The sequence below is a fragment of the Thermobia domestica genome, chromosome 1 (assembly GCF_964235325.1).
Source record: "Thermobia domestica chromosome 1, izTheDome1.hap1.1, whole genome shotgun sequence".
Taxonomy (NCBI): domain Eukaryota; kingdom Metazoa; phylum Arthropoda; class Insecta; order Zygentoma; family Lepismatidae; genus Thermobia; species Thermobia domestica.
The window spans coordinates 227,524,948-227,669,126 of record NC_137454.1 but is presented as its reverse complement, the minus strand read 5'-3'; the positions used below and the strand labels follow the sequence as shown (position 1 = coordinate 227,669,126).

The window sequence follows — 144,179 nt, the reverse complement described above, 5'->3', positions numbered from 1 at the left end:
TCGGTTAAATACCAAATCCGGACGTTTAGTGATTTTTTGATTCTTTTCAAAGAAGAATATTGTAATGAGCACATCGAACGGCTCCAAAAGAGAAACTTACAATCACTCCGGTATGATCGCTCCAAGTATGGGTCCCTCTTGGACTATGCTTGGAAAATTATCGAACTATATTATCAGATAGCTGAACATCCCTCTCAGGCTGAACTTGTAGATATTATAGTTAACGCTCTTCCACCCGATGAGTCCCGGGCCATAGCGTCCCACTTGTGCCAAACGGTGCGAGAAGTCACCTCACGTTTAGCTGCCTTGTGCGGCAAGGAAGTTGGTGGTCCACCAAAACGATACTTCGCCCGACAGGCAAAAATTCTAAAACCGACGAAGACGAAGGTAACGGCAAGTTGCCAGACAGATTTCCTGAGTTATACCCAAGCTGGATCTCGTTATCCTAGTGGGTATGGCTCAGAAAACAACAATAATGGCCGGCGACTATTTAGGAATCGGCCCATGTTCAACAATCGCCGGAGTTATCGTCCCTATGACCGTACCAACATGGAATCGAACCCGGGTAGGGGCGATAACACCAGGAGGAATTTTAACAGGGCGTACGGAAGAAGGGAGAACGGTAATAGACAGGGCAATAATAATAACAATAATAGTAACAATAATGTAAATCGACCCCAGAATTCAATCCATTCGCAAGTGCGTGGTAACGGTGAGCCTAGAACAATATTAAATAAAAGTGATAGTCGGGAAACTAGATCCTAATGTCATCTGATATGCTAGTCGGCGAGTGAAGCCTTACGAGTTGTATCTGTCGATTTCTCAGTTATAACTTCTGTCCGTTCTATTGCTATATGAACACTACTGAAAAAAAAAAGTATCGGAACTCACAATTTTCGAAATTTAAAGATTTTCAATTGTACAGAAGATAAACGTAGTGAATTACTCGCGCAATACCCCAAGTAGATATAATACACTGTCCTAGAGTGACTGGTAACGTTTGAATGGGATGAATGAGTGTGTTAACTTAACAAGCATCATTAGTTAGTATTCCCAATTAGCAAAATTTTGTTATTCTAACAAAATTTTGTTAATGGGCCGGGGAAAACTGTAATGTACCATTACAGTTGAAAGTAATGGCAATTTTTTTTTACGCATCCTGTACCTAGTAATTTTTTTTATTCAATTTCGGTTTAGTTACACAATTTATTTACTCTCTTTACTTCGAATTAAATATAATGAACCCAAAGGTTTCATTAGTAACCATATTCCCACTGTATAATATATTTATTTATATTTTGATTAAGTGTAAATCCCATTTACGGATATATAACTTGAATAGTTACAAGGTTTACCATTCTGACGTCATACCGAAACATAGTTCCGTTATTGGATATAAATTTCCTTAATTTCAGACCAATGTAGAATTTAGCCAGGTACCTAATCTTTCCCTCACCCCCCCTCACTAGTCCATAGTCACTTTCAGATCCGGTTATATCTGGATTTGCCAAATTTCTATTTGCTTTGTAATTTCCGCGGCTAAAGTTTTCGTTCTGATTGGAGGAATTCTCCTACCTCTGGCTTTTTTGGCGCAATGTTATCAGAACAATCGAAGACACCTTGCAAGGAGCAGCTTGTAAATTTTGTGCTACATATTTTTCGGGAAGAATTCCAATTTCCAAGGACAACTAAGGTAACATATAATGTAATTCAATAGTTAAAGATTTACAACGGAATAGGAGCCCGAAAAATCCGCAAATTTTGGTAAAGAAGCTGCAATTCAGTGAAATAACAAATTCCAGTTCTGTTTACTAGGAAGCCATGTTTGCTGCCTATCGAGAATAGACAACAGTGAAAGAGTGACTTTATTTTTTTTTTATTTCAAACTCAAGTAGGGATTAGGGAAATTACGACCTGTTTGGTGCATGTTGTTCGTGTATTAAGTAAATGTGACTTTCTATTATTTATTCAGTAATCGCATGTACGTAGGTTTGATGGTTGTAAAGTGAATAATAATAATGGCAGCTTAAGTTAGCTTAAAAGGGCTCCTATCCCCTTTTCCAAATTGAACCAGTTCTAGCGGGGGAATGGGTTAGTTATTGTTCGTTTTAGGGCCTTTTCCCCTTTCAGGGGAAGGGTCCCTCCATAAACCTCGTTAAGGTTCCCCCAGGGCATCAATTTTTGGCAATCATTATGTAAACAATTGGTCAGGTCAATTAGACCTAGTGTTTACCTTTCTCATTTTACCCCCTTTAAATTAAATAGAGCCGACTATGTATATATCGACGAGGGAGTAATGTATTTTAAATTTAATGTGTTAGGTTATTTTCGTCAACATGCATGTAACTAAATGGTGCATGTTTAGTTTAGTTAGTTGTCTTTATGTATAGTACTAACAGTGGTGTATGTAGTTAGTAGTTTTGTGTGAGTGTGTGAATTTTCGATTTGGACAGTGTATAAATATGCTTTAATTTAGTACCATTTTTCTAACATAAATAAACCAGAGTAAATATTAAATTTCTGATTAATGAGTACAAGTATACATTTCAGTACACGGTAAATTATGCCTCCACTACAGCGCCATAGCGTCAGTTTTCGGTAGTCAATTGTTTGTTGACAGTACGACATCGCATGACTTAGTGATTTAGATTGTTTGATTTTGGACAGTTATTCTCAAATTACTTCCCGTGGACATGGTTTACGGTTCGGATGAGTATACCTTCGTATAAAATAGCATGAGATCTTACTGTACTGAAAATTTCAGCTTGCTAGGTCCAGTAGTTAATGAATAATCCGCTGAAATAAAGAACACCTATTTTCTTAATAGAAGTAAAGCCCATATGCTGTTACTGTTTGTTTAAAAATGTAGTATTAAATTCTTTTTTTTCCCGTGGCTGTAGAAAATTCCATTGTTGCTTCAGTTTTATCAACAAATCAGAAATAGATTAATCATTGACAATTTAACTTTCCGTAAATACATGTATGATTTTTTTTTAAACCTGCAAGGTAAATACAATTTGGGTGCTTCGAAATAAAGAGTACGTGGTTCGATGAATGTGATCGTGTGGTGGTTTGAGCGTGATAGATTGTGATAGTTATATATATATATATATATATATTTATTACTGCGTAATGTAGATATGTGTATGGCCTGCGTGTAAAATGTACGAAATAGGGTGTTTATAAAATATTACTTCGTGCGAAAATTAGTAGATAATGAATGAATGTAATGTTATGTTAATAATATGATATATAATATGAACGAGATGACGACCCCTATATTTAAATGGATAGGCCTAGTGAATTTTATATAGTGAAAATATGAATATGTTTACGAAAAAAAAAAATCTCTCGCGTTTTGACTTCCACACCAGTGCATTCATCCAACCGAGTTTGCTACTTGAATGTAAATTATAGTTGGGAATTGTGTGTTACTTTGCATTTATGTACCTCATAATAACAGCCCCAGATCTTAAGCCTTTCAATAGATAGAGTAGTATCATGTGGGAATTACTTCTAAAGGATGACAGAAATGATAATTAAGAAAACCAACTGCTATATCCTGTGATCATCGAAAAGTACAGGTTTCGGTCATTTGTACCTTTAGCATTCATAGCCTCTCCGAGATTTTTTTTTTTTTGTTGCTTACCTTATTTATTTATTGTGCAGTGTTCATATAACTCAGTTCGGACTATCCGATTAAATTAACTGCTACTAAATATAGCGTACCCGGATGTCGACCCCTAGTCCCCTTAAGTATTTTCGTTTCTTTTCTTAGTTTAATTAGATGAGGGAAATTAACGACATCCCAGACTGTGGCGTGTCTGCGCAGGGTAGCTATCGGTGATGTTTTGGTTATTGAAATCACCGATCCAAAATTCAGTTTATTTAATTTTTTTTTAATTTTGGCAACTCACTAATTAGGGATATCTTAGCTATTACTCTAATTTCATTACTATTCTGGAATCTTCTAGTTTCCAAGTGGTCGGATGATTTTTTTTTCCTTTGAAATCCTAAATTAACGCCTACTCCAACCTTCCGGACGATTTTCGGGACCCTGTTGGTTTGGGCCGGATACGGTTACTAGATAATAATTTTACAAGCAATAACTTGTGAAGTTATTATTTACAAGACACAGACTTGCTCCTTGGCAGCAGGGCGCTCATCGAGTCTACGTATTTGAGTAGACCACCCTTTTGGCATTTTAATAATATTTTGGCTAAGGATTTGTTGAGAGTGAAATTCGACTTCTGTCTTTGTAGCGTTAGTTATTTCTCACTTAAGTCTTTGGCGCCCCTATTCTTCGTCTTCTTTCTTTTCTATCTCTCTCTCTGTCTTCATTACTTAGAGATTTTTTTTTCAAATTTTTCAACCTTGCCCCCCCCCCCGGTTTCTGAAACTCATAAAACATACAATATTCATTTCACTTATTTCGATCGTATGTACTAACTGAGACATCGAAGGATGCAATTCGTGGAGGTATTGCAGCACAACTCAGGACCATTTTCGCGATATTCAATCCACCACGGGAGAAATTGACGGGAAGGTACACTATGCTTTCAGATTCCTAGAAACCTTCGGTATTCATTGATCATACAACTTATATCAATTGATTACTGATTTCTGGTTTTTATTTCTATTGATTGGTCATATAGTGTGTATGTATTAATAGTTTGGGCCCACTAGTTTCGAATAACATTGATTTTTTTTTATATACATATATATATGTACTTACATAGTTTTAAGAGTTACGTGCCTGCTCTATTTGTTGCATTTTCCACCTCTTATATCAACTCATTAAATAACACCAGCTATTTTTTTTTTGTATATATACGCGGATCTTTAGTAAATTGAAAATGATTATTGATTATCGGGTTTATTCATATGAAATACAATGTTGCAACCTTATGAAGGAAAAAAGGTGAATTTTGATAGTCAGGGTTTTTGTTTTGTCTTTGAGCCAAATAAATATAAATATTTATAAAATATGAATACTTGTCGAATATGAATGGTTATGTAGAATTTAAACGTCGACGAAATATTAAGATAGATATTAAAGTGAAATTTATTGTATTGATTAATATGAATACATATATATATATGCGAGTATGTATGTAATGGGCTCGATATTTACCCTGGTCTTGTTAGGTTGCCATAGATTTTTGACACTCGGTATTAATTAACTATTTGTGATATATAGTATTCCCGCGTAAATTGTCATAAATTACTTTTTGTTGAGTTGTTATTAATTTTTGTAACTATTAAAGTGGAATATAATGTTAACTACTGCATGTGAATAAAACAAGTAGCGGGTCGTAAGATAAATAAGAATAACCCTAATCCTTACCCAAATTTACTTTGCGAGTGAAATTAGCAACCTACGAAACAGTGCGCCCCTCCAACGACTTTTTCCATCAGTAAACATGAAACAAATCCTTCCCCTGCGATCGGAAACCAAACTATTCAATATTTAGAATCTTTTGACTACAAGATCTATACTAGGAAAAAATTAGTGATCTTAAATTCAACGAACTGAAAGCTGTTTAATAAGTTAATGTGAATACCGGAACATGGAAATATGTTCCCAATATCTGTGACTGGATTTGATAATTTTTCTTTAATATTAACAAACTTTGAAATTTTAGATCAAGTGCGTCGAGTGACAAAGTGAAAAATATAAACATATATGTGATATGAAGCAGTTAGTTGTCTATAGTTAAAACAAAACCAATTGAATACTCTCATGGACACAAACCACAGTGCGTAAAGAGAGTTAAGAAAAAAAAAGGAGCTATTATCGACGTAAAAACAAAGACTCATAAAACTGTCGATATGTCTCCTATTGAGACAAAGACTCAATAAAATATTACTAAAGTGTTTTTTTTCTTTGAATGATTAACCAATTATTTTTTTTCTCTTCTGCCTGCAACGATATGTATTCATTGCATTGAATTTTAAATATATCTTGACCCTTGAAGTTTTTTTTTCTTCTTTTTTCTTGTTTCGTCTTTGGTTTAATTCTTTTTCATGTAATTCAACTTTTAATATATATATATAAAAGGGAAATGTGTTATTTGATCTTGTTGCAAGTAACGAATTTCTGTGCATGTTTATGAAACATTCTTTTCATGTATTAAATTTTTTTTGTTATGTCAAACTAAATCTTCTTCTATTGAAATGTAATAAATGTCTATAGCAATGTACTTAGGTTAGTTTAATTTAACTAAATACAACCCGAAGTATACATTGTCCTGTATGAATGTGTGTGTGAGTGAAATGTAGGTTTAGTATTAAGTGCATCCATTATCTTGTCATACATGTGTAATTTATTATAATTATTGGTAGTTATCAATTGAACTCATTGAATGTTAATACTAACTTAAGTTGGCTCTATGAAGGAAGTAAAAAGGACTGAAGTAGCCTGAACGAATGATCATCATGAGAGAACTGTGAAAGTCAAAATCTTCGACACATATGTGATACTCTGATTTTTTTTTTCCTGTGGTCGTTTCTAACATGCCATCAACTTCGTCGTTCATTTTTCAAATATTGAATATTAGTCTAAACCTTCTGGAAATATTGAATAAACGGTAAAATTAAACTTTCTCATCTATCTCCGAGCTAGATTGGGATAATTCGGTAGTTGGGGTCAAATGGATCTAGATCGGGGATGTATGGGTTAACATGTGTCTATCTTTGATCACCCTAATACCAGACATTTACCCAATAGCTATTGGAAATGATCACAATTAGATAATTATTCACTTTCCTTTACCATATTCCTCAAAATATTTAGTAACAGCTTCCCCTTTATCACCTTCTTACTTTACATCTTTCCTCTTCTATCTTCTTTTCTTTTCTTCATCTTCTTCTCCTCCTTCTAATTTCTTTTTAATAAAACTGAAAGGGGGGTCGTGACTGGGAATTCTATATGTAATAAACACGGTCATGTATTTATTTGATTTTATTTTCTTTAGAAGTCCGATAAAAAGTTTTCTCGTTTCGATCGAACCTAGTATGTTTCGAAATTAAGAAATGGAAATTATATTCCAATATAATTAGGCATAAGCTGATAGCTTCATGAACATCCCTACCAGGGGTGAAGGGTTCCCACTCACGACTTATTCTGTGCATCACTTTTGTTGCAGATTTTTTTTTTCAATCAGTTTAGATTGACGAGCGGTGACAGGATTCGTTGTTATGGCAACAGTGGTTTCTATGACAACGGCCCTCTCCCTTTTCCAGTTTTAGAATGGCGACACGTGACAAGATTGTTGCCATGGTAACCATGTTTACTGTGGTAACGGATCTGAAAATGCTTATTGAATAATACCAGTTATCATGCCAATCAGTTTGAATTGGTGAACCGCGACAAGAATGTTTGTCATGGCAACGCTTGTTCCCATGGCAACGGATCTCCGTTTAAATGGCGACCGATAGATTTGAAATTTTTTAAGAATGTTAAAGAGTGAGGTTGAAGGCATGTTGAATTGATTACAACATTGAAATTAATACGAGAAATTTTATAGTCAAGTGAAACAAGTAGAGTCGTTGGCTACTTTGTCATTTTTGTTTCCTTTTCTAAGGGGGAAAAAGAGAAGGAGTGTCAAAATTTTTCTAAAATAGAACTAAACGCTAGAAGGGTTTCAAGGAAGGAAAGAGAATGGGAGTCCTTTAATTTATGAATAATACTTGTCTGGATAGCGAATAAGTATTTTATAGTATATGTGTATTTCTGATATATATCTTGTCTTTTGTAAAGTGTAAAGTGTCTCAAAACTATGGCAACAAAAAAGGTTGTTGTGTCACAGGACGAGTGTGATGTCACGTGCACTCAATGCACATTAAACGAAAAAGAGAAAAGATCTCGCGCCCCGCGGAGACTTATAAGATGTACCGGTTGTGGACTAAAATGGATCCACTTTGTTTGCTCCAATTTGGACGATACTGCTGAAAATGCAGAAAAAGTTCAAACCGGCGAAATAATGAAATATTGTGAGGAGTGTGAAAAGGACCGAGGCCAAATATCTCCAGCGGAGATATCTGACCTCGACGATGAGGAAAAGAGTGAAAATCAAAGTGATTCTCGGGATCAGACGGCAAACCCGAAGGAAGGAATGTCATCTGGAGGGTCTGACACGTCTGCATTAATTCGCCAGATGATGGAAATGATGCATGAAAAATTTTCTAATATGAACGAAAGATTCACTAACATGGAACAAAATAATACAGAAATGAGACGTGAAATAAATGAGAAGTTTGATACCTCGAAACGAGAGACCGACGCTCGATTCGAGGTATTAAACAATAAAATTGACCAGATCTGTTTAGACTTTGCTTCTTCGATGAGCAAATTGAAAGAGCAAACATCTACTGAACTGGAGCAGGTTAGATACCGGGCCCAACAGTCCACCGAGCAGCTCAGAGACGAAACAAATGAGAAATTCAACGAAATAGATATAAGGTTTGAGAGTACAAACAAAAGATTTGGTGACATCGAACAAAAAGTTGAACAGCAGCAGGCTGAAATAAGTAGATTGAATGTTGTAATATCCGACCTATCAATAGAAACTAAACTAGAGTCGGTTGACCAAAGAATTAGTCGAATTCAAACCGAAGTAGACAGTATTAAGGGGAATATTACTAAATTGCAAATCGCCAAGTCTGATATCTCCTATCCTTTTCCTGATGGCGATTCTCCAGGGAAAATTCTCCCAGAAACAAGTAACGTCCTCCCGGGTAAGAGTCAAGTGTTGCCCGATGCACGGGACACAGCAATGTATTGCCCCCCGCATCAGCCAACCTCGAAATCATGGTTGAGTAATTTTGATGTACCGATGCAGTCGAGTGTTGTGACTACAACAGTCACTAGCGTAAATGCTCACTCTACCTTTGGAATGGTACAATCGTACAGCGTGCTGCCAGGAGGGGAAAGGAGATGTGCCGGACCGTCGGTTACTACCGTGGTGGGTCCTAAGTTTGAACCTTACATGGTCAACACAAATTACAAAACCTCTCTTGGTCATATGGGAGCGTTCAGTTCAGTGACCACTCCGTCGGTGGCAAATCCGGTGACAACCCCAACTGCTCAGGATAACGCGTTGATTCCACTGGATTCTTTTCCTGCCCCGTATAGTATGAGCTCTAAAGTTTCCCTCCGGGATATTGAACGTTTTCCCACTTTCGATGGGAACATTACTAACGGGTTACCTCGAGTTTTCCTGCGGAGACTGCAGCAATATTTAGACATGTATAAACTTACTGATGGGGAACGCCTGCAGATAGTTGAAAAATGTTTGATCGCCGCTTCGGGCGCATGGTTTGCTTCGGTTAAATACCAAATCCGGACGTTTAGTGATTTTTTGATTCTTTTCAAAGAAGAATATTGTAATGAGCACATCGAACGGCTCCAAAAGAGAAACTTACAATCACTCCGGTATGATCGCTCCAAGTATGGGTCCCTCTTGGACTATGCTTGGAAAATTATCGAACTATATTATCAGATAGCTGAACATCCCTCTCAGGCTGAACTTGTAGATATTATAGTTAACGCTCTTCCACCCGATGAGTCCCGGGCCATAGCGTCCCACTTGTGCCAAACGGTGCGAGAAGTCACCTCACGTTTAGCTGCCTTGTGCGGCAAGGAAGTTGGTGGTCCACCAAAACGATACTTCGCCCGACAGGCAAAAATTCTAAAACCGACGAAGACGAAGGTAACGGCAAGTTGCCAGACAGATTTCCTGAGTTATACCCAAGCTGGATCTCGTTATCCTAGTGGGTATGGCTCAGAAAACAACAATAATGGCCGGCGACTATTTAGGAATCGGCCCACGTTCAACAATCGCCGGAGTTATCGTCCCTATGACCGTACCAACATGGAATCGAACCCGGGTAGGGGCGATAACACCAGGAGGAATTTTAACAGGGCGTACGGAAGAAGGGAGAACGGTAATAGACAGGGCAATAATAATAACAATAATAGTAACAATAATGTAAATCGACCCCAGAATTCAATCCATTCGCAAGTGCGTGGTAACGGTGAGCCTAGAACAATATTAAATAAAAGTGATAGTCGGGAAACTAGATCCTAATGTCATCTGATATGCTAGTCGGCGAGTGAAGCCTTACGAGTTGTATCTGTCGATTTCTCAGTTATAACTTCTGTCCGTTCTATTGCTATATGAACACTACTGAAAAAAAAAAAAGTATCGGAACTCACAATTTTCGAAATTTAAAGATTTTCAATTGTACAGAAGATAAACGTAGTGAATTACTCGCGCAATACCCCAAGTAGATATAATACACTGTCCTAGAGTGACTGGTAACGTTTGAATGGGATGAATGAGTGTGTTAACTTAACAAGCATCATTAGTTAGTATTCCCAATTAGCAAAATTTTGTTATTCTAACAAAATTTTGTTAATGGGCCGGGGAAAACTGTAATGTACCATTACAGTTGAAAGTAATGGCAATTTTTTTTACGCATCCTGTACCTAGTAATTTTTTTTTATTCAATTTCGGTTTAGTTACACAATTTATTTACTCTCTTTACTTCGAATTAAATATAATGAACCCAAAGGTTTCATTAGTAACCATATTCCCACTGTATAATATATTTATTTATATTTTGATTAAGTGTAAATCCCATTTACGGATATATAACTTGAATAGTTACAAGGTTTACCATTCTGACGTCATACCGAAACATAGTTCCGTTATTGGATATAAATTTCCTTAATTTCAGACCAATGTAGAATTTAGCCAGGTACCTAATCTTTCCCTCACCCCCCCTCACTAGTCCATAGTCACTTTCAGATCCGGTTATATCTGGATTTGCCAAATTTCTATTTGCTTTGTAATTTCCGCGGCTAAAGTTTTCGTTCTGATTGGAGGAATTCTCCTACCTCTGGCTTTTTTGGCGCAATGTTATCAGAACAATCGAAGACACCTTGCAAGGAGCAGCTTGTAAATTTTGTGCTACATATTTTTCGGGAAGAATTCCAATTTCCAAGGACAACTAAGGTAACATATAATGTAATTCAATAGTTAAAGATTTACAACGGAATAGGAGCCCGAAAAATCCGCAAATTTTGGTAAAGAAGCTGCAATTCAGTGAAATAACAAATTCCAGTTCTGTTTACTAGGAAGCCATGTTTGCTGCCTATCGAGAATAGACAACAGTGAAAGAGTGACTTTATTTTTTTTTTATTTCAAACTCAAGTAGGGATTAGGGAAATTACGACCTGTTTGGTGCATGTTGTTCGTGTATTAAGTAAATGTGACTTTCTATTATTTATTCAGTAATCGCATGTACGTAGGTTTGATGGTTGTAAAGTGAATAATAATAATGGCAGCTTAAGTTAGCTTAAAAGGGCTCCTATCCCCTTTTCCAAATTGAACCAGTTCTAGCGGGGGAATGGGTTAGTTATTGTTCGTTTTAGGGCCTTTTCCCCTTTCAGGGGAAGGGTCCCTCCATAAACCTCGTTAAGGTTCCCCCAGGGCATCAATTTTTGGCAATCATTATGTAAACAATTGGTCAGGTCAATTAGACCTAGTGTTTACCTTTCTCATTTTACCCCCTTTAAATTAAATAGAGCCGACTATGTATATATCGACGAGGGAGTAATGTATTTTAAATTTAATGTGTTAGGTTATTTTCGTCAACATGCATGTAACTAAATGGTGCATGTTTAGTTTAGTTAGTTGTCTTTATGTATAGTACTAACAGTGGTGTATGTAGTTAGTAGTTTTGTGTGAGTGTGTGAATTTTCGATTTGGACAGTGTATAAATATGCTTTAATTTAGTACCATTTTTCTAACATAAATAAACCAGAGTAAATATTAAATTTCTGATTAATGAGTACAAGTATACATTTCAGTACACGGTAAATTATGCCTCCACTACAGCGCCATAGCGTCAGTTTTCGGTAGTCAATTGTTTGTTGACAGTACGACATCGCATGACTTAGTGATTTAGATTGTTTGATTTTGGACAGTTATTCTCAAATTACTTCCCGTGGACATGGTTTTCGGTTCGGATGAGTATACCTTCGTATAAAATAGCATGAGATCTTACTGTACTGAAAATTTCAGCTTGCTAGGTCCAGTAGTTAATGAATAATCCGCTGAAATAAAGAACACCTATTTTCTTAATAGAAGTAAAGCCCATATGCTGTTACTGTTTGTTTAAAAATGTAGTATTAAATTCTTTTTTTTCCCGTGGCTGTAGAAAATTCCATTGTTGCTTCAGTTTTATCAACAAATCAGAAATAGATTAATCATTGACAATTTAACTTTCCGTAAATACATGTATGATTTTTTTTTTTTAAACCTGCAAGGTAAATACAATTTGGGTGCTTCGAAATAAAGAGTACGTGGTTCGATGAATGTGATCGTGTGGTGGTTTGAGCGTGATAGATTGTGATAGTTATATATATATATATATATATTTATTACTGCGTAATGTAGATATGTGTATGGCCTGCGTGTAAAATGTACGAAATAGGGTGTTTATAAAATATTACTTCGTGCGAAAATTAGTAGATAATGAATGAATGTAATGTTATGTTAATAATATGATATATAATATGAACGAGATGACGACCCCTATATTTAAATGGATAGGCCTAGTGAATTTTATATAGTGAAAATATGAATATGTTTACGAAAAAAAAAATCTCTCGCGTTTTGACTTCCACACCAGTGCATTCATCCAACCGAGTTTGCTACTTGAATGTAAATTATAGTTGGGAATTGTGTGTTACTTTGCATTTATGTACCTCATAATAACAGCCCCAGATCTTAAGCCTTTCAATAGATAGAGTAGTATCATGTGGGAATTACTTCTAAAGGATGACAGAAATGATAATTAAGAAAACCAACTGCTATATCCTGTGATCATCGAAAAGTACAGGTTTCGGTCATTTGTACCTTTAGCATTCATAGCCTCTCCGAGATTTTTTTTTTTTGTTGCTTACCTTATTTATTTATTGTGCAGTGTTCATATAACTCAGTTCGGACTATCCGATTAAATTAACTGCTACTAAATATAGCGTACCCGGATGTCGACCCCTAGTCCCCTTAAGTATTTTCGTTTCTTTTCTTAGTTTAATTAGATGAGGGAAATTAACGACATCCCAGACTGTGGCGTGTCTGCGCAGGGTAGCTATCGGTGATGTTTTGGTTATTGAAATCACCGATCCAAAATTCAGTTTATTTAATTTTTTTTTAATTTTGGCAACTCACTAATTAGGGATATCTTAGCTATTACTCTAATTTCATTACTATTCTGGAATCTTCTAGTTTCCAAGTGGTCGGATGATTTTTTTTCCTTTGAAATCCTAAATTAACGCCTACTCCAACCTTCCGGACGATTTTCGGGACCCTGTTGGTTTGGGCCGGATACGGTTACTAGATAATAATTTTACAAGCAATAACTTGTGAAGTTATTATTTACAAGACACAGACTTGCTCCTTGGCAGCAGGGCGCTCATCGAGTCTACGTATTTGAGTAGACCACCCTTTTGGCATTTTAATAATATTTTGGCTAAGGATTTGTTGAGAGTGAAATTCGACTTCTGTCTTTGTAGCGTTAGTTATTTCTCACTTAAGTCTTTGGCGCCCCTATTCTTCGTCTTCTTTCTTTTCTATCTCTCTCTCTGTCTTCATTACTTAGAGATTTTTTTTTTCAAATTTTTCAACCTTGCCCCCCCCCCCCGGTTTCTGAAACTCATAAAACATACAATATTCATTTCACTTATTTCGATCGTATGTACTAACTGAGACATCGAAGGATGCAATTCGTGGAGGTATTGCAGCACAACTCAGGACCATTTTCGCGATATTCAATCCACCACGGGAGAAATTGACGGGAAGGTACACTATGCTTTCAGATTCCTAGAAACCTTCGGTATTCATTGATCATACAACTTATATCAATTGATTACTGATTTCTGGTTTTTATTTCTATTGATTGGTCATATAGTGTGTGTGTATTAATAGTTTGGGCCCACTAGTTTCGAATAACATTGATTTTTTTTTATATACATATATATATGTACTTACATAGTTTTAAGAGTTACGTGCCTGCTCTATTTGTTGCATTTTCCACCTCTTATATCAACTCATTAAATAACACCAGCTATTTTTTTTTGTATATATACGCGGATCTTTAGTAAATTGAAAATGATTATTGATTATCGGGTTTATTCATATGAAATACAATGTTGCAACCTTATGAAGGAAAAAAGGTGAATTTTGATAGTCAGGGTTTTTGTTTTGTCTTTGAGCCAAATAAATATAAATATTTATAAAATATGAATACTTGTCGAATATGAATGGTTATGTAGAATTTAAACGTCGACGAAATTTTAAGATAGATATTAAAGTGAAATTTATTGTATTGATTAATATGAATACATATATATATATATGCGAGTATGTATGTAATGGGCTCGATATTTACCCTGGTCTTGTTAGGTTGCCATAGATTTTTGACACTCGGTATTAATTAACTATTTGTGATATATAGTATTCCCGCGTAAATTGTCATAAATTACTTTTTGTTGAGTTGTTATTAATTTTTGTAACTATTAAAGTGGAATATAATGTTAACTACTGCATGTGAATAAAACAAGTAGCGGGTCGTAAGATAAATAAGAATAACCCTAATCCTTACCCAAATTTACTTTGCGAGTGAAATTAGCAACCTACGAAACAGTGCGCCCCTCCAACGACTTTTTCCATCAGTAAACATGAAACAAATCCTTCCCCTGCGATCGGAAACCAAACTATTCAATATTTAGAATCTTTTGACTACAAGATCTATACTAGGAAAAAATTAGTGATCTTAAATTCAACGAACTGAAAGCTGTTTAATAAGTTAATGTGAATACCGGAACATGGAAATATGTTCCCAATATCTGTGACTGGATTTGATAATTTTTCTTTAATATTAACAAACTTTGAAATTTTAGATCAAGTGCGTCGAGTGACAAAGTGAAAAATATAAACATATATGTGATATGAAGCAGTTAGTTGTCTATAGTTAAAACAAAACCAATTGAATACTCTCATGGACACAAACCACAGTGCGTAAAGAGAGTTAAGAAAAAAAAAAGGAGCTATTATCGACGTAAAAACAAAGACTCATAAAACTGTCGATATGTCTCCTATTGAGACAAAGACTCAATAAAATATTACTAAAGTGTTTTTTTTTCTTTGAATGATTAACCAATTATTTTTTTTCTCTTCTGCCTGCAACGATAGGTATTCATTGCATTGAATTTTAAATATATCTTGACCCTTGAAGTTTTTTTTTTCTTCTTTTTTCTTGTTTCGTCTTTGGTTTAATTCTTTTTCATGTAATTCAACTTTTAATATATATATATAAAAGGGAAATGTGTTATTTGATCTTGTTGCAAGTAACGAATTTCTCTGCATGTTTATGAAACATTCTTTTCATGTATTAAATTTTTTTTGTTATGTCAAACTAAATCTTCTTCTATTGAAATGTAATAAATGTCTATAGCAATGTAGTTAGGTTAGTTTAATTTAACTAAATACAACCCGAAGTATACATTGTCCTGTATGAATGTGTGTGTGAGTGAAATGTAGGTTTAGTATTAAGTGCATCCATTATCTTGTCATACATGTGTAATTTATTATAATTATTGGTAGTTATCAATTGAACTCATTGAATGTTAATACTAACTTAAGTTGGCTCTATGAAGGAAGTAAAAAGGACTGAAGTAGCCTGAACGAATGATCATCATGAGAGAACTGTGAAAGTCAAAATCTTCGACACATATGTGATACTCTGATTTTTTTTTTTCCTGTGGTCGTTTCTAACATGCCATCAACTTCGTCGTTCATTTTTCAAATATTGAATATTAGTCTAAACCTTCTGGAAATATTGAATAAACGGTAAAATTAAACTTTCTCATCTATCTCCGAGCTAGATTGGGATAATTCGGTAGTTGGGGTCAAATGGATCTAGATCGGGGATGTATGGGTTAACATGTGTCTATCTTTGATCACCCTAATACCAGACATTTACCCAATAGCTATTGGAAATGATCACAATTAGATAATTATTCACTTTCCTTTACCATATTCCTCAAAATATTTAGTAACAGCTTCCCCTTTATCACCTTCTTACTTTACATCTTTCCTCTTCTATCTTCTTTTCTTTTCTTCATCTTCTTCTCCTCCTTCTAATTTCTTTTTAATAAAACTGAAAGGGGGGTCGTGACTGGGAATTCTATATGTAATAAACACGGTCATGTATTTATTTGATTTTATTTTCTTTAGAAGTCCGATAAAAAGTTTTCTCGTTTCGATCGAACCTAGTATGTTTCGAAATTAAGAAATGGAAATTATATTCCAATATAATTAGGCATAAGCTGATAGCTTCATGAACATCCCTACCAGGGGTGAAGGGTTCCCACTCACGACTTATTCTGTGCATCACTTTTGTTGCAGATTTTTTTTTTCAATCAGTTTAGATTGACGAGCGGTGACAGGATTCGTTGTTATGGCAACAGTGGTTTCTATGACAACGGCCCTCTCCCTTTTCCAGTTTTAGAATGGCGACACGTGACAAGATTGTTGCCATGGTAACCATGTTTACTGTGGTAACGGATCTGAAAATGCTTATTGAATAATACCAGTTATCATGCCAATCAGTTTGAATTGGTGAACCGCGACAAGAATGTTTGTCATGGCAACGCTTGTTCCCATGGCAACGGATCTCCGTTTAAATGGCGACCGATAGATTTGAAATTTTTTAAGAATGTTAAAGAGTGAGGTTGAAGGCATGTTGAATTGATTACAACATTGAAATTAATACGAGAAATTTTATAGTCAAGTGAAACAAGTAGAGTCGTTGGCTACTTTGTCATTTTTGTTTCCTTTTCTAAGGGGGAAAAAGAGAAGGAGTGTCAAAATTTTTCTAAAATAGAACTAAACGCTAGAAGGGTTTCAAGGAAGGAAAGAGAATGGGAGTCCTTTAATTTATGAATAATACTTGTCTGGATAGCGAATAAGTATTTTATAGTATATGTGTATTTCTGATATATATCTTGTCTTTTGTAAAGTGTAAAGTGTCTCAAAACTATGGCAACAAAAAAGGTTGTTGTGTCACAGGACGAGTGTGATGTCACGTGCACTCAATGCACATTAAACGAAAAAGAGAAAAGATCTCGCGCCCCGCGGAGACTTATAAGATGTACCGGTTGTGGACTAAAATGGATCCACTTTGTTTGCTCCAATTTGGACGATACTGCTGAAAATGCAGAAAAAGTTCAAACCGGCGAAATAATGAAATATTGTGAGGAGTGTGAAAAGGACCGAGGCCAAATATCTCCAGCGGAGATATCTGACCTCGACGATGAGGAAAAGAGTGAAAATCAAAGTGATTCTCGGGATCAGACGGCAAACCCGAAGGAAGGAATGTCATCTGGAGGGTCTGACACGTCTGCATTAATTCGCCAGATGATGGAAATGATGCATGAAAAATTTTCTAATATGAACGAAAGATTCACTAACATGGAACAAAATAATACAGAAATGAGACGTGAAATAAATGAGAAGTTTGATACCTCGAAACGAGAGACCGACGCTCGATTCGAGGTATTAAACAATAAAATTGACCAGATCTGTTTAGACTTTGCTTCTTCGATGAGCAAATTGAAAGAGCAAACATCTACTGAACTGGAGCAGGTTAGATACCGGGCCCAACAGTCCACCGAGCAGCTCAGAGACGAAACAAATGAGAAATTCAACGAAATAGATATAAGGTTTGAGAGTACAAACAAAAGATTTGGTGACATCGAACAAAAAGTTGAACAGCAGCAGGCTGAAATAAGTAGATTGAATGTTGTAATATCCGACCTATCAATAGAAACTAAACTAGAGTCGGTTGACCAAAGAATTAGTCGAATTCAAACCGAAGTAGACAGTATTAAGGGGAATATTACTAAATTGCAAATCGCCAAGTCTGATATCTCCTATCCTTTTCCTGATGGCGATTCTCCAGGGAAAATTCTCCCAGAAACAAGTAACGTCCTCCCGGGTAAGAGTCAAGTGTTGCCCGATGCACGGGACACAGCAATGTATTGCCCCCCGCATCAGCCAACCTCGAAATCATGGTTGAGTAATTTTGATGTACCGATGCAGTCGAGTGTTGTGACTACAACAGTCACTAGCGTAAATGCTCACTCTACCTTTGGAATGGTACAATCGTACAGCGTGCTGCCAGGAGGGGAAAGGAGATGTGCCGGACCGTCGGTTACTACCGTGGTGGGTCCTAAGTTTGAACCTTACATGGTCAACACAAATTACAAAACCTCTCTTGGTCATATGGGAGCGTTCAGTTCAGTGACCACTCCGTCGGTGGCAAATCCGGTGACAACCCCAACTGCTCAGGATAACGCGTTGATTCCACTGGATTCTTTTCCTGCCCCGTATAGTATGAGCTCTAAAGTTTCCCTCCGGGATATTGAACGTTTTCCCACTTTCGATGGGAACATTACTAACGGGTTACCTCGAGTTTTCCTGCGGAGACTGCAGCAATATTTAGACATGTATAAACTTACTGATGGGGAACGCCTGCAGATAGTTGAAAAATGTTTGATCGCCGCTTCGGGCGCATGGTTTGCTTCGGTTAAATACCAAATCCGGACGTTTAGTGATTTTTTGATTCTTTTCAAAGAAGAATATTGTAATGAGCACATCGAACGGCTCCAAAAGAGAAACTTACAATCACTCCGGTATGATCGCTCCAAGTATGGGTCCCTCTTGGACTATGCTTGGAAAATTATCGAACTATATTATCAGATAGCTGAACATCCCTCTCAGGCTGAACTTGTAGATATTATAGTTAACGCTCTTCCACCCGATGAGTCCCGGGCCATAGCGTCCCACTTGTGCCAAACGGTGCGAGAAGTCACCTCACGTTTAGCTGCCTTGTGCGGCAAGGAAGTTGGTGGTCCACCAAAACGATACTTCGCCCGACAGGCAAAAATTCTAAAACCGACGAAGACGAAGGTAACGGCAAGTTGCCAGACAGATTTCCTGAGTTATACCCAAGCTGGATCTCGTTATCCTAGTGGGTATGGCTCAGAAAACAACAATAATGGCCGGCGACTATTTAGGAATCGGCCCACGTTCAACAATCGCCGGAGTTATCGTCCCTATGACCGTACCAACATGGAATCGAACCCGGGTAGGGGCGATAACACCAGGAGGAATTTTAACAGGGCGTACGGAAGAAGGGAGAACGGTAATAGACAGGGCAATAATAATAACAATAATAGTAACAATAATGTAAATCGACCCCAGAATTCAATCCATTCGCAAGTGCGTGGTAACGGTGAGCCTAGAACAATATTAAATAAAAGTGATAGTCGGGAAACTAGATCCTAATGTCATCTGATATGCTAGTCGGCGAGTGAAGCCTTACGAGTTGTATCTGTCGATTTCTCAGTTATAACTTCTGTCCGTTCTATTGCTATATGAACACTACTGAAAAAAAAAAAAGTATCGGAACTCACAATTTTCGAAATTTAAAGATTTTCAATTGTACAGAAGATAAACGTAGTGAATTACTCGCGCAATACCCCAAGTAGATATAATACACTGTCCTAGAGTGACTGGTAACGTTTGAATGGGATGAATGAGTGTGTTAACTTAACAAGCATCATTAGTTAGTATTCCCAATTAGCAAAATTTTGTTATTCTAACAAAATTTTGTTAATGGGCCGGGGAAAACTGTAATGTACCATTACAGTTGAAAGTAATGGCAATTTTTTTTTACGCATCCTGTACCTAGTAATTTTTTTTTATTCAATTTCGGTTTAGTTACACAATTTATTTACTCTCTTTACTTCGAATTAAATATAATGAACCCAAAGGTTTCATTAGTAACCATATTCCCACTGTATAATATATTTATTTATATTTTGATTAAGTGTAAATCCCATTTACGGATATATAACTTGAATAGTTACAAGGTTTACCATTCTGACGTCATACCGAAACATAGTTCCGTTATTGGATATAAATTTCCTGAATTTCAGACCAATGTAGAATTTAGCCAGGTACCTAATCTTTCCCTCACCCCCCCTCACTAGTCCATAGTCACTTTCAGATCCGGTTATATCTGGATTTGCCAAATTTCTATTTGCTTTGTAATTTCCGCGGCTAAAGTTTTCGTTCTGATTGGAGGAATTCTCCTACCTCTGGCTTTTTTGGCGCAATGTTATCAGAACAATCGAAGACACCTTGCAAGGAGCAGCTTGTAAATTTTGTGCTACATATTTTTCGGGAAGAATTCCAATTTCCAAGGACAACTAAGGTAACATATAATGTAATTCAATAGTTAAAGATTTACAACGGAATAGGAGCCCGAAAAATCCGCAAATTTTGGTAAAGAAGCTGCAATTCAGTGAAATAACAAATTCCAGTTCTGTTTACTAGGAAGCCATGTTTGCTGCCTATCGAGAATAGACAACAGTGAAAGAGTGACTTTATTTTTTTTTTTATTTCAAACTCAAGTAGGGATTAGGGAAATTACGACCTGTTTGGTGCATGTTGTTCGTGTATTAAGTAAATGTGACTTTCTATTATTTATTCAGTAATCGCATGTACGTAGGTTTGATGGTTGTAAAGTGAATAATAATAATGGCAGCTTAAGTTAGCTTAAAAGGGCTCCTATCCCCTTTTCCAAATTGAACCAGTTCTAGCGGGGGAATGGGTTAGTTATTGTTCGTTTTAGGGCCTTTTCCCCTTTCAGGGGAAGGGTCCCTCCATAAACCTCGTTAAGGTTCCCCCAGGGCATCAATTTTTGGCAATCATTATGTAAACAATTGGTCAGGTCAATTAGACCTAGTGTTTACCTTTCTCATTTTACCCCCTTTAAATTAAATAGAGCCGACTATGTATATATCGACGAGGGAGTAATGTATTTTAAATTTAATGTGTTAGGTTATTTTCGTCAACATGCATGTAACTAAATGGTGCATGTTTAGTTTAGTTAGTTGTCTTTATGTATAGTACTAACAGTGGTGTATGTAGTTAGTAGTTTTGTGTGAGTGTGTGAATTTTCGATTTGGACAGTGTATAAATATGCTTTAATTTAGTACCATTTTTCTAACATAAATAAACCAGAGTAAATATTAAATTTCTGATTAATGAGTACAAGTATACATTTCAGTACACGGTAAATTATGCCTCCACTACAGCGCCATAGCGTCAGTTTTCGGTAGTCAATTGTTTGTTGACAGTACGACATCGCATGACTTAGTGATTTAGATTGTTTGATTTTGGACAGTTATTCTCAAATTACTTCCCGTGGACATGGTTTTCGGTTCGGATGAGTATACCTTCGTATAAAATAGCATGAGATCTTACTGTACTGAAAATTTCAGCTTGCTAGGTCCAGTAGTTAATGAATAATCCGCTGAAATAAAGAACACCTATTTTCTTAATAGAAGTAAAGCCCATATGCTGTTACTGTTTGTTTAAAAATGTAGTATTAAATTCTTTTTTTTCCCGTGGCTGTAGAAAATTCCATTGTTGCTTCAGTTTTATCAACAAATCAGAAATAGATTAATCATTGACAATTTAACTTTCCGTAAATACATGTATGATTTTTTTTTTAAACCTGCAAGGTAAATACAATTTGGGTGCTTCGAAATAAAGAGTACGTGGTTCGATGAATGTGATCGTGTGGTGGTTTGAGCGTGATAGATTGTGATAGTTATATATATATATATATATTTATTACTGCGTAATGTAGATATGTGTATGGCCTGCGTGTAAAATGTACGAAATAGGGTGTTTATAAAATATTACTTCGTGCGAAAATTAGTAGATAATGAATGAATGTAATGTTATGTTAATAATATGATATATAATATGAACGAGATGACGACCCCTATATTTAAATGGATAGGCCTAGTGAATTTTATATAGTGAAAATATGAATATGTTTACGAAAAAAAAAAAATCTCTCGCGTTTTGACTTCCACACCAGTGCATTCATCCAACCGAGTTTGCTACTTGAATGTAAATTATAGTTGGGAATTGTGTGTTACTTTGCATTTATGTACCTCATAATAACAGCCCCAGATCTTAAGCCTTTCAATAGATAGAGTAGTATCATGTGGGAATTACTTCTAAAGGATGACAGAAATGATAATTAAGAAAACCAACTGCTATATCCTGTGATCATCGAAAAGTACAGGTTTCGGTCATTTGTACCTTTAGCATTCATAGCCTCTCCGAGATTTTTTTTTTGTTGCTTACCTTATTTATTTATTGTGCAGTGTTCATATAACTCAGTTCGGACTATCCGATTAAATTAACTGCTACTAAATATAGCGTACCCGGATGTCGACCCCTAGTCCCCTTAAGTATTTTCGTTTCTTTTCTTAGTTTAATTAGATGAGGGAAATTAACGACATCCCAGACTGTGGCGTGTCTGCGCAGGGTAGCTATCGGTGATGTTTTGGTTATTGAAATCACCGATCCAAAATTCAGTTTATTTAATTTTTTTTTAATTTTGGCAACTCACTAATTAGGGATATCTTAGCTATTACTCTAATTTCATTACTATTCTGGAATCTTCTAGTTTCCAAGTGGTCGGATGATTTTTTTTTCCTTTGAAATCCTAAATTAACGCCTACTCCAACCTTCCGGACGATTTTCGGGACCCTGTTGGTTTGGGCCGGATACGGTTACTAGATAATAATTTTACAAGCAATAACTTGTGAAGTTATTATTTACAAGACACAGACTTGCTCCTTGGCAGCAGGGCGCTCATCGAGTCTACGTATTTGAGTAGACCACCCTTTTGGCATTTTAATAATATTTTGGCTAAGGATTTGTTGAGAGTGAAATTCGACTTCTGTCTTTGTAGCGTTAGTTATTTCTCACTTAAGTCTTTGGCGCCCCTATTCTTCGTCTTCTTTCTTTTCTATCTCTCTCTCTGTCTTCATTACTTAGAGATTTTTTTTTTCAAATTTTTCAACCTTGCCCCCCCCCCCGGTTTCTGAAACTCATAAAACATACAATATTCATTTCACTTATTTCGATCGTATGTACTAACTGAGACATCGAAGGATGCAATTCGTGGAGGTATTGCAGCACAACTCAGGACCATTTTCGCGATATTCAATCCACCACGGGAGAAATTGACGGGAAGGTACACTATGCTTTCAGATTCCTAGAAACCTTCGGTATTCATTGATCATACAACTTATATCAATTGATTACTGATTTCTGGTTTTTATTTCTATTGATTGGTCATATAGTGTGTATGTATTAATAGTTTGGGCCCACTAGTTTCGAATAACATTGATTTTTTTTTATATACATATATATATGTACTTACATAGTTTTAAGAGTTACGTGCCTGCTCTATTTGTTGCATTTTCCACCTCTTATATCAACTCATTAAATAACACCAGCTATTTTTTTTTTGTATATATACGCGGATCTTTAGTAAATTGAAAATGATTATTGATTATCGGGTTTATTCATATGAAATACAATGTTGCAACCTTATGAAGGAAAAAAGGTGAATTTTGATAGTCAGGGTTTTTGTTTTGTCTTTGAGCCAAATAAATATAAATATTTATAAAATATGAATACTTGTCGAATATGAATGGTTATGTAGAATTTAAACGTCGACGAAATATTAAGATAGATATTAAAGTGAAATTTATTGTATTGATTAATATGAATACATATATATATATGCGAGTATGTATGTAATGGGCTCGATATTTACCCTGGTCTTGTTAGGTTGCCATAGATTTTTGACACTCGGTATTAATTAACTATTTGTGATATATAGTATTCCCGCGTAAATTGTCATAAATTACTTTTTGTTGAGTTGTTATTAATTTTTGTAACTATTAAAGTGGAATATAATGTTAACTACTGCATGTGAATAAAACAAGTAGCGGGTCGTAAGATAAATAAGAATAACCCTAATCCTTACCCAAATTTACTTTGCGAGTGAAATTAGCAACCTACGAAACAGTGCGCCCCTCCAACGACTTTTTCCATCAGTAAACATGAAACAAATCCTTCCCCTGCGATCGGAAACCAAACTATTCAATATTTAGAATCTTTTGACTACAAGATCTATACTAGGAAAAAATTAGTGATCTTAAATTCAACGAACTGAAAGCTGTTTAATAAGTTAATGTGAATACCGGAACATGGAAATATGTTCCCAATATCTGTGACTGGATTTGATAATTTTTCTTTAATATTAACAAACTTTGAAATTTTAGATCAAGTGCGTCGAGTGACAAAGTGAAAAATATAAACATATATGTGATATGAAGCAGTTAGTTGTCTATAGTTAAAACAAAACCAATTGAATACTCTCATGGACACAAACCACAGTGCGTAAAGAGAGTTAAGAAAAAAAAAAGGAGCTATTATCGACGAAAAAACAAAGACTCATAAAACTGTCGATATGTCTCCTATTGAGACAAAGACTCAATAAAATATTACTAAAGTGTTTTTTTTTTCTTTGAATGATTAACCAATTATTTTTTTTCTCTTCTGCCTGCAACGATATGTATTCATTGCATTGAATTTTAAATATATCTTGACCCTTGAAGTTTTTTTTCTTCTTTTTTCTTGTTTCGTCTTTGGTTTAATTCTTTTTCATGTAATTCAACTTTTAATATATATATATATAAAAGGGAAATGTGTTATTTGATCTTGTTGCAAGTAACGAATTTCTGTGCATGTTTATGAAACATTCTTTTCATGTATTAAATTTTTTTTGTTATGTCAAACTAAATCTTCTTCTATTGAAATGTAATAAATGTCTATAGCAATGTAGTTAGGTTAGTTTAATTTAACTAAATACAACCCGAAGTATACATTGTCCTGTATGAATGTGTGTGTGAGTGAAATGTAGGTTTAGTATTAAGTGCATCCATTATCTTGTCATACATGTGTAATTTATTATAATTATTGGTAGTTATCAATTGAACTCATTGAATGTTAATACTAACTTAAGTTGGCTCTATGAAGGAAGTAAAAAGGACTGAAGTAGCCTGAACGAATGATCATCATGAGAGAACTGTGAAAGTCAAAATCTTCGACACATATGTGATACTCTGATTTTTTTTTTCCTGTGGTCGTTTCTAACATGCCATCAACTTCGTCGTTCATTTTTCAAATATTGAATATTAGTCTAAACCTTCTGGAAATATTGAATAAACGGTAAAATTAAACTTTCTCATCTATCTCCGAGCTAGATTGGGATAATTCGGTAGTTGGGGTCAAATGGATCTAGATCGGGGATGTATGGGTTAACATGTGTCTATCTTTGATCACCCTAATACCAGACATTTACCCAATAGCTATTGGAAATGATCACAATTAGATAATTATTCACTTTCCTTTACCATATTCCTCAAAATATTTAGTAACAGCTTCCCCTTTATCACCTTCTTACTTTACATCTTTCCTCTTCTATCTTCTTTTCTTTTCTTCATCTTCTTCTCCTCCTTCTAATTTCTTTTTAATAAAACTGAAAGGGGGGTCGTGACTGGGAATTCTATATGTAATAAACACGGTCATGTATTTATTTGATTTTATTTTCTTTAGAAGTCCGATAAAAAGTTTTCTCGTTTCGATCGAACCTAGTATGTTTCGAAATTAAGAAATGGAAATTATATTCCAATATAATTAGGCATAAGCTGATAGCTTCATGAACATCCCTACCAGGGGTGAAGGGTTCCCACTCACGACTTATTCTGTGCATCACTTTTGTTGCAGATTTTTTTTTTTTTCAATCAGTTTAGATTGACGAGCGGTGACAGGATTCGTTGTTATGGCAACAGTGGTTTCTATGACAACGGCCCCTTTTTCCAGTTTTATCCGTCTGTCAACAGGTATCAGAGCAAAATGTTAAGGGTTATCGAAAAGTGATTTTCGGGAATTGATTCTACGTTCCAAGAATAGGTTCCATCTTCTCCGAAATTCTTTGATTTAAACCAGAAGAGGTACAAATCGACCATTTCCGGCTTCAACAATAATGGCCACAAATCAAAAAAGCTAGCAGCTACTGTCAAGCAGTTTTCGGGTATCGAATCAACATCTGAAGGATATACATATATACACATCTTGCTCTACTACATATCTATAAAAATAAATTCGTCTTACAAAAGCAGAGGGGTGACTCTTGAGAGCAAAACAAACAAAAAAGTGCCAATAAACATAGGGCGAAAATCGTGTCGTTTACGTATTGTAGGGCTGTTCCAATAATCGAGTAATCGATAACAATTCGATAAAATTTCAAAACCGTTTTGTCGATAAAGAATTTTAATTTTATCGAATTATCGAACTCTCAAGACTCTCGAATTGTTTGAGGTTCTCGAAATATTTGAGACTCTCGAATTGTTTGAGACTCTCGAAATGTTTGAGACTAGAAACCTTTGAGACTCGAAACGTTTGAGACTCTCGAAACGTTTGAGACACTCGAAGTGTTTGAGATACTCGAAATGTTAGAAACATGTGACGAGTTTCAAAGACTTGAATTGGTCCAGAGCAGCAAGTATTGAAAAATTTGGAAGAAACAATGCAATCGATGTTATCATAGGCGTAGGCCTACATATGTACTACATATATATCGAAGGGTGTTCATTTTGAAAGTTGCCTCCCTTGCAATGAAGTGAAAGAAGAGTTTCTACCCACATGTCTTTAAGACCAATGTTTATGTACGTACAAGGATTAAGTAGTCTGTCAGGGAAGAGAGAGAGAGAGAGACAGACAGACAGACTGACAGAGAAAGGAAGATAAAACATGTATCACCCGAACAGGATTGGAATCCAAGACACCATGGGCCTTGTGCAGAGTCGTTCTGATTCGTGATTAGTGCCATACTAAAGAGTTCGACTAACATATGTTTCCTGCAGTAGTCAGGCATTTAGTATGACGCTAATCATACGTCAAAACGACTCTGCATAAGGCACCATTAGTCTACAAACTCTCACTATACCGATTGCGTCAACAGGGTAGGCAGAAAAAGGAAAATTTTGCATGTGGTTTCAAGGATTTATAAAAAAAAAAAATCTTTAAGTTTTACGTCCCACGATTATGCCGGTTAGGCTAAAGGAGACGGCGATGATGAGAGATGAGTGAAATGGTGAAATGAAGAAAGTGGGAGGAAACGGGAGAACTCCGAGAAAACCCACGAGCACGGTGTTTATCCACCACAAAGTCCACACGGCGCAAGCTGGGATCGAACCAGGGATCCCAAGCACCTGAGGTGAACGCTCTACCACTGAGCCTTTCGAGGATTTAATTAAAGTTCTGGATGGAGACAGCTTCTGATACAGGTAGAGGTAAGGAAGTTCGACAAGGCTGAAGACTTATCGAACTTCGGTTTTGAGAATTTATTATCCGGTACTTAAAACCTTCGAGTATTTGAGATTGTCTAAATTTCGTGTAATATCCGAACTTCAAGTATCATTGAAACACATTTGGGAATTTTGGTTGCAAAGCTCCCTATAGATCACGCTATCTGTTTGTATGTGATGTCCGACGATAACTTTCGAACAGATTGTACGATTTTGATGGAACTTACTTTAAAATGTTCGTCTTTGCTTGCATCATCCACTTGTTGTTTTTTGTTGTCTTACGACGAGGGGAACTCCTTTCAATTCAAGTATTTGTTCTTACTTTGAGTGTTTTCGCGATGTTATGAGTATTATTAATATTACGGTTTCCTCAATATTAATATTACTACTACCTCTTTTACTATTACTACTATAATCTTTACTGTCTTTTTGGATCTGAGGTTTACATACGTTTCTGTAGTATATTTCAGCCTTTTACCTTTCTTCTTTGTAGACTCATGGTATTATATAGGTTATGTTGTGAAATAGGTTGAATTATTGATATGTTTTAGAATAGTTTAAATTTATACAACCCAATTAAATTTTAACTACAAGCAAAAAAGGCGAGTACTGCAATGGTAATAGAAAACTAAATTTCATTGCATTACTAAAGATCTCTTTCCATCAAATACTTGCTGCATGTGAATGAAAAACAAGCTAGACCCGCCCTTCCGCCAGTCAGGCCTATATTTAGGTAAGTGCTATTCTGTGCTCGAGCACAGGGCGGCAGAATTTAGGGGGTGGAGAAATTTTGGAAATTCTTTTTAAGATTCACATTAAAGTAATATTTAAAACTAGCAACCCGCAGAGTCCCGCACAAGTGTGAGAAAATATGTAGAAAATATGTTAACGTGTTTAATTCACTCTAATTACAGTAGTTACTAATTAGCTAGTTTATATAATTATTTTTTTTTAAAAAAATCATCCTCTTCCAACCCCACTCCAAGGGTGAGGATGAACTTGAACATCATGAAAACTGATACCGTTAAACTCAGCGACCTCGAAAACTATGAATTCAACACTAATATCTGTCGTTTTCGATTACTTTTAAAATGTGGCCCCGCCATGGGGAGTCGAGTATGATCTTGAAATTGAATTGGATTAAAACTGTCACTATTCATCTCAGTGACCCAAAAACTATGAATTCAACTTTAAAATTGGTCGGTTTCGTTTTTAAAATGCCCCCATGTTATTCTTATGTTGATTTTGTATCCCATATCTCAGCTCAGGTGGGACCTAGATGCCTCGGACAGGTCATTTGGATCATTTCTCTTAGAGCTTTAAAACATTAAAATTCCATGTTTCTATCTGTTATGGTTCTCGAGTTCTAAAGTGCTACAGACGGACAGGCAGACAGCTTATTATTAAACCATTATTGACGGTTAATAATGTAAATAATTATTTTTCTTATCAGTTATCACCAATAATTATTGATGTCTTACAGTGACATCCATCAATGGTCACCTACCTTCGGGCAGAACACCACATGATAATCATCATTGAGAGAATTAGGCCATTTAAAATTACATTGTAACTCTTCTTTGACATATAAGTTTGTGCGGAGGAAGGGGCGGCAAAATGTTTAGAGCACAGGGGCTCACAATATATAATTACGGGCCTGCAGCCAGTGTTCGCCTTTTTTGTTTTCTTTACTACCATTTTGTTGTCCTCCATTTTCTGTTTTCCTGTCCAATGAATAAACTGAGACCGAAGGAAAAATGGTATAGATGAGAGAGGAAATATTTCAACGTTAGGTGAATTAGTGGCGCACGCAATGGGGTTTTCGGGGTTTCAACCTCCCTTAATTAAGATGATAATGGAAAAATAAACATACACTTTAAATTATACGAACTTAGGAGTTTGAAGCCATCTTGACGAACTTTGGCGTACGGCACTGGGTGAACTAATATACTTTCCAAAATTCTGATCCTTCTACGACTAGGTTTCTGAGCCAAGGTTGCCAATATTTAAGAAAAAATACATCTTCAGTTAAATGCCTCGTTCGTAAGATCCTAACGAAAGTAAATGATTATGAATAGAATTAACGGAATTTGTTGGTATGAAAATGGGAGGAAGCAGGAGAACAACCAAGAAACTCGCGGTCACATAATGTTGTCTACCACGAACTCTTATGGTATGGGTTCGCATCAGAATTGACACTCTACGACTCCTCTTCTCCACCAATAATTAGTACAGCCTATAAAAGACATCACTGTCGAACTCCATCGGGCAACCGCAAGCGACAACTAGCGGTTAACAAAATAATAAGTAATTCATTTGCTTTGAGTTGCTCAGAACAAATGGGCCACCTGCTTTTCATTGTTCGTCGCTCTCAGTTGCATGGCAAAGTTACTCCTTGAGGGGGTGCTCATCAGTGTCTCTCCATTTTTCACATTTCCCAAAATATTACGGAAATAAAACAATATTATTCTTATTTTTTAAGTTTAATGTTCCACTGTCCTGCATCGATTCTAAGCTAGACAATGATGAGATAGACGATAACAGAGGAATGACGAAATTGGGAGCAAACGCGGTAACTCCGAAAATAAAGAAACACACAGAGATGAGAGATTAGATCAAACCAAGAACTCCACACGCCAGTGGTGAGAACTATTTTATCCACTACGGCCTAACATTAAAATTTCTCTCTAAATTTCTTTATTACTTAGAAACAAATACTTAGTAACGTATTCTATGTTGTCGAAAAGGGTGTGTAGGCCAGAGCCCTGCAAACCCAGGCCCGAAGACGGCCCGGCCCAACCCGAATGGATCTGAATTCTGTGCCCGGCTCGACCCGGCCCGGCCCGGCCCGGTCCGAATCTCGAGCCGGGCTCTAGCCGGGCCGGGCACATTTCGGGAAGAGCCGGGCCGAAACGGGCCGGGCACAAATCGGGCCGAGCCGGGTGGCCCGACTCGGCCCGAACACTGTGAAAGACGGATCGGAAACTAATGTTGGCAGCCTGTGTTAATCGTAATGTGTTTGGTATGGGCGGCGATTAGGGGGCAAAGGGGGGCAGTTGCCCCCGTACTTTTTTGAAGTAACCAATTAATGTATATAGTTTCATTTGGAAATGTAACGATTTTGTATGTGTTACTGATTAATAGGAAAAAAATGCTGCCATATAATATTTGCTGTTGCGTGAATACGTATTGGTTGTCTTCTCGTGGAGTAAAGAAAGCTACAGTAATTGCGTTTTAACCGCCACAGAAAATAACCCCCAAAAATAATCTATTGGAGCACAATTTCAGCATACTTTCATTCCTTCTTACAAGGGCTCGATATGTTAGTGAGCCGCTTTGAAGGTATTCGAAAGAACATTATGCAAAAAAGTAGGGCCTATTTCACAAGTTATTCTTTAATTGCACAAAAATTGACAGTTCCTAAAATGTCTTTTCTTCTTTCTAAAGTAAGGAATATCGATTAAAAAGAGCGTGATAAGAAACAACTTCTACCTTTTCCATTGTTTTGTAGTGTAATATACGAGTGAAGTGTTGTGTTTAAGGATGTACGAGTGTATATACAATAAAATTTAGTAAATTGAACATAATTCTAGGTTTTAAGTTTATTTTGTATAACTGAAGTGTGGATTGATTCTAAGTATTGTTGTGTTTTGATGTGTTCCAAGAAAGTGAAAACTGCACCTAATGGCAACGAACATATTTCAAGAAGTTGCAAAAGCAAATATTTCTTTAAATGTCGTAGCATATGCTTGTAGTATTTACTGCCTTTCATTTTCTAAGAGTAATTACATACATTTAATAGCATGTGTGGAATTAAATATTAAGTTTTTCATTAATCCTCAGTTTCAATATAACTTTAGCAAAACAAGCATCATTATTCATTACTATGATTAATATTATCCTTTCTATTTATTTGTTTTGCAAATTTATTAAATAATCTGATCACACAATTTTCCAGACAGAATTTTAAGATGTTCATGAGCAAGGAATCAAATCTCTTCTTACACTTTCGTTGTTTAAGAGTACAAAGGGCTAGTATCTACTTACTTCGTTCTTCTCAATTTACTTAATAAACTATTATATACGATATACGGTATTTTAACTGAAAATATAGTATCCTATTAGTTATACAACCTTTCGTCAAACAAAATGTTAGAAACAACCAGGAAAACTAACATTTATATACAAATATTCAGATCATGTCTTGCCCCCTCACTTTTAACATCCAACCGCCGCCACTGGTGTTTGGGAAATTAACTCTTTATTCAAGACTGTAAAGTACTGTACTTCTACTACTCCTATTACTACTACTACTGCTACTGCTATTATTATTATTATTATTATTATTATTATTATTATTATTATTATTATTATTATTATTATTATTACTTCTACTACTACAAGTGCTACGAGCGTTAGAGTTGACATGTCTGGTGGTACATACCGGTACTTTACAACCTAAGTACAGAAAAAATCGAAGAAATACTAGTTATTATGGCCAGTCTGCGTAGTCTGGCCAGTAGAATGAATTCACATCTGGTGCTAGAGATCGTCGGATCGATCCCTCCTCGTGTTATGTGAGCTTTGTGGTGGACAAACATCGTGAGCGTGGGAGTTTTTGGATTAGCCCGTTTTCGTCCACTGTCTTCATTACACCAATTCATCCATCATCATCCATACGTCTTGAGCCGTAATTGCCTAAAGAACATATGAGAAAGTCAAGTCCTTGACCTACTAATTAGAATTTGTTCCGCTACCATTAGACCACGGAGACCGAAACCATGAACTGGAGTGTTCATAAGATTAGCGCAATTTGTAGTAATGTTCAATTAGCACGGCAGATTCCAAATCATATTACAAGTTCCTGTATTCTTTATAATTCGATGCTACAATAATAATAACAAAAAACAATAATCAAATAAATCACCCAGACCCCAGGATCGATGAAGTGTTCCTAGAACGGTGCGTAACAAGTAATGGCGGAAGGCTAGGCAGTAAATCAAAACAAAATCTACACATATCATTGTTGATCAAAAAATACCTCAAAAGTCCCCTGAATGAAAAATGTATAGATATCAGCTATCAAAAATGCCTCTTAACATCACATATAATAGAAGGGATAGTTGATATTAAGGAAATGAAAATATAAGGTTTCCTAAGAAACCAATAGTGCAAAATGAACATCGCTTTACTGCATGTCCTTGTACGCATCGAATAGCACTGAAACAGAGTCAACAGTTTCAGGCTTTAGAGCATTTCTCCGTTCCTGAGTACTAAAACATCTTTCAGTAGACGCACTAGAAGCAGGGATAACGAGATACTGACGCGTTAATTTACACAATTTTGGTAATGTTTGTTCTTCTTGCTTCCACCATTGCAGTATATCTAGTTCTCTTACACATGATGACATGTTGAGGTAGATGTCTACTTTATCATCAAATTCACCAGAGACTGAATGTCTATCTTCCCAATCCATTAGTTTATTCTTCTTGGTAGGTGGTTCCAAGTTATGTCAACTAGCCTAAAGGAGACGATGGTGAGAAATAAATGAAATAGTGGAGTAAATAAAGTGGAAGGAAACAGGAGAACGCCGCGAGCCCCCCACACGGTGTTTGTCCACCACAAAGTTCACTTGGCGAGAGCTCGGATCAAACCAGGGACCCCATACACCAGAGGTGAACGCCCAACCACTGAGCCACCGTTCCAGGAACACCTAATCGACCCTGGCGATTTGGTGATTTATTTGATCATTATATTTTGTTATATTTGTAGCATCATACTATAAACAATACACGAACATGTAACACCATTCGATATTTGCCTTGCTAATTGAACATTACTACAAATTGCACTGATCTTATGAGCACGCCAGTTTATGGTTTTGCCCTCCGTGGTCCAATGGTTGCGTACCAAATTCTACTTACTAGGTCAAGTACTTGACTTTATCATACGTTCTTTAGGTAACTACGGCTCAGGCTGAATGGATGATGATGGGATGAATTGGTGGAAAGAAAACAGTGCGAGGAAGCGGGACCACCCCAGAAACTCCCATGCACACGATGTTTGTTCATAACAAAGCTCACATAGCATGAGCAGGGATTGATCCGACGACCTCTAGCACCAGATGTGAGTGTTTTTTCTATTGAGCCACTATTCTCCCTCGTAGATCAAGCATCGGTTCACATTCTACGCAGACCGGCCATAATAACTAGCATTTCTAAATTTTATTCTGTACTTAGAAGGTAAATTCGGTACCACCAGACATGCCAACTCTGACGCGAAGTCGTAGCACTTGTAGTAGTATTAGCAGTGGTCGTAGTAGTAATAGTAGAAGTAGTAATAGTAGTAGTAGAAGTAGTAATAGTAATAGTATTACCAGTACATCGCAGTCTTGAATAAAGAGTCAGTTTCCCAAATACATTACGATTAACATAGGCTGACAGTAAGACCGTACAAACACGGCAAAAATAGAGGTAGTGGAGGACATTAAAAAAACAAATAGGCTGACAACATTAGTTTCTGAACCGTCTTTCAGAGTATCCGGGCCGAGTCGGGCCGGCCCGGTTCGGCCCGATATGTGCTCGGCCCGAATCGGCCCGATTCGGCCCGAAATGTGCCCGGCCCGGTTAGGGCCCGGTCCAGTTTGATATTACTTGAAACGGGTCTGGCCGGGCCGGGCCGAACCGGGCGCGACCGGCCCGTGCAGGGCTCTGGTGTAGGCCCTAAAAGTTGTTTTACAACCAGCATTAGCGTTACAACGTAGCTAGACTTAAGAAAGGCATAAACAGTAATCAAGATAAGAATGGATTGATTTATTGTCCGTATTACCGATCAATAAAACTTCTTACGTAAGTAATGTACTTTGTATATACACATAATAATTTATTGCTTGTATCCAGATATCTCTAGTATGTGGGGTCCATGGTTCATTTCAGCTTGCGCCAAGTAAAATTTTCTGATGCATAAACACCATGTACGTATTTTATTTTCTCGAGGTTCTCCTGTTTCTTTCCGCTTTCTTCATTCCAACATTTCTTTCATTACCAACACCACCATTTTCCTTAGCATCGGAGCATAAATGTGGGAAGCTAAATAAATAAATAAATAAATAAATAAATAAATAAATAAAAATAAATAAAAAAATAAACTGTATCCTGAAATGTTTGTTTTACTTTAAAATTGTACACAATAAAATAAAAGTAAAAGAGTACTATTACAATAATTATATAGTTAGTTTTAATACCTTAAATCGAACCAATGGCGTACTCAAGAACTTTGAGGTTTAAACTCTCTTGAGCAAGATATTATGGAATAATAAACTTTTACTGTGTTAACTTATACAAAAATCACGCTTGTCGTGAGAGAATAAAATTGACTGGATGAACACCCCTTGATGAAATTCTGTATACGCCACTGGCTCGAACTATATAGGAGACAACTTATAGAGTTTAACTTACTTTGGAATGGTATGAAACTATCGCATACGGATCCCCTGACGCATCCAAGGGGAGGACTGGAGGACCAGTCGACCCTGCATTTCCCCAAAGAGTACCTTTTAATAGGTCTATATATAAAATAATGCACTACATTATTCTGAATTGATGTAAACCTTAGTATTTTAAACTCACATTATTCGTCCAGGAAGCAATCTGCACCCACCAAACAACGCTTCTGGATCCGCTAGTGTGTGGATTCATCATAATGTACAGACCGACTGTTTAGATCATAGCTATACTGTATATGTTCACTGCCGAGGTAATAGATTTATTTCCGTTCGTCATGTTCATTAAACTCAGTGATGATTTCAAAGTTTCCCCGGGTAGGTTTAAATTTCGTCCGGGATTCAAGTCTATGTCCGGAAAATTGTCTGGCATTAGCTAATGTCCGAAATTTTAGGGAAAATTGAAGATCTGGAAATTTCACAATGTTTGGTCAAGTGGTTGGCTTGCAAATCTGTCTTTGCTGATACTTATGAAAAATCAATAGTGATAAGATGTTCTTCGGAAGAATACTTTACCTTGAAAAATTATAAAGGCAATAATATAAAAATATGTTTTAAGTAAAGAAAATGAGTATAAGCAGTTTTGAAACTTAAGGTTAGACTTTTTTAAATTCTCAATAAACACACATCATTTTAAGAAATGTCTGGGATTGGTGTCCAGAAATTATGGTAATCTTACCCCGGGAGATTTTGAATACACAGAGGGCGAAAGTAGCAAAAATACTGGTAGCCCATGGTGCACACTATTACAGGTATGTTCGTGAGGAAATATCCTCCTGAGCAACCCCCTGAAATCACCACTGACTTGATTAACATTTATTTTAGTGAAAGGCGAAAGAGGGAGTTTGTTACCAAAGCATCATCATATCTGACTGCGGCCATGTGTAAACTAGAGGCCACTGTGTGAGAGAGAAAACATGACAGAAGATAATCTATTTGGCTTAAAAATAAAATTTGGCTACAAAATTTTAGCAACACCGCACATGATTAATATGGATGAGTTGTTGGACCGTACTATATCGTACGAAGACCAAATTACCGTATTTGTACGTTTAAGACCGCATGCCTGGCAACACTGATACAATAGGTGGTCAGCAAATAACAAACAAGTTGGAATTCAGGAAGAAATTGAACTCCCTGTGTGTGTGTGTCTGTCTGTCGAAAAAGCAGTCCCTTTCCGCACACTTTCCTTTCTCCTCCCAAATACAACATTGCAATAACTTATCAGATGATAAAAGTTGTCTGACTAGTTTGGCTGCAAGAAGGAATTATTGGCTGCAAGAAACTTTCATAATATTCGTACTTTCGATAATATCCGAAACTTCGATAATATTCGTACTTTCGATAATACCCGATACTTTGGTAATACTCGAACTTTCGATAATACTGACACTTCAATAGTACTCGAAATTTCGATAATACCAGGAACTTCGATAATACTCGAATAGATAATATCTGAAACTTCGATAATAGGCGAATTAATGCACTTAGAGGGGGGATACCTTTGCTGGTGGCTGTACAGTACAAACCAGAAAAAAGATTCAGTGATAATTATTTGACTAATAATTAGTGTAGTAATGAGTGCCCGAAATTATTTTGAGAGTCAACTTACATCATTTACTTCAATTACTTTAATACTAGCTACATACGCTAACCAAAAGCAAAGAATCATTAAGAACGAAAATAAATTATTGAACAACGAGGAAGAGTTATACTTAAACATATGAAATTACTTTTAGAGAATTTCGAAAGTAATTGACTCTACCAGTGAATATCAGCACAATCTCCCTATCTTTCCATAACAACGAAAACTTAAAATTGCCCTTACCAATTTCAACCTAGAAACTAAACATTTTCAGAGAACAAAGCTTATATCTCATTTAAGGGCTTGATTGTGCCGACTTTTTAAAATTATTTGCCTTTTTTAATGCTTGCCATATACCATTAATGAGCTCGACAATCCGTTTTGTAGGAAGCCCGTTCGAAATTTTTACATGTCAACAGAGTTAAAAAAAAAATCGTAGTTAAAGATTTCGGCGCTCGGGGAGAAGTATAATTCGGCACCCCGTGCAGTCAATTACCAAGTTTATTTCGTTTTTTACATATAAGAAAAGCAGCTTACATTGTTATGCTACTCTGAATTTTTATTAAGCTGATTTGAAATACCAGTGCAACAGCCAAAAGCGATCATTATGCATTCTTTTACAAATAAGAGTTGATTTCAAAAGGCTTGTTTTGTAATTTGTGTTCAACTTGACAAAACTTCCTTTGGTTCTATACAAATCCACTTGCAGAACAGTTATGGAAATTGACAGTACAACTATTTACAACGTTTCATGCTATCGATAAGAAATTAAATTTCAATACGTTAGAAATTATGTGCATTTAAAATGTTCGCAATGAGTGATAGCATTAATTTCCAGTAATAATTGTAAAATTTTGCAATTTTATTCTGTAATTTTGTAAAATTGTAAAATTTTGTAATTTTAAACACACAAATTGCATTTTCATTTCGACTCTTTTATGGTAAAAAATATTTTGTGAAATGTAACAAAAATTCGGAATGAGTCTTCTTTGCGAATTTCTTAAGATTGATCGATGGAGCTGAAGAAATTGTTTAATGTTTGTATTTAAAATCCAAAATGTAGTTGGTTACAATATATGTTTGAAATGATAGTAATTACTTAATCACTTAATTAATGAAAGTTCTGAATTTAAGGTTACATATTATTAATTAACATATTAAAAATACACTAGCACACAGATATTATCTATTTGTATATGTTTTGTATGTAGGTAGGTAGTAAAATCACAAAACTAGATACGTATGCACAAAAGGAAATATCTTGGCGATACAAGTAGTGATGGAGAAATGGTCGCAATAAATTCCTTCAAATTGGAAACATTTTATATATCAAAGAAATAAAAAAGTGAATTTGTAGTGGTCACTCTTTGAAACAGACGAAATTCGTTGGGTTAAGTTCTGATCCTTTTAAGCCCCTATGCAACAACTGCTCGAAGTTCGAAAATGTTATTGTTCCTATCGTTTACCTCTATTTTTAATATTCCCGCGCTAACAGCAGGGTGCTTGTGTGTCTGCACTCCTCTCATTTTCATATCTTCATTCTCACCGTCATGATTAATTTGATTAAGGTGGATCACCACCCGGAAGTCAGTACATATTTTAGCGTATTCCCTTAAATACTGCGCAATGAAACGTTACGTATTATAAATATTCTGCTATAAGATAAAGTTATGTTTCAGCTACAACACAAGACACTGATTCATTTGGTTGTGTCTTCTGATATCGAAAAAGGTAACAAATACAAGAAGATAATATTTGATTCGTTTTACAATGAGCACACAAGATGGCACTTGCTGTTAGATCTTACTGGAAGTGCTCAATTTTATGAAAAGTTTATTTGAAAGTGTAAAGTACTTTAAAGTAACAACCCTATTACAAAATAGATATATTGTTTGACAGTTTTTCGTGTTATGATTCACATTTTATTTAAATATTAATTACATTTAAGGAAATAGATTTTTAGAAGAAACTTGCGCAGAGCGCCATAATGCGTTGTTGCCAAATTTGTACGTTTAATTTATGGATTCTAGCGTTGCAGTTCGAGAAGCGGAGCTTAGCTGTGAATTGCGGTATGGATCGAAAACTAATTTCTCTGGTAAGTATCCGAGCAGAATTCCATGATTACTTCCGTTATTATCTGGCATAAGTACACACTCAGCACTACTTGATAACGCCACACTACTTAAGTGGCGTTCAGCATAGTACCAAGAACATCTAGTGATCCACCTTAAGCAAAAAAGCGGATTAACAAAGCAAACTTATCACCATCAAAACGCCGAACACGTATTTCAGACTTCGACCGTTTCTGATTTTGAAAACGATCTTGAGTACATTTATAAATAATTACTTGTCACCTTATATAACATACTGTCATTAACAAACCATATACAGTATAATAACTTTTCGAACTTTTGATATTCTGTACCATATACAGTATAACTTTTCGAACTTTTGATATTCTGTACCATATACAGTATAATAGCATCAACTTTCAAAATTTTGATTGAGGTATTTTGTCCTCTAAAACAAATATGTGTTCGTTTATTTTTTTTACATGTTGTCCCTATAGAGTTTTGTTGCAATTCTTCATGTCCTTTAGGCACTTCCGATCTATAATTATTCGCTCTTTTGATATTTCGTATTCAAAGGTTTGGCAGAATGCGTGCCCCACTTTACTATTTTTCAGGAAAATACGAAACACGTATTTCCTCGTTTTATTCTTACAATATCTGCGCACAATTTCATTCGTTTCGGCCCACTTCTTCTTGCCTTTCGGGAGTGAAATTTCAAACTTATGGGTGGAGGCTTCTGTTCCCTAAAATCGTTTCTCAGCAGAAAATAAAAAATACGTATTCGTTTATTTTTTGCGTAGGGTGGGTGCACCATATGGAATACGTTCCTAATATGAAATACCAGACTATTTTGTCCGCTATGTGCTGCTACCGAATGAACTTTACGTAAACTTGTACACAGTGGTACCTTCAGTCTGCGCATAAGTGGTTTGCTGCCGAACGATAACATAACATTTTCTTTTGTTGCAGAATATTTTTCTAAAGAGCTTCAAGTTTTTCGGGCGTACATTTCCAGGGTGCTAAATGCACGCAAAGGCAAGTATTATTTTCGAGTTTGTGATATTTAAATTACATGTAAAGTGTACCATAAGGCTATAAAGATTCAGTACACAGAGAATCACGTAAGCGTGTGTAGGAAGAGAACTACCCAAAATGTCAATTTTCTTAATATGGAATACTAGCAGGATCCTAATATGGAAAATTTCTAAATAGATTCATACGTATTTGAACTAACAGCGAAGAAAAATAACTGAATTGTAAGATGTATTAGACCTGACATATTATTTTATACCGAGTGTCACCGAACGTATTCTATTTGAGACGTTTGGCATTTGTGTTGTCCGTCTGTGTGTCTCTCGATAACTCCTGAACTGATTGTAATGAAACTTTCACAGATTACTTATTGGTTCAAATGTCGAACTGCCGTTTCGTGTACAGTGCAAAGCGAAGAGAACAGCACGACAGTACCGATTGAAGTAGTGACTCCGCTATCAACTACAGCCACAGCATCGCTACACACGTGGTCGAAAGCCAGGGAGGCGAAAGTAGTTACGAACACTCCACATAGAAACGACTTAGAAGCTGCCTCTATTCCATCAAAACGGGCCTATATCTCATCATTGTAAGTAGCTAAAGATTGTTGAGCTTTCTAACCCTGCCCAAGAAATTCTAATCGAAACCGCCAAAGAAAAGGACAACGCGCAACTACAAATTAGAAAGTTAATCCGAAGAGTCAGTGAGTGACTTGAACGAAGATACTGACAGTTTACATAGTGAGACAAAGATAGTGACAGTTTTAGTGATCCTACTGATGATGAAGAATGTGGACATTGTGGTAAATATGGTCGTTCAGTACAAGGGAGGGAGATTGGTTAAAATGCTCAGTTTGTAAAAAAAAAAAAATGGTCCCACGAAAGGTGTCCCATGAAAGGTAGAGAAAATAGGTGTCCATTGTTTTGCAAAATAAAACTGGAATCAAAATTTGGACTTGAACTTTTTCTTTTATACAGGACATTTTTTACTTTATTTGTCAAACGTCTTCCCCGAATATTTTGTTTTATTATTTTTATTCTTGGTTTTACCTAGTAAACATACTTATTTGAAGATAAAAGATATTATAGCTATTCCAAAAGTTAAAATAAATAGCTATTACAGTCTATTACTGCAGGCCTAATAATAACTAAGTAAAGTCAAGTTCTATAATGATCTATGCACTACGTAAAATTTTGGTTTTTCCGGTACTTTATGCTTTAATTATCTTAAGAATGTTATGTATTTTTATTTAGACCTACTAAATATGATATATAGGCCACAATGCATAGAACGCGATATTTGGATAATTTGAGTGAGCATGGGCACGATCTCTGCTCAGACCGCCCATTCTGAGTGAGGTTTCACTTGGTTTTCCTCAATCCCATATGGTGTACGCTGGCATGGTACTTTTCCTGAGGCCAGGGCCGAGTCCTTTCCAATTCGTATACTTATCTTAAGGGATGATTTGATATCGGAGTTTCAGACTTGAAGATTTCCTTTGCTCCTTTCCTTGAACTAATAAATAAATTTATTTCTTAAATAAACAAATAAATTGCTCGAATGCATTGCCCATGCTTGAATTATTAAAGCATGGGCAATTATCATTGTAGGCTGACGAGCATATTTTGTTCTAGTATTCCATTTTAAGAACAGGTAATGTTCCATATTAGGAGCAAGGTGTGCCTAATATGGGAAATTGAGTTTCTTTCAGTTTTGTAATATTGTAAAAGATCAGTAATATTGTATTAAACTTTCACACTTGTGTTTTGTTTTGTAAAGATATCACACGTATTATGATGTATAATATTTTTATTCTGGAATAAGCATTTCAGAGAAATAAAGAAGAAACAAAAAGTATTCCATTTTTGGTCCCTTTACCCTATTGTCTTTACACAAAGTTTCGTTGCAATTCTCCATGTCCTTTAGGTACTTCTGATATATAATTATTCGCACTTTTGATATTTTGTGTTCAAAGGTTTCGAGGGATCCGTGATCCATTCAACTATTTTTCAGGAAAATACGAAACTTATATTCCCTCATTTTACGTTTATTGTACAATTTGATTAACTTCGGTCCACTTCGTCTTGCCTCTCGTCACTTCGTCTTGCGTCAACTTGCAAAATTTTAGTTGGAGACTTTTGCCCCCTAAAACCATTTTACCGCAGAAAATAAGAACAGCGTGTTCGTTTATTTCATGTCTAGTATCTACCTGCCAAATTTTATTGGAATCGGAGAGTTACACTTGGGAAGGTTACACATAAGTAAAACTTGTGATTGTTTTTGAAACGTTTGTGTTGCGTGCCGAGCGAGTAAGAAGATTTTTAACAAATCTATTTCTTTGCAAATCGATCAACAATATTGATTTAATAGGGCGTCAATATTTTTTAAGGACGATGCGTCTTTTATTTATTTCCAGCAATATTTCTTTTGTCTTGCTCGTTCGTCGCCCTCTTGCTATCAGCGCTCGGGGCAATCGCCCACTTGTCCTCCAGTTTGCGGGCAACGTATTCGAGATTTAAACAAAATAGTTTAAAACAATTGACATTTTTTTATATATATATAAATGACGGTAAAACATTTTAAAACTTCTGCTGGTAACTTTCCGCTTTTATCATATGAGAGTAGCCTAAAGATGACCAACCCTGCTTGGAAAAGTATTTGACATCCCACACGATTAATATGTATGATAATATTTGAAACAACGTATTATAATAATATCCTGTAGAAAGTCACAAGTATTCTATTTACAAGCTAAAATAACATTTCTAATCCTTTTTCTTTTCGTCTTGTATATTACTATGTTGTGTCGTAGAATATTCTGACAGTTTTTTTAGTTATTTTTATCATTGCTTAATTCCTTGATTCATGTTGTTTCTTCTAGCTTCCGAAACGGTGACAAATTTCTCTATCTGCTAAACAGTACAAAGCGCATGCACGCAGCCAATGGTGATTACTGCTATCAACTGCGAAGTGAGAACTTCCGGCGGTCCAATGCTCCTTGATGTATATTAAACTATACGCTCGAGAAGTTATACTCCCGCGACTGTCGCGCACCTACCGATGAAACCCTGAACTGCAGTTATACAAAAAAGTTATTCTAGCACTATTGTGAGCACCAACGTTAATTTTCAAAGTTGATTTCTACATATTAATTTTGATGAGAGGAGACCATCTAACACGGTTTCCAACTGGACGACCATATAGTGTCGCCAATTCGACCAGATCGCCTGGTTGAATGCAAATCGCCATATAAGAATGTATATATATCTTAAAGTTTTTTCTGAAGTCAGAAATGAATTTCTGAAACAACGGAACTGTTCCATAAGATTGACTACTGTATTTCCGAGTCTTCTTTTGAAATCAAAAAGTTATAACTCAGTACGCGTATCTACGATCCGTTCAAGGATTTTAATTTCGGATTTTCTGATTTGTCTCACTTTGCATGCTCTATGGACACTTTTAAGATCATAAACTTCTTCTCATTTGTGTCGCAAGAGAAAAAAATGGTGTTTATTAACTAATAAAAATGTTACACTTATAATAATTATGTACAATGTTAGAGTAAAATATTTTATTAAACAGTAATATCATTTACAATGATTATGGGAATTAACATTGTTATCTACAATGATTACTTGAGATGGTGAAAAATATTAATATGGAGTTGGTATGTATTATGCACAATCAGTATGTTTTTATTAATTCATTTAAAGTATTAAAAAAAGACTAGAACTACTGTGATTTTTCTCATCATTATGATTACTTCCAAGTAAACTTTTCTTTCGTATAAATTATCTACAATTTTATTAATCTTGTTTTTGTTAATCCTCTTTCTCTATTTCATTATATTCTACAAAATTTGCATCTTCAGTTTCAACTTTTGTCTTGGTAGCAGCTCCTCCAGAATTTTTGTTTGTGTAAAAATATGGATTTTCTTTAGTTGGACACAAAAATCTACTGAATTCAGGTTGAACCCAGTGCTCTGTCTTCTTCCCAACAGGCTCCAGAAGGTTATTCCATAGTGAATTTGCAGCTAAAAATGTATAAAAAAGATGTTAATATATTATAATAAGAAATTTATGAAATATCGCTTTTGATGGTTTTGAAGTTAACGTATTTTCTAACTAATAAAAATTAAGTTTTCGAGGATAACTCCATGTAACCCTATAACTCTCGATTTTTAAAAGGTATTCTTGGATTTCATTATGAAAATTCAGAGGTTCATTGACATGGACAAAATGTCTGTGCGACATAGCGAGATCAAATATGGTTGAAGGTAGTTAATAGGTTACTTAAAAAAAAAAAACTTAAAAATAAGCAAACGGCAATTCATACTTAGGACTTGCTTTTGAATATTGTGACCGAGTGGAGTAAATTTATGACCATGATATGATATTCAATATTCCACGACATGTTCTTGCTGTTTGCTCATCCATCTTACAGATATCGGTATATAGAACTTACAACTTTCATCACTATAAATTTTTCACAGGGTTCCTTTGTATCTTTTGTAATGTTAAGATGTGCAAATAATCAAATTTAACTAACAAGTTCATAAAATATATCATTATGCTATGCAATAATACAACAAGTAAACTGTAAATTACATACACAAGAATAAGTCCGTAAATTAATTACAACCATACTAAAACACTTCTACACTGAGAAAAAAAATTGTAGGTGGCGTACTTAAAAAGATAGGTTACATGCGTAATTCCTGTAGTTTTTGGACTTAACGTACAGCAGACGTATAACTGAAAACGCATGTTTTATAATACTTTCTGTATAAGTGTTCCATCTATACGTATTTTCTGTATGAAACAATGTAGGCGGTCAGGATCTCACATACAAATAGATGTATATAACATATAGCTGACGAAGATAACATAAGTATATGCATGTGATATATTGAAAACTGTTAGATGTCAGACATCCTGCAACGGCATGATGTAACATCTAAGGGCAGTGCCTATGTAGCATACGGATAACGTATGCTCCGTACTGATTTCTATAGTGAGCAAGAGGATACCGTATATTTGTACAATATACCGCTGTCCGGAGAACGGATTTTTCTCTGTGTATGACGTATGAGCAACTAATGCTTTGTGAGGCCAGGCTACATGCACAAAACACATTCAGTAGCCTAAACAACTAGCTCACATACGTCATAGCCAGTGTAACCCATATAGAAGAATCACGGCCACAAACAGTTGTTTGATTATTTCCAAAATTGAGTACTGCGCCTTCTCGAAAAGTATTTTGAGGCTCATTCTATGTCTCTTGGAGGTGGCGTACTTAAAAAGATAGGGTACATGCGTAATTCCTGTAGTTTTTGGACTTAACGTACAGCAGACGTATAACTGAAAAGGCATGTTTTATAATACTTTCTGTATAAGTGTTCCATCTATATGTACTTTCCGTATGTAGGCAGTCAGGATCTCACATACAATGTAGGCGGTCAGGATCTCACATACAAATGGACGTGTATAACATATAGCTGACGAAGGTAACATAAGTATATGCATGTAATATACGGAAAACTGTTAGATGTCAGACATCCTGTAACGGCATGATGTAACGTATGTAGCATACAGATAACGTATGTTCGGTACTGATTTCTATAATAAGCAAGAGGATACCGTTGTCCGGGGAACAGATTTTTCTTTGTGTATATGTGATTTTTTCATACCTAATTTGCAAATGAAGAACTAGGCATGTTATTGAGATTTAGGCGGATGTTTATAAATTAGAACGAGACGGAGTCTTAATGTATTGATACTTGCTTCGGAAAGAGACTGACATCGAGATAAACACTTGTGAATCAAGTCAAGACCGAAACGAGACCAAACCAAGTCTCGGTCTTGCCTCGAACATTGACAATAAAAATACTGACATATCCGCTACTCAAAATTAGATGCGTTGTTACATTATATGTAAAATAGTGTAGCGATTGTTTTTGCATGACTGTAGTTATAGGCATATGAAGGGAGAAAAGTATTGGAGAGGAAAGCAAATACCAGTTTTTATCACTTGGTGTGTCGCAAGAATTTTAAAGGGCACAATATTTTGCATTGGAGTTCCAAGTATTTTAAAAGTTATCAAAGAACATGATGTCAACATATTCCGAAACTTAATTTTGTGAAGCAAATACCAAAGGTTTTCATTCCCAACATGATTCTCTAGCGAAAGACATATTTAGAGATTTCTTGTTCTTTTACTGCAACTATCCGTATAAGAAAAGGCGCAGACTTTTAATATGGAACTGGGGTAAAATATTTAAATCAGAATAGAGTAGGAGCAGATATATATATATAGATAGGCCAAAATCATAGAAAGAGAAAGAACATATGGTTAAACCAGGTAATTACTTAGAACTATCGAAATGCCAGAACTTTAATATATATATTCTTACAACTATAATATCACTTTAAATTAGAAACATATGGTGATGATAAAAACGAATTTTTATATGATTAAAAATAAATGAAAGTGCTAAAAAAAAGAATCTAAAAATTTAAACATTATTAACATTAAATATTAAACATAATTTAATTATTTATTTAATGTTCATCTTTAGTTCAGTTGTTATAGTTCAGAACAGATAAACGATAAAGAACTTACTTTATGAATTCAGTAGTTGTAGTTCAGAACAGATACATGATGAAGAACGTTATTTTCATTAAATTACAGATACGCTTTCCAGTCGAGACATTGCAAATGACCACGGGAAGTGCGAAGATACAACTTTACACTTCCATGACCTTGTAAGCCGTTGACTATGTACTAAGAGAAGATATGATTATTGGCCAACAGGTACCCAGTTGATAGAGGTTAAGGAATCCCAGAGCAATATTTGAGACAGGGTAAAATGTAAAAATACTATAAATTCTGTTCCATCAACTATCAGATATCGGGTTCTTCTATTTTTAGGTAGACGCCTTACCGGTTAAACCATTGTGAGTCTAATTGAGGAGTTTGGTTTAGCAACACACCTTTAAATATTTACCCTGTCTGTTCGTAAGTCGTTTCGTCTGTCCATCCGTTATCATCATCATAGTTATTCTGGCATCATTAGCAGATCACTTGCCACAAATGAGAAGCTTCCATGCTTCACGGTCTTACCTTATGATACAGTTCATTTCCAGCCAATATTCCAACCGGTTTATCTTCCTCTTTTCAATTACTTCTAAAATTGTTCCTTTCTCACCACCATTTCTGACACCCTCGCATTCGTTTTCTGCTGACCAACTAATTCTCTCCATTTTTCTCCACATTTACATTTCGAAAATTTCCAGTCGATCTTCGTCACTTTTGTGTAATGTCTATGTGGCTACTTCACGCAGTATAATATTTCACACGAAGCATTTTATTAATCTTTTTTCTCAATTCTTTATTCATGGTATCACAAAATAGACTTTTCTTCCTCTTAAAGACTTTTTTTTCGCCATTCCTATTCTCGTTTTCATTCCACGTTCGCACTTTATATATTCACTAATAATACTACTACTCAGATATTGAAAATTAGTCACCTGTTCTATTTTCTCCCCCCCTACTTCTACATATATTGAACACCTACCACTCCGTTCCAATCACCGAGGCTTTTGTCTTCCTAACATTTATTTTCATCTCATATTATTAACAGCCCTTCCTCAACTTTTCCAACATCTTATTAATTTTCTTTTAGATTCTGCAACAAGTGTCACGTCATCTGCAAACCGAATACACCTAATAACTGTATCTCCTACCGAAATGCCGTCTTGATTAGTAGGCTCTTATTCACTGTCTCCTGTAGATGAATATTGAATAATCTTGGTGAGATACAACATCGCTGTCGAAGTTCCCTTCCAATTAAAATCTATTTTGTCATTTCCTCCTCTATTCTAACATTTTCTTGTTCGTTCTATATAAGTTTTTTTTTTAAATGAATCTTTGATCATTCCATTCCAATCCAACCTTCTTTCGAACTGGGTCATTCCATATCAAGTTAACACACTGTTTTGTACTGACCCCTTCAGATTTTGATGATTTTTACGTCACGTGAAGATATCATAGCAAGATTGAAAAATACCAAATTTCAACCTTCTAGGTTAATTAGGTTTCGAAATATTATGGTTCGAAATTTCCAATTTTGGTCCAAAAATGGCATATATATTAGCTTTTTTAATTTCATATATATATATATATATATATCGGCTCCTAATTAACGTACCGAACTAAGACTTACATCATTGCAAAGCCGTTGTTTCAAACCTTTCTACATAAATAAATTAAAGGTATGTATTAAAAAGAAGTTCAAAAATGGACAATTTCGAATGGTGTTTCTTGAAAGAGGGCAATTAAAAAAATCGTATATGTAGTTTAGGATTTTATAAAGATACAGTCAAAATATAATGTTGGTATCATTATGGGATAGAGAGATACGGACTTCGAAGAAAATGGTGTGAATAAAGAAAATTATGTCTTACATAATTTGAATAGTGTTCACTGAACTTTCCTTGAACTGTAACATTTGGCAGTCATTCAAACTACTCAACTATAGCGCATCTATAAGCAGAGCCTAACTTCTAGATAAAGTCTTTTGAAGAGATGTATTTCTGAAAAGCTCAGGTAGTTGTTTTGACGTCATCTCCAGGAATCGGTAAACACGACCAGTAGGTGTCACTGGGCTTACTTTGCATAGAATGTCTCGTGAATGAATCCACAACACATCCACCTTTTTTGGATGAAGAAATGAAGGTGATGGTCCAGAAAGGTGCAAAATGCTGCCTTCACCTGGCCATCTTCTTGATTAGTAGTGATAACATGTCCGGACCACTAATTTCCTTCGTAAACTGTAGTCACATATCCATGATTTTCACTTAATGGAAGCGTTCTGGATGTCAGTAGCTAGTGTATGCTGGATGTTGAAGAAAAGGAGAGGGGATTAATCACTACATACGTTCTATCACGGGGTCACGGGGTACGGGGTACGGGGTACATACGTTCTATCACGGGGGTCTTCGTGTCCGTGAAATTCCTTGAATATCTTCGAAACGTTTTTTAAGAAATTCATCAGTCGCAGCATATTCTGAGTGAGTAACAAATATAAACTCAATTCCTGAGATACTCTTCTTTGCCCAATCATAAAGTTGTAATTGTTCCAAGATTTGATCTCAGAATGGGCGCTGGAGGCTTGCTTTTCTTGCCAGTCTTTTCACAGTGCCTCCTATTCTATCGCATAGATCTTTATCATAGGCTGTGGCAAAAAAAGTGCCACTCAGCCTGTAATCCGAAGTCTTGTTGGTGTAAGCATAAGTCTAAAAAGTTCTTAGGGTTTTTAGACTGTGCAGCTGAACCATCCAAAAAGTAGAAAATTTTCTCAGGAGCAGTATTGTTTGCTCCGAAAGAATTCCACAAGCTTTTTCTGAAAAGAGTAGAATGCCACAGTATTATGCTCAAGACAGTCAGATATTATAATCAAGTTATAGTGATCCTTTTTGTTACCTTTTTGGTGATAAATTACGAAGGGATGGACTGTAGCTTGGCTGGTATTCCAGTGAAATGATTGTGCCTCATCTTGTACAACAGCCATTATTTTCCGCGAAGTCACAAACAACAAATTTCACTTTCAGACTTTGTTTCATTTAACATGGCTGAAAAATAAAAGTTGTTGCTTTGCTATGAAGTCATGGTAAAGATCATTTAATTTTTGACAAAATAGCTCGATAAATTTTGATGATAACTTCTGAAGAGTTTCTAATGTACATCTATCAACAAACAACCATTGACGGAAAGTTACAGTTTCGATTAAGTTTTCCTCTAGGACGTCTTCCAGCAGAGTTTTGATAACTTCAGTTCCTGGGCAAGAAGAGCAAGATCCTACAGAACAGTCCTCAGACATAGGTTCACACGTGATGAGGTGTACGCAGTCCTTGTACGTTATGGAACTATTGAGTTGATTTTGATTTTAACGTCGCGTTCAGCAGTGAGGCTATATGAGTTATGGACCTCAAGTGAAATCTGAACTGCTTGAGCTCCCGCCGGGAATCGAACCCATTGTGGAACGATTGATGAGAATTCGTAACTTGGCATTTTCTATCTTTAACTTCACGTTTTGATGTGTCGTACAAAAGCAAATAGTGTCCATTGCATTAGCTCTAGCTAACACAACATTTTTGGGGCGAAGCTCTGCAAATTTGAAAAAGCCTATGTTCATTTAAGGAAACTGGTCTTTAAATAACTGATATACGTCCCGCAAATTACACAAAAGAAGTTTAGAAATCTTAACTTTTCCCCCACTGCTGTCTCTTGCTGAAAGACAGTCTTTTATGCATGGCATAATCCTAGAAATGTCACCAATTTGGTAGAATTCCTTGAAGGCATGGATCTTTTCCAGTGGAAGAACTTGACCCGGTTCCCTTCTATTATTTATATCTCGTGATCCCATCACGATCTCAAAATTATATTTTGACTGTATATAGAGGCCTAATTTACTCGTGAGATTTTATTCACAAATTTACAATTGCTCTTTTTCGAGAATAGTTGCCTACTGAATTTATACACATTTGGTACATGTGGCCGATCTGGTAGTGAACTACCTCCGACATAGCTCTATTACAAAACTTTTCTTCCACCACATTTTAAAATGAACTGAAATACAGTGTAATGTTTGATATATGTTTTCTGCAGACTAAAGAAAAATAAATTTCTATTTTACGTAGATTACAAATGGTAAGCAAATTCATGACAAACGAAAAGCTTAATAAACGTAAGTGCCTAAATATAATAAACGTAAGTGCCTTAACATAATCAACAATGTACTATGAGCTCTTAATTTTTATTTTTATTTTTATTTTTATTTTTATTTATTTCTTTTAGATGTTCTGCGAAGCCTGGTTTCTCCATTATTGTCTAAAAGTAGTTTTGCTTCACTGCAGACACTAAAACATACAACCATTTGGAATCATTCATTTCGTTAACTGCAAGAAAAAATATGATATATACATAGAGAATCTTATAAACTGTTACAAGAAACGGAACATCATATACGACTATTTAAAGTGGAGTTTGGATTACGTGAGATATCGAAGTTTGAATATAACCGTTTGTGGATATAACCCTGTACCATAGATGGCAAATTTGAGAAGTCAACTATAAGACTATGAAAAGTTAAGCTGATCATAAAGTTGTAGGAAGCCTGTGAAATAAAGTGTCAATTAAACTTGGAAAGATAAAACTGTAAGATACCATTTACTTATTTTGACATAAAACATATTTTTCCACTAATATTTATTAAAATAATGAACGTGATTTTCTGTGGTGGACAGAGAAATCAACGAAGATAGCTAATAAAAGAAAATTCGAAAAAAATAAGTACAATTTTGGTGCTACCTACTGTGCTATCTGGCGTGTAATATTTAATAACATTCAATCAACAAGCAGAGACTTCATATAATATTGAAATTGGTTTGTTACAATTTGCAATCCATTTTCAGTAACGAGACTATGTAACTTAAGATCTATTGCTTAAAGTGGGGTTCTCTTGTCTTCGGTGTGAGCTATCCCGGACTCAATTCCCGATGGAGACACTTGGTTAGAAAAGTTTAAAAGAATTTCTGAGGGCCATTTCCCTGAGTTTTCCTCATTAACATGAGGCAAATTCCGGGAAGGTACCTAATATAAAGGACCCGGACGCTTCCTTTTTCCCTATACAATTTTAATTTTAAATATTTTTTCGAGACTATTAACGAAATTGAGACTTGGCTCTGAAGACTGAGAGCAGATCAACACAAACACCTGTTGATCGAGACGAGACCAAAACGATGATTTTTGACACGAGACGAGGCCGAGACTGTATGCAGTCCCATGTCTTCTCCATATCATTTCTATGAAGAATCGTATAGTACAGAAAAATTACTGGATAGCAAGTAGGCCTCATTTCAGATCTATATAAATACCATATCTAAATATCATATACTTGTATATTGATAGTTCAATATTTTCTTAGAAGCTAATATAAACTTTTTCACAGCCCGGGGACAGTGACAGTATTTCTTATAATAATCAATCTTCAACAACGATTGATTCTGCCAGATTTAGCTGGCTTGACCGAGTGTTAAAAAGTCATTTAGGCGGGAATTCTATAAACTGATTTCACGGAACCCTATATCAGCTTAAGATTTAAGCGAAATGCCGTTAACCTTCCATTTTAGGCGATGAACCCAATATTAACATTTTCGGGTACAAGAAATCAAATCGAAATAGATTTAAAAAATGATTAAACTTATGTGGATGCGACATGTATAAGATCCATTCAGGAAAAAGGACATCAAAAACTTCAGTACCATCTCATGTGATGTATGGATTTGAGGAGAGAGAAAATTACAGCTATATTTCGACTTTGGGAAGGTATTTTAGAGCAAATTCGGCGAAGAATTTTTTTTTTTTGAATTGGTATGCTAAATATTGCCAAGAACTGACCTACTAGCTTGGAAATAAGAAGGCAATTCATCTAGCTTTCGACTTCATTCAAAGTCACATATGTGTACCTTCGGGTAAATCAGTTTCTAGGAAACCAAGGATTTTGCCTGATAATTTCCTTGAAATACAATTGAATCGCCTTCGTTTGGGTGAAAGAAAATGATTCAAAGAGGTCCCGACTGCAGGAAATGTTGCATTCATAAGAACGAGTTCTGGACATTTTATTCATGAAGGCTATCCTTTTCGGTTTTTGTTTAACGCTATCCAATGGAAAGAATATATACAAAATTTTCGGATGGGACAAATCAATTTGACTCGGTCTTGATATCGGTATAATAAAAGGGGGAAAAGAGCCTAGAGAACTCAGTAAACACGAGTCTGTGTCAATGTATATTCTGATACCAATAATTGCTATAGTTTTCAAATGCGAATGTTCTCCATGTATCTTCTTTCTTTCCTTAGAAAGAAAGAATATTTTTGAGAGTAAATAAATAATGTAAAAAATAATTGGTGAAAAATAAAGTGAATGATATAAAAATACCTAATTGTGAAGTTTTCATTAAACAACAAGAAGAGTTTTCTTAGATATTGATTCCAGAGATAGTTTATTTTTTTCATTTTTTAATGGATGTATGAAAGGTATATGTATTTTAAAGAAATGTACATGAGGAATTAATTTAAACAACAAAAATGACCAAAAAATGACAGAAATGTTGTCACTTACCTCGAGCATGTCCTTTCTGACTGTAATGGAAACAGTCAATCGCAAACACATTGTTTTCTGGTATTTCTGAGTTTGGAAACATCTGTTTCGGAAAAGGCTGAAGAACAACTGTGAAATCGTCTTTCACATCGTATCTCCCACTTTCAACCTAAAAAGAAAAGAGCCAAGCTTAATGGTTTATGAAAGAACCAAACTTTAGAAATACCAAAAAAGTGAAATATTTTACTAAGTTATGAACAAGTAGCAAATGTCACGTGTACATCACGCGGAGGTCTTTGATTTGTGTGGTGTGCTATTCCCACAATTTGTATTGAAAGTGAAAGTGGTAGTGGTACTTCCGTTTTTAGTAAAAAGGTTGGAGCGGAGATGGAAATTATTCTTGGAATGATTAATTGATTGCAGAAAACTGTTTCTCGCTATCTATGGCCGCTTTCGCTCTGTAACACCTTAACAAGGGAAGTGGGTGACTTCCGCCTCTTCTACGGTTTTAATCGAAAGTGTAAGAACAAAATGGTATCTGTTCTTAGGACGTTAAATTGATTTGTCCTAAGAATCGCTATCGCTATCGCTATCTAGTACCGATTTTGATCTTCCGGTTAAGGGTCTTCACTACAGCGAAATTAAACTATCGCTAATTTTAGAGTTTTTCTGTAATATCTTCAAAACAAATAAAAATATTCAAAAAGTTGAAACGTAGTGAACCAGACAATATCATTTTGCATGTGATATCTTTACCACAATTAATCTATCTGCTTTTGGTATGCCGCTATTTACAGAACCCGCAAAAAAATGCTAAATCTATCTACAGTTGCAAATGGAAATCAGATAGATGAGTTGTGATAACGGGATCACATGCAAAATCGTATTGTCTAGTTCACTACGTTTCTGCTTTTCGAATATTTTTATTTGTTTTGAAGATTTCACAGCAAAACTCTAAATTTCGCGGTAATTTAATTTCGCTGTAGTGAAGACCCTTAATCTATATCGCTTCCGGTTCGTATATGACTCCCATCCACGAACTCGATTCCTAACGGTGGACATTGTATATCCTGGCCACAATTTATTGTGATCTATCAGGTATTCTTGAGACTTTTTGTTTCCTGGGCATACGGACACGGATAAAGTAAATAGGCCTATATAAAGAAGTTTTGGTAAAACAAACTCGTGCGAGCAGTCACATTTCGATTTCTGGTAGAGGCACTCGGTCAGAAAGTGTAAAGGTTTTTTACATGCCAGCCAGTCTGAGTGAGGTTTTTCGGTGTTTTGCTCATTCACACCAGTCACATGTCCGGATGGTATCTAATATACAGGTCCCAGCCGCTTTCGTCCTTTCCTATCCGCGGATAGTGATTGCCGAGGGACGTCATCCTTCATACATGATGGGCCAACATGGCCACAGATGCCGAAAGTTCAGAAATCTAATTTCTAATCCTAAACCAAACTCCTTAAGAAATGAATTCCCTACCGTTACATCCCCCCCAAAAAATATGACTTAACTAAGACACAGATCATTTTTTTCTCATAATTTAGATGGACGGTTATCTGTGATATTAGTACTCATATATGGAGCTCTTAGTTCGATCCAGACCATGCAATAATGTGATAGGCAATACCGTTCATGGGTTTTGTAGGATTTTCTTTGTTTCGTCGACATTCACATTTCACTGATCACTTCATATATAATAATCATTTATTTTCTTCAATCATCTAACTCCGTTAGCCTAAAACTAAAACTTTAATTTCATTTTCACGTTGCGAACTGTGAATGGAATAAGATACCAGAAGACGTTAAAATAAACGCCTTAAATTCAGTCTTATACGTAAGTATAACAAACATTCAATACATATATAAAGCATCCTTCGAACCGGGAAACATTGAGCATCTTTGGGACATTGACTCTTAAAATAAAAAATAGTAAGTGAAAAATGTTATTAATAATATCTACTCTTATATCGATACAACTGTCGGATATTCAGACAGATTTATACTTCGGAAGAAAACCCAAGAATTATATCTAGACTGCGCGAGAGAAACAGTAAAAGTTAAAAAAGCACAGGTTTTCAGGAGGCGATTTTTTTTTATTTTACGAAGTATAAGTATAGATCACTTACACTAACAGTTCCAAGACGAGATTATTCACTTCACGTTTAGAATTGACTTATACCAAGTTAACCGGAGGTGGAACTCAAATCTTGACTTAGAGCGTTCACCTCTGGTGTTTGGGGTCCTCGGGTTCGATCCCAGTCCCCACCAAGTGAACTTTGTGGTGGACAAACACCGTGTGCGTGGGTTTCCTCGGGGTTCTCCCGTTTCCTCCCACTTTCTTCATTCCACCATTTTCATTCATTACTCATCATCACCGTCTCCTTTAGCCTAACTGCCATAACCGTGGGACGTAAAACTCAAAGATTTCATTTCATTTTTCAAATCTTGACTTATTTCAGAATATTTCTGGCTTATACTGTTTCTCCGCGCAGTCTAGATATATTAGAGGAAGAGAAGCAATAAGATATACGTGAAATTATATTCTATTTAAATGTTTTTCAAGGGATCTCAATAAAAAAAAAATAATTTTTTAAAAAAATTACTTTTAAAGTACACACGAAATTTCAGGTCTAAATCCAGTAGTTAGATCAGAGAGTTTAGTCGTTATTTATAATATACATAATTAATTACACATTAAAATGAATACTGACAAACTAAAATATTTAGTCGCTAACAGCAAATTGGTAACTGGGAACTTCGCAGCTTTGGTTTAAAGACTGAGAAATGTCTTTTCAAAATATTAACTATCCTTACCAATTCCTTTTCTGCCTGCCAATATTCCAGTTGAAGTTTGCTAGTGGCTTTAGCTTTCTCTTCATCGTTGTAGCCACCTAACAAACAAGAACATTCAACATTCTGAGTGACATAACATCTTGGAGGTATATTTTGAATATCTCTATATACTCTCACATCTGTAAGCAAGAATCATATTTTATTTTCTTGCTAGTCAAACTTGACATTTATTATTATAGTTTGAAAAGAATTGAATTTACTTTAACAATGAATATTGAATATATAGAACATAAAATATATACAATTTATTAATTTCTAGATACTTACATGGTGATTGGAACGAAGGGGTCTGTGTCAAATATAAAAGTAGGAGAGGAGAAAATAGAACAAGTGAATAGTTTTCGATACCTGGGTAGTATTCTTAGTAATGACATGAAATGCGAACGTGAAATAAAAGCAAGGATAGGAATGGCGAAAGAAGCCTTTAGGAGGAAGAAAAATTGTTTTGTGAGACCTTGAATGAAGAGTTGAAAAAAAAAGACTCATAAAATGCTTCGTGTGGAGTGTTGTACTGTATGTGGCGGAAACGTGGACATTAGGTAAAGGTGACGAAAATCGACTGGAAGCCTTCAAAATGTGGGTGTGGAGAAGAATGGAAAGAATTAGTTGGGTCGAGCGGAAAACGAATGAGAGAGTGTTAGAAATGGTGGGTGAGAAAAGAACACTTCTAGATATTATTAGGAAGAGGAAGAGAAACTGGTTGGGACATTGCCTAAGAAGAGATTGTATCATGAGGGACATCCTAGAGGGTATGGTGGCGGGAAAGAGAGGGAGGGGGCGAAGGAGACTACAATTAATGGATGATATTAAAACAGAAAGATCATACGCGAAGACGAAAAGGTTAGCGGAGGACCGTGGAACATGGAAGCTTCTCAGCTGCGGCAAGTGACCTGCCAATAAAGGCAGAATACCTATGATGATGAGATACTTACATTGTACTTTTATTATTTTAGAAGTTACTGTTTAGCTATTTTTAATACAAGAAGTTTGGCTATGGTAAATAAAACAGTAGTAGTAATTATATTTGTTCAGAAAGTCTTACGTTTAGAAATATTAAGCTTTTATGAATAGAGTTTGTTAAGAATTAAAAAGGAAAACAGAACAAATAAATACAAATTAAAATAAGAAAAAGATTCTTTGAACTGAGAATAATACTTAAGTTTCTAAGTTCTTCCTTTTATGCTTTAATGCCAAACATATATAATGAAATTGAATGACAATTTCCGAGATTTCTTTTCTTAATCGTTGTATGCCTATGGATGTTTATCTATTGAACTTAATTACAATTAAGACTCATTGCAAAGTATCTCTCGCGCACGCACACATCCTTTTTGTCTTAAATTTTAATGAACAATTTAAAGATAATGAAGAATATAAAGAAAATGGAAAGTGAGCCAAGTAGTATCAATAACTTAAATACAAAAAAGAATATAAAGAAAATAGAAAGTGAGCCAGGTAGTATCAATAATTTAAAGACAATAAAGAATATAAAGAAAACAGAAAGTGAGCCAAGTAGTATCAATAACTTAAATACAAAAAAGAATATAAAGAAAATAGAAAGTGAGCCAGGTAATATCAAGAACTTGAAGACAATAAAGAATATAGAGATAACAGAAAGTGAGCCAGGTAGTATCAATAACTTAAAGACAATGAAGAATGTAAATAAAATAGAAAGTGAGCCAGGTAGTCTGCAAACTGCTTTTAAATGAGATGATAATTTTTTCCGAGCGTTGTTTTATGGACAAGAAATTTGGATGTGCAGTTTATGACGTCATAACTATTGAGCATCCAAGTTTATACACTATGCGGAAGATCTTCAAAGAAATATTAATTCATGTAATAACATTTTATAGGTTCTATTTGGCTCCCTTTTGACATTCTTTGTTCTTCATCGGCCTTAATACGTATATTAGTAAAATAAAAAAATGGGGGATGCTTTGCAAAGAGCCTAACCTTGGAAATTCTTGATATTCAGCAATAAATTGACAAATATGTGAGGAATACTTTTCATACAGATACCCACGGATGTAACCACGAGGGGAGAGAGAGACGATCGGCCCATAAACGATATCCTGTCTCCTGAGCGCCAAAAATTGCAATCTTTGGTAGTCAAAGAGGTCACTAATTTTACTCTATCACTGTCTGTTTCGTTCACTGCACACTAAAAATTTGGGAGCCCTATACAAAATTCCCTTGTTATTGTTCAGCCTACACTTCTTATTTACATTCAACGGTGATGCAACGCGAACACAAAATGCTAGTATGAACCTTATAGAAGCTACAAAATTCGTTGTTAGTTACAATGAATTCAAATCTAATACGTACTTAACTACGTGAAAATTATGCATATTATTTAGTATTTTAATGTTCAGATATGCTAACTAATTGAATATTGCATTTTATAATTGCTTAATAGACTCATTCTACCTAGAATTGACGTACTGAAATAATATACAATATTACGATTTGAAATACATAATAGTTTAGATAACAGGTATTACGAAAGAGCTTTACATCCAAAGCCTGATTTAAACTTGATCCTTACGCTCCCAATCTAGATGGTTAGAAACGCGCTTAACTCAAACTTAGCAACTCCTGATTATTGAACTCTGCTTGCTATTAGACATGAGTTTATCAAGAAGCTGCATTAAATATGTTCGACAAATTTGCAGGTGATTACCACTTATTATTCAGAATCACAATTTAATTTATCAGGTGACTACTCAAGGTCTGCTAGACAGAAATGTACAGTTTGTCACAAAAAGTAGCAACACTTTGAAAAAAACAATGTTATATTGTTAATTCCAGCCCTATTTTATACACCTCGTTGGTCACACACTGTTCGACCGATCTTTTAATAGTTAACACTGAGTTTTATACATTAAGGGACCCTATAATCCAGCAATCAAATTTAATGCATATTCTTTATTATCACACTCTTTGTGAAAAGTTTATCGCTAAACGGTAGGTAAATTATTGAAAGTAAATGAAAAAAAGAAAATTCTTTACACGACAATCTTTATGACACTTCAGTCTTTTGTTACACCACCACCGGCAGCTCTTAATTCTGCCAACCAACGGGACATGTTGTTCACAAATGTTTCACTTAATGTAATATCCAGTTCGAGGTGATAGATTCAAACCAGTTCCTCAGTGATTTGTCTCCTAGACTGATATATTTCCCATGTCCTTTTTGTGACATAATATGCCACATATTCTATATGAGAATCATATTCACAGAACTTGGTGGCCACCATAATCTTTGGAAATTTATATTTTGAAACCAGTATGCTACAGTCCGTGCTCCGTGACACGGCGCATTGTCCTTTTGGAAAATAAATCAATTCAAATTAGGATCTGAGAAATACGTAGGTTGTAGTAACTTTACGTAGGTTCAGAATGTCAATGTATTATGCCGTATTAACTTGTTTATTCCAGATTTTAATTTATCCCATTTCATTTGAAGTAAATTATCCCCACAACATGACACTTTCATCAAATTTTCTTATTTTGGAAAAGTACTTTGGCTTCACATTTTCTCCTTCTCTCATCCAAAATTCCATTCCAAAGTTATTTCCAACAATCATAAACTTCTCCTCATCCAAGAAAATTACGTACCACCACTGTTCATGACTCGATGCACCGTGTCTACTTAAAACGAAATATATTATAAAAACACTTCGCTTTAGCCCTGATTCGTTTTACGTATCTTTAAATTATCATGTTATTATAATAAGTATATCAACTACTAATTACTAACCATAAACATGAATTGTGTCCAGATATCGTCGATTTATTCTTCTGTTTTATACGTACATGAAATATCAACAGCAACCATAGCTTTTGTACATATCTTCCAATTTCGTGTGTATAACTCAGTAATGATCTTTCCCATAACAACTAATAATCTTGTCAATAACAAACCAATAGTTTTCATCATAGTCTTTTCCATGACAACATGTCCTGTCAATAACAACGTTCTTTCTTTTAATTATATCTAAGCTATATGCTTAATTATTGCGCCTCTGATCAGTGTTGGTAAAATGGGTACAGATTAATTATAATAGGAATGCATCGCTGTATGAATGTCGCCCAGAACGGGAATTCCGTAACAGTATTATAGTGAAGGAAAGAACCCTGTATATTTTCAAAACATTCACTTTTTGAATAGCCCTCGTACTAATTATTACTAAATCAACTCTCCTATTAATTATTATTATTACATCAATATAAGTAGTTTTCTCTTCTCTTCTTTCTCCATATATATATCAATTCATTTATAACAACATTTTTCTTTTATTACTAATCACATATCATAAAGCGTCGATTCATTAAAAAATATTATTTGTGGGTCTATTCAAAATTATAAGTAACTGATGACTTACACAGAGTTACTAGTTAATTGTTCCTCTTTTACATTGAGCGATAACATTCATATACAAACAACATTATTTACAATTAAGATTGCCATCATATCACACGTCAACAACAAGATCAGAAGGTAATAATTACATTTAAAAGCTTCAATTTAAGTTCACTGTCATGGATTTCAAGTTAACACAATCAAATCTCTTTTGAACATGTAAAGTAAAATAAAGGTAAACATAACATTCAAAGTTAATACAAAGATAAGATAAATTAATCACATCATAACATGTTGCTCAAATATAAAGTCCAAATGAAGTATTCATAACACAACTCATAACATCTGAGAGAATAAATTAGGAATTGTTATCCATCCGTAACTCAAATCTAAGTTACATGGCCAAAAGGTTCAATCAAGCTAAACGATAAGTCACAAACGGGAATACAGCCATCTTCAACTACATCTATGCTAAGAATTTGAGCACAACTCTTAGCAAAAATAAATCCAATTCCTCCAATGGCACAACACACATCTACCAAGGAAGTTTCTTCGTCAACTTCAACCATTTCTGCGATGGAAGTATACAGCATCAAAGTATTCACTTGAAAATAATAATCTGGAGATACTCGAAAATTCATGTCACATATAGTTTCTTTCACATATTCTTTCTTGAACAACAGCTGTAGTGGTGGAGGTTTCTCACCTTCTTCCTTTTCATTGAAGATCTGGAAATAGAGCGATGTTACGTTCAAGCAGTTTCTTTCTCTGTTTTGGACATAATCTTTCAAATCATCCGTAATCTTCTCTATAGACGAATGCTTCAGAAAGTCAGCAAGTCCTTCATTCTTCTCTTTTCTTTCTTCTGCCCAATTTGTTAAATCTAAATTCCTTCTCGGCAACAAATCCATTAGTCGCGTGAGTGAAGATTTTATTTCTTCAGTATTCTTCTTCAACTGTTCTCTATAATTAACATCCCACAAAGGTATTGTAGCCTGTTTTATTCTGTCTTCTACGGATAACTGAACTTTCGCCTTTTTATAATCCTTATCAACAGAGTTTTCCAATTTTCGCTTACGTTGATCAGCTTCGACAACTTCGGCTGAAAGAACTCGCTTCTTCCAACTGTATCCATTCAAAATCTTTACTGCCATCTGTTGGTCTTCTTCAGTTTTGAAGATCAAATAAATCCAAGAACTCGCTCTTTTCGGCGACTTAATAGTATGGCTTCCCAACTTCAAATTATCAGTCAACAATTTCTTCAATTTCCCTAACCGGTATAATCTCGGCAGACCTTTCACTTCAATTTTGAATACGCCTGTAGTAGTAGTGGAGGTTTTCTTGACCGGAGATGACGGTTCTTCTTCAATTGTAGCATCTTCCGTATCATCATTCGTCACAGGTTCTATGGTTTCATTACCATCTTGTTCTTCACTATTTTCGTTTCGTCCATCTTCATCTAGCTTTTCATCTAGCTTTTCATCGTACAATTTTTGTTGTCGATCAAATTTCTGTTTTAGCTTTTCATTGTGTTGTTCGAATTTAGCATCTAGTATCTGTTCTAGCTTTTTATTGTATTGTTCGAATTTAGCATCTAGTATCTGTTCTAGCTTTTTATCTAGCTTTTCTTCGTACAATTTTTGTTGTTGATCAAATTTAGCATCTAGTAATTGACTAATCGTATCAACAAGATTAGAATAGAAATGTTCAGACACAGTTACGGCATTTCCAGATATGGTTTCATTTGAAATACTGGGTACTTCTTCAATCTCGGAATCCTGCATATTGCTAATTCTTTGGATTCTCTTCCCACTTCTCAAAGTAGTGAAACTCATAAAATACGTATACACATAAACTCAGTTCTTACTATTCTTCGGAACTAAATAGTATAGTATAGTCCCGTGTTTTCGGCACCAGATAAAACGAAATATATTATAAAAACACTTCGCTTTAGCCCTGATTCGTTTTACGTATCTTTAAATTATCATGTTATTATAATAAGTATATCAACTACTAATTACTAACCATAAACATGAATTGTGTCCAGATATCGTCGATTTATTCTTCTGTTTTATACGTACATGAAATATCAACAGCAACCATAGCTTTTGTACATATCTTCCAATTTCGTGTGTATAACTCAGTAATGATCTTTCCCATAACAACTAATAATCTTGTCAATAACAAACCAATAGTTTTCATCATAGTCTTTTCCATGACAACATGTCCTGTCAATAACAACGTTCTTTCTTTTAATTATATCTAAGCTATATGCTTAATTATTGCGCCTCTGATCAGTGTTGGTAAAATGGGTACAGATTAATTATAATAGGAATGCATCGCTGTATACTCACGAACTCTCTTCTAGCGTTTACATGTTTATCAGTTAAAAGTCGGTTCTTTCTCTTAGAGTTTACTTATGTAATCCTTTTTCATTAAATCGTCTGAAAATAGTCATCCGGCTTATGTTATAACCTGCATTAGAATAAATAGCCACTGCATTTCATGCCCCTGGGAGCTCTGTCTGATTGAGCCAAGCGAAAAACCTGTCGATCTAATCTCGCACTTGTTTTCATTTTCTGCCACACCGTTATCATTCAGAGGACGTACCATGCTCTTCTTGCTTCTGTATTATTCTACCAAAGATAGTATGATGTATACCTAGAATTTTGACAATTTGTCTATTTGAGTAGCCCTCACTTCGCAGTGTCAGAATTTGTCTTTGTTTACACACTTTTCTCATATTTCGAGTTTCTAGGGAATAATGAGATCCTTCAGCGTCTTATAATGTATGTGAAGCACTTTCGTTTAGAATGTAAACAAAACAAACATTTAATAATACATAATTTCATTTAGCAATCAATTCAGCGTCTTAATCTATCACTATAACTCTATTACAGCCGGAACATACTGATCTGTTTCAATACTGAATTCGTATAGTTTGGAAGTGCATCGTAGTTTCACACTGTGAAACAAAACTCTCTTGTTCCCTATGAAAACTGCTCTTTAAAATTCTAAGCCTAGTAATCATACTCTGAGATAACCAAGTTATTTTAAATGTGAATGTGAAATAATATTGTGTGATATACAGTTATTTTTATATCATAATAATTGCTTGTTTATTTTTCTCTTTTTTCTTTTGGAAGTTGAATGCTGAAGTCTAAGGGTAAAGTTGTGGTTAACCCTCTACTAAGATTGAAACGACGGGGAATAAAACACCTGGCCACTAAAATTCAAATATTGATCAAATTCTATCATGTTTTATTTTCATAAAACCAATAATTTGCCATCTAATCTAGAAAACGAACTAAGGTAATGGAAAATGGTTTACACACATAAGTTATCATCAACACAGAACTAGAGATTTAAGGCTGTATTAGACCATATGAAAAGTTATAAAGTAAATAAATAATTTCAGCTAGGAATTTAGATTCGTTGCTCACTAAGCATTTCTAAATAATTTTAGGAAGGAGAAACTTCTGCTTTCCTCGCAACTTTCTTACTTAAGAGAGATAGCTACTACTTACTGATAGTTCTAAACTACAGCCGTAGCTCAAGAAACCCGAAAGTTCATAATCATAGAAACGAAATTTTTCAAATAGTTTATACTAATTTTTTCCACAAGCCTTCGGGTCGCTGTATGTTATCGGTTAAAATCATGATTAATTAAAAAGTTCTAGTTGTTTATATTTAACATTTTCTTAGCTTGCCCAATTAATTTGTGGATATACTAATATTGTTCAAATCTAAATATATTATTACCTGTTAATGATTTAATTATACTCAAAACAGAGGTCTTGTGATCAATTAGCAGGAAGTTAGGGAACCAGTTCTCTTCTTGAAGAAGTTGTAGCTAGCAGAATAGATAGAGCACAAAACTCAGATGGCTGTGCGTGTGGAATAAAACATGTTTATCGTGAACACAGAAATGATACTCAACAATCAAATTTAGAATGTGTGCAAACGATAAGCGAATAGACAAACACGGGATTGTGTGAGAGGGAAAGATTTCAATGATTGCCCGTTACTTGCCGGGTTACAACGTCCCCAATCTACTCCAGGAGACAGTAGGATGATGTCACGAATCGCCTCTCAAACTACGACGCAGAGATCAAGGGTGAGGTGTTACAAACTCAGACCTCGATTTCGGGAGATCAAGGTCGATATTTCCCGGGTTACGGGCTCCTTACTCAACTCGACTTCCTGATGGTTCTTGGTCGCCATTGGCCAACGGCAGAGTTTCTAGGCTACCTCTGATCTCGGGGGGCTCCTTGAAGTTGGGATGTCTTCCACATAAGTCTGGTTATCTTTATCCAGAACTCCAGGCGGTCTTCATCCAGATGAGCGATGGTGATCAACAGCATCAGACCATCAACCAGAGACGAAACACATGGGCAAGGCAAATGAGCACTTGACGAAAGGCAGCTCAAAAGATCCCTTGATATTTGTGCCCTGCTTATTTAAGAGACGATTCTATGGACGTCAAAGCGTCATGACATATATTGCTCCTCCCAAAGGATATCCTTTCTGGTAATGACGAGGTATCAAGCTATGTTGATGGTGGGGAAGATTTGGAATGGGATCAAGAAAGTGATAAATTATAGAAAAATGATTTATGTTGTTTTGGTGGCACATGGATAGGAAAGGAAAGTTTCTGCAAACTTTAATGTACTTCAGTCGAGTTACGTAAGCTTATTTAACATAAATTCTCCGACTAAATGGAAATGCTCCATTCAATAAGTTCCGGAAGTATTTTCAAAACAATATACTTAACGATGTCAGGAAAAATTATATCACGTTAATTTTTATATACAACCCTTCCCTCGCCACACACTCGCAGAACCATTCATAAAGACTCTGAAACACTCTAGTGCAATATTCTCAAAATGCTTTCCATTGAAGGCAGATTTGAACTTAGGGGAGAGCATGAGATACAATCAGACGACTATCCGGTATGATCAAGAACTGTGACCTTTCTTATAGCCAAAAACTGATGCACGAGGAAACTGGTGTTGGCCAACTCATTTTGACTAAAACAAGGATACCAATCTTTGAACACACCCATATTCATCTGATTAGACCCCAGTGGATTTAATGCTTTTCCTTAAGCTCACATCTTCCCTTAAAGATGATTGTTTTGAGGGTGTTCCATTGACTTATGCGAATGTGACGGCAGTGTCGTACAGTTGACATCTTTCCTAGGATGTTCCACGCTTTTACGATCGTTGCTGCGAGTGTGTGGCGCTGGAAGGGATATATGTAGAAAAGTAATGTAATATTTTTTTCTGGCATCGTTAAGTGTATTATTTCATGGTAGTCCCGGAACTTATTGAAAGGACTGTGTAAATGCTGCTGACAACCAATAAACATCTGCATTTTATCTGCCATGGATATATCCATATCATTGTAATACCCACATTTTATCCTAATTCCTGGAATCATAAGTTCTAATTCAACTTATCGTATCAGTTAATAGTCAACAGATATCTATTATTATAATATTCTTTCAAATATTTTTTCAATCACTACCCGTTGATCAAACAGAGCAGTGATGGACAAACTTTCATTTAGGAGTGTAAAGGGTGTAATAAAATTTAATGTAGGCCTACGTTTTATAAAAGTCTTCTAATACTAAGTCCTATTGAAGTTTCTCACAGACTGGTTCAAATTTCAGTGCAGTCAGTGATTATTATTAGAAGTGAAGTTAAGTTCTCATCTGTCAGTTTGTTTCTAACACAACTCTCTAGAAGTAGCCTTATTCTTTTCATTCGTCAGATTAGTAATCAAATTGCGGGCCGGATAAAACCTTTAGAAGGGGGGCATCTGGGTCGCAGGTCGTAGTTTGTCCATCACTGAACTAAAACAGTGAACAACGTAGATATAATAAATGCTTATATCCCTTTCGTGACGTACCTGCACGATTATGCAGGTTGTGTAGATACTAACTATAATCATTAATAATTATATATTTTTGTGTTGCATATTATTTCTTCGGCCGAGGACGCCTCGCTACAATTTTGAGGGTTACATGAGCCGTACAGATGCGTCAATCCCACACAAGAGTGCGTATTTCTTTTGTTTGCGGTTGAAGTTTGGTGGGGATTTACAAAGATGTTAAAAAGTTTCCCGTACGGAAAAGGATATGATTTCTCTCATGTCCTCGACACATACAATACAATAACGAGATTATACAGAACTCAACAAATATATTACTTTTTTTTGTTTCTTTTCTAAAATAATATTCGCAGCACTATAAATTTTTTACACATTCTATGCCAATCTAACAAACCATTCCTATACTAACCACATGAACTCTCATCAGGAATCGAGTTAAAAAAAAAAAAATTGCAATCGCCAGCCTAATAACACAAACCGATCGACCTCAGTAGCCGGGAAATTTTACGAGATAATAGTTTATTTCTCAGAAATATTTTTCCGTTTACTTTCTATTGAAAACTTTCTGGCAATATTTGTAGTAAAATTGTTTACGAACATGGAATTGTTACAAATGGAATATATAAGCTTATATATATCGACCTATTTTCTTATAGAAGATGAGAGAGTCTATGGAACATTTACAACAACAAGGTTTATATTATATACTAGCAGCGTTCACCCCGCTTCGCTGCGGTCACCCCGGAACGCAATAAACTTTGTTACTTAGATAATTTTTACTTTTTCGCTTTCAAGTGATATGATAAAAACCATAGAAGATTGCAGTAAATGTTAACATTATATCGCCTGTCATTTATGTTAACCCGCCCCGCTTCGCTGCGGTCACCCCGGAACGCAATAAACTTTGTTACTTAGATAATTTTTACTTTTTCGCTTTCAAGTGATATGATAAAAACCATAGTAGATTCCAGTAAATGTTAACATTATATCGCCTGTCATTTATGTTAACCCGCCGAGTGACACGGTCATGCGGGTTGCATATAAATACGTTTATTTTTATACCTATGATGAACTAACAAAGGATTTGTACGTTATGGACACTTGAATGGTCAATTATCTCAAGACACTGGTAATTAAAAATTAAAGTGATATGATAAAAACCATCTAGGGTCCAAATCCTAATAACCCCCCAAAAATGAAAGAAATTGGTTCAGCCGTATTAGCGTGATGAGCTAACAAAGGATTTGTGCGTTCTCTTTTATATAATAGATAATTATTTTCTTCGTAATCAAGGCAAGAGCGCTCGACCAATTTTGTAGAAGAAGAAGAAGAAAGAAATGTAGGCAATATCTGTAGATTGGTAGATATATTTCTGTTTGCGTTGCTATAGTGATGTCAACCGTTGTCAAGGAGATGCTTTTTAATAATTGAGAGAATCGCCATGAGTTAAATGTCTGATTTTTGAACTGCTATGTAAGATAAGTAATTTCTCATCAAAATATAATGATTTAGAGTTAGAGATTGGTGTATGTTTCAGTATAATTATTGCTAATATACGTAATAACTAAAATACTTAAATACATATACCAATTGTAGCAATATATGTGGTTATAGATTAAAAAAAAAAAGTATTGTTAATTAAACGCAAACATTCGTTGATATATACACAGAGTGATTCAAAGAAACGGGAAATTTTGAAAGTTGTGTTGGCAACAGTGGGCGTTTGGTAACATTGAATAACGTACACTCTTCATTTAGTTATCATGGATGCTTGAAGTGGTGTGCAACATGCTTTCGCGATCAAAGCGTTTTACAAGAATAATGACAGTGGAGAGCGCACGTAGAGAATTCCGCCGTCATTTTAATTTAAGACGCCACGATCGTGTTTCATCAGCACATGGATTCGTAGTTTCGAGCAAACTGGTTCTTCAATGAAAAAGAAAGCTTTAGAACCTTTCGTATACCAGACAATATCCAAGCTGCTCGAGATGCTGTCATAATATTTCTTTTTGTTCAGTCATGCTAAAAGCAAAGTGTTCTTTAGTCGACCTGCTACAATGGAAGAATTGAAAGCCAAAATCCAAGGGGAAAATGCCGAAATTACAGTTGAGGTGGTACATTAAACCATGAACAATGTAACGGAGAGACTGCATGAATGTTTGCATAGATTATGATCTCACCAGCAAGATGTCATCTTTAAAAAATTAATTGTACTGTGTGTATTTTAAAATGGCATTATTTTTACTATTAAACGAGATTTTTTAAATAAAATTGTTTCCATGAAATTTAATTTTCAAAATTTCCGTTTTCTTAAATCACCCTGTAGTAGATGCTAAGCATATCGCAGTTGATAATGTAACACTTACCAAAAACATGCGTTAAACTGACAATTACGCGTGGGACGTTCTTTTGCAAATAGTCGAGGGCTGCTTGGATATTAAGTTTATGCCATTCAGCGCTTTGTCGCTCTCCTTCATAGCAATGATAACTACACAAATCATTGACACCAATGTTGACTGTGATCATCTGTGAAGAATGAAAATACTCATGATACACGTTCTAATGCTTACGTCTTACAATCTAGTATTATGTGTGTTCATCGAAGATGTTCATGATGATTGCTGACACTTTTTTCATGTATTATGTAATGTATATGCAACGTATAAAAGACAAAGATAAGATACTTAGAATCGAGGTCAGAGCTGCCTAAATTTATGAACCAACATTGATATTATTTTGACTCATTTAATATCCCTCTTAACGTTTTTGAGCATCTGAAATATTTTGAATATCGTAATTTCAGATAAATTTCATGAATAAAAAAAGGAAAAATCTATTAGGTTATCTATCAGAATTTGTTTATATTTTTATAGGTATTATGGATTTATGCAGCACCATATTGCTAAAACCTTAAAAATAGGTTTGCAATCTACCTCAAACGTGACCGGTTTTGTGACGTAAAAGGCAGTTAGAAACTTCTGGAGGCATGTCGAACGGAGACCTCTTGTCTGGGTCGCAAACCCCAAACAATTCTCATACATGAAAACTACTGAATGGCCTTAACATCCACCCAGTTCCTCCAAGAAGTAATTTAAACTAATGCAAGTCTTGGGGGCGTAGATAGCGTAGCTCAGAATTAGAAACATGGGAGTAGAATTTCAAAGATAAAATTCGATAACACAGAAATAATTTAGAACAAGAATTTAATGAACTGATCTTGAATGACTGAAAAACTACAGAGCATGATGTGGACTGGTATGACTTAAAGACTAGAGAAGACAATGCATAATCACTTACTTTTGGTAACGATGACGAGCAGAACCTCTGATGGACAGAATGACGGAGTGACAGAAACTAATTATGAATAATTTGACTCGCAGAGTTTCGACGTCAAAATAGCACTTCTCCTACCCGGAAGAGAATCCGGTAGTATTTATATGATTTTTCCGTCATGTCAACATTCTTGCACATTCTTTCTGAGTCTTCCTAGTTCTAGAAGTCATCGCCGGTCATTTGCATTGTAGAAGTCAAGGCACTCTAAATTTTCCATTGGATTATGAATCCTAAAGAATATTCAAACTGCCTTCACTTCATACATTGCCTGTTTTATACAAATTTTAAAATCCAATTAAATATTATGTTTCTTTACATTGTGGTACACAATATTCCCTGTGCTTTAATTAAATATTTTGTTTCTTTGGTGGTTGAAACAAAAGCTTGGAGAAAAAAATAAAAAGTTAAACCAAAACCAAAAATTACATAAAATGATAATAGTAATAATAATCAATTCTTCTTAAAATATTGACCCATAAATTATGAAACACCCTATATGTTATATAAAGTATCCTATACGTAATACATGATGTATAAAATGAACATCAAAATAAATAAAAGAAAAATAATGCTTGATTGAAATTAAAAAAAAAAATGTTCTGAAATATTGTCCACATTGGATTATCCTGTATATATAAAAAGAATATTTTATTGTAATGGTAAATAAGTCTTTGCAATATTGTCAGTTAATATCTGTTAAAAGCAGACACATAACAGTTCAGGAACGTAGAATAAGCAAAGATGGTATGAAGTCATGTTAGATAACAGATTATTTTTCTGTCGACTTATCACTTTATGTCTGTGGGAACAAATAACCATTCTCTGTTGTTGGCTCAGAGACCAAGTTCTCAAGAATGTTCAGAGCGCGTTGCCAACTGCATTTAAATTCACCAAGTTTTAATCACTCAAAGTATGTGGATATACACAACTTAAGAAGTATATAATCACTGGAATAAGCGCTTGCACACAACACTAAAATATATTGTTTAGGGACATGCACTCACTCACTTATTTCATCACTAAGTATGTGTAAATAATACAAAAAGGTAAATTAAATCACTTCACTCAGTAACTCTAGGATATTTAGAGTTAGCAACACTCTTTAATATTCACAGTTGATAGCGGAAATGCAGCGTAGTAGTATTCAATGACAGCGGTAGCAGGGGGGAAACTGGAGATGCGTAGAATGACACTGATTAGTAGAATCCCCTCGTAAGATGCTACAGAGCTGGTGCTGAATGCATCTTGTCTTTATTTGTCTGTGTGTGAAGTCAGTTAATAGTACAAAGTTTGTTAAAATAATAGTTTTTTTTCGGTGTTTCTTATTTTATGGTGTTCATGGTGCTTCCTACACAATATAGTGATAGGTCCTTTGTGTGTGTGTGTGTGTGTGTTTTTTTTTTTTTAAAGTTCTAGTGGATTGTGAACAAAAGTGAAAAAGAAAATGTGAATTCAATTACAGTTCAGAGGTGTTGTGCATCAAAGTGAAACCACTGTTTCCCTTTTCTTTTTCCATCCTCACTTCTTTTCATAGCTAGTCCTGCTATAATTATCTTGTAGAAATCATCCTCTAATCAATCAGTCATGTTGCTTTTAGTTGTTAAAAAAAAATTCGTGATCTGCATTGCCTAGGAAGGATATATATAGGGTAAAGGAATGCTCTGTTTTAGATAATAGTCATTTGCATATCGCAAACGGCTAAACGAGTTTTATTCAAAGAAATTGAAGTAAAGTTATTACTGGATACAGGAATATTAGAAACATGATTACTGGGAATAGAAATATTGACATCGTCATATAAATGTAATGAATTTGACGTAGATGCAATTACAAATTGATTGTCACGTGACTCGAATGACAGATTAGAAACATAATGAGGTACGTGAGGGCCAGTGGGTTGCGGTGTTGCCAAGTTTCGCATACAACATTTCGAGAAGGTGCAATCATATTTGAACAACAGTCTTATAAATAATATAACTGCAATAATTATACAAACTAATGTCGTGGCTTCGATGATAAAAATAATTTGTCCGTCCATTCTCTGTAAAAGAAAGAGAGTGAAGGGACTACTAAATATTTTGGCCATAACGAAATAAAATAACATAATATCTACAACAACTACAAGCAATAATAAAACTTATTTCCTATTTCTCAACTACTTTCTTTTGTGTTCTCTCCGTCTGTCTGAACCTTAGAGATCAACTATGAAGTTTCTATAAACATCATATACAAAAGGTACGTTATTCAATCTTAACCTAGCTCAGGATAGTGTAAATCCTGAACAGTCTCAAGCCTGTAAAATAGGGAGAGAGGTTGAATCTCGTGCCTCAATACACTAGTCTTACTATTAATATCGTATATCCTTAATAAAATATTCCAATAAAATCTAAATGTTCCCTGCGCTTTAATACGCAGACCAAAAATAACATACTCTTAACATGATTGCATGAAAATAAGACTAACAAATTTAGCATGACGTCTCACACCTTGGTAGCCTTAGATCATGAATTGAGTTAATTCAAATAAAAACTAAATACATATATGAATTATTATCATAGTCATTCTATCTTAAATTATTTAGAGAAAACTTAAAAAACTCAAAATCAATACTGAACTTTGGAATGAGGTGTGGAAGTGTACTTGTGCGTCATGCAAGGTACAGTGCCCACATTCCTATGAACTATCTCTATTAACTTACAATACTAACTTTCTTCTACTAATATTTGGAAGTATTTGAGTAAAAAGAAAACTAATATTTTGTTTCTCTTTTCTTTTTTTTTAAATATATTTTCCAGGTATGTATGCTGTCACTGATATACATAATAAACTTAAATACATAAATATATTGATAAGGATAAAATAAATATACATAGTTCGGTAAGTAGTTCAATGATTACTACCTTCAAGATTGTTTGCATGTGAGTTAGCGTAATTTTTCTCTAGTTTTCTCAATTTAAAAAATAAATACAACAATAGAGCAAGAAACAAAACTAACATAATCGGGATTACAATTGAAAAAATGCTATGCAAGTTGTCAAAATGTAGCATATGCAAACTATTTTCATTGAGTTTGAGTGATTCTAATTCAGCACTGATTTGATCTAAAGATTTAATTGCATACGTTACATTTAAATGTGGAGCTGAGATATTTATTGTCAAAACAACATTCGTGTTGACCACATTAATAGTTTGCCTTGAGGGCAATACAGTGTGTTTTATAAAGATGTTTTCAAAGTTTTCATACAAAATAAATTGTGTTTTGTTGTTACCATAGACTAGTGGTTCAGTATGAAGAACATTATGAGATGTTCTTTTTGTAATGTGTCCTGGTATTAGAGAATTAACTAATAACCCTGCAGGAGTATAAAGATGACTATACTCAAACTTATGTGAAATAGTTTGAACTTCGCAATTAGTAAATGATTTATTGAAAACCATGTTCGTTAAACATTTCGATGGGGAAGTGACTCGTAAACTAGACGTCTCGCATAAAAATAAAAATGAATGCCATTTACATAACAACTTATTGATTTCCATGAATTTGTTGTCGCTTTCATATACCTGTTCTGGAATATTATATTTCACAAGCTTATCAGAATGTAACATTCCTAAATTGGAAACTTGAAACAATTTTGAAATTTTGTTTGGTGTTACTACTGGTGTTTTCAAAACTAAATCTACATTCAGTGTTTCAAAATTGAAGTTAACCAAAAATACAGATGAAATTGAATAAAATAAACCTATATCATGAACATACAAAGTATCTTTTAAAATTGCATGGTTTTTAACTAAACTTAAAGCTTGCTTTGAATTTAATATTTCGTGAGTCACTCTATTTTGAAGAATATCAGATATCATTTTCATAATCCTTTGCTGTGATTGATAGTATGTAAACATTGCAAGCAAATAGGTTTCTATGCTAACTACTTTACAAAATCCTTCTTCTATCTGTGATTTCATTTTCAGCATAGTGTGTTTGACTGTTAAGGCTACATTCTGTACAATTTTAACTTCATGATTAAAAGCTTTCTTGAGATTTTGAACCTCAGTTGTTAACAAATAATCATGTTCCTGTAACGCATTTACAGATGCCTTTAATTGACTAGTTTGATAAAAATTATAACCTGAAAGACCTAAAGATGTAAGACCAAGTATCCAAGATACAATTGATCTCCGATTACGTTGTTTAGGTACACAATGAACTGAATTGTTCGAAAATTGGAAAGCACATGGTATAACGTCTCTAATTTCTGCAAAAAATTCTCTTTCATGTTCCAATAATTCTTGCCTGAATTGAGTCCAATCTGTACAACTATCATTGTGTGGTAACGTGAAATTAATATCCAAATGAATCCGAAGCGTAGTATAGATGTTCTCTGCATCATGAACTGCAAAGCCTGCTTGCGAAATAGCAATGCCTAGTTCTGCTAAAGTAATTTGTTGCTGAGGGTCAAGATTTAGCTCACAGTAGCTACTCATGGACCATACAAGAATCAGAGTCATGGAAATCCAATTCATCTGAAATGAATAAAAATTTCCACTAAGCGGCTTGTTGAAAATGAAATCTCAGATTTAAAATTTATTTATAGGATGTTCTCTAATCTAATATTTACTTTACAGGATCATTTTTTTTCTCTAATGTTGATTCGTTTCTCTAAGTGTGGAAGAAAAATCCATAATTCCTAATCTAACCCAAAAGGATAGAATAGAAAACGACACAATTGAAGATTATTAAATTACGTTTTGATATTGAAATTTAGAAAATGTTAACATATTTCTATGTCAACTTCCGTCGATTGTCTGGACTTGGTTGAGGTTCAGCGTCCAGAATTCGCTGAAGCATATCAAAACGCAAAATAATAAGATAGTCCACCACCAGTTAATACCTATACTAGATAATGTTATATTTCATAAACTCTTTTTTTTTTACACTAACGTTCCCATTTGGCAATTGGAATCTTCGTAAAACGGTCGTAGTCTTCTAATGTCAAATGAATCCTCGACTTCTTCATTTTTCGAATTTCGATAGCGAATTCGATACGAATTTTCATTCAATTTTTCAACAATTGTCCCTTGCGTTCTAAATTTGTTTCCAAAGCAAGCCGGAACTCCTTTCTGCGGGTTAACATCTTGGATTAGGACTTTCTGTCCTAAATGAAATTTTTGATCGGAGTATTTTCTCTGAAAGTATTGTTTCTGCGATTCGAATCTCTTAGAAAGATTTTTCGCTGCAATCTCCCTCGCATCCTGTACATTCTTGATTCGGACTTCGTTCTCCACGAACTTGCATGGAAGATCTAACTTCGCATCCAACATCGTTCTCGCTTCAAATCCGAAAAGAAGATAAAAAGGCGCAAAACGGGTACCTTCATGTTTGTGGGTATTAATACAAAATGTTATATTTGCCAAAGCCGTGTCCCAGTCATTTGATTTCTTGTTTACAAAATGTCGAAGGCATGTTTGTATTTTGTCGTTAAATTTCTCAGCTAATCCAATGGTATAGCTACTAGCTGTATTCCCAAACTTCAACTTCATGTTGAATCGTTCTGCCATTTCTTCCATGATCTTCGATTTGTGGGATGTCAATCTATCTAAGTAAATTAATTGAGGAATACCAAACTTGAGAATTATTTCCTCATAAATGGCATTAGTTATCGTTTCTGCCGTAATGTCAGGAAGACTTTTAGTCACCAAATATCTTGTACAAGCATCCACCATTGTTAAAATGTATTTATGTCTGTGTGTAGCCGATAAGGGAAAAGGCCCACACTCGTCGATCACTATTGTACTCATAGCAGAGTATGCTGGATAGGTTTGTGGATGTAGAGGTGTTCGACCAGATCTTCGTTTGTTCACCTGACAAGATATACACTGCTGACAACGTTTCTGTATGTACTGCTTTAAGGCTGGCATGTAAACTTTCTTAACTGCGGCTGAATACGTTTTTGAAAAACTTAGATGTCCCCCTCCTAGATTAGAAGAATGAACACAGTCAAAAACATAGTCTCTCAAAGAAGAAGGAATACATAATAAATAATTAATTCCTCCAGGATGTTTTTGTTTACGAAAAAGGCGTCCATCCTTGATCTCAAAGTAGTACGATTGTCTTTCCGTCTTCGCGTCCTTCGGTTCTTCTCCTTCCAAAACTCGGATGATTGGACCGCAAAAAGAGTCCTCCCTCTGATGTTTGCCGACATCAACGTCCTCCTTGAATGAAATGAATGTATTCAGGTCTTCAACATCAAAGTCCTCTTTTGTTGGTTGATTATTTGTTTCCCTGGAAAGTACATCTGCCACATTGTCTGAAGACTTAACATGAATAGGAATATACTGATATTCTGCTAGCTGTAGTTGCCATCTCGCTAGCTTCGATGGTAGGTTAGGAGTATTTTTCAAGTAGGTAATTGACCTATTGTCACAAAGCAATTTGAACTCTCGACCAATTAAAAATACTCTAAGCGCTTTGAATGCACTTAACACTGCGAGTAACTCTAAAGAATAAATGTCCAAATTCTTCTCACTGTCTCGCAAATTCCTGCTGTAGTAGGCTATTGGATACCACTTCTTATCTTCATCGCATTGCATCAAAATTCCACTCACAGATTTTCGGGAAGCATCTGTGTATAAAGCTAGAGGTTTCTTCGCATCGTACGGCTTCAATATGGGTGTCTTCATCAATTCCGATTTTAATTTATCAAAACTTCTCTGGTGTTCGTCTGTCCAATGAAATTTCACATTTTTTCTCGTCAGTTTTTGAAGAGGGTCCACTATTTCTGCATAGTCCTTTACGAATTTCCTAACATAATTCGTAAGTCCCAAAAATGATTTTAATTTTTTAGTTGATGTAGGTATCTGAAATGTTTTGATTGAATTAATGATCTTGTCCGAAATTTTGTAACCAAACCTGGATAATTCATGTCCTAACGCTATTACTTTATCGTGGATAAACTTACATTTCTCAACAGAAAGCTTCAGACCTACATTACGTAATCTTTGAAACACTTTTTCTAAAATCTCAATCATCTGCTCCTGAGAATTCGTTGAAATCAGGACATCATCCATGTAACACATAACATGTTCAGGATAAACGTTCGCTAAACACATAGACATAATTCTACTAAATATTGCTGGAGAATTTAAGAAACCTTGGGGAATTGAACGATAACGAAATGACCCGATTTGAGGCAAATTAAAAGCTGTATAAGGTCTAGATTGTTCTGCCAAAGGAACACAATGAAATGCATTCTTGATATCTAACGAACAATAGTACAGTCTTCCTCCTATAGTAGATAAAATGTCATGTATTGGTGGTAAAGAGACGGATTGTAACACTGCGTGAGAGTTAAGGAGACGCGAGTCCAAACATAGACGTAAATCTCCATTTTTCTTCTTTACAAACAGTACGGGAGAGTTATATGGGCTTTCACTATATTCAATCACTTTTTGGTCTAAAAGAAGATTGATTTGTTCTCTAATTTGTGGTCTAAGGGCCGCAGGAATGGGATACTGTCTTCTATAGAAAGGAACCTGTGTTTTTAACTCTATTACATGCTCATAATTCTTAATTCTCCCTATAGAATCCTCTGACCAAGCAAAAACGTCGGCATATCTATAGCATAAATCAATCAATTGTTCTCTAATCTCAGGTTTAACCTCTGTACCAACATCCAGTTTTGTACTATCAAACAATTTCTGATCTTTCAACAACTGCTCTGAATCTACATCCTCTGACTGTACATTGAAACATTGAAAATCACTTAAATATGCTAAATCTTCGGCATACCCTAAAATCTCATTTTTCGCTAACGAAATTGAAGACACAAAAGGATTAATAACTTGTACAAAGTGTTGTTTGGGAGATAAAACTGTCCTAGGAATCAAAATTCCTGTCTTGTCTTGTAATGATTTGTTTGGTTCAAGTAACCATTCTTTTCCTGTCTTTGAATTCGCTAATTTTACTTCAACAAATTGTTTCGTTCGAGGCGGAATAGTAACATCATTAACCAAAACAAACGCAGGGTTCATACTATTACAAACTAAATTATTAGCCTGTGGTGATAATTCCTTTGAAATATCCCTGTTATCACTTATAGCAAACCTAGGAGGTTTTCCAAATCTACGTAGCAACAAAACATTTCTATTCAAGTCTATTTGTGCTCTCTGGGATACTAAAAAATCATTCCCTAACAACATGTCTTGGGAAAAATTGTTTAGCACGCGAAAAGCATGATGAAATGTTCTCCCATTAATCTTAAAACGAACAATTGCTATTTTATTTATCAAAAGAGAATTTTGAGTAATTCCTTTTATGCGTGTATCAATATTCAAAATCTTAGCCTTTGGTGAAACTAAATCTTCTCTAATTATTGATATTTGTGAAGCAGAATCTAACACAGCATGAGCATTCTTATCTTCTATCAGTATTGGCATTAAAATCATATTGTTTTGAGTGGTAATGGACGATTTTACAACATGACCCTTTTTCCCGAATACTGCGTTATCTGTAAATGTACCTCCCACATTTACAGACATTACGCGTTTAAAGACTGCTTCCGCAATAAACATGTATCCTCTGTGTGAAAACCATGACCACAAACAGAACAAATGGGATGTGTTTGTGCCTGAGTCGGATAATGTTGATAATTACTACCATACATAGGTGTTTGGAACTGGTAATTATGAAAATTACCTCTAGGATAAAATTGATTTCTCGACTGGCCTCGAAAATTTCTATAGTTACCACGGATCGACCTCTAAAATTTCCTCTTTGACTAGAGTTATGATTCTGATTTCCTCTATTTTGTCTGAAAAAGTTATTCCCTTTTCCTTGAAAATTCTGTCTGTTTTTATTACCATTGTTTTTATTACTACTATTACTGTTATTCTGATCAGATTGTTGCTGACTAATCTGTAAAGTTAATTTCTCTAACTTTTCCTCTAATGACTGCAATTGATCGGAGCTAACTGGACTTTGTGCCTGATTACTTGATTGACTCTGCACTTTCGGTTCACTAGCCTCCTGCTTAACTAACTTTTTCTTTTTCTTCCTCTTTTCCTGATTGTTCAGCGGTTTCACCTCTACTTCACTATCTGACTCGACCTCGGAAGAATCTGCTGTTAATGAAGTTTTCAACTTTGGAAGTACGGATTTCCAAGATTGTTTCGTAACGGAAGTATTACGTTCGCGTTTTTCCCTTCTCTGTACACGAGCTTTATTTTTCTCAAGCTTAACTAAAACACCTAACATTTCTTCTACAGTTGTAAATTCATATACTCCAATGCGCTCTAAATAATAAGGTTGTAATGCAGAGGCTATAAGAGCAATCACCCTTTCCTCTGACAACTTGTCATCAAATCTCTGAATCAGCAAAAGCATGTCATACACAAAGTTCGTAACTGGTTCATCAGGTTTTTGTATTCTTTCTCGCAATTGATCTTCTATATCTAAACCTAGTGTAGATCTACCAAATTCCTTAAAAATAAGTGTTTTTAAATTGTCATAAGATTGTGGCTCTTCACTTTGTCTCTGTAAAAATACCCGTAACCTTTTTCTAAATTGCCCTGTAAATGCTAAAGGTAACATTTCCTTTTTCTTAGTTTCGTCCCAACCATTGATCCTACATACGTCATCATATTCTTCCATAAATAAACGTATATCATCACCACTTTTGACATCGAACCTCGGAATAGGCAACAAACCTCGAGCAATCTCAACCTTAACCGAATTGTTTGCCGGAGTTTCTGTATTCGTTCCCTGATTCATTTTGCTGTTTAGCCTAGTATTATATTTATGTGGAAATCTTGTTTGCGTTTGCGCTGTATTCTCTAATTTCACTACATGTAAATGTATATCATCTAACAATTCTGTTAACTCATCAATGGGCATGAGCAAAATAAGGCAAGAAAATAATCTTTTAACTTAAATAACTAATATAACATTGTACTCTATGTAATATAACCTTAAATTTCTAAACCACCTTAAATACAACCTTAGCACTTAAATTCTAAAACGTTTAAATACACTTTGAAATATGATTGCACACTCCCGCTCTTGGTGAAACATTACGATACCGAAATCAATTTGAACAGTGAATTTCAACATACAAAATAGCTTGTAACACTATCCAAAAGACCGCGCACTCCACCATGCTAAAACCTTAAAAATAGGTTTGCAATCTACCTCAAACGTGACCGGTTTTGTGACGTAAAAGGCAGTTAGAAACTTCTGGAGGCATGTCGAACGGAGACCTCTTGTCTGGGTCGCAAACCCCAAACAATTCTCATACATGAAAACTACTGAATGGCCTTAACATCCACCCAGTTCCTCCAAGAAGTAATTTAAACTAATGCAAGTCTTGGGGGCGTAGATAGCGTAGCTCAGAATTAGAAACATGGGAGTAGAATTTCAAAGATAAAATTCGATAACACAGAAATAATTTAGAACAAGAATTTAATGAACTGATCTTGAATGACTGAAAAACTACAGAGCATGATGTGGACTGGTATGACTTAAAGACTAGAGAAGACAATGCATAATCACTTACTTTTGGTAACGATGACGAGCAGAACCTCTGATGGACAGAATGACGGAGTGACAGAAACTAATTATGAATAATTTGACTCGCAGAGTTTCGACGTCAAAATAGCACTTCTCCTACCCGGAAGAGAATCCGGTAGTATTTATATGATTTTTCCGTCATGTCAACATTCTTGCACATTCTTTCTGAGTCTTCCTAGTTCTAGAAGTCATCGCCGGTCATTTGCATTGTAGAAGTCAAGGCACTCTAAATTTTCCATTGGATTATGAATCCTAAAGAATATTCAAACTGCCTTCACTTCATACATTGCCTGTTTTATACAAATTTTAAAATCCAATTAAATATTATGTTTCTTTACATTGTGGTACACAATAATATAAAGTGTTTTATACAGACAGTACGACATCAGTTCTTGAAATGCACGTCTCATTATTTTCAAGGAATTCAGTTTATCACAAACTCCTTTATATACAATGGATTGGCTACTGGAATATTGTTTCGGAAGATATTTGTCTTGTATGTTTTGCAGTTCAGTAAGAAATACGCTTGTGAGCCGTGTGTATTATAGCCATTCTGGTAAATATTTTTTTCAATTAAATCACTGCTTACATTACATTTACTGTGTTTGTTCATGTATCCGTTTAGGAGAGAGAAAATCTCAAGAAATGCTTGATGGATCAACATCAATTTCGGCCAAAATATAGACGGTCGTAACTTGGAAGTCAAGATCGTTGGTGGAGGTGATCCATTCAGTTGATCCCATGATACTGACAATCACAAATCGGTTTTCCATACTCCTATTGGAATAATCATGGAAACCATCCTTACTTATTAGACTACCCGCAGTGCTGTTGAGATTATCGAGTTAATATAATGGTTATGGCATAATGCTAAAATGAAACTAAATTATTTTCTACTCAATAAATGTAAAAACTTAAGTTTAATTAATTTGATTTGAAGTAAAATGCTATATTTAAGCCTAGGCTTGGTAAATTTTGATTGTTAAGGGGTTTAGTTTACCAAATACTAAACCAAACTCCTTCACGTGGTATACTCATTGGCACTCTTACTTGTTTCTCTTTGCTTTGCAAACTTCAAATTTTGACCAATGTTTAACGTATAAGATTCCGAATATGATCATGGGTCAGGGTTTCTGTAGAACTTTCAACCTCAATCCATTAGCATTCATTCTATTAATTGCCTAACTTAGCAATTTTACTACTGTTATGTATTAAAATTAAAAATACCAGGCAAGATTTCACCAACGAATATAGCGGGGCCAGAATCTTCCAATATCCTCAAGAGATTTCTATTCCGTCTTAAAATAAAGTGGCTTAATGGGGTTTTGAGATGTGAGACCGTAGCTTAGTTTTCGAAAAATATGTCAGTAGCATAAAGTTGGGAAAACATTAGTGCCGGCTTTCTGCCTTTTTTATAATTTCACAGTTGTTTTAAGCTCTGGTAAGGAATTAATAAATGTCATACCTGGCTATTTTATAGCACCAATCCAATAATATTCATTTTGTCACATCTTTCTCTTTCTCATTGAAATTGTGAAGTAAAAGTAATGTTTAATTTTAAAACGTTTAAAACAAGTAAAACTAACTGGATCAGGGTACCATTCGACTACAGTATGAATTAGGAAATGAACATTTACTGAAATTATACAGTATTATTGTATTTTTGTTATAAAAATGAATAGTCGATTAAATCCGAACTGCGTAATTCATTTTTCTTTAATTTTTCTTGACTATACTTCGTAAAAAGCTACCATGTAGATATATTCAAACCCAGCTACTAGCTTCCACAATCTGCAAAATGATAGTTATTTTTCTTAAAGATTTAATTATTATTAATTTTTCTCTACTTTCTCTTGGATTGTCATTTTTTGTTTATGTAAAGGATTTTCATGTCAAACATTATTTATTTTTCATGTTCACGTGTATAGCAGTAAAATAAATAAATAAACATTATTTTTATTATAACTATTTTCCTTCGATACAGAAATGCTATTCAAAAATTATAAGGGGCTACGATGACTCAGTGATAGAACGCTTAGTTTTGACACGTGGTATTCCTGGTTCAATCCCATCCCACGCCAAATAGTTGTGCGGTATACAAATACGGTATGTTCAAGTTTGCCAGCGTCCTTCCGTTTTCTCCCACTCTTTTTCATTCGAGTATTTAGTTCATTATCATAATCACCGTCTCCTTTAGTTTGGAGCATAGTCGTGGAAAATTACATTAAAAATAAATCTTATGAATTATTATACAAACTTAAATACGTTTGAAAGTTCATTATGCAAATAGCAATAGTAATTTTATAGATTCATGATGTTTGCTACGTGATCAAGTAGAAAGAAGCAAGACTTCACGAAATATTTTTCAAATGCATCTTTCTTAGATGACAACCCGACAATAATTATACGTAGTAGAAATCTAATTTCCAGCAATAGCCATTCAAATTACGTTATTTTTGTTGTTCTTTAATAATATAATAAAAAAACTTATGTTGTTTTTACCTTCCAATCTTTTCTGAAGTCAACCCTCGGATCTTTCTTCATTCGTTTAGTGACAATAGCTGCTTCGTACGGAAGGTCTTCGTCGGGAACTCCATTCACAGCAACATTAAATTTAGCCTTTTTGTGGTACGAGAAACACGTACCCATCGAAAAACCATAAAGGTTTGGATTGTACTCCTTTAAAATATTGGGTAACGTAAGATACTTCTTCCAATTGTCATCTCCACCTGGAAACAGAAAACATTTCGTTTATAGAATATTCAATACATCTCCCAAATAGTTAAAGTTTCTGAAGTATAGAATTGAAAAGTAACTAATGTATGTTGAAGTAGCAGCTTCCAACAGAACCTTTCAAGCATGACGTAAGAAGAGTCAGAATTTTTTAAAAGAAAAATACTTTAATGTCTTTTTATTTAGTTATTTTCTTTTTACAATTATGCTTACTTCTTATAAACAGTATAAAGCAGAATGTATACTTATTTGTACCCTATGTTTGCTCGCTATGTAAAACCATTCAATCATTCAAAACGAACTTTTGAACATAGCTGGCTAGCACTAGGGGTAGACTGGCTTCATGAAAAAAGCGGTAGTACAGAGTGCTGTACCAGTTGATCAAGGGGAAAAGTTATCACGTTATTTATATACGTCTGTTGCTATCTTATAATATATCTATAACTCCACACGATTTTAACTATAACATACAACATAATTTGAAATTCTAATACATTATCAGTGTTTAAAAACAGAGTGAAAAATGAGACATAATAGAATATCAACCAATAGGTCTTCTTGATAGTATAACCGTTTCCGGGTTATAGATACTCTTTGGTTCCCGATTATACAAGCAACGTAAGGAAAAATCTCTTTTAATATATTTTTATATTCTAGAAATAACTTTCTTTATAATAGTGAACATTGATGAGAAATCAGTTTCCTTCATTGTTTTATCCAAGTATCTTAGGAGGGAAAAATTTCCCTCCCAAAATTGTAGAATCCCCCCAAAGGGCCTGTGTAAGTTCTCGTCAAAAATAAAAGTTCTATTTGTCTCGCTTTTTTGCTGTATTCCTATAGATATAAAGGCAACTCCTCAGAAAAAAAATATTTCGATAACGATTTCAAGAAAGTAGGGCCAAAATCCCGCAAATGTTTATAATGGAGTATATGGGAAACTACATGTTATAATCGGATTTTTGTAGGTACCGTCCACAAGTCTGAGATCAATGATTTGCACACATGATGTGCATCAGAGTACGGGACAAATAATAGGTAGACACGAAAGTGGTGTTATGTTTCTTTTGGTTGATACAGGGTGTTGAAATTGGGCTCTATCTGGTAGTTTAATAGACTGTATGGGAGAGTCTACAATTTGGTGGCTGTGAATTGTATTACGTACCATCAGCTCCTCCGAAATGCAGATCAAGATGATGTGGTGTTCCTCCCGAAGGCAGGGCTGTGACCCGAAGTTCCCTTGGAAAGGTGAACCCACGATGGTTTGCCATTGCCTGCCATGAGATGATGACGTCCGAAGGATGGAACCTACAGTTGAACAAGGGATCCGGACTTCCTCTGTCCCCACCGGGAAGAGAACCTGGGTTGCCTTGATTACAAGGCGAAGAACTTATCCATTCATCCACCGGGGACACATTGTTACAAATAAGACCATTGGCATATTATGATTTTTAATATTGCGAAATATGCAGGAAAGAAAGTGTTTGGGTCTGTTTCACACCGACACACACATACACAGACACACAAATAAGGCATCGGAAACACAAAGATCACAAACTGTGAAATTCTATTGGAATGGACAATATTGTCCTTACATGTCAATGACAACACCACGAATAGTGGTCAAAATGTGCCGCAGATCTCCTTATAACCAAAGTTAAGTCATGCCTGGATCTTTATTGCCGTTTATGTCCTTAGTGTCGAAAAAAATACTACTTAGGTGCGAAGCTGGAAAATGAACAGTTTCATAATGAACAACACCAAGATACCAAAGAACGGAAGCCATAAGAGAGCAACATCCGAGAACACGAGCTCCACTGGGGCATTTGCAGTACCATCCAAGAATAGCGTCGGCCCCTGATTTTTCTGGATCATATTCAATGAAAATTGTTACTGCAAACTCTGTACATGTCGAGATTGAATTTTAAACCTCACGAAGTGTGGAGTGATATGCAAATGGAACAGTGAAAAACTACCATCAGATTTCATGTGCTCAGCTGCATATGCGTGAGCATTTTGGATTCGATAAATTTCAAGCGTGATTTTGAATAAGTCTTCTTCTATCAATCGAGGGAAGTCAATAATTGACGATCCGTCACACGGTTCCCAAATCTTTGCTGAACGTTTGTCAATATTACCGGATGTCTGTAGTTTATTTTGTAGTTCGTTTGTTAAACGAGAACGTGATAAGATTTCAATATTTTCGTCAGACTCTTCTGGTACATCGTTGGTCAATGGAAGCGCAAACTGATTCTCTAAGGCACCTGCAATGAGTAAATACTGGCGTAAGTAGGGAAGAGCCGCAATTGGAACCCTATCCTTAAACATCTTGTACTTCATTTTGAGATGGTCATTTTTCGCTTCTACACACTACCTACCCTTTGTGACAATACATGTTTGGTTTGCAGGCAGGCAGTCATGCTGCTTCTTTCTCTTTTCTAAAAGATATGGCATATTCGCAATGATCCCCGCCTCCTCTAACACCGTCATGGAATCTCGGAATCCCCTATCAACCAAAACGCAGTCCCCTGGTCGTAAGAGGTAGTTTAAACCATTTGCTGTGTCGGTGAACATAAAGTTTGTAATACTAGCATCATTATTTACACCAACATATGGACCAACAATGTCAACAACGTACCCGCTGAGTGTAACGATCATCATGGGTTTCACTAAAGGACGTCCTTTTTGCACATTATAGAGACGCCTTTGCAGAGTGTAGTTCGTCGATTTTTCGGTGTAAATGTATGTTCCGTCAAAGACTTTAGTCTTGCCATCCCCTGCCTCATAAAGTTTGCGGGTACAAGCTGGAACCTTGCTCAGAAGAAACGAACGAGGTAAACGCTTTGAACCCAATACGAACGGTACAAACAGCCTCATCAAAGCCTGTCTGACTGATTTCAATGTACTTAACACACTTCCGTGGCATGGACATCCAAATATTTCTCCCAGAAAGTCATTACAAAAATCATGCCTGAGTTTCATTAACAACATGCCCAGTCTAGTTTCAACGCTTGTAACACTGCTGTTATGTAAGGTGTCACAGAAGCTGCACAGCACAGTCAACTGTTCATTGTTCAATCCCGTGAACACTACTAACTGTTCTTCAGGAATTTCTGCGATGTTTACCTTCATGTGCACAGGCACAGTTGACGTATCTTCAACGTTGAGATCCGATCCCTGACTACCCATTTCTGGTTGTATCTGCACACTTCTCACATAAGAACTTGCCTTTATGTAGCAAGTTGTACATAGTACTGTGACGGACCGAAGCACTGGAATGACTTAAATTTGCTCCCACGCATGTAACTAATCGCTTGTAAGAACTCACTTCCCCACACCGGGCCCTTTCTTTGCCCTCTAAACCATAGTTCGCACACGGAACATTGCCGATGTTTATCCGTGCTTCCACCGGAAGCCATTTGTCACACACGTCACCAAAATATTTTGAAATGAATAATATGGCTTTTGCATTTCACGTTTCCAGACCGGCGAAACCTACCAGAAAATAACACCAAATAGTACACAAAAACAAAATTCGGATAAATGTCGCGAGAAACAGAACAACAAAAGTTACTGGACAAAAGCATGTAGGAATTGCAATTTTCTTGAAGGCACAATGAAGTTGGCACAACACACGAATCGATCTCCACCTACTTGCAGTCACTAAAGACGAGTAAGGAAGTAACTACAGAAATCAACACCTTCACAATGACGCTTCTACTGTACTTACCCCGATAGAGGTAGCCTCGCAACAGACATATAGCAAATATGAAGCGAATGTTTGCGTATACACAACCTCAAACGTCCGGATCGGTCAAACAGAACGTACTACCACTGACGTTTCCAAATATTATTTGCCCCTTACCCTGCTGAACATCATAATATGACAATGGTCTTATTTGTCAGAATATGTCTCCGGTGGATGAATGGATAAGCTCTTCGCCTTGTACTAAAGGGATCTCAATTTCTATTCCCGGTGGGGACAGAGGAAGTCTGGATCCCTTGTTCAACTGTAGGTTCCATCCTTCGGACGTCATCATCTCACGGCAGGCAATGGCAAACCATCGTGGGTTCACCTTGCCAGGGACCTCCGGGTTACAGCCCTGCCTTCGGAAGGAACACCACATCATCTTGATCTGCATTTCGGAGGCGCTGATGATACGTAATACAATTCACAGCCACCAAATACTCTCCCATACAGTCTACTAAACTACCAGATGGAGCCCAATTTCAACACCCTGTATCAACCAAAAGAAACATAACACCACTTTCGTTTCTACCTATTATTTGTCCCGTACTCTGATGCACATCATATGTGCAAATCATTGATCTCAGGGTTGTGGATTGTACCTACAAAAATCCGAATATAAAAAGTAGTTTCCCATATACCCCATTATAAACATTTGCGGTATTTTGGCCCTACTTTTTTGAAATCGTTATCAGTGTCGTCGAAATATTTTTTTTCTGAGAAGTTGCCTTTATATCTATAGGAATACAGCAAAAAAGCGAGACAAATAGAACTTTTATTTTTTACATAGGGTTCTTTTTGTATATATATATATTCAGGTTTCAGATTTAAAGTGCAGTTTATGTTCTTTCAATTTTCGAGTTTTCAGTAGATGTCCTTTTTCATATTTTGCAAAAAAAAAAAAAAAGGTCTCAGTTTTTTTCATGGTACCATTTTTATATTCCCACTTCCCTTGTCATTCCGAGAAAACGCTTGCTAAAATTCCTCTGGATAATGCAATATAAGAACTCAAATCTTTGTGTGATTTTTCCTTTGATTTTTGAAGAGTGCGTAACTGAATATAAGTGTTTTCATTCAATTTTAAAGCAGTATGCAGAGAGAAATATGAAGTTGAGTGATATCTTATGTAAACTTCAAGTGGAGGATATTAGAAACATTTTTCCTACACTATGACATCTAGCTGCCATATTAAGTGTGTGTCCTACAGATATCTGCAAAGTTGAAAGATTATTCTCAACTATGGCACGAATTTATACTAAATTAAGACAACTTAAACCACATCACTTAAGTTCACTTGTGTTAATATCCGGAAAGTCCTTGTGAACTGAAACTATAAGAAGTATTATAAAAATCTGGTTTAATGCATCCCCAAGAAGAATTGCACTGCCTTCTTTTAAAACTTAAAATGTGAAATGGTTAATTAAAAATTTTAATATTTTGTAAATTTAAATACTATATAATATTTATATAATATTTATATAATTTTTATATAATATATTATATAAAAATTAAAATATGTTGTATTTAAACATTTAGTTCATGAAAAGGTAAGAACCTTCTAGAATAGTTTTAATATTTCAATAACTGAATAAATATGAATCTATCTGATCAAAATAATATTAGTAATAATTCTTGTACAGGGGAAGCTTTATATTTCAATAGTTAAAATTAATTTGTAGTAGTGAACAAAGACGCAGATCTCTGAAAGTATATAGACCGTTTCTTTGTGCACTGTAGACCCTATATAAAGGTATGGGTTGCATAAGGTACATGGTTACTTTCCACATGTTGGGCTTCCCCCTAGAACTTCAGATTCCCCCCCCCCCAAACCGAGGGGACTGAATAAAACACTTCTTCAATCGTCGTAATTAACAGAACAAAGCAGTATTTCATTTCAATTATATTTTCATAGCACCAGGTGTTACTACAACAGACAGGCACCAATCCACAGTCGACACTATTGCTAATCACAGTTTATTTGATCAAAAGCACTCTTATGTGTATAATGTTTACAAATATTTAGTGAGTCTTTGAGCATTTTCATTTAATTAGTTAGCAACATTTACATGCTTCATAAACTGAATCAGCAATTCTTTCCCGAAACGTAGTGCTCCGATAAGAGAAATCAGGGTTACTGGAACTAAATATTTTACTTAAATCATGGTTTCTGTATGTTTTACATGTACAATTGCGTTTCCTCGTTCTGAGTATTTGAACAAACTTCCGTCAACCCTTCGGGATTTTCCTATTGAAAGAACAACGCATCAACTACCGTGATAAACTACATTCGTAATAGACGGTCTCCCTTTTATATCAACAAGAAGTGAACGTGCTGAGTGAGGAGTTCATCTCTGTCGAATAAAATGCAAAGATAATCAAGAATCCACATCTACAATAACCCCTTCACTGTAGTAATTCATTGGAGCTCTTACTCCCCCTTTTTAGCTCTTCAAATAGTGCAAATAGTGTGGAAAAGTGTAACGATGACAACCGTTTAAGTTTGTAAATGAATCACGATCGAAATCTCATTTCTTTGAAATTCGTGAAATATTTTTAATTATTATTTGAAGCTATAATCTCTGTTTTGTGGAAATTTTTTGTGTGTGTTTTTTTAACAATTCAAATTTTCCCAATAAATCTTTGTTATCCAGGATATATATATATATATATATATATATATATATATATATATATATATATATATATATATATATATATATATATATATATATATATATGATTGGCGATGTCCCGCACATTTTAACATTCAGAACCACAGGTGAACAACTATGGAATTGTAGCTATAATTGTCTTCCAAAGGACAAACGGTTACAAGCTGGACAAAATAATACATGAGGTTTGAGCGTGAGTGTAAAACCTCATGTGTAGTTTAAAAGTAAATGGACAAAAGTCATTTAATTTCTAAACATAAAAATTGACGCTGTACGAGATGAGACTGACATACTCTCGTTAAGACTGTCATTCGGACGCTAGCAGAACCATAGTACGTAGTATGATTAATTATACTGAGAAGTAGTTTAAAATTATAACATTCAGTTTTAAATTTAAATTTTTGTTTCACTAAAATATTGTCCAAATATACGTCATATCAGCAAGAAGGTGTGTTAGGAAGGTATAAAACAATTTCTGCTAAAGGTGAATTTTATTATTTTATAAATCAAGGTTTTTCTCCCTTCAAAATAAACCCCTTGGGCAGCTAAATAATTTTAGATATTATCAAAATGGCGCGCTTTCAAACGATTTTTGAGCAAATAAATAAAAAGAAGTCACAGAGAGTAATATATGGAAGAGGCTGTACGATGAAGTGTGTTGTCGCGGTGATACCTGTGATAGCGTGATTGATGAACTCTGGTCTCATTCAAGGTGATCCAGAAGATCAAGTCACACATCCCTGTGACTAACCTTCTGGTCAGTCTTGATATTCTTTCGAACCATCTTGCCGCACAATTTTATCATGCCCAAATCCTCTGTTAAAATTTGGTTACCCGCAAAAAGTTCAAATTTAACTCACTACTTATTACTCACACCGTCAATCGATGATCGGACTTGACAAGAGACTTCGGTCTTGCCACATTCTCATCCGTTTTTGAGGTTGAAGCTTGCCCGCAGAAAGTTCGTCTTCCACTTATTCTTTGCCTTCTAAAAAGGATTTGTGCCATTTAGAAATTTGTGATCTACATAGAGAGTGCTCTCCATAAGCTTTTTATAAATTTTCATACGTTGCAGTAGCGGATTCGCCAAACTGTACAGGACATATGATGGCACAAATTTGCTGAAACTTTTCTCAATCCATTTCCGTAACGCAAACTCACAAACACAACTTCACTTTAGACGCTCTCAACAATCGTTTAGCAACTGCAGCAAGTTCAAACTCGTACTGAGTTAACAGCAAGGATTAAGTTAACGGCTGTGTGAAGGCAGAGGCAGCAGCGTTGTCGCTTCGTGCGCAGTTTCATTACTTCGCATCGAGGTGTACTATTACCTCGTATCGTAATAGTACAAAAACCCACATTAGGAAATACTATATGTAACGTTTTTCTCCTCGATAAGATTCCATTTTCTTATAATTAAGAATTACTTTTCTAGAAGGTAAATTACTTTTTCTTTCTTTGTCTTCTCTCTGAAGAAAACGAAGTAGATATTTTTTGTTGTTGTTATAAGAAAGTATAATGTAATCATAATTACACTCATAAACGGTCCCTTTCTAGTTTGAAAAGTTTTCTTCTATTATACATGTATTATATATCGTACATAGACCAAGCGCTTTTTATCTCCTAATTTGAAAGTCCGCTAAAAGCAGTTGTACTGAACTTGAAATTCAAATATTTTGGGTAGAAATAACTATTTTCCAGTGTGGTGGAATCTGAAAAGAAAGTCAATAAGATGTTAGGAAACCAGAGGAAGAGCTATGAAGAATATGTGATGATAATAAGTGTTAGAAAGACAAAAATCATGGTGATTGATACCAAGCGGTAGGTGTAAAATATAGAATTAGGAGAGGAGAAAAATAGAACAGGTGACTATTTTCGATACCAGGGTAGTATTTATAGAAATGACATGAAGTGAGAACGTGACATAAAAGCAAGTTCAGGAATGACGAAATTAGGTTTTAAGAGGAAGAGAAAAGCTTGTTTTGTGGGACCTTGAATAAAGAGTTGAGAAAAGGAGTTATAAAATAGTTCGTGTGGAGTATTGTACTATTTGGGGCAGGGAAATGGACATCGATGAAGAAAGTGTACTGCGAAACGACTGAAAGCTTCCGAAATGTAGATGTGGAGAAGAATAGAGATAATTATTTGGGTCGATCGGAAAACGAATGACAGTGTGTTGAAATGATGGGGGAGAAAAGAACAGTTTTTGATATTATTGAGGAGAAGAAGAGAAACTGGTTGGGACATTGCCTAAGAAGAAACTGCATCATAAGGAACGTGCTAGAGGGTATGGTGGCAGGATAGAGAGGAAAGGGCGAAGGACTCTGCAATTGATCGACGATGTCAAAACAGAAAAATCATACGTGAAGATGAAGAAATTAGCCGAAGACCGTGAAGCACGGAGGCTTCTTAGCTGCGGCAAGTGACTGGCCAAGGACGCCAGAATACTTATGATGATGATGATGAGGTTTCTTCTAAGATTCTTGTGCTGCAATATATTTCTAACAATCTAATAATTAGAGATCATAACCTGAATCGAGAATCTCCAAAACGTGTCCCTTGAGAAGAAGAAACCGAAACGAAGAAAGTATAGTAGGTTCATTTCTACTCGTACATCTGTGTACCTTGGAGTATTAACTCATCAACCTCTTTCAAATAAGATTATAATTTTCCCAAAATACATACAAAGGATGATGCATTAAAAACTAGTACCGGAACTTAATTAGAGTAAATTCAAAACTCACATCGCAATAAAAGTTTGAAGTCGAAGGTTAAGTCGACATCTATCAGTCATAGATCTTATGGTTTCAGATACTTTAAAAAAATATTTCAAAGTTCTATAATATTATTAGCTCTTAACAAAACAAAGCATCTCCATGGGTGATGCGTATATTAATCGATAGATATGATTCAACTGAACAAAATGATATGTGTAGGTATAAGAGCTCACAGAAGCATACCACGAATTGAGATGAACCTCGCACTGAAATACATCCTCGTTAAGTTGTCAATTACGACACTTGCAAGATGACAAATATAGCATAAAACTATTTTAAAACTTCTAAATGTTAATTTACTTTTAAATAAAATATTAAAACACAAGACATGACAGTCGACAGATTACAACAAGTTGAACAAGGTAACATTGTTTAGCAAAAATTCTTTTGTATAGTTTTCGAGAAATTCCAAAATAAACTAACTTTTGTGACACTAAAGTGTTTGATGGCAGAAAAATTTGTAGATTTTATTTTGCTGCAAGAAATTAATATTTAGGTACGAAGTATGGTTTCCGAAAAAATCGAAAATAAACTAAGTTTTGTGTTACAAAAAATGTTATCGTTTGTTGCCAGTAATAATTGGCAGTTTTTATTTTTACTGCAAGGAATTATTATTTATTTTTGAAGTGTAGTTTCGAAGAAAATCGAAAATAAACTAAGTTTTGTGTCACAACAAAGTCTGTCATTTTTAAGCAGAAATAACTTGTAGCTTTTATTTTGCTTCAAGTAATTAATATTTATATGCGGTTTACCAAACATTATTAGAGTCATCAAATCTATGAAGCTCAAGTTGGCAGATCATGTAGCCGGAATGGAAGAAAGTAGGAACTTTCAAAGTCTTAACTGGAAGACCAATTGGAAAACGACCATTAGGAAGACCTAGTCGCAGATGGTAGGACAATATTAAGGTATATCTCGCAGAAATAGGTATACAAAGTAGAAACTGGATTCAGTTGACTAAGGGTAGAAATCAGTGGAGAGCTTTAGTGAACGCGGCATTGAACCTCCGGTTTTCATAGGCCAAAGAATGAGTTAGTTTCCGAGAAAATCAAAAATAAACTAAGTTTTATGTCACAACAAAGTCTGTCCTTTTGTGGCAGAAATAAGTTGTTTTTATTTCGCTGCAAGGAATTAATATTTATATATGAAGTGTAATTTTCGAGAAAATCGAAAATAAACTAAGTTTTGTCTCACAACAAAGTCTGTCATTCTTTGGCAGAAATAACTTGTAGTTTTTATTTTGCTGCAAGGAATTAGTATTTATATATGAAGTGTAGTTTCCGAGAAAATCGAAAATAAACTAAGTTTTGCGTCATAACAAAGTCAGTCGTTTTTTTTTTTTGGCAGATATAACCGGTAATTTTTATTTTTCTGCAAGGAATTAATATTTATATATGAAGTGTAGTTTCCAAGAAAATCCAAAATAAACAAAGTTTTGTGTTATGACAAAGTCTGTCGTTTTTTAGCATAAATAACTTGTAGTCTTTATTTTGCTTCAATAAATTATTATTTGTGCATGAAGTGTATATATATATATATATATATATATATATATATATATATATATATATATATATATATATATATATATATATATATATATATATATATAGTAAATACTGTGTTAAATAGAATAGTGTTATTTGTCTCTTCCTAATGACTAACTCATTCTCTTTACCCACACTGCAATGAGTAATTATTCATCATTAAATTACAATGTATATGATAGTTTGTATCTTACTTGTATACGTTACGTGTGGTCAAATTTATATTAAGATAAATTTGACCTCGATTCCTGTGTACGAGTCTGGGTTTATAAGCATAATGATATGCATTACGCTCGAAGTAATTGAACCTAAATGAATTAACATGTAAATTTGAGTTGTCTAACAATTTTGTTCTTTGGTTAGATTATGATACCTTCCAGAGCATGATACCCATGGGATAACGAGCTAGGCCATGAAAAGCTCAAGTTTACACTACTAGGTTCGAACTCCAGGTCGAGAAATACAAAATTTAATAGCGTTTTCCGAAAGGTCGGAAAGAAACATAAAATAATACTATTAATAATACAAAGATCTCAGTGTCCTACCTTCCCCCCAAAACGGTGTAAGAAGAGCGCAAGGAAGAAATAGATGAGTAGTTATTTCGAACTTTAAATATAGAAATAGCATGGTCATTTTAAAGAATACTCAGGTAATCTAATGTCAGGCATGCTGCAAGGCTAAAAGAGATAATGCTCTACTAGTCTAGTACCTACGGGACTGGCTGTGCTGACTGTTTTACTAGAAGAAATGAATTTTTTATATGACCCAGTTGTCTTTCGATTACAAAAAGAAAATGACGAATAAGTAAATTAGATTAATTAAAACTGAAACTTTTAGCTCAGATGTTTCTCAAGATAATATGTAGAACAAAAAAAATAAAAGATTTATGAATATAATATATATATTCGTTATAAAATCTAGAATTCATTACAAACACAAAAGAAAGTTATTTTTCTTCCTTTATGATTACTTATATAACCAAAACAGCACAGTAGCGAACAATTATCGTTTGATCAAACATAAAAGTATTTATCATAATCAAATGTCATTAATGAAGAACAATTTCAAAAAGAAAGTGATTAAAGTAGAAAGTGAGTAAATCATGACTTACTAGCAAAATCAAAACAATCAAAAATGTAGCAATGGAGAAACTAAAGATGTGCAATTGTAGACCTTAATATTCAGGTGTTTGCCCTTATGGCAATTGTGAATAAATATATTATTCTTACATATTCCACACTAAAAATATTTTTCAATCATATAAAAGAGAGATTCAATAATTTCTATAATATATATATGATAACTATATACTGGGTTTTTTCATACGCATTAATACATACACATAATATATTCATTCTGATAATCAGGAAAGCTAATTAAGCATTGGACCATTTACTCTACGGAATATCTACATTTGAATTTTAGATTTTCTTTTCTAAGAATTAATCGTTTCTTAATTATAATAATCAAGCTGCACAATCTTTGTTTTCTAAATAATTCTTTCTCGAAGGATTTTCATTAATTAGAGTTCTTAATCTATCACTCGGTCTCCATAACTTACGATTTTATATAGCAACGTTTACTAAAATATTCGTGCCATTAGTGTACTTATTGGGTATCTTATTCACTGCTAAGTCCAAGGCTTAATAGCTTCGAAATTACACCCTTTTTTATGTATTCTTAAAACATTGACTACATTATGCTACAATTCAATGTTTACGCTTGCAGAGCGAGAACTTTTCTCTATTCAGGGAACCTACAATTTAATGGTTATGCTTGCAGAGTGGGAACTTTTCTCTATGCAGGGAACCTACAATTTAATGTTTATACTTGCAGAGCGAGAACTTTTCTCTATGCAGGGAACCTACAATTTAATGTTTATGCTTGCAGAGCGAGAAATGTTTTCTATGCAAGGTACCTACAATTCAATGTTTATGCTTGCAGAGCAAGAATTTTCTCTATGCACAGTACATACAATTTAGTGTTTATGCTTACAGAGCAAGAAATTTTCTCTATACAGGGAATGCACATCCAACAATTTAAATGTGATATTTTGCAACATTGAATTACCAAAACAGAATACGAAAGAAACTGATAAATTTATGCAACAGTAAAATATTGTCATGCAGATATAATGTATGAGACAATTCTTATTTTATAACTCCTTTACAAGATAATTCAGCTTCTAAATACATGATATAGTATTCACTAATTGCGAAAGAACAAAGTTATAATGATAATGATAAAAAGTAAAAAAAAATCATTTTGTATATTACCAACTACATTATAGAAAGGACTTATCCGGTTGCAATGACGTAAACAGACTTTGAGGAGATGGCTGAAATTCAGCTCAAATGTAGAAGAAAATGTGTAGATTCTATATTTCAAAAGCAAATTGTTCTAGAATGGATGGATTATAGTCAAAAAAGCACGATACATTAACATTAATATAAATAAAAACTCTTTGAAAAATAAATAATTCCTCCACATCTCAAAAATTAAAAGAGAGAGATAACTCAAATTCAGCTTAAATATAGAAGAGATAATGTGGATGCTATATTCCAAAAGCAAATTGTCAAAAATGGATAGAACATAACAAGAAACCACGACAAATGTCAATGGAAAATCAATGAAAAAAAAATGAAGTCGTCCACTATATCAAAAACTATAATAATTAGATGGCTAATTTGTAGCTTATTGCAAAGACATAATGGAGAGCTAAAATACCATGTATAGCACGTAAATTAAATATGGATAGAACATTGTGAAAACTCAAGTTGTTTAAGTAAAATTAATAATAATGATAAAGTAGGGCTATATGCATCTTCTGCGAATTACCCAGGGCGCTCACACGGAGGTTACGTGCTTGAAATATCTCGCATCTGGATTTGAAATGTCCAGACTCGATTTAGCACGCAACGTAACTTCTGACCGGATCACGTGACACAGTCTAGTCTTTATAGCAAACCAGATAGGACCTTTTAGAAAAGGTAAAATCCATAAACTGTTCATTCCGTTTAATAACAGAAAATAGAACGTTGATTATTGCTTCGATGATGACAAACAGTCGATAAATAAGCGGATGGGACAAGCCAAATAATTTCTATGTTCTCTAAAATACATAATAATAATAATAATTTGTATTTATTGAAGCGAATGTTACATACTGACCTACAGAAAATGATACTCCTCGATCATCTATTAGAAACTCTATTGCTCGGGTAGCCAGACCACCAGATGCTGCTGTTAGACTGTCTCCAATGGCAGCGATCACATCGATATCTCCAGGCATCAGCTGGTGAACGCTGGTGGGTCTAGTTTTAGATCGAAAACCTCGAGTATCACAAGGAAATTCATCTGGAACATTCTTCTGAGTTATCTGCAAGCAAAATTAGCATTGATTGACGTTTTAGTTATCGAAAAAATACTGTGCATATGTTTTATGCAAAAAGCTGACGTTTTCTAAATTCGTCACCATAACTACACATTTATACGGTCAAATTATATCGTCGTGTCATGTTATTTACAAAATATATTATATAACTGAATGATTTATAAAGAGTTATTTGGTAGGTAAAAGACACGAAGCAGAAAATAAGAGAAATGAGCTATACCTTACTGGAAGGAATCCATAAATCAGTAGTCTTTTAGCTGGAGGGGTACTCTGACAGGCGTGAAAGACCATCAAGGGAGCACAATGAACTGGGAAAAATTATTTCTAAGCTGTAAAATCGTTAGTTTTTTACTTCTCCTGAACCTTGATTACCTAAACTTTATATTGAACAGACTTGAACTATGACTACAATCAACCTCTAAAACATTTGAGCATAATTTCAATGGAAACAAAATGATTCAATGTCTTGTAATTTACACAAACGTTTCTTATATTATTCAAATACACACATATACACAAAATTACGACATTAAACTCGATGATACGCAAAGAAATAATTATACAAGATTACACTCCCTGTGACTATAGATTATTATCATTAATATTATCGCAGTGCGCAATTCTGAAAAGGAACTTGCTCGATTAATTGTTATAATAGATTTTAAATTACGTCCTGTAACCAAGTAGGTTATATTGATTGGTTCATGTTAGATTGTATTTTTTTCATTGAATGAAAGAGTAATTTCGAAATTTTTCTAAGTAAAAACCTAATTTCTGCTGAGCACCCACTAAAAGTTTCCAATAGATATTTTGAGCCTTGGAGAACCCATGCGTCGTCGCTTATAGAAAAAAGTATAAACAATCACACCTTATTCCAACTCCGCCATAGCCGGTATCAAACTCGTGTTGACGAAGGAGAAGGGTAGCCCCTATATGCAGGTTGGTGTATTAGAGTTAACGCTGTACGAGTTGTGTTCCATTCACGATAGGATATGTGGGAATTATTTGTTGATGGCAAATTAGGTGTGCAACGAAAGCACATGGTTGTGAATTCAACCATAGTGTGTTGTAGTAGAGATCTCCTGAGTTTAGTACCAATTAACAAGCACAACGAATTACTCATTTAATAGTTCGCAACTAATAGGTCCTGGAACAGACAGATTCCAGAACGAGGCGGTCAACAGGAGCGGAAGTGAAACTGTGAATAGAAGGAATTGGAATAGGCTGAAGGTACAATTCCTGATAGGCCTTCGTGCCAACTACTCAGGAGGCCAATAGAACTTACATTCATGTTTCATAACGTCACGGTTCCCCGACCATCCTCAGAGTATCAACTCCGGCGCTCTTCAGGACCAGAAGTAATGGGTTTTGTGATGTGTTTCTGGTAATGGGACACATCAGCTGGATGACAACTAGTGACCGTTGGCGGCTGACCGCTGTAAGAGGACGCTGGACTAATGAAGGAATATACTGATTGATGGCTGGCGAATCCTCTACACTTTGTGCTTTACTATGACGGGACTCAGAGGAATGTTAGTCTATAATCATTTGCACACAGATGCTTTGCGCCGTGACTTTCCCCCCAACTTGAAGAAAGTGCGATCTTGTTAAGGGGCAGAAGGACCTGAAGATGTACAGGCCTGTACTGCTCCGTCTGTACTGCTTAATCGACAAGCTTCCCTTGAATGATTAAAAAAATATGTGTATGATATAGCTCCTAATATCAAGAGCGTACCTGCCAACCCTGATCTTCCATAGTAGAGAATAACCTTATAAGTACAAGCACTGGCTCCAACCCGCTCTCAATGATTGTAAAAACAATGACTATTCCTGTCCTGAAAGTAATTAACTAACTCTATGGCCTATGGAACCCGGAGGTTCAATGCCACGTTCACAAAACCTCTCCACTGACTTCTATCCTTAGTCAACTGGATCCAGTTTCTACTTTGTATTCCTATGTATTTCTGTGAGATCCATCTTAATATTGTCTTTCCATCTGCGCCTGTCCTATAGTGGAATCAATTCATGACCAACCTGATTATCGACCTACGGTACTTGTTTTCTACTCTTCGTTGTTCGGCCTTCAATGGGCATCGCAGTTCTTCCAGATGTTAGAGTCTAAACATGAAACGATATTCTCAGTTTGTTGCGTTTTTACTCTTTCAAACTTAATAACGCTTTTAGTCACCGTATCTTCATCTTTTCTTTCAGAACCTAGGTAGATAGACTCTCGCAACAGGAGCGAGAACTAACAGGAGGATCCAGGAACTAACATATCATGATTCTGCATGTTCCTAGTACACTAACTTAATGCGTACGAGACATGGAGAATAGACAGATGTCTGTATCCAGGGGCGTTTGCTGAGAGATTTACGAGGAATTACCCCAAAACATCTTTCAGTTTGTGTTTCTTTACATCTTATTCAAAACCTGTATGTTGTTACCCGATGTTACATGTGGCTGGTGAGGAGGCCTCATTGGCAAGACAATCATCATTCAGTTCATGGTGCACTAGGTTTCACAGTCGCCTACACCATTCTCGACTCTATCTCCATCCAGCGGCCGATCACATGGCGAGGAATCTGAACAAGTCAATGCTCAAGGACAAAGTCAAGGCGATAATCCTTTTCAAATCGTCAAGAAGACCTGAAACCTTACGTATCAACAATTACCATCACCAGTAGTAATATCGAACAAAATCCGAATTTTAGCGAAAGAAGAGCCAAATTAAGTGAAACAATCCATCACTGATATACCAACACCACAACTGCTTCATAAGTGGACCTACATATACAACTGTCCGTATCATCAAGCTTACGAACTATCTAAATTCATTGTCAATGGAATTAAATATAAATCCATGCTATTCATCATGAAAGGTTCCTGAAGATCAAGTGTCAAACACAAGATTATTTTTATGTTAATATCAAATTCTGGGTTATAAAACATCTAGAGTCTCTGACCAAGTTGAAAAAGTCGATCCTCCAGTTAAGTGGTGGTGCGATATCACACACTCCAGTCAAACAAATCCACGGAGAGCCACAAACAATTGCCATTATTTCGTTTAAACAAATGACTATCTGCATACCAAAAGCAAAAACCAAACTGTCACCGCTTTTTTTGTTATACTTACCGGGGAAGGTATCCAACCGATACACATTGATTTTAATGACACTTATACACTGGAGACTAGAGACAAAATAAAGAGACCTTTATTTTATTAAAAAAGCTACCGTGGGGTTTGGAGGGAAACCCCTCCAACATCAATAATGCATCCGTTTTGTGGCAACGAAAACTACACAAACACATCTTCGATTTTAATGAAACTTAAACAGTGGGCATTAGAGACAAAAACACAGGACAAGAGGATTGTATTTTGTAATATCGGCAACTGTAGTATTTAAAGAGGCAAAGGTGTGGAGAGAAAGGAGATGGTATTAATTACATCTGGTATGATTGTTGCACAACGTCTAGTTTAGACATGGCTGAAGAGATGAACGTATATATACATACGATCAAGAATATGTGGCCATGATATAATTATTTGGTTAGCAATTGATAAAGTGTCAATAATTCTTATAACACAAGAATAAATTTATACCATTGTAAATAGTTCTGGCAATAGCAGTGTTTATAACATGAACATCCATTTCATTTGATTAGAAATAAACACTTGTAAATTGAACAGTAGTAATCATTTGAAACAACAAATGATAAGCAGTGTAACAATTACGTTTGTTATCTTGACACTCATATGAATTGCATCAATGTTTTAACTAGTAGTTTTGATCAATGATTCGAAAGCAAGGGCAAACATAAACATACACTTCATGTTCTTACATTCAATATAAATTTAGACTCAGTCTACAACACACGTAGTTAAATGCATTAATCAAATTGCACATTGGTAACATCTCATCAATCCAACTGATGTTATAGAACTAATGTTGGTGTATTTTGCCAGTATGATGGACCTGTGGGAAACTCGTATCACAAGCGACGAAACTTAATTCACCAATCACATTTAGGACATGACAACCAGAGATATAAAAGGATCATCTCTCCCCCATGAAGAAGTTACCACAGTTCATTTTGATAGAGATAGATAGATAGATAGAGATTATACACTATTCATTGAAGAACTTCAAGAACAAAAATTTGAACATACTAATAGTATGAAAGATACTGGGACATGTGGTGGAAGGAAGGGACCAGCGAAATTGGAATACAAATGAAGGGTTGTTAACTACTGGAAGAGTGGAAAACCTAAGTTTGCAATGTCGTTGAGCAATGTCATGACAAAGTACAAGAGGGTTAAGTCGATTAGTCAGTTCTACCACTGGGAGAAACAAATTGCTGCTAATGTTACACACAGATACGAATAAAAGTAGATCTGAAAAGGTAGGGGACAGATGACGTCACTCCGTACCCCGTGCCTATCTTTGCCCATTATATATATTTTTTTAGGAAGTTGGAGGATGCTATAGGCTTTTTTTTGGAAGTGGAGTAACGGCGTTTCCCTGCGTTCTCCCTCACTTTTACCCTTGCACACAGAGACAAACTGCATGATATGTCGCGTGTTGTGCCTCAATCTTTCAAAACTTTCCTTTGTGCATATATCCAGGTTCATGACATTGACCTCCAACGTTAGGTTCTACAAACAAGTTGGTAACATAATTTCTTCACTGCATGTATAAAGTGGTTATTAATATTTAAAGTGCCCACAATATTATTTCATGAAAGGTTACAAAGTTAATTACGATGTCGCATCTAGAACAAACTACAGAAAAAGAAATAGTATTTGCTAACTTAATTCAACTAGTGCAGGAAACCGTTGCTACTAATAGAAAAGAACATCTGTAACACTAGACAGAATGGATTTCAACTAGCAGTGCATAACAGTCGAACTTTAGCCCTCTATTGATTAAAATATGTAGAGACTATGGCGCAATTAGTAAGTTCTACAACACATAGTTACACAATTGAACTAATTGTTTTTGCAATCGTTAACTTACTTTCACCATATTCATTACTCTTCAGGAATCTAGCAAGGACTTCGGACCACGAGTGAAAAGACATTTATCCGTCCTAGAAACGTATATTTTGCTGCATCACGTTCAAGGAAGCCTACCAAGGAACATTTAAACGTGTGGCTACAGAATTATATTACCCTATGTGAGGTGCAGGTAGCCTGAGCCGAAACTAAGGTTACTACAACACCAACACAAATAAAATAAAATAAATAAGGTGGGGTGACAGGGAATATTCAAATTAAAACATGAAATTTACATGAAATGCAAATTACCAACATCTGCATAATCTATTCCCTCTTGGAGATGATAGTGTTCTCCTGCAAGAGCCGCCACTTCCACTGGTAAATCGGTAGAGCATAAATAAATTTCAGTTACTACGAACCACAGATCTCAGGGTTATCTGGTCTACAGTCATGGTCGAAAGCTACTATAGTGGGTTGTTTGTTAAGTATCAAAAAGGTTTAAAAATAAAAAAAATCTACTTTAAAATAATAACAGGTAGCAGCCTGTTTATCTAACCCACTATACTCATGACTGTTTATTGGTTCTATGGGCAATTATACTCTCTGGGCCCCATACAGAGAGCCGGTCAGACATACTTATGACAAGGGAAAATGCCTCCTTGTATCACACTCCTGAAAACAAACATCTGATTAGTATCAGGTACTCACCCTGCAGCAAATTGAGTAGACCATGAATTCTGGTTAGAGATGGTAGTTTTATTCTCATAGAACAGGACATAAGGATGAGAGCGGTGATAAATAGCTTACACTTCAATACACTTGTTACTTTCACTCCTTCTGTAGTGCACTACCACCCACACTTATACTTTTCCTAGATATATATATATATATATTCACACCACTGTTGCATTTTAAAATAACAAAAAGGAGAGGGAATTAAATGTGAGATAAAGGTCTGTCTGACCTTTTGGAAAAAAAACACAATTTATATACAAACTTTCTTATCTCCTCATTTTTAGTGAGTTTATGGTCTCTACACAGTTTAGAGAGGAGAGAATAATTTCATACTAGATATCATTTAAAATAAATACGATGATAAAGAAACAAACAAAATTTAAACTGATATAATATCTTTGTTCTGTCGAAACACCGTTTCTGTTGTAGACGAGGATATCACGCACATAGTTCTAGATGAACATCACCATGTCCTTCCGCATTATCATTTCACTGTGAAGGGAAATGTTCCTTATGAGCTTAGTTACACTGGCTTTTGAAGTTTCACAAAGTAGACATGTAGTATGTCCTTCAAACAAGCAATTTAAACTGCTTGAACTCCTTGTTCAAATGTCCAAGGAAAGGCACTGTGTAAAAGCGTTACAGGCCATGGGAATATTTCTACTTGAGATATTGCACATTTTGTTTTCTCCCATACTGGAAGTATTTGTTTCACCAATATTAACGGTGGGGTGTTTGACAAATGTCAAAGTTAGCAATCTCTTTTGAGTGACGGTTAGCACTCAGAGAACGAAAAGAGAAAAAAGTTTAACTGTTAGTTCCATTTGTCACTCGTCGTTACTTAATACAACTTATTTACAAACACAGAAGATATGTGCATGGCTTCACACATTCTGTAATTTCACTTTACGGTGATTTGCACATGTAGAGTTCACTACACACTCGCGTAGTACTGTTGTTCACGGGAATATCCACGGGGACCGGCACTGTCCTCACGTTTTCCCGGGTTATCAGCCACTATGTAAGCGAAGTCAGATGACTTCCTTACTACGAAGAGCTATATGTTCTCACCTCTAGATACTAAGTTGAACTCCCTTGTTTCTCTGCAGAAACAAGTATATCAATAGCACAAAACCAGGAAAGGAAGAAACTCGCTCCCTTTCGAGTCCTTTGACAAAGGTTGTGTGCCTTCTGGCTATATTCCGGGTGGTCCTATCTGCAAATACACTTGTTCAGCTACCTTCCGTTGCCAATTTTCACCTTCACCCTTTTGACAGGTGCTGCCCTTACTCCAAGGACGGTCAACACGAAAGCTTTTGCTCCCAGCAGAAGTCTATGAGAGTTTTTAACACAAGTATGTTTATCTTCACTTGTTACACACGTATTAATATGAGAAACATATGTTATTATACATAAAAATAAAGGAAAATATACAAAGAATACATAGTTATGAAATACATGAACTGTCATCTCTATCAGAAGCAGCAGTAAGCCCAATTTCCTGTGGCTGTCCTTCAAAACTGTCTGCTACTAATGCATCCATGTTTGTTTGGAGAGGGATAGAGGAAACATCTTTGTTAATATTTACTTTTTACAATTACAAGATCCAAGTGTCTTGTTCGATAAGGGACACACGATGATAAATAAATCAGGAATTTTATACGGTATTTCCAAGAACGTTTTTGAGCGTAATACGATAATATTAATAATTAACATAGAAAAATAAGTCAAAATAGAGTAAACATTCAAACTGCTGTTGCATCTTGGGAAAGGAGTCTAGGTCCGCTTGCTGACCCGTACTGGTCATGGGGGAAGTGGGGGGCGGAAGCGAAGCTTGAGCCTAGCGTCGCACAGACTCACACCTATAGAAATCTAAAAACTCACATGTAGAAGCTAAAAATTTTATGACTTTTTACACAATAGAAGCTGTGTGTCTCTACCCACTGTTTCCAAACCAGAGTGGTACCACTAAGGAAGTTGGTAGAATCCTTCCTGTGTATTGTGAGCTTTATTTATTCCCAAAACTAGTGATTTCTTTCCATGGTGAGTTGTGAGGACCCCACATCTCGAAGTCTAAGGCGACGAGAAGTCGGGAAGAAAAAAAAATTCTCTGTGAGCGCTTGCTCTGTCTTCCAGCCAAAAATCCAATGTATGATTCTCATCGAATATGCTTATTTCTTCAATTATTTTTCCATTCTATGCATATTTATATCATTCTTCTTTCATCCCCATGTATGTTATGCATTGTCCAATACCCAGTAATTAGATGCAAACATTTCATTACAATATAACAAGCCTATAAACGAAAATAACACAAATAAATATAATACAATATGATACAATATTGTATTAATATTCCCGTACTACGCTCTAGTGTTTTACACAATTTAATCATAATACCTTGATATATGTAAAAAGTATGCTAATATTCAAGCAATTAATTTTATCACAATATACTCTATTTACATATTGATAGGTAAATGTGCCCCTCATCTGCATTTTAATATGCAGATGATGGAGAAGGACATAGGCCTTCTACACCTAACACGAACAATAGTGTGCTTCTGCTATATTTCTGGGTGTATTATTTTGAGAGGGATGTGTGAGAGCTCACCCGAGAGGGAATAACCATAACACTGCTGATGATACCAAAATGATTCATTGGAAAGTTACAATCTTCGGATGTGCACTGTTTCCGATTGTGAAAAGAGTTTGCACATGGATTTTCAGACATTGTAATGTTGTAGGGATGCGACATTGAATTACATGTGCGTTAAAAAAAAAAATACATCACTTCTACAGAATATTTTTTTTACGATTTCAAAGTGTGTTTCCGTTTGTGTGGTACTGTACACCAGTCACCATTATTTGAAACGCCTCCTAATTTTTATTTCAATAAAAACGAAAAAGTAAAATGTGACATGTGGTGAAGTTGCAGTCATAAGGTGTGGTTTGTGCAAGCGCTCGTTGTGTTTACAGCTTTCCACGAATACCACTATTGTACAGTTTTATTCAATAAATCATGGGCAATGTTCACGAAATGTGGAATTTATTTTATCTTAAAGTTGGGAAGGGGCTTTGACCTCCTAAACTCAAGGGTCGTCGATATAAAATATATTGGTTTATTTATTTTGTGTCATGAGTTTACTGTATAAGTTCCATTAAAATCGGGGTGTTGTTTAAAAAATTACCACAGCATTGGAGATCTACATAAATGACCTTCTACACAATGTGAAAGTTTGTATTAGGAATTTAAATCACGCCCCGATTTCCAGGCCAGTCAGTAACAAATCCATATGAAGTGCCAACGGTTGGATCATGCGCGATATAGTGCAGTTATGACCTGATGTATGAAGTGCCCGGAACACTACTGGACATACGAGTACAAAAAGAAAGCCAGAGAGATCCTGGTTATTGCTGGAATTGCGCTGACTTGTACAATAAATTACCATGACTGTCCCGTTATGTAATGGACCATCAGCATTCGCAAGAACATGGACACTAAGAGTGAGGAAATGTCTCCCTTGCCTGTACAGAATACACATATTTCGGGACTTCTTCCATCAAATGACCTTTTTCAAATTGCAGAAGCAGATTCCCAAGCTCAATAGAACGAAGAATGATACAATAAGACTTATCCATTTACTCGAATTAGGACTAGATCTCTTACAAGATTGATAGACACACCACTAAAAATCAACCAGTGTTCTGCTGGGACAATATGATAGGTGAAAACTTTCATCCCTCCCCACATAGCAACTTTCTATGAGAATGAAGATACTAATCACCGCATTGGATTCACTTGTATTTAAAAAGTCTTATGTAAATAAATAAATGTATGATGATGCTTGTTAAGCAGAACAAGAAGTGACTTATATTATTCAAATATTTGTTCATATTAATAAAATAAACAAGTTGTAATATGCCATTACAGTCTAATGAGATTATGTTTTTAATAGGAGGGTGCCCGAAATTTTTTGCACCGACTGTACCTGACGTTTAACAAAAAATTTCTGGCTGTTCATATAATTCGTAATATTGTTCATTATTCTATTTCAAATTAACATGGAAAACTGTAAAAAATTTATTAGGAATTATAGTTTTGGGAATCAATATCTTTATTTATATTTTAAATTAGTTATAAGTCTTGTATATGTATATGTAAATGGATTATTACAATTCTTACGGTGTCAGTGCTATCCGAAAATATAGATCCACTATTGGACGGAACTTTCCAGATCAAATAACCAATCTAAAATTCGACAGAATTTTCAGGACCACCCTTCACCTCTCTTTTAGATACCTAGGTCCTTCTAAAAACTAGTTTAATCCAGATTTTACCAAATTTTATTCGTTTCAAAGCCCCACCGCCAAAATGCTTAGTTTTGATTGGCTGATAAACCCACGCTATGATATTAGGGCGCAATTATTCCATTCCATGCCGGAACGTCTCGCTGAAGACACTAGATTTGGATCGTCTAGCTCAAAAAGTTGAAAAAGGAGTAGAACAGCTGCAAACAAGGTAATATTTGGGAGTTTATTAACATGTAAAAATCACTGGAAGTTTCGAGGAGCCATGAACTGTTAAATTTCATAGTCAAAACTGGACTAAAAAAGGCTGAAATAGTAAGGGCAATATACTGACGCCATGATTTCATCTGCCGATCGATATGGACAGGATTCAGAAGTGGTGTGATTTCTGTTTTCTTTTCTAAAACCGGTTCTGAAGATCAGTGTTTCCCATCATATTTCCACCTTCCAATTTTCCTGCTAATTGAGGGTTACAAGACCTGTCCATATAGAGATTTGTTTATGTAGGTAGCGAGTGATTTTTTTTTAACATACATGTTGGTATTTAATTTGGTTGTAGTTAGAATAGTAATCACAATGTACGTGTAAATTTACAGTAAGGGCTCCTATCTGACACCCAAATTGGGAGTACGGCTTCCAGCGGGATGAGTTGAACATTTAGTTTGTTTCCGGGTTCCTGCCCCTTCAGGGCAGGGGTACTATTGTTAGCTAATACTCCGATATGTCCCCTCAGGGCATTAATTAAACACTCAAGAATGTGATTTAGTGAATACAGGGCCAGTTGGCCCTGTTTCCTTTCTTCCCCTTTCCTTTCATAGAGCCGATTTAAAATGGTAAAATCTGAATGTTGTCTGTGTATATTTATTAGTATAACATGTATTAATGTAGTGTGTAGTATGGATGTGGCATGTATGTGTTCGTAATGTAGAAACATGTTCTAGTAGTAGTAATTGTGGTAGTTAAGTGATGAAAGAGTGTGTGAGATAATTAAATATGGACAGTGTAGTATTTACTATGCGATAAATTCTTTATTATTCCGTCATTAAGTGAACTCATACACAATATTCAAAAATGAACGTAATATAGTATAATAATTCCGTGTACAAGGTCACATTCAGTTGTTCAAGGGTTGATTATATCGTCGCTAGCCCTAGTGTCAAAAGTCAGTACTAACCGCCATTCTTCTGTCGAGATGCTTAGTGATTTAGTTTTCATGAAATTGACCTTTCTTTCCGAAATAAAACCTAGAAGGTATAATTCACAGCCCATATGAATGTACAGTTAGGTCAAGTGACCCAAAATTAATATATTCTGAAAGTTTCAACATTCTGCATAGTCTAGAAATCGAGATATTTAAATAAATAAACAATACGTAAATTTTTAACAGAAGTCGGGCGATATGATGCTAGTTCTTCGCTTTGGAATTATATTAGATGTTCATTTTTCTTCGTGGCTGCAGAAGTTCATTGTTACTGCAGAATTTTATAAACATTAAATATTATCGCGAATAATTCTATTTTCAGTGAACACATGTAGGATTTTTTTTCTTTCTTCTTAATAAAGCTACCGAGTATTACATAGTATTGTGTGTGGGATGAAAGAGTCTTGAGTTCGAGTGAGGTTGTCGTGCGGTGATCGGAATGGGAAATGTTTGTAGTGACTATAGATTTTAAAGTGTTATGATGAAATGTGTAAATAGGTTGGGCGTAGATAGAGGAAACAGGGTGTTTGTAGAATATAGCGTCGTGGCAAATGAATATTAATGTGAATATGAATATAAAGTGTATGAATATTGTAGTAAATGAATATAGAATATATGACACCCATATAGTTAAATATATAGTAGCCCAGTGAATACATATATAGCCCGTGTGTTGATATATAGATATTGAATAGATACGTGTAACTACAAACATCTCAGGTTCTGACCCCTGCACCATGATATCACGCGGACCGGAGGGCGATATATAGTCGGACTACGGTAATACTTTGTAGTTTTATGTGTTATAATAATAATCAACCATAGTAATACCATCTGATAGAAGGGGTAGCATCATATAATCGTGGACTAGACATATTGAATAATAAATTATGAAAAGACAATAGTAGCTATAGAACGGGGCTGTAGTGAATTATATTTTCTGGTCGGTTTTTTAAAATAGAATATCCTGATCCGTGAGATTTTTTTTCCCTTCACGTTACCTACTCGGGCTAGCTTACAATGTTCATGGAGGCGACAGCTCTGACAGGGTTACAGAATCAAAACAATTAATTATTGAAATTTATTAGCGTACCCGGATGTCGACCCCTAGTCCCTTTAAGTATTTTTATTTCTTTTCTTAGTTTAATTAGACGAGGGAAATTAACGACATCCCAGACTGTGGCGTGTCTGCGCAGGGTAGCTATCGGTGACGTTTGGCATAGAAATCACCGATCCAAAATTCAGTTTATTTAATTTTTTTTATTTCGGCAAATCATTAGTTAGGGATATCTTAGATAATACTTCTATTCTAGTTTCATTACTGTCCTCGAACCTTCTTAGTTTTTCTAAGGGGTCGAATATTTTTTTTACTTAGAGATTTCAAAATTGGGGACGCAGTTCCATGGTCCCTTTCCCCCTCTCCTTTTATCCTGCTGGTCTGGGCCGGATACGGGGATCGGATTTCAATCTTACAAGCAAACTCTTGTGGGATTGGGATCTGATGGACACAGAACTTGCATCCTTGGCAGCAGGGCGCCCCTTGAGTCTACGTATTTGAGTAGACCACCCTTTTGGCATGTTAAGAATATTTTGGCTATGGATTTTGTTGAGAGCGAAATTCGACTTCTATCTTTGTAGCGTTAGTTATTTCTCACTTAAGTCTTTGGCGCCCCTATTCTTCGTCTTCCTTCTTCTCTATCTCTCTCTCTGTCTTCTTACTTCGAGATTTTTTTTTTAAATTTTCAACCTCCCCCCCCCGATTTTGAACTTGTTGCTTACGATTTATTTAACGTACAACTCTGATCTGAAATTACCAGCTGAGACGTTGCAAGACACGATTCATGGATAAAGTAGATAGTGATTGGGTCCTCCATCACATTTTGACCTATCGCCGAAATGAACAAAGACTTAGTATTGGACGACACTGCGATTACGTTCTTTCACCGTCGTTCGTTTTAAGTTTTTTTTTTTTAATCCGTTGGTCACTTTCCTTTCTGTTTTGGTTTTCAATTACCTTGTAGTTAACCTGGGCCCAGAAATTGTACTTTGGTTTATCTAGTTATATCTTTAGAAATGCTCTGTGTTACGTGCCTGCCTCACAAAGTTTTTTTTTCTTCATGATTTAAACACGAATTGAATATATAAAAGTGAAAAAATTTATAGATGCGCGGTATCAGTTAGAAAAGCGATTTTCTTTTTCATATGTAATGTCGGAAGTCATTTGTTTTGGGACAATGTTTGCAACCTTGTAAAAAATTTTATTATTGGGGTGATTAATTTAAATGTGTGCGCATTTATTGAATTTAAATATATATATATAGAGAGAGAGAGAAGTGAATACGTCGAAATGTATATGTAATTAGTATGTGAATATGATTTTAAAGTAAAAGTATGATATTAAATGTATTATGAATATATGTAAGAGCGCTCGTGTCTGTCCCCCCTAAACGTGTATTGGTTGCTATAGTTTGCCAGTGAGCTTTCCGACGTATATAAGAATGTAGATTTTGTCATGAATACCGCCGTGCACTTAAGTAATTTTCCTTTTCTTTTGAGTAAATGTAAATGATACCTCATGTAATTCTGTAATGGCATGTATTGGAAAGTAACGGCAGGTCTAAACGTAACCCACATCATAACGAATATTATCCCTGAACTACCAACCAAAAACCATTGTGGAAAGTGTACCTTGAATCCTTCTCACCTGCATATGTATCCTGTGACTTGACCAGTTTTTTTTATCCTCAATTTGAACCTTTATACTCCGTACACCTGCGAGAGATCGTTTTAAAAATCCGAATTATATACACATATATACGAAAGTGATCCTAAGGAAAGGTCTCATGACGTGTCCCAGTGTTGAATAAATAACTTAAAACTATCCAATTAATAAGTTTGGAAATGGACCGTCTAAGAGGAGAAACATCCTCTGGCGAAAGTGATTTTTCGAAATCCCTAGATGGGTATAGACGTAGCAGTGTGCGATTGCAGATATAAACTGTTACCAGTTACAAACCAAATATAGTCGATGAATGGTTTTTGTAAACCACTAGATAGATATATATACATATAGAGATATATATAAACACGAACGAAGTTAAATGGAGCGAAATGTTTTGGACACTATGAGTAGTGCGTGATTTGTGATTTGAACGCTCAAAATCATTAATATCTTATTACCCAATGTGAGGTAGAGACTCATATAAGTTCTAATACACCAAAAAGTTTTTTTTCTTTCCTCTTTGTCCAATTTTTTAAGTGAAATAAGTGTCTTCTTTGCGTATGTCGCAAATCATAATTTGTTTTAGCATGCCTAAGATATGATACATGTAAATAATTTTTTCCTTTCCATTTGTCAATATAATTGAATATATAAAAATTTACTAAAATATAATACTATGTACTCTATTAATATATAACCAAGAACTTGTGCTTTTAATATTTTCTTTATAATTATTTGTTTTGTCTTTTCTTTTCACTATGGATGTAATAAATTATTTGTATCTTTGTAGTTAGTTGGTTTCCTTTAAACATATATACACTGTCCTGAGTGAGTGAGCGTGTGAATGCATGATAGATTTAATTTAAGTAATTTTAGTGATATCATTTGTCATATTAACATCTGTAATATATGTGTCATGTTTTAATATATGTGTTAAGGTAAATAACCTAGGTCATGAAGGACCGTTACTAATGGTTTAAATCGGCTCTAGGAGTGAAACAAAAATAGCAGGATAAGCCTAAATACGACATCTTTCTTCTAGGAAGTCGAACCTTTTATTGATACGATACATAAATTTATATTGAGTTAATAAGTTTTTTTTTCCTCTTGGCTAATTCATATGTGTGGTCGATCCTAGAGAACAGAGTTCAGATGCTGGATGGTTATCAATCACCGGTTAGAGTAACAGTACAAAGAATTAAATTTCACTTTTCTCATTTCCAGGTCTAGGTCTGGGCAACCCCATGATCGTGGTGCCTGGAGCTAGGTCTGGGTGGTATGAGGGAACATGTGTCTATTTCGAAGCATTCCAAAGTTGATTAGTCGTTAATAACATTTAGAATGATTCATCTTTCAACGACTTTCCCGACCTTTTACTATATTTCCGGAATTATCCAGTAATCTGTTTCTTATTAAAATACCCTATTTCTTTTCTTTCTTCTTTACCTACCTCCTTCTTTTACCCTTCTACTTTCTTCTCTTTCTTTCCTATTTCTAAATGAAAGAAAACGGAGTCATGATTGAGAGTAGTCGCTATTGGCACGGTCAATAAGTTGTTTAGATGAGTTTTCTTCGGGAGTCCGATATGGAATAATTAACAATAACAAAAGGTTTATTGGAGGTTACTCTATTGGAAAATAATCATGACTTCAATTAGTAGATGATGTTTCGTAAATCGTCCTCGTTAAAGAAAGTTAATTTTTAGCGACTCCTCTCCAGTACTTTGCATATTTTTCTTCGTTTACTTTGTTTTCTTTCAATATTGGCTAACCGTGACAGGATCTGTTGCCCTGGAAACGGCGGTTTCTATGGCAACGGACAACTTTTTCTTTCAATATTGGCGACCGTTGACATAGGACAGTTACCATGGAAACAATTGTTTTCCCTGGTAACGAATCTGAAATTATTTATTAAACACTGTTTAGGATCGAGCACATATTGACTTGGCCACAAAAGGTGCATAATTAAAAAGTTACAGTGAGATTAAATAATTATAGTCATTGGCTGTTCTGCTATCTTTGTCTCTCTCTGTAGAAAGGGGGAAATGAAGGAATTTGCTAAAGTGACTTCTAAAATTTGAAAATGCTGGAAGTTGACCCAAGGATGGAATTAGATAGGAGTCCCTTAATTTATGAATAGTACCTGATTAATAAGTATTGTTAGTTTATAAGGATATAATTGCATGTGTTTATATTGTGTCTTTTTGTATGGAAACTATGGCAACTAATAGGGAAGTAGTATCACACGAGAACGCGGAAGTCTCATGTACACAATGTACTTTAGAAAGTAGTGAGAAAAGAGCTCGCGTCTCTCGTAGGCTAGTGAGGTGTCACGAATGTGGGCTGAAATGGATTCATTTCAGTTGTATTAATTTAGAGGATACTGCTGAAAATGCAGAAAAGGTCCGGGCTGGTGAAATAGTTAAATACTGCAAAGAATGTGAGGGGAAGCTCCACCAGTCGCGTGAACCCATGAGTTTATCCTCTGAAAAAGAAAATGAACATCCCGATTCGGACGGTGAGCGAGGGTATAGTACCCCGAAGAACCGAGGCCAAATATCTCCAGTGGAGATATCTGACCTCGATGATGATGAAAAAGATGGGGATCCAATTGGTGATAAACCCAAAGAAAAGCAAAGGAAGACTGTGTCATCTAATAATGACGCTCTCCTCCTTTCATTGCAACAAATGCTACAAGAAATGAATAAAAATAACCGGGAAATGAGACGCGAAATAAATGAGAAAATAGATAATAATAGCCTGGAAATGAGACGTGAAATAAATGAAAAATTTGACACCTCGAAACGAGAAACCGAATATCGATTCGAGGTATTAACCCAGAAAATCGACAACATATGTTTGGACTTTGCTTCCTCAATAACCACATTGAGGCAGCAAACGTCTACTGAAATTGATTTGGTCAGATGCGAGGCTCAACAGTCCCTAAAGCAATTTCAGCAGGAGACTGAGGGTAAATTAGAGCATGTAAATTCTGAAATTGAACAAATGGATACCAAATTGCATAAAATCAACAATAAATTAGAAACACAGCAGGCCGAAATTGATAGTTTAAAGTCAACCTTGTCAGACTTATCATTGAAAACCAAACTGGAAGTAACTGACCAGAAAATTTCGAAAATTCAAAACGAGATAGCAAATATTCAAAAAGAAATGACAAAATCTAGTCGCGAAAAATCAGAGGTAACCTATCCTTTCCCCGGTAGCGATTCCTCAGAAATATTACCCGCTATAACAACTACCCGTGGCGCAGGAAAAGAAAATTTAGTGTCGGTTGATGCACGGGATATTGCGACGCACTACCCCATGCATCGGTCAGAACCAAAGTCGTGGTTCAATTCTAATAGTGTGTCGAATCAGTCGAGTGTTGTGACGACTACGGTCACTAGCGTGAGTGCTCCCTCCTTACATGGAGGTATACAATCACATAGCGTGTTGCCGGGAAGAGGAGATGGGTGCCATTCTGAGTCGTTGTTCATGGGTGCGATTGGTCCGGGGATGGAGCCCAACATACCCAATACGACCAACAGAATCCCTTTCACTTACATGGGTAATTATAACACCGCTACTACGTCGTCGGTGGCAAATCCGGTGACGACTCCGATTGTGCAGGAGAATATGTTAATTCCCACCAACAATTCCCCTACTTGTGTTAGTATGAGATCTAAAGTGTCCCTCCGGGATATTGAACGTTTTCCCACGTTTGATGGGAACATTGCGAACTGGTTACCTTGTGTTTTCCTGCTACCTAAAAGGTGAACTTACAATTTCCAAAATCTTAAGCTTTTCAACTGTACTGAGGACAAAAAACGGGAACTTCTATCTCAATACCCAAAGTGAATGTTACACTGTCTCATTTGAGTGCATGAGTGTATGAGTGAGTAGTTAGTTTATTAGTATTAATACATGTTAATTCTATTCAACAAAATTTTGTTATTCAAACAAAAATTTTTTTAACGACGCCGGGGAACTGTAATATGCCATTACAGTCTAATGAGATTATGTTTTTAATAGGAGGGTGCCCGAAATTTTTTGCACCGACTGTACCTGACGTTTAACAAAAAATTTCTGGCTGTTCATATAATTCGTAATATTGTTCATTATTCTATTTCAAATTAACATGGAAAACTGTAAAAAATTTATTAGGAATTATAGTTTTGGGAATCAATATCTTTATTTATATTTTAAATTAGTTATAAGTCTTGTATATGTATATGTAAATGGATTATTACAATTCTTACGGTGTCAGTGCTATCCGAAAATATAGATCCACTATTGGACGGAACTTTCCAGATCAAATAACCAATCTAAAATTCGACAGAATTTTCAGGACCACCCTTCACCTCTCTTTTAGATACCTAGGTCCTTCTAAAAACTAGTTTAATCCAGATTTTACCAAATTTTATTCGTTTCAAAGCCCCACCGCCAAAATGCTTAGCTTTGATTGGCTGATAAACCCACGCTATGATATTAGGGCGCAATTATTCCATTCCATGCCGGAACGTCTCGCTGAAGACACTAGATTTGGATCGTCTAGCTCAAAAAGTTGAAAAAGGAGTAGAACAGCTGCAAACAAGGTAATATTTGGGAGTTTATTAACATGTAAAAATCACTGGAAGTTTCGAGGAGCCATGAACTGTTAAATTTCATAGTCAAAACTGGACTAAAAAAGGCTGAAATAGTAAGGGCAATATACTGACGCCATGATTTCATCTGCCGATCGATATGGACAGGATTCAGAAGTGGTGTGATTTCTGTTTTCTTTTCTAAAACCGGTTCTGAAGATCAGTGTTTCCCATCATATTTCCACCTTCCAATTTTCCTGCTAATTGAGGGTTACAAGACCTGTCCATATAGAGATTTGTTTATGTAGGTAGCGAGTGATTTTTTTTTTAACATACATGGCGGTATTTAATTTTGTTGTAGTTAGAATAGTAATCACAATGTACGTGTAAATTTACAGTAAGGGCTCCTATCTGACTCCCAAATTGGGAGTACGGCTTCCAGCGGGATGAGTTGAACATTTAGTTTGTTTCCGGGTTCCTGCCCCTTCAGGGCAGGGGTACTATTGTTAGCTAATACTCCGATATGTCCCCTCAGGGCATTAATTAAACACTCAAGAATGTGATTTAGTGAATACAGGGCCAGTTGGCCCTGTTTCCTTTCTTCCCCTTTCCTTTCATAGAGCCGATTTAAAATGGTAAAATCTGAATGTTGTCTGTGTATATTTATTAGTATAACATGTATTAATGTAGTGTGTAGTATGGATGTGGCATGTATGTGTTCGTAATGTAGAAACATGTTCTAGTAGTAGTAATTGTGGTAGTTAAGTGATGAAAGAGTGTGTGAGATAATTAAATATGGACAGTGTAGTATTTACTATGCGATAAATTCTTTATTATTCCGTCATTAAGTGAACTCATACACAATATTCAAAAGTGAACGTAATATAGTATAATAATTCCGTGTACAAGGTCACATTCAGTTGTTCAAGGGTTGATTATATCGTCGCTAGCCCTAGTGTCAAAAGTCAGTACTAACCGCCATTCTTCTGTCGAGATGCTTAGTGATTTAGTTTTCATGAAATTGACCTTTCTTTCCGAAATAAAACCTAGAAGGTATAATTCACAGCCCATATGAATGTACAGTTAGGTCAAGTGACCCAAAATTAATATATTCTGAAAGTTTCAACATTCTGCATAGTCTAGAAATCGAGATATTTAAATAAATAAACAATACGTAAATTTTTAACAGAAGTCGGGCGATATGATGCTAGTTCTTCGCTTTGGAATTATATTAGATGTTCATTTTTCTTCGTGGCTGCAGAAGTTCATTGTTACTGCAGAATTTTATAAACATTAAATATTATCGCGAATAATTCTATTTTCAGTGAACATACGTAGGATTTTTTTTCTTTCTTCTTAATAAAGCTACCGAGTATTACATAGTATTGTGTGTGGGATGAAAGAGTCTTGAGTTCGAGTGAGGTTGTCGTGCGGTGATCGGAATGGGAAATGTTTGTAGTGACTATAGATTTTAAAGTGTTATGATGAAATGTGTAAATAGGTTGGGCGTAGATAGAGGAAACAGGGTGTTTGTAGAATATAGCGTCGTGGCAAATGAATATTAATGTGAATATGAATATAAAGTGTATGAATATTGTAGTAAATGAATATAGAATATAGGACACCCATATAGTTAAATATATAGTAGCCCAGTGAATACATATATAGCCCGTGTGTTGATATATAGATATTGAATAGATACGTGTAACTACAAACATCTCAGGTTCTGACCCCTGCACCATGATATCACGCGGACCGGAGGGCGATATATAGTCGGACTACGGTAATACTTTGTAGTTTTATGTGTTATAATAATAATCAACCATAGTAATACCATCTGATAGAAGGGGTAGCATCATATAATCGTGGACTAGACATATTGAATAATAAATTATGAAAAGACAATAGTAGCTATAGAACGGGGCTGTAGTGAATTATATTTTCTGGTCGGTTTTTTAAAATAGAATATCCTGCTCCGTGAGATTTTTTCCCCTTCACGTTACCTACTCGGGCTAGCTTACAATGTTCATGGAGGCGACAGCTCTGACAGGGTTACAGAATCAAAACAATTAATTATTGAAATTTATTAGCGTACCCGGATGTCGACCCCCTAGTCCCTTTAAGTATTTTCATTTCTTTTCTTAGTTTAATTAGACGAGGGAAATTAACGACATCCCAGACTGTGGCGTGTCTGCGCAGGGTAGCTATCGGTGACGTTTGGCATAGAAATCACCGATCCAAAATTCAGTTTATTTAATTTTTTTTTATTTCGGCAAATCATTAGTTAGGGATATCTTAGATAATACTTCTATTCTAGTTTCATTACTGTCCTCGAACCTTCTTAGTTTTTCTAAGGGGTCGAATATTTTTTTTTACTTAGAGATTTCAAAATTGGGGACGCAGTTCCATGGTCCCTTTCCCCCTCTCCTTTTATCCTGCTGGTCTGGGCCGGATACGGGGATCGGATTTCAATCTTACAAGCAAACTCTTGTGGGATTGGGATCTGATGGACACAGAACTTGCATCCTTGGCAGCAGGGCGCCCCTTGAGTCTACGTATTTGAGTAGACCACCCTTTTGGCATGTTAAGAATATTTTGGCTATGGATTTTGTTGAGAGCGAAATTCGACTTCTATCTTTGTAGCGTTAGTTATTTCTCACTTAAGTCTTTGGCGCCCCTATTCTTCGTCTTCCTTCTTCTCTATCTCTCTCTCTGTCTTCTTACTTCGAGATTTTTTTTTTAAATTTTCAACCCCCCCCCCCCCCCGATTTTGAACTTGTTGCTTACGATTTATTTAACGTACAACTCTGATCTGAAATTACCAGCTGAGACGTTGCAAGACACGATTCATGGATAAAGTAGATAGTGATTGGGTCCTCCATCACATTTTGACCTATCGCCGAAATGAACAAAGACTTAGTATTGGACGACACTTCGATTACGTTCTTTCACCGTCGTTCGTTTTAAGTTTTTTTTTTTTTTTTGTAATCCGTTGGTCACTTTCCTTTCTGTTTTGGTTTTCAATTACCTTGTAGTTAACCTGGGCCCAGAAATTGTACTTTGGTTTATCTAGTTATATCTTTAGAAATGCTCTGTGTTACGTGCCTGCCTCACAAAGTTTTTTTTTCTTCATGATTTAAACACGAATTGAATATATAAAAGTGAAAAAATTTATAGATGCGCGGTATCAGTTAGAAAAGCGATTTTCTTTTTCATATGTAATGTCGGAAGTCATTTGTTTTGGGACAATGTTTGCAACCTTGTAAAAAATTTTATTATTGGGGTGATTAATTTAAATGTGTGCGCATTTATTGAATTTAAATATATATATATAGAGAGAGAGAAGTGAATACGTCGAAATGTATATGTAATTAGTATGTGAATATGATTTTAAAGTAAAAGTATGATATTAAATGTATTATGAATATATGTAAGAGCGCTCGTGTCTGTCCCCCCTAAACGTGTATTGGTTGCTATAGTTTGCCAGTGAGCTTTCCGACGTATATAAGAATGTAGATTTTGTCATGAATACCGCCGTGCACTTAAGTAATTTTCCTTTTCTTTTCAATAAATGTAAATGATACCTCATGTAATTCTGTAATGGCATGTATTGGAAAGTAACGGCAGGTCTAAACGTAACCCACATCATAACGAATATTATCCCTGAACTACCAACCAAAAACCATTGTGGAAAGTGTACCTTGAATCCTTCTCACCTGCATATGTATCCTGTGACTTGACCAGTTTTTTTTTTATCCTCAATTTGAACCTTTATACTCCGTACACCTGCGAGAGATCGTTTTAAAAATCCGAATTATATACACATATATACGAAAGTGATCCTAAGGAAAGGTCTCATGACGTGTCCCAGTGTTGAATAAATAACTTAAAACTATCCAATTAATAAGTTTGGAAATGGACCGTCTAAGAGGAGAAACATCCTCTGGCGAAAGTGATTTTTCGAAATCCCTAGATGGGTATAGACGTAGCAGTGTGCGATTGCAGATATAAACTGTTACCAGTTACAAACCAAATATAGTCGATGAATGGTTTTTGTAAACCACTAGATAGATATATATACATATAGAGATATATATAAACACGAACGAAGTTAAATGGAGCGAAATGTTTTGGACACTATGAGTAGTGCGTGATTTGTGATTTGAACGCTCAAAATCATTAATATCTTATTACCCAATGTGAGGTAGAGACTCATATAAGTTCTAATACACCAAAAAGTGTTTTTTCTTTCCTCTTTGTCCAATTTTTTTTAAGTGAAATAAGTGTCTTCTTTGCGTATGTCGCAAATCATAATTTGTTTTAGCATGCCTAAGATATGATACATGTAAATAATTTTTTCCTTTCCATTTGTCAATATAATTGAATATATAAAAATTTACTAAAATATAATACTATGTACTCTATTAATATATAACCAAGAACTTGTGCTTTTAATATTTTCTTTATAATTATTTGTTTTGTCTTTTCTTTTCACTATGGATGTAATAAATTATTTGTATCTTTGTAGTTAGTTGGTTTCCTTTAAACATATATACACTGTCCTGAGTGAGTGAGCGTGTGAATGCATGATAGATTTAATTTAAGTAATTTTAGTGATATCATTTGTCATATTAACATCTGTAATATATGTGTCATGTTTTAATATATGTGTTAAGGTAAATAACCTAGGTCATGAAGGACCGTTACTAATGGTTTAAATCGGCTCTAGGAGTGAAACAAAAATAGCAGGATAAGCCTAAATACGACATCTTTCTTCTAGGAAGTCGAACCTTTTATTGATACGATACATAAATTTATATTGAGTTAATAAGTTTTTTTTTTCCTCTTGGCTAATTCATATGTGTGGTCGATCCTAGAGAACAGAGTTCAGATGCTGGATGGTTATCAATCACCGGTTAGAGTAACAGTACAAAGAATTAAATTTCACTTTTCTCATTTCCAGGTCTAGGTCTGGGCAACCCCATGATCGTGGTGCCTGGAGCTAGGTCTGGGTGGTATGAGGGAACATGTGTCTATTTCGAAGCATTCCAAAATTGATTAGTCGTTAATAACATTTAGAATGATTCATCTTTCAACGACTTTCCCGACCTTTTACTATATTTCCGGAATTATCCAGTAATCTGTTTCTTATTAAAATACCCTATTTCTTTTCTTTCTTCTTTACCTACCTCCTTCTTTTACCCTTCTACTTTCTTCTCTTTCTTTCCTATTTCTAAATGAAAGAAAACGGAGTCATGATTGAGAGTAGTCGCTATTGGCACGGTCAATAAGTTGTTTAGATGAGTTTTCTTCGGGAGTCCGATATGGAATAATTAACAATAACAAAAGGTTTATTGGAGGTTACTCTATTGGAAAATAATCATGACTTCAATTAGTAGATGATGTTTCGTAAATCGCCCTCGTTAAAGAAAGTTAATTTTTAGCGACTCCTCTCCAGTACTTTGCATATTTTTCTTCGTTTACTTTGTTTTCTTTCAATATTGGCTAACCGTGACAGGATCTGTTGCCCTGGAAACGGCGGTTTCTATGGCAACGGACAACGTTTTCTTTCAAAGTCCATATCGAGTGGTAATATTCTATCAATACTCTGACTATACTATATATATCTTAGTCTCATTTCATACTATCGCAATCCCAAGACGGCCGATTTGCATGGAGAAATAACAACACTGCTACTAACCTACATTATCTACAAGACTACAGACTTAGCACTATAATTTAACTCACACTTAACTTGTTTAGGTTAGGGAAGATATACAGACGTCAAAGATTTTTTTACATGGATTTTGCTAACTCTTTCATAGTGTGGTTTCGCTAAGTAAATATTTGAACGTGTGCATGACTGATAAAGGGAGTTTTCTTGGACAATATGTTTTCCAGGATTTTCTCACTTACTATCCAAGCCAATGGTGAGGTAATGAAATTACAGGCTTTCTCTTCTCTTTTGCCTTCTTCCTTCCTCTATTTCATACAGTACAGCAAATTCCTTGGGGTAATAACCGGGAGACAATACAACATTCGACATGTTGCTTTAGATTCCTAACTGCATGTAGGAGATGCGCATAGATATAAGCTAGTTACGTTTCTAATTTTCTTACTAAGAGCACCTCTTACTTCTAGTTTATATTCCATAGTTCATTCGATACTAATTTTTAACCAGCCAGGAGAGCGGACACAATAAGTATCAGGAAGATAATGTTTACGAAAGTGGTAGTTTGATTGCCAGCACCAAGATCATGCCGACAATTGAGATTATCATGGACACCTCTGGACAACCTTGCGGTGTTAGCAAAAGTTATCATTTACAGAGGATCTTATCAGATAGGCTGCATATATATCATCTCTAGCAAGAACTAGTGCAATAAAAGAACACAACTACGCTTCACACACCCTTTTTCTAAGGGAAATTGTATGGTTTTCTGACGGACCGTTCTCCTATTGTGGACTAAGATTCGCAGTGGGCATATAGGTTGAATAGCTTTTGGCAACAGTCAACTGTACTTTAACACATCTTTGAAATTGCTATAGAGACTAGACACAAAACGACTAGAGATTTTTCGCCCTTTCTCAAAATCAAATCAGGAAAAAAGTTTCTGTCCTTTCAAGGCCCAGAAAATCGAAACCACTGCAAAGCCAGAACTAGCAACAATAGGCAGAAGAAGAAGACTGAAAAATCGGAGCAAAGCAAAGCAGTGGTCCCAAATACACTATCAGAAAATTTCATTAAGGTTCAGATTATTAGGCACGTTGTTTTTATTTTTCCTAGTTTCTTTGAGTTGAATTGGAGTTTAACGCCCCTTTCATCAGCGAGACTATATGAAATGGGATCAACTGATTAACGTGGAATCCGAATCACGTAAGCTCCTGCCGGGAATCGAACCCGGGTCTCCCGCCTAAGTCCTAGTTTCGTGCACGAAGTATTGTTACAATGACAAGTACTACTTACTCCAGGAAACAAGCTAAGGATGTCAACTAAGATAATGATTCACTATGGCTTACTGTTAGGTGCTTTCGAATTTTTAAAAATAATTTCTTAAATATTTAGATTACAATAATTAGAATATAATGAATCTTTCTAAGCAATACTACAATTCTGGCGATATTTTCTAATCACTAGTTTTCTGGTGAAAATTTGGCTTTTTGTGTGAATTTGTGGATTTTTGACTGACATATTTACAATAAGTGTTTAAAACATAACTCATAGGTTATATAGAAGCAACATATTGTTTGATAAAATGTCTACTCTTAGTGAGATTTCGGAACAACTTAAAAAGATAATACGTTTCCATTTATCATTTTACAGTTTATTCAAAACCGGTAGAAAGTTGGCTACTTCCGTGCTATGAAGATAATTGCAACTTTTGTGAAGTACATTAGTGTCTTCTTTTTGTCGTTGTTAACCTGGCCTGCCACTTGCAACCGAATTTAGGCTGGACTTGACTGCAACAAGCAAGAAATGTTAAGAGCGATAAGAAACATGACTAGAATTACCTTTTCCTCGTGTTTTGAGTATTTTTGGCACGTTTTGCATTACAAGTTTTTATTTTTCTCGTAAAACGATTTCTTAGATATAATAATAGAAGAAATTATAGTCTTCAACATTTTAGAATTATTTTCATAGGTTAGTATAAATAAATAAATAAATACAGGGACTTATTTCTCACACTCTGTTAGCAAGGCCACACAACGATGTAACTTAATATCCAGAGAGATAATCCTACAAGTTGCATTTTTATTTCCTATCTAACCGACAATCCAACTTTATGTTTAAAAATAATTTGCTTTCAGCATCTTACACTTCGTCTGGGAACACGGCTTTGATTATATCAGTGTTTTGATCTATTGTGATATACTGAGTTGAGCAACAATATCCTGCGAGGAATTTTGAACATATGAAAAAGAATATAAGACTGTTAAGAGATTCAAGGTCTTCATTAAAATGCAATTAAAAGGTAAGTTTTATACTTAGTTGGTTTAAATTTAGTGTTCTTCAGCACTGGTGGACCAGGAACTACTACATAACGTGGGATCGAAGCATATAAACTTCTATCGGGAATTGTAATATACTTTTTTGTGTCTTATCTGTTGCAATTGTTTTAAATAAAACTGTCACACATTCTAATTAAAATTATTCCACGTTATTATGTGAAACCATATTCTGTATGTGTTTACTATAAGTAAATTCTGATTATCGCATGCCTTCCGTTTTCCTCTTAAAATCGTAAGATCTTCCTTTTTTTCATTTCTGGAAAAAACGTGGCAACCCAAAACACGACACATTAAATTGTTTCTCGAGATCACTATGAGATATTAGCTGCAAATGCAGAGACGGTAACTTTTTAGCGCTTTCTCAAAATCAAAATAAAGGATATATCATGCACGAAAATCTAAAATATCCAAGATGGAAGCATTTGAAATGTGGTGTTGGCGCAGAATGTTGCGCATATCATGGACCGAAAGGAAAAGAAATGAAGACATACTAAAGGAAGCTAATGAAGGACGACAGATCATGAAGATAATAGGAAAAAGAAGAAACAGCATGCTGGGCCATTTTATTCGACACTCCGATTGGATCACTGTGCTGATAGAGGGGAGGGCATAAGGAAAATCAGGAAGATTAGGACCAAGAATAGAATATCTAGATACAATTACGAAGAAGAGGCCTTATAAAACAGCTCTCCCAAGAGAGAGAGAAAAGTTTTAAAATTTCCATGTGCCTACCAACCTATGGTTGAAGTGAGAAAGAAGAAGGTCACGTAGGAGTAATTGAAGGGCCCTCGGCAATAACAAGGTAAGTCGACTTACCTCGATTCCTGATTAAAACATAGATAAAGAAAGCATGTGGACTTACTTTCCTTTTCCGTCACCTCTAGTGCATATTCGAAGCGTCTGTTGTGAGAAAAACACAATTCATCTCCATTAAGTCACCGTTTCCCGATGCGGATAACTCAGAGCGCCGCTGTGTTCGGCTAATGAAGCAAGCACTGGTAGATGCGAGAAGACGACGCGACGTACCTGTAACTTCGTTTCCAAAGATCGCTTCAAGTGAAAACACTGGTACGGAGACATACTTGAACATTTTGTTTCGAAATGGACAAAATTGAAGCAGTCGAATGAGAATGACAGAAGCGGGAGGGATGAAAGAGAAAGATAAATCGTGAACTCTGGAAAATAAATACAGCAAAATCAGAGCGAAATGCAGAGTTTTGTTTCTTTCCTCGATGTTAATATAGAAATTTAAACACTGCTGTGAAAAACCTGAACATTAGAATATTCGAGTTTTAAAAAATTCGAATTCCTGATATCCGAATTCAGATTTAAATTCGGATTTCAGATGTCGGATTTGAAAATCAAAAGTAATGATTTGTAATTCGAATATTTTATCCGAATCCGGTTTTCAGACTTACTAGTAAATCGGGCAAAGGGGAAGGGGGTGAAAACCCCCACATGGATCTTTGTCAGTTTCGGGAACGTATAGTGGTGTAGGAGAAAAAGATTATTCCGTGCAGGCACCATCACTGGACACCATTCTGTTCTTCCTTAAGAAACCAGCCAAACCGAGAATCAAGAATTGAAAGAAGATGGATGTGAAAGCTCTTCTACGATTTGTTACTCTTGTCAAGCAGCAGTTTTACAAGAACGTGCTGAACACTGCTGATTTTTTTTTTTTTTTTTTTTTTTTTAATCCTTACTCCTGGATTCTGAATCTGAAATAGAAGTTTGAGATTTGGTGTTTTACACAAAGATCAGGACAGTGCAGTTTCCGGATTTTGTTGCCTACAACGTTTAGATTGTTGATATTTTGTATCCTCTTGTGTTGCAATACATAAATGTTATCACACACGTCGTTATGTGTTCCTACTGTCCTTTTTCTTTTTACCACAGTTAAGGTTATGCAATAACAAGGTAAATGCTCAATTTTCTACCTTCGTTTCTTATTATTCAGCACTTTCGATATTTGTTATTTTATGCTCCAAAGCACAGACCATGTGCTTTTCTCCATAGGCATATATGCACACATTTACTCCTGTTAATTACCAAGTTGCACTTTAAATTTACAAGCTTTGTAACTCAAAACTTCCATTTTTCACTTACCTTTGTTATTGCAGAGAGCACTTCAATTATTTCCTTGCAATATATTTTTCTTTAAGAAAACAAGATAGAAAACCTGAATGAATCATACTTAAACTCAACATATGTGAAAACATCCTACCACAAGCACATGGAAAGACGTAGAGAGTATAAATAAAACTCAAAGTATATGAAAGAAAGAATGAATAGATTAATAGCGACGTTAGCAGCAAGGCTATTTATATCTTTCGTGATAACTCACACATATTATAATTCAATATTCATAATAAAATGTATTTGAAAAGTATATTTCAGATCAAAGTACTACAAAAAATACATTAAAGCATACAAAAGCTATAAAAATTAAAACAAAGATCATGAAGAGACTATAAGAACAAAATATAAAATAACTAATTCAACTAATAGCTAACTAATAAAGAATAACTATAACAAGATAACTAATTCAAAAGTTGCAACAAATAACACATAGCACACACGAAATTACTAAGGAAACTTCAATGTGTTTAGCTACACAAATTTCTCGAATAAAACTGACAATGCGCTACGATAGAATTGCACCATAACTATACCTGTGATAACTGGAAAAGTACTTGCAGCAGTTACACCAACTTCCTTATCTTAAAGGACATACTCATGGAACATTAAATTGAAAGATTTCATTTCGAAGGAAAAAAATGAAATGAAATGAAATCTTTGAGTTTTACGTCCCACGGTTATGCCGGCAAGGCTAAAGGAGACTGTAAAGATGAGAAATGAATGAAATAGTGGAGTGAAGAAAGTGGGAGGAAACGGGAGAACCCCGGGAAAACCTACGCATACGGTGTTTGTCTACCACAAAGTTCACTTGGCGCGAGCTGGAATCGAACCAAGGACCCCATGCACTAGAGGTGAATGCTCTACCACTGAGCCACCGCGGCCCCTCATTTCGAAGGAAGTTCAGAGCTCGAAGACAAGAAACTTAAGTTTTTGCATGTATCGGATCGTTGAGATCAATGGTAATAATTCCGGCGTTGTTCAAGTCCAACTCTAGCCACATCGTCACTGGGTTGTAGGGATGAGGGTGGAAAAATAGTATGTCCAAAATGATCGATATTAGTGTTGAATCTATAGCTTTTGGGATTGTCAAGGTGATTGGTAACAATCTTGATGACATTAAAACCCAAGTTTAAGTAAGAAGGGACATGTCAGCTTATCCAGAAACTGACAGGCATAAGGCCAAATAGCTTGCTTTTCATTCATTTTATTTATTTAATTAATTATATTGACAGGGACAACACCGACGTCCTTACTCTTTCTTATTTATTTATTTCATTCATTTCTTTACCTTCAAATATGATGCATTTGCATAAACCTTAGAACGGGTGTTTCAGCCACTATAAACGCTGTATAAATCATGGTTTGAGTAGGAAAATGGCACATATCAATCATCAACTTCACAGAAGAGTTTAAAATTGGCACTGCTGCATGTTAACATGGGTGGACAAATGAGAGTTATTTCCTTCGTTGCAGGGGAGAAAAGTAATGGTGGCTACCTTCACGTGCAACGTTTTTACACAAAACTATCCGAGTCTTTAGGACCATTTATACTTCATATGTCAATAACAAACAATTTTCAGTAGTGTCACTTTTCCATTAAAGTTACGATAATCCTACAAGAGTCACTATTTTGAATTAAATGTATAGCAAATTATCTAGATACTCATGAACAACTGAATTTAAAAAGCAACATTATGGGGAAATCGACTGTGCTTGGCGCTGTGAATGTAATAGGAGAGCGTTACATGCTGCAACGAGGATGTCACGCTTCGTACGAGTTCTAAAACTAACAATTGACTACAAAATGGGTAAAACATGAGTCTCTCAGCGCAGATTATCGGAGCCAGACGTATTGAACTGAAGTCCATATCTGAAGTCGTGCAGATACTGAACTTTTCAAGAGCAACCACATAAGAGTATACCGTAAGTCGGGGAAAACTATTGCCGCCAGGGTCAACTTTCACGCTGATAACAGGCGTCGCCGTGGACTAGCGGATAGACAGGCTGATAGACGGGCCACAGTACAGCAATTTACTTGGCAATTCAATACTGGGCAACAATAACGTGTAAGCAGCTATACTGAGGAAGCATCCACAGAAGCACTTGTTATGGGGTATAGAAGCAAGCGTTTCACAGAGGAACAAAGTAGCATACCAATGGCCGGGTACGAGTTCGTCGTCAACCACATAAGGTAATGCACCCTTTTTGGCAGCATGGTACAGTTCAATCCGGTGGTGGTAGTCAGGGGTGCCCATCCCCTCCAAAGCTGATGGCGCACTCCCCCCAAAAACTAATAATCTCTTTCCTCCTCAAAACTCAAGTCCTCTAAAAACAATTGCCCAGTGTAGAAGTAGTTTTTATAGTACTAGTAATTGTTATTTTTGTTGTTGTTTTTATTTCCTGTAGTAGTATTATAGAATGCTTGTAGTAGTAGTAGGGGCAATAGTAATTATAAAAATGGCATTACTTTTATTAGTAGTCTTGGTAGTGTACAATACTAAATATGTTCTATAAGGATATTGAAGGGTATAAAAACTTTTACACACTGTATATGGCACAGGTATTCTTTTTTTTTTTACAATTAGTAGTAGTATTTTTTTCTTTACAAAATATTGGTATAATTCCCTTGTACATGAAAAGTAAGACGCAAGTTACAAGTTATTGAGTTTGATACCAAAAGAAAATGTTATCCTCGAAATTAGCCTACAAAAAGAAGTGATATCCAACAAAAAACATTCCTGTAAAAGAGCCAAGTACGAGTAGCCTTAAAAAGAATTGAAATCACAAAAAATAGGCGCCAAGTTCTGGTGGACAACAGTTACAAACACTCACTGGCTCACTTTAAATTTAGATTTGAAACTTGGCTGTTGTCTGTATGGTTACCACTAGCTCACAATTATGTCAAACTACTTTATAATTTTCAACAGACAACATAGGCAAGTTTCAAATCTAAATTTGAAAGTGATTCCTTGAGTGTTTGTAACTGTTGTTCACCAGAACTTGGCGCCATCCTTTCATATAGCAACTTGCGCGGTACTTCATTCATAGAGTTTCTAAGCAGGGGGTAGGGGGATTCATTCTCGAGATTTTAAAAAAAAATCGCATCGTGTTCCAATGTTATTCTGACGACAGCAAAATCACTTATTCGACATTAGAGTAAAATTCTTCCCCAATTTTTTTATTCCCCCCAATTTTTTTCTCGATGGCACAACTTGCGCCATTCATCCCTCCTGTGGGCGGCCCTTCTCTCTTAAAACGAACCAACCTTTCCTTTCATACGACTACTTGCGCGGTACTTCATTCATCGAGTATCGAAGCAGGGGGTACGGAGGTTCACCCGGAAAATTTTTGAAAATTAGCTTCTCAAAATCGTGTTTTAATGCTATTCCGACAGTAAAATTGCTAGTTCGAAAGTAGAGTAAAATCCCCCCCCCCCAAATTTTTCTCAATGGCGCAGCTTGCGCCATACATCCCCCCTGTGGGCGGCCCTGGTGGTGGTAACCTCTTATGAGTATTGTCAGGTACGATGAAATAGAACTCCTAGCAAATCTGACAACGTCCCTCACGTCAACGAACATTCCAGGAACCTACTAGCAGATCATGTTCACACCTTTGTTTGCCTCCAATACACTGCAGGTGATCTCTGCTTACAGCAAAACAATGATCCAACCCATCACACCCGGATTGTGATTGACTGATTCGATAAGCATTCCACAGATATGAAAAATCTTCCCTAGGCTCCTAGGAGCACCAGCTTCAATTCCATTAAACACATCTGGCATGCTGTCAACAGGGGTGTGCTTGCCCTTGACTGCTCCGACCAATTCTCGTGGCTTACGGCAGGCTGTTCAGTGATGTTAAAGCAGTATAGGTTTTCAATAGGATGCGGCATTATCAAACCAAAAAGGATGCTACATGCTACTCGTCAGGTGTTTCAAATCCAATTGCTCATAAATATATATATATATATATATATATATATATATATATATATATATATATATATATATATATATATATATATATATATATGCACTCATTGTACTGTATATTAGACTAATGTTATAAGTCTCTATACTTACGTTGTTAATATGATTTTCCACTCTATTTGGGTCATCTGCAAGATTTCCTACAACTCTGAGGGCTAGATAAGCATCTCCGAGGAATCTTGTAAGAAGCATTGAGTCTCTTGGCTGAGGATACTGAATAGTTTGTGGCATTACTGTCGTAGGAAAAAATAAGCAACATACGAAAAGTACGCAGACACTCATATTTCAGTCCTGAAAATACGAAAAAGAAAATTTAAAGATTTATTGACAACACAACATTGCTGCACGTCTTGCAAATAAGAACAGAAATAAAATACTGAACTGCTCAACAAGACTGTACTATTCATAAAAATACATACTTTACATGTTACGTTTCAACCTTCTAACCAAGATCTTTATCAGGCATACACCCTGATGAGGATTTTGGTTATGGAGTGTATGCCTAATGAGGATCTTGGTTAGAAGGTTGAAACGTAACATGTAAAGTGTGTATTTTTATGAATAGTAAAGATTTATTATAAACAGAAAACTATATTGCAAGGGAAATTGCAGCAAATATGCTGGATTTTTAATATAGAACTTGCAACGATATAACATTTTGTTTGACCATGACCTTTGTAAATTTTAACTGAAAAAAGTATTGATTGGAGACTTTTCGTCTCTTATAGTATCAAAACTATTTGAGATTGGGATTTACAGCTTAGCGTAAATTCTGAACCAAATGGGTATTCGGATCGAACTTCGCACCGAAGTAGCGTATGCATACTAGATCTGAGACATGTTGCTATTAAACCAAAGTCATCATTAATTTATTATGCAATTGTTGCCCTGGACTTTCGAAATAAGTTCGATTCTTTGAAATACATGCTAAAACATAATATTAGGTTTGTTTACTTTCCAACGACAGCATATAATATACAGTTTGTAAAAAAATAACTGCATCACTTAGATTTATGGCAATAAATTTTCTTATTTGGGTCATATAAATTGTATGATACAGCACAACATATTTAAAATTTAACCAGCATGTTAACTACTAAATTAGTTCAAACACATTTTGTCTACAATTATTTACAAAATTAATGTAAAATGAAGTACCTCTAGAACACACATAACTATATTACAAAAAGTTTGCAAGAAACTAATCGAAAGAATTATCTTATAAGGTAACATTTAGCAAGAAAACATATTTTTTTCTTAATTTCCAAGCGACTGAATAACACAATATCATCAGATTTAATACTGCCCTTCATTTAGTATATTTTATGGTCTCCTTTAGCCTTCCTAACAGCCTGAATTCTTCTGGGCATACTGTGAACAAGATTGCGGCATGTTAACGTGTCTAAATCGTGGTACTAAGTATGTACAATTGCTGCCATTAGCTGGTTCCTGTTTTCAAAATACCTTTTCCGCAGTTTCTTGTTCATAATATGCCACAGGTTTTCGATAGGATTTAAATCTGGTGAATTAGAAGGCCACCTGATTCTCTCTATATCCATTTCCTTAAACCAATTATTGTCTCAACGAGATCGATGGCATGTGTCACTGTCATCCTGAAAGTAGAATTTGCTCAGATTTGCCCCTGTAAAATAAGTCCTAGCTGTTGGAATTAATTTATGATCAAGAATTTGTATGTGCTTTTCGCTGTTAACTGAACCATTACAAATTTCAATTTTTCCAATTCCTCTCGATGTTAAGCAACCCCACAACATAACACTTGCTGAGAACTTCTGTGTCTCAGATATACAATTATCATTTAATTCCTCCCCCCTACGCATCCAAAGCTTCACTCCAACATCCTTTCCAACAATATTAAACTTCTTTCCGTCCGAAAAAATCACACATCCCGGTCTTCCTCTGTCCATTCCTCGTACCTTTGCACAAAAATGTTCCTTGCATTCTTATGTTTCTTTGTCAGTTGCGGTTTTCTTCGCGGCATTTTCTTGTCAAATCCAAAAGACTTCAGTCTAGACACTACTGTTGAATGGCTCACTCTAATACCTAACTCCATTTCCATTTGTGCAGCCAGTTGACGTGAACTCATGCTTCTTTTCTGCAACGCTAGTGACTTCAACTTTCGATCAACCCTCGCAGATGTTTTCTTCTTCCTTCCACACCTGTTTCTAAGCGAACAGTGTCCAAATTCTAGCTGTTTCTTGATGATTCTTGACACTGTAGACTGATGAACGTTAACTTTTCTACCAAATTCTCTTTGACTTACTCCTTTCTTGTATAGGGCCAATATTTGTCCTTGCTTGCGACGTGAAGTGTCTTTCAAGCTCATGATTCGTCAAATCAAAAACAATCTATTTGCATTAAATACACTGTTTATATATTTATAAACTTCAGGACACTATAAAAGCAAACACTGCAACACCAATCAGGCAAACAATCACGCGATAAGAACAATGTGCATTACTTTATCAATCTCCACCCGAACTGCATATGCAGTTTTTCAACCAACACTAGCCAACAACAGACCCACCTGGTGATAAAAAGTGGAAATAAATAACAACAAAACAAAAGACTGTGTAAGAGGAACCACACGAGATTTGTTTTTATGAAAATCTATGAATGCATATCACTATTCAAAAGTAACTACTGTTATTCTTTAGATGTCCTGCCATACCTTTAGCAAGTGATGCAGTTATTTCTTTTACAAACTGTATTTACTGTAGTTAATAAAGTTTTGTAACATGTGTCAACAAAAGTTGTCTTGCATGAAATATTATGTGCATCAAGGTGCGTATATTCGTGACTTCACATGTGGGACTGCCTTTTGCCTCCTCTCTCTCTTTTTTTTAAAAAAAATCCTGCTGGTATTTCTCAGTATATTGTACTTCTAATCAAGTACACTGTCTAATTTCATAATCCATAATATACGCTGTAAATATACACTATACTACAGTAAATTTGAGGGCCTGGTGGCTAAGAGGCAGAACGTTCGCCTCTGGTGCATGGGGTCCTTGGTTCAATCCCAGCTATTGCTAAGTGAACTTTGTGGTGGTCAAACACCGTGTGCATGGTCTTTCTCGGGGTTCTCCTGTTTTCTCTTACTTTCTTCATTCCACGATTTTCGTTCATTTCTCATCATTACCATCTCCTTTAGCCTAGTCGGCATAAGCGTGCGACGTAAAACCAAAGAAATCATTTCATTTTCTACAGTAAATTTAACACTTTTCTTTTAAAATTAGGACATTCAGAATCAATCGCCTGCTCTAAAATATGCCCATCAATTCCGAAGTTCGAGCGATAAACATGATAAGATAAATAATAGTATGGGGGTGACCTGATCACACTTTCGACTTTGACCCCTGTGCCCCTGGGTCACTGCTCCAAGACCTATGGTCACTGGCCCGAGGTCAATGATCTAGGGATGCCTTGAACCATAACCTCGATATTTTGGCGGTGCTACGTTGGCCCACCCCCTAAATTTTGGCAGGAACACGTAGACCCCCTTAAATTTTACAAATTGCCAAACCTAAAATTTAGAATGTTAGTCTAGGACCAGACTATGTACCTCCTTAAGTTTTGAGGGTCCATCTCGTTTAGTTTCATTGGTAAAATGTTGCCAAAAATTAAAATTTCGGAAATTTTTGATCTAATTTATTCCCTTTGATGAGGTCTCAATACCTTAGATGGTTATATGGGTATGTACAGGGCATGTCTCTTTCAGAAGACATAGGTACATGGGCCTACCCCTTAAATTTTGGAATTTACGAAATTTAAAAATTTGGTATAATAGTACAGAACCCCAGTACGTATCACTATGAATTTGAGAGTTCACCTCGTTCCCTTTCATGGGCAAAAAATTGCCAAAAATTAGTACGCCACATGTTCGGTTATTGACCCAATTTATTTCCTTTGATGAGGTCTTATTACATGGTTATTAAATGGTGATTATCTGGTTATATGGATGTGTAGAGGGGTCTATTCTCTTTCTTAAAATACAGTATTTCGTAAGTAGTGTACGGTATAGGTAATATACAAATTTTCTCACATACGTATGTTTATCACAATTCACAAATTTAAAGGAGGTACCTCTCCTAAAGTGCATCAATATACCTCAGTCTTAGAATTAATCATGTATTTAATCATATAATCATATTTTGTAGTTAGGTCTCACCTAAGAACATCAATTAGGTCAATAACCTCCGGCAATTGTTTACCTTACAAGGAAATAAACATACCTGGGGTCTACAAACGTGTTATTTAGTAACTCCCAAATTTAAGGAGTACCTTAACAAATTTTAAAAAAGAGCATTAAAGTATATACAATATGCCCTATAAAGAAATGAATTCCTGCACACAACCATATATTCATATAAAGTGTTAAACCTCATGAAGGTCAATAATATGAATCGAACACCTTCCACATGGCACAACGTATTGCTTACGTTTATATTTTTTAAATTTCTTTTCCCATAGGCAGGGATAATCAAGACCAATGAAATGTATAGAAATGTATATTACGTAAATTCATTTTGACAATTCTCAAATTTAAGGAGTGTCCTAAGTATTTCTAAAATATAAGAGGAACACACCAATGTACCAATGTTCTGGAACCATGTGACCATATTAATATTTGAGAATTATTTACCCAAACAATTGGAAAAGCTGGACCGCCTACTTTATTTTTACAATGATACATATTCATATTCTAAGAACAATCACCAATTATTGATTTAACAATTCCCAATATTTAAAGGTCAAGGAAAGTACCCCTCCCAAATTTAAGTTTGACACACAAATATGCCTAAGTCTTATAAAAGGTGATAAATCCTGTACTCATTCATATAATAATATAACGTAATAAAGCTGTATCAAAGAAGATAACATAGATCAATAACCTTCAAAATTTAAATATTTGGCAATTTTTATACCATTAAAGGAAACAAAAGAGACCATCAAAATTTACAACGGGTCCTAAAGAACGTTTACCGAATTTTGTTATTTGGTAATTCCCAAATTTAAGGAATGGTCCTATGTACCGCAAATAAATTTAAAAAGGGATTATCAAAGTTTACATGTTCTATAAAGGAAATGGACCCTGTACATATCCATATAACGTGTTAAATCTTTATAAAAGTGAATAAATTGGGTCAATAACCGAACGTGTGGGCGTACTAATTTTTGGTAATTTTTACTCATGAAAGAAAACGAGATGGACCACCCAAATTTATAGTTGTATATATTAAGATGCTACACTACTATACCAAATTCTTAAATTTGGTAATTTCCAAACTTTAAGGAGTGGGCCAATGTAACCCTGCCAAATTTTAAGAAGGAAATATCGATGTTCCTATATTTTAAGAAAGAGAATAGACGCCTGTATATGTCCATATAACCATATAATGGAATAAGACATCATCAAGGGGAATACATTTGTAACGTTAATACTTCCGTTACATTCCCTGGTTCCAAATATATTGAATATTTATAAAGTACACGAGATTACAATGAATTACACAACACAGTTATGCACTTTTGGATATATATATATATATTTTCAACATATACCGTATTTGTCACATTAAAATAATATACATCCAATTCTAAGAATATGGTTCTTCGTTCTACCTTTTTCTAGTTACCTTAACAACAACATAAACAAGTTGTCATAGCAACGAAAACAACAAATATATCGATATAATACAAAATATTTTAAATTATTTCTTTATATATTTTCTACTTCTTCTTAACCACTTGTGTTCTTTTAAATAGCACTTTTGCCCGTAAATAGAAACAATACTTAGAAGTACACACAAAATATACATTATCGTTATATGTATGGCCCCCGAACAATACGACTTCTTGAATTAATTACAATTGAAGAAAGAATCCTGGACCGTTAAACATTCATATACCTAGTTACCTTACTTTTTGAATAGCCTTTATATATATATATATAATTACAATTCATGAAATAATATATTATCTTCATCTTATCTCAATATCATTCTTATATTTGTCCAATAACCAATTTTATTTTAATTTTATAAAATTATCGGTGAGAAAAACATATTCAAAATATGGTGGTTGTTTATTTAGGTCCTAAATAAATTCTTTAATTCAATACCATTTATACTTATTAACAATAAAGTCGGTGCAAGTTAAAATACAACATAACATGTTTTATTTATTCGGGCATAATCAGCATAAATTTGATAGATAATATTTTGTATTGATGCATAGATGTGATTGCATAGAATGTGAACGAAGTAAAAATTACAATAAAATCATTACAATATTCAAAGTGAAACAAAACAAAAACCAATTGATACACAAAAAATAATCACACAATAAAGAAATGATTACACTAAGAATTAATCTGAAAACTAGACATTAATATAATTGTCCTTCAAACGAAAAAGGTAATTATTATCATTTAAAGGATTTGAAGCAATATCATATAAGTTTAAATCATTGTTCTTATATTCTTGCGAATAAATTGCTAACGTGGCTTAACCCATTCCACGTCAACCACATTTAGGTTAAGTGACATTACCAAATGATTCGATTAAGTTGCATTGAATGGCACAATCTTGAGTACAGTCCTGTAAGTTATTTACTTCACCAGTTCCTTAGTTCCTATTCTGAAAATTTTTGCCACATATGTAATTACTACGAAACCTGGGAGTACGTGAAGAATGAGATCGATTATTTACATTATTTCTAAAAGCTGTATGATTATTATTTCTGTTTCTTCTAAAATTAGGTTCGGTCGTATTGCCATTACGAGAAAATCTAACATTGCCTCTCGTATTATAATTATAATCTTTTCTAACATTGATATTTCGAACAGGAATATGATTAGCTTAATTTATGTTATGATTACCTTGTAACCTAGACCGACTCTCGTATATTTTGAACTAGCATTATTAAGTGATTAAAATTAACACACTGCGAAGAGATCAATACTTGCAGTAGCCTAAACGATAATAATATGTGATACGATAATAATTTGATGCAATAATGCGTGATTCCTACTGATGTGGATTGATCTGTTTTAAATCATTATATGCTGAAATTACGAAATCTGTAAGACTTGTGTCCACTTTAGGATCAAAACGTCGGTTTATAATTTGAGCATTCCGGTATGCTAACATAAAATCGTTTTCAAAATTTGCTAACAGCGCATTTTTAAAATCTGAATAATTACGCAGACTACCTCTGATCGCTTTATACCATACCGAAAAGGTAGTAACAAAATATGTGGCAATATTTTGAAGAAATTAGCCTTATCTATACCAATTAGCTCACATTCTTCTTCAAATTTTTCTAAAAAGGTACTCGCTGGGATGTCCTCAGACCTACCACCAAATTTAGTTAAGGATTTTATTTCATTAAATGTCACGCGATTATTACTACTAAAATACCTTGGATGTCTAGGTTTTACGTGTGTATAGTTCTTTCTACGTGGTCTTCTTTCTTCGTCCTCGATATTAGAGATGGTGCCCTCCCTTTCAGAATATCATTTTGATGAATTTCTGTCTTCTTCACAGGGTCTTGTTTCAGTTCTCCTATGTTCCTCATACACTACGTTGAGGGGAGGATCAGGATTACACTTTGCTGTACCGATTTTCTCTTTGATGGTATATGCCTCTTTTTGCATTCTCCAATCTGCTCTATCCTATTGTCGGTTATTTCCAGTTTGGTATTTATCTGTTGCGTTACTTGTTCCAATTTGGAATCCATCTGCTGTCCTATTTGTAGTTTTACTTGTTCCAGTCTGTAATCCAAATTTTGTGTTACTTGTTCCAATCTGTAATCCAAATTTTGTGTTACTTGTTCTAATCTGGAATCCAATTTGAAATCCACCTGTTCCAAATTTTGTGTCTGGAATTCATTTGCTGTGTTATGGAATTCATCTGCTGTCCTAGCTGTTGTAAAAGATCCATCACATCCGTTGAAGTCTCTGTTGTTCGAATATTGATATCTTCAACTCCTGTACTGGCATTCATTTTAATTCTTCGATATATTTTTGTTTTATTACGTAGTAAAATGTAATCCATGATGTTGAGATAGTTTACTAAAACTTCTGACTAATCTCAAGGTCTTCCGTGTTCCGGCACCATATATATAACGTTAATTCTTCCGTTACATTCCCTGATTCCAAATATATTGAATATTTATAAAGTACACGAAATTACAATGAATCACACAACACAGTTAGGCACTTATGAATATATAAAATTTTCAACATATACCGTATTTGTCACATTAAAATAATATACATCCAATTCTAAGAATATGGTTCTTCGTTCTATCTTTTTCTAGTTACTTTAATAACAAAAACAAGTTGTCATAGCAACGAAAACAACAAATATATCGATATAAAAATATTTTAAATTATTTGTTTATATATTTTCTTCTTTTTCTTCTTAACCGCTAGTGCTCTTTTAAATAGCACTTTTGTCCGTAAATAGAAACAATACTTAGTAGTACATACAAAATATACATTATCGTTGTAAATTGGGTCAATAACCGAACATGTGGGCGTACTAATTTTTGGAATTTATTTACCCATGAAAGGGAACAAGGTGGACCACCCAAATTTATAGTGATGCATATTGGGGTCTTGTACTATAATACTACATTTTTCAGTTTGGATATTTCCAAAATTTAAGTTGTGGGCCAATGTACCCCGCACAAATTTTCAAAGAGGTGCACCAATGTGCCTATGTCTTCTGAAAGGGGATGGATCCCTGTACATATCCATATAACCATATAAAGTAATGAGACCTCATCAAAGGGGATAAATTAGATAAAACATTCCGAAATTTTAATTTTTGCCAATTTTACACATGAAACTGAACGAGATGAACCCTCAAAACTTACAGAGGTATATAGCCTGGTCCTAGGCTACCACACCAAATTTTTAGATTTGGCAATTTCAAAAATTTAAGGTTGGGTCCTACGTATCCCTGCCAAAATTTAGGGGCTGGACCAACGTGCCCCTACCAAAATATGGAGGGATGGTTCTAGGCATCCCTAGGTCATTGACCTCGGGCCAATGACCATGGTTCCTGGAGCAGGGACCCAGTAGCACAAGGGTCAAAATCCAAAGTGCGATCAGTTCACCCCTATACTACTTAAACCACAATATTTTCCTATCATATAGTATGTAGAATGTTCTCTAGTTTTAATAAGACATATCCGTATAGCTAAAAACACAGAATACCAGCATACGAATTGAAAAAGTCATATTCAGCATACCATATAACGAAAAAATGTCCATTATATTATCTTAAAGCAGATGATTGATTTAAAAAAAAATAAAATATAACCTAAATAGTTTAAGACATTACACTGTGGTTGCCAACTCAAAAATCATAGCACTGGTTCCCGTTCACAATCCTAAAACAGTCGAATAATTGAATTTAAATTTTGCAATACATACTCCTGCCAGACAAAAAATATTTTTTGCCGGTAAAATATCGATCGATTGGGAACCCTGCTTGAAACAGAATATAGAAACGGGGGCTCTGATTTTTGATGCTTCACCAAACCATAGAATTTGGTGAGATGTTGCTGAAACAATGTTACAAATTAGTAGATGACTTTTGGGGTTGAAAACTCGACATTTATGTCCACCAAATCCCACAAAAAAGAACCTTGTCCACCCAATTAAAAAATTCTCACTAAATAGGTATCAAATAGCAGACACATTGTACCGTGAATGCAAATTTGTGTGATCGAAATATTATAAAGCTAACAATTTCGTTACTGAAATGAAACAAACTTTATTTAAATATCCTTACCTTATTCAAGTGTATAATGAGACAACGGGACTATTGATTCCTCCAGAATTGGATATATGCCGTAGTATTGTATTGTGAAAATTAGTACTAGTACTTCCTGTAAAAACTTTATATATATCAATGGCAGAGTCTGTGAACAATGCTCAGAAACTTACTGTTGACACTATTAAGGACCTGCATGAAGTTTAGGGCTACAAATTGATTGTCGACTGCATTGGATTTCCGATAGGAACAATGGACTACACGTACAGTACATTCATGTCCAAAATCATTGTCGAATGTCTATAAATATGTCGTCGTAGGAATATAATTTGATAACGAATTGGCCCGGCATTTCTAATAATGTTAGTATGTATATAATCGGGAAAGACATGTAAGTGGAAAATTTCATGTCGAAAGAGCAGTAAATAAGAACAATAAAACAAAAATAAAACTTTCTTGTCCATTTAACATTTTGTTTTACTCTTTCTAATTTTCGTATTTGTTATTCTTTTCCTATGAAATTTACCACAAATATACATTTCCTGATTATACACGAAGTATCAGTATTAAAAGTACACAGCAAAATTGTTATCAAAGTATATTCTTACAAGAAAACAGTTATAGATATGCGACAATCCTTTTGGACATGAGTGTACTTCAAGGTTCAAAGGATGGTCTTCAGTGATCAGCAAGAACTCATGTTTGAAAGTAGTTCGGCAAGAAAAAAGTCCTCCTAGAAGTTTGAAATCTAATTAATATGACGAACCAGGAGTTTGCCATGGAAACAAAGCATGTTCCCTTCATGTCTGCAGACATTGAAGTTTCTTCTCGCAGTATAAAGTACTCCTGGCAATCCGAGAAAGTCTGATATTTACCAGCATTGTAATAATGAATGTTGTCAAAAAATTATTGCTATTTCACTCTTCCATGCCTTAAAGTGCTAATAAATCTAAGTTCAAATTGATATTCATTTACGTTTTTCAATGATCAATTAAAGACATATTTTTTTAGTGACCACATATCTATACGTATCGAATTTGGTACAAAATAAAATTGATATTTATTTACATTTCTCCATGATCAATTAAAGACATTTTTCAACTGACCACATATCTAGATGTAACAAAATCGGTAAAAAAAAAAAAATGTACTTGTCATGTACAGTAGAATTCATGTTAACCGACCACCAAGGTACCAGGACCTTTTCGGATAACGAGAAAGTCGGTTAAAACGAAAAATTACTATTTCAGAGTCCCTAAATTGAATACCATCTCAGAAAAGATAATAATGTTATAATTCAATAAATTTCACTTACCAAAATCAGAAACTTCGACCACAAGCTAAACCAGTGACACTCAGGTGAACGAAATAATGTATATTGAATAAACCACACTACACTATCACACAAACCAAATAATTATTTATGGTGTATCCGTATTGATTGAAGAAAAGCACAAAACTTTTTTTTTAAAAAAAGTACTATTGAACTTATAATCTTGAATGAAGTAGCCTACAGTACTGAATTTTATAAACACATTTACTAAACGAAGAAAAAACACGTTTTGTTTTGGAGTACCGAGCAAAGGTGATACCGAAAGTATTTCATTTCTTGGAAGATAGGTGGTTAAAACGAGGGTGAATAAAGAGAGTCCACTGTAGTATAATTATTAATTAAGATTGTTTTAATTCCTTCTAACTTTCACCAATAAACGATATTTCGATCTTCCCGTGCACCAATTCCAATAGTTTTTTGCACCAAGAATCATAGTCCTCGCAATAACAAATCTTGTGTCAAGTTAAAAGTGTTTTTGTGCATCATTGTTTCTCTTATGAAATATTTTAAGAACATAAGATTTCAACTTAACTTTTTTTTTCTTTTAACAGAAACTGCTTGCGCTGGAGTTCCCACGATATTGTTTTAATTGTATTAATGTTTTTCTTACTATTAATTTCACTATTATTATTGATGCTTTTTCTTAAAATCAATATAACGTTTTTAAAAAATAGATCGTTGAGAAATAGTCTTCTTACTTTTAATATCGAAGCACCAGTTGTGATTCTCGATGGATTGTACATTCATCCCTCATAAAAATAGCGTAAAGACGACAAACAACTTTTCTTTTTTTTTTTTATAGCATGTGATATGAAACTTAGTATTACATTTAAAATCAAATTATTGTTCTTAAATTTAATGTAATCCAATTAAAAATTATCATTATTTTTAATTAATAGTATTACTATAACACTATACACTTAACACTTAATGTCCTCACTTATAATGTGCGAGAAGATTATGTGACATTTACAATAATAAATTCACATAATATAAAATACTTGCCTTTTCAAATAACGTTCAATCGTGTATTAGGATCAATAGTAAGTCTTATTTAATACTTCTTAATCACCAACAAAACGTCAACAGATTTGATTTCCACACAAACACTATATCCACACCATTGATATTTCTTTTGTTTTGAGTGACTGATTAACAAAACAAGGAAGTTTATTGTTGTTGTACAAAAGGAAAAACTTTAAAAAAAAATCGAAAAGCTGTTAGTGTGCTTTATCTTAATGTTGTAATATACTTTTAGTGGTGGGCAGTACGGATTTATCAGTTGAAATGTTAAAATAAACAACAAACATCCATAAAACAAAAATCTTTTTCCAGTAGCTGGTTTGGATATACGTAATTTCCTAATTCGGTTATTTTGTAAATTGTTGTTATCATATAGAACTGTACTCTTTTCCTGCCTGTCATACGCAGATAAAACAATATAAATTATCGTAAACAAAACTTGAAGAAATACTCTTTAATTTTTCTTATTAATTGGTTAGAAAGAAATACTTTCGGATAGCTATTTTGTAACACATACATTAATGAAGTCACCTGAGAAAAGCGCAACTTATCAGATTAAAATGGTGTTGAATCACCTTTAAACCTCATATCAGCTTTGATGAGACGTTCAATGGAGTCGTAGAGGTAGTCAATGTCATCAAGTGAAATATTACACAATTCCGCATGCAGCACATCACTCAGTCAGTTCCGTCACAACGGGTGGAGGTAGAAATCTACGCTGAATTCGTGTCTCAATAACGGACCGCAAATGTTCAATTATGTTCAGGTCGAGCGACTGGGCGGACCAGGGTAGAACGGCACAACAGCTCCAGCTGTTTGGTATGGGCGCAATATAAAGCTCGACTATGGCGTCATTGCTCAGAAATAACAAGGAAAGGGTCCAAATGGATGAATCGAGATGCGGGATGAAACATAGTGCACCTGATAGAGGATGTGAAAATATGTATATCTTCAAAGTTATAGCGGCTGAGCGCCATACGAAACTGAGGGGGAGGGGTCAAAGTTGGTGGGAGAAGTGCTATACCATGTTGTTGGAATACATCAAATAAACTGTTGAATCGTGAAAACAATGAAAGATAGACAATGCAACGGATGGTCGTTTCACATATCGGTAAAAGAAGAATGGGCAGAGTAGATCACGAACTTCCGCCGCCATCTTGAAATCCGCCATTTTGAAATAGTGATATTTTTTGAAATGAAAAGGTAGTCACATGATATATCAATTAGGACCAGCATGTTCTCAAAAAGTCAATTGTGAACTTTAGTGATGGTTATTTGCACTTATTTGGAAGATTTAGATCTTTATAATTATTTATGAAAGTCTAGGAGACTGATACTCGTATGTTGAAAGTTTGGATTATCACGAAAACACATGTAAGTTAAGTACATACACAAGCCATGAAAACTAACAGTGAAATTTGATACCCAATTTGTATATTATTACATTATTATTATCAAATTTCACTGTTGGATCAAAACTTTCAACGGGTATCAGTCCCCTAGATTTTCATAAATAACTATAAAGATTATCTAAATGTCCCAAATAAGTAAATAACGATCACTACTAAAGTTCATAATTGACTTTTTGAGAACATGCTAGTTCTAATTGGTATTTCACATGACTACCTTCCCATATCAAAAAAATATCACAGACTTCAAAATGGCGGATTTCAAGATGGCGGCGGAGGTTCGTGATCTACTTCGCCAATTCTTCGTTTACCAATATGTGAAACGACTACCGTTTGTATTGTCTATCTTTCACTATTTTCACGATTCGACAGTTTATTTGATGTATTCCACTAACAAAGCATAGCCCTTCACGCACCAACTTCGACCCTCTCCCTCTCAGTTTCTTATGGCGCTCAGCCGCTATAACTTTGCAGATATACATATTTTTACATCCTCTATCAGGTGCACTATGTCTAGATCCCGCAACTCGATTCATTCATTTGGACCCTTTACTTGTGAATCATGTAATGCATATGATCTCTTAAAATGGTGACATAATGATGGGCAGTGGCGCGACCGGTAAGCATCAGCATAGAACCTACTGGAAACCAGGATAAACGCAATCCACACTTTCACAGAGACACCGCCATAATTCACGGTTTGGCAGATACTGTGTTTCTTTGAGCTTGCTCCACATACGTATAAACTCGATCAGTGGTTTGAAATAAGGCGAACCGTGAACGCATTTGAACATACATGTTTTCAGCCATCAGCTGCCATTGATGTCGTGCTAAAGCGTTATGCTCCATTACCATCGATTTCGCTAATGCAACTTGACCTCGTATACCATATCATAAAACTCGCGGCGGAGAGTGATTGTCGACATAGGTTATGGAAAATACTGCTTGAGTTCCTCCGTCACTTACTCAGCGGTCACACGACGATTCTGATTGACAATCTGCTTTAACGCCCGCAGAACCTGTCACTGACGGTTTTCTTCCGATTACTGTTCCTCTTCTCACATGTTGCTTTGGCGTGGGTTTTGTAGGCCACCAAAAACTTCACCCTCGGGACAGAGATAACATAATTTTGAATTTCGTCACGTTAGCATCATACAACCAAGCGTCAACAATTTGCCCTCTTTGAAAAATCAGAGAAATTCCCCATTATTCACTATCTCCGTCTGCTTTTTTTCGCTGCATACTGCTGTTCTACTGTTCCTGACGTAGTACAGGGTTTGCCCTAATATACCAACAGCCG

The 144,179-nt window shown here is 35.1% G+C and overlaps 1 protein-coding gene across 2 annotated transcripts; it reads right to left on the bottom strand.

Annotated features, from left to right (window-relative positions):
• Positions 1 to 43,145: 43,145 nt before the first annotated feature.
• Positions 43,146 to 141,597, bottom strand: LOC145694460 (phospholipase B1, membrane-associated-like). 2 transcript variants are annotated; one of them, XM_081770752.1, is made up of 8 exons: positions 141,453 to 141,597; positions 129,402 to 129,599; positions 96,401 to 96,608; positions 82,258 to 82,484; positions 68,231 to 68,390; positions 55,568 to 55,644; positions 52,768 to 52,915; positions 43,146 to 43,617 (listed from the first exon to the last, which is right to left on the bottom strand). In XM_081770752.1, the coding sequence occupies exons 2-8, from the start codon at positions 129,588 to 129,590 to the stop codon at positions 43,406 to 43,408; spliced, it is 1,221 nt and encodes a 406-aa protein (XP_081626878.1). In that variant the 5' UTR covers positions 129,591 to 129,599; positions 141,453 to 141,597; the 3' UTR covers positions 43,146 to 43,405. The 2 variants fall into 2 exon arrangements, with proteins under 2 accessions (XP_081626878.1, XP_081626869.1); XM_081770743.1 differs by having other exon boundaries at positions 55,568 to 55,725; positions 141,453 to 141,596.
• Between the last annotated feature and the right edge of the window lie 2,582 nt (positions 141,598 to 144,179).

What these genes read in the sequence shown, in the direction of transcription:
- LOC145694460 (XM_081770743.1), bottom strand. Translation starts at nt 129,590, where the DNA reads ATGAGTGTCTGCGTACTTTTCGTATGTTGCTTATTTTTTCCTACGACA. An exon ending in TGGAAAATCATATTAACAAC is followed by an intron (nt 96,609 to 129,401) that starts GTAAGTATAGAG and finishes TTTTGCTTGCAG; the next exon opens with ATAACTCAGAAGAATGTTCC. An exon ending in TCAGAAAGGACATGCTCGAG is followed by an intron (nt 43,618 to 52,767) that starts GTAAGTGACAAC and finishes ATACATTTTTAG; the next exon opens with CTGCAAATTCACTATGGAAT.